This window comes from Necator americanus, chromosome V (assembly GCF_031761385.1).
Source record: "Necator americanus strain Aroian chromosome V, whole genome shotgun sequence".
In the NCBI taxonomy this organism is placed as follows: domain Eukaryota; kingdom Metazoa; phylum Nematoda; class Chromadorea; order Rhabditida; family Ancylostomatidae; genus Necator; species Necator americanus.
The window spans coordinates 2,114,958-2,230,773 of NC_087375.1; the positions used below are offsets into that span (position 1 = coordinate 2,114,958).

Genomic DNA, 115,816 nt, shown 5'->3' on the forward strand with positions numbered 1-115,816 from the left:
AAAAAAAACCCCCAAAAACACCAAAAAAAAAAAAAAAAAAATAAAAAAAAAAAAAAAAAAAAAAAAAAAAAATTTTTTAAAAAACATTTAAAAAAATTAATCTGCAAACCTTGCGACCTTAAAGGCTCTATGCTAAGCGGGTGTAGTGTAGTGGCTAGAGGTTCCGCTTCCTGCACGATCGATCGGAGGTTCGAATCCGCCCTAGTGCTCACCAATCATTTCACCCCTCCGGGGTCGATAAAATGGTACCAGACTTGTCTGGGAGGATAAAAACACTGACTTGACACATCGACTAGCCACCGCAAGTCACTGTGTTGGCCAGTTACACGTTCGTGAACCTCAAACAATTCTGAATTGAAGTGAACGCGGGAGCCATCCCAAGGAAGTTGATGAACGCCGAAAACTTTATTCTTTATTCTTTATCACTAAACTGACGTTGTACGTAAACCCCACGTGAAAAGTAGAGTTCCTGTAGTAAGTTCACTTGAAATCAGTGGTCGAAATCAGTCGCAGCGCGCCACCGCTGTTTACGCGGCCGCGTCTAAGAGCGAGCGCGGTGGAGGATTAATGAGGTCTCCTTACGGGCCTTCTCAAGTAAAACCAATGATTAGGCCACTGAGGGTCCCTAAGCGTGCACAAGAGGGTGCGTTCTGACGTACCACCTAGGAACTAAGGCGCTTCCCATGCCGTTTTTGGGAGCAATTAAAGGAATCACCTCACGAATCTTTGGTGATGTGGCTTTCAGGTGGGATATGCGGGGTCGTAGATTATGGAGACGGTGGTGGTTCCGCTCATCTCTCCCTGCATCACTGCAAACAGCCGCCTTCAAAATGCTGTTTTGTACGAGGCCATCTATTGCAACGCTCCACCCACTGCGCCGCCTCCCCCCTGCGATTCGTCGAAAATCAATTCGGACTGCCCCGATAGGCAGTACGGGGACGCTACGCGTGCAAGGGTGGCGCGCTGCAAATGAAAGCATCGTACAAAACAGCATTCAGGGGCCGGCTGCTTGCAGTGATTCAGGGAGAGATGAGCGAAACCACCTCAGTCTCCATAATTCACGACCCCGTATACGGATACTCCCCCTCTGAAATCCGTACCACCTCAGATTTGCGGGGTGATGCCTTTAAATTGGGAATGAAAAGTGGATTGAATTGGAAATCTATGGCAATCTATTGTGACAGACTAAGTCTACACAGCACACATGGACGGACGCCCCCACCGACATCACGTAGTCCACAGATCCATCACGCCACCTCTAAACCCTGAATTCATTGGGTTTAAAGGGACCAACGGTGCAATTTTTGCGTTTAACAGCACACATTTCGCCCAGACATAAGAATCTGTAACTCAAAACAGCTGTATCTAAGCAGTCGATCTGAACAATGACCTGAAAGCAACCCGCCGCCGCCGCCGCCCACTGCCCAACTCCCAATCGATGCCGCTTTTATAGGGCCGGCTTTGGCGATACCGTACCGCGGCCACCTGCGAATCAACGATTTTCAAAGTATATATACGCGACGAAACGTCGACTGCGCCGAATCCTTCGTCGCTCTGCTCCCACGGATGGATCGTGTGGTCCTCTTTTCTTCCTATGTGCTTTGCTCTTTACACACTACACCGGCTGTCTATTAGAAACCATTGTGGTGTCGTACTTCATCCATTGTCCTGGTCAGATCTTAGCGTAGATCCTATACCTTATGTTCCTCATCCATCCGTGTTCTTTCCGGACGTTTCGCTGTTCGGAAGGCTACTTTTCATTCGTGGTGACGGCATTTTGCCAAATTGTCTCTGAAAAGTGTAGATGCACGCTTTTCTCTCCATCGGTCTTTTGTCCGTAACTGTGGTGATTTAGTGCACGCACGTGGTTATTTTTTGCCCCCCGTTGTCATTATTTTATTCACATATTCTCGTCTCTTCTATTTATTTCTATTTTATTTTGAGCCGTTATAGTTATCGTTTGTGCCGTTTGTGATGTTTTCGTCGTGAATTTTCAGATGCTTTAGCGATATAGCCGATTATTATATTTGTGTTTTTGGCACCTATCAACCCCATTATCATTGTACACTATTCTAAATCGTTCTCGATCTTCAGCAATGACTGATCTCAACCCACTACAACACGACGAGAATCCAGGTATCTTCTTATTTCATCCTTTCATCTGTTATCGGTGCGCATTATGCGAATTGCTTAGTTTTCATTTATGCATTCATACTTATTCGTGTTTTAACTAAAACATAAAACATTCCTTAGTTACATCAATTACAAAGGATTCTGTAGTTTTCGTAGTGGGAGTCAACTTTCAAGTTATCCAAGGATAGTTCCAGTTTTTGGATTCATGACCAGTGGGGTTTAATGACGATTAGTGGCGAAACAAATTATGAGTTATTTACTTATGTCTGAGTAAGCTTATTCAGAAACTTTTGCTTAAAAGCAAATTCCGCAGGTTATGGTCCATGTAAACAAAACGCAGAAAGCTAATACGTATATTTAGTGCCCGATACTTATTTTATATTAACTTACCAATATCTTTTCTTTAATGAACTGCCATACCCATCACTGGCTTTAATCCGACTATGGGTAATTTCGATTGCTTGACCCATTTTGGTCTTGAGACTCAGAATGGACGAGTAAGTGAACATCGTGCTTTTTGTTAACTGGGCACGGAGACTATGGCAAGTAGCATTGTTTTAAACAAAACATTTGGTTTTCTAACCAGTGATAAAGTGATTGAGTTGAGAGTCAAATAATCGTTCATTGTCGCGCGAACATATCTTTGAATATGCCGCGTTTTTTTCACCTTTTAAATTGATGATCCCCTAGATGGTTTTAAAAATCTCTAGCGCATTAACCACAAAATATACGAGGATATTTTTAGCAACATTTCAGTGGTAGTCATCAAGTCCTGCAGAAAGCGGCCAAGACCTCTGTACTACTAAATGTTAAATATTTGAAGAGCTCCGGAAATTATCTAGGAATCTCATCTCCTTATCTGTATTGATTTCTTTAAGAGAAAAATTGAGTGACGAAGCTAAGGGGAACGTAAACGATGTAAATATCTATTATCTATCATCTGTTTACAACATAACCACTTTTGCAGTCATTATAAATAAGGCACTCCGACTGTTCTAAATCGCAGGAAACACTGATTTTGACGCAACTAGTCTTCTCATTGCTTGTCGATAGTCATTTGACTCAAGCCAATCCTCAAATACAGTACAGGGTGCCCTTGTTCATTTCCTTTTATGTTTTTCTTAGACCAAGATTCTTTGAGACGTGGAGTCTGGAAGTTTGGGCCGTCGTCACTCCTGTACGATCTTCGGTCTCAGATTACTTTTATTTCCGAGCAATGTTGAATGCAATACGATCTCGCGGTGAAATGAGAAAATGGGGTTCTAAATACTTCTAGGTTCATTCGTATTCTGCGCAAGCAGTTTTATCGCAGTACGAGTTTATTGCGCACAAATGTTGGCCCGCGTTACCGCAAACCTTTACCTACTTGACTTTTCCACTTAGTGTGACTGCTATGTATATGGCATTCTTTACCAAATTCACAATTTCGGCACTCACACGAGCTAACTTTGCGATTGACTAATGAATAAGTAAGAGGTGCGATAGGAAGGAGCCGGACCGGACTCAGGTGAAGGGGGTTTAGCTCATGTGAGTGCAGCTCAAGTGATGAGGAAACCTCCGCCAGCCGTTCAGAACTGAAGAAGGTCCATCGTCGACCGTTCGGAAGTGATGGGGTCCCTTCGCCAACCGTCCAAAAGGAAGGGGGACCGACTCCGGATATCTCATGTATGGCGTTCGGGTTTTTTTTAAATTGCTTTTAATGCATTATTGCTAGAATGTAGTACTTGCTCGTTAAATGCTACTGCTAATATCAAGTGTATCGGAGAGCTGTAGCACCTTTTAATCAATTTCAAGATCTGTTTATTTTTTCCTCCGTTTGTTATGCGAATATATATGAAACTTCAAAATTTTCAATATAATTCAATATAATTTTTTGAGTTGTCAAGTTTTACACGTATACTGGCAATGTTCGACTTTCCTTGAATCTTGGCATGGTTTAATATGTAGTTTGCCTACATGGAAGAGAGGGTGATTGCATGGTATCAGGAGTGGTGTGTCGCATCACATGCAGGTCGTGTGGTGACCATTATGTGATAGATGCGATAAGGAGGAGTCATTCCCGTCTCAGGTGAAAAGGGTCTAGTTCATGGGGTGCAGCTCAACTCCTTCGTCAACCGTCCAAAAGTGAAGGGGTTTTTTCGTCAACCGTGCGAAAGTGAGGCGGGTCCTTTCTTCAATCGTCCAAAAGTGAAGCGGGTCGGAGCGCCGGCTCCGACTGTCGCAACTATGGATTATATTGGGGAAACGGGGGAAAATCTAAACTCTTTATCCCACTCGGAGCACACCATAGAATATGTCGTCAAAACTCCGGAATCAAGGTAGAAGTTACGACATTATCCTTCTACTCCGAGATCATAGTGCGCAGAACAGTAGAGGCATTTTGGATAACCCCCAAAAGTCCAAAAACAGGAAGGATGTCTGCGATCACAAACGAACTAGCCCCTTATCAATATCTGTGCGGGTTTTTATTTACGGGCCATTTAAAAAGCACTTGTGATTCATGAACCAAAACTACAAGTGATCACTAATAGACATTTCGGGCAATTGCCAAAAGTCTAATAGTGAACAGAAAGTGCATTGCAAACGCAAATGAATTAACCCATAACAAGATCTGTGCGGGCTTTAATCTACGGAGCGGGCCGCCCCTTATTAGAACCCTTGTGTGGTGGTACGTGGTGGTCTGCTACGTTACCAAAGTCAGAAAATGAGGTAAGCACTAGCCGAAGTGTTGTCCGTTGAGTATGCCTATCGTTTGAATGCTTTCTGTAGGATGATGAGGTGCTTGAGAGGATAAATCACTGATGGCTTTGATTTTTCCAGGCTTTGACGAAGGCGATAACGCCGAAACGTTAGATGTTAATAAAGATCAATACCAATCTTGGCTACAGCTCCAACAAATCAATAGAAAACTACGTGTTCAGTGATGATTTTAGAGGACTACTGCAAGTAGCAAACACGTGAAGTAACTCCACATTCACGCTATACATTGATAAATGGTTAGTCGAACATTGCCTTCTTACTCTGCATTCTTGCATTTTATTTTTCTTGGTGGATCAGGTGTACAGGTGAAGGGGTCACCTCGCCAGTTTTCAACAAGTGAAAAGGCTCGGAAGCCCGTCTCTGACTACCGCATCTATGGCATCAGTTCAGGCCAACTTCCGGACTAAAATCACCAGCGACCATTCTAGTAGTTCTCGTCTAACAACAATAACACAGATAAAGATATAAGAGAGTGCCTAGATGGAAAGGTTCCAGCCGGCTAATCCTTCTTCGTGGACATGTTTGAGACTTGCAGCTCGGTTGCTTCGACTCCCCGCGCGCACATGGCCCACTGTGAAGCCTCTTATCTTTCATCACATGACGCGTGGTTGACTGGCAAAACCATGAATACGCGTCTAGTCTCGTGGCATTTTGTGTGCCCCTATGTAATTCAAAAGCGATCTTTTGCTCGCTCTGAGGCCTGGGTTCATCCAGCAGACAAATTCACTTCTGCTGTGCCAGACTTGACTCATAATTTCCACATGGACGTGCTGAAGCATGTTCGTGAATCGATTCGTTTCTTGTATCGATTATATTAGTTTAATGAAGAACATCTGTACTGGAAGGACATGACATCAATTCCTGTATCGGACATGGCATCAATTCCTCTAGTAAAACATGATCTGGTTTTCGAGAATCTTTTGGAGCTTTTGTGCTTTTCCGCTCAGTAAGTATATGGCAAGGTGATTGTTTTGCTGAGAAATATTGGACCTATAAGTAACTCCTTTTTTTGGTTCCTAAACAATAAAAATTGTTGCCAGGGATAGGTTTATTGCTAATTTTGTTGTAGTGCTACTTTTTCTTCTGTTTCCTTCTGTTTGGGGTGAGGTAACGCAGTAAGTAAGAGATTCCGCCGTGGCTGTACGATTGATTGGAGGTTCGATTACGTCATTGTCCCAACCAGGCCTTTCATACCTTTGGGGTCCATAAATTGGTACCAAGTTTGTCTGGTCCCAATAAAAACACTGACTTGACTCATCGGCTAACCCCTGGAAGTCTTTTGTAAGGCTGCTTTGTTTGTAAGGCATGCGCGCTCAATAACTTCAAACAAATTCTAAATTGAAGACCACCGTATGCGCATCTCCATACATATTGATGAACGCCGTGCACTCTGTCCATTTATCCTATACCTTCCTTTCATTGAGACTTTTTCAACAGAGGTAATTGTTTTGTTGGAAACATCGATTTTACTGAACTTTAAAAAATAGTTTTTGGTTGGACTAAAACTTGCATTCATGGTTCTCTGGAGCTCAGACGTGAGTAGCATGTCAGTGTGAAAACATTTATTTTATCTTTGATAATTTTAAAAGGTCCAATCGCAATGGAATATTTTTTTTCTATCTCTGGAGAACGTAAAAGGTAAAGGATAAAGTGTGTAGCGTTAACCAATTGCTTGGAATGCGCCACCACGTTCTTTTCAATTCAGAATCGTTTGAGGTTCACGAACGTGTAACTGGCCTATACAATGAGTTGCGGTGGCCAGCCGATGTGTCAAGTCAGTCTTTTTATCCTCCCAGACAACTCCGGAACCAATTCGTATCCCCTAGAGGGATGAGAGACTTGTTTGGCACTCACCCGGGATCGAATCTCTGAAGAACATTGAAGGAAAAATGGTATTAACAACTCACACGGAAAGCTCTGTCAGCCATTTCTAATAGCTGTATCAAAAGTTGAGAAAACTTTTTTTTTCTTGCGAAATATCAGTTGCCAAAAAGAGCCGAATTCTATTACTAGTATTCATTAAACCTGGAGTTCTCTTCGATAAATTAGCTCTAAAATCCTAAGTAGCAAACGAACTTATCTGCTTAACAGCAACACGTGTGTTCGAAATACATTTAGTTTTATGACACATGAAATTACTTTTTTCCAGCCGGTGAAAAAATCGTAACAGGATTCATTACTTTTAGGGCCATCGAGTTCTATGGGTCCTCCTTTATTTATTCCTTCGTCAACGGCTGGTCCAATCAGACGACGCCGCTTTAGTACAGCTAAGATCCAGCCAGTACGTTTTTTTTTACAATCATTTTTTTAAAATTATAATATCTTAGCTCATATTTTATTCGGTTTGTTAAGTTAGCATTTCTTTATCGCTTTCTTAAAGAGGAAGAAAATGAAATAACACGTTCATGGAGATTTTACACTTTTTATGACAAAGTCTCACAAAGGTTCGTGCAATTAATGCTTTTTTTATGCTCCCATTTAGACCCGAATCAAAAAAGTGATGCAGTCAGATGAAGAGATTGGGCGGATGGTAGCTTCCGTACCGGTGGCTATTGGAAGAGCAATGGAACATTTTGCTGAAAAATTCCTCCAGGTACTTGAAGTTTTCGAACGAACTGCTTCAACTTATTTCTTTGTTGATCACTTCAACTGAGTAGTTTAGGCAGCTGCACAGGCTACTCAGCTGAGCAACTCGCGGACCCTTACTCCTGCGCACATGTAAGCTTTAAATCTGGCCATTTGTTCACTTCTTTTAACTTCAAAATTGTGTTTTCACTGTTGTTTATTATTATAGTGGATTTGCATTCGCAATCTCAAACTGATACATTTATCTCGTGGACAATTTTGACGCGGTTAATTTCCAGACCTGTAGTGTATGAGTAAGTCAACAATCGCCCCATTAAATAAGCTAATAGGATCTCTTTTCCATCCACTTCATTTCATTCATGCATTATCAAGGAATAAAATAACAAGAGCACCAATCAAAACTTTTGTCCGAGAGTTCAAGAACGGAAGGTGTGGCGGGGTTCTAATCTATTGCTTTTAGACCATTTTTACACTTGAATTTTTCATTGAGACCTGGTTTCATCACACTAGTCCAATGTTATTTAGTTAGCCAACCCTAATTTCGCTACACTTCTCTTAGTTGTTTTTTTTTTCAGGAAGCAAGCAATGATGGCAAATCGTCATTTCCATTTCCTCGCCGATATTTTTAAAGAAGTAGCCGTCCCTGGACGCATGGGTACAGAATTTGATCCTTCTGGCACTCGTCAACAGATGCAACTTTTACAGGTTCAGGATTTTTAGTACAGGTTTCCATATGTATTCATGTTTTAATGTTTTTGACTTCTATTTTTTGACTAGAAATTCATTCCAAAACTATTTCCATTGTTGATCTTCTTAGTGTTTAATTAGAGCATTGACGACAGTGTGATCTATAGCGGGTAGCGCTGTAAGGTTTTTTTTTTTGGCAAATAGAGAAATAGAGATGTATGTTACTCTGAGTAGAGTCGCTTATAAGGTTGCTATTATCTTTATTTTCGGGCAGCATTTCCACAAATTCGCTTTCTCCAGATACTGAGAGGGAGAGGTGGAATGTGGATCTTTCATTCATCCAACAGAGGAAATCTTAAGTCCACTTTTGAATGAATTGAATGACTTTTTTGAATCTTGTACTTCGAAGTGAAAGTGCAATTTGTGCCTTAGGATAAGAAAGATTCTTTCCTGCCGTAAAGGAGCTAAAAAAAAGGGACTAAAAGAATATACTGAATCATCGTCAACATGAAATCTTCCTCCATGTTCCACTTCTAACAAAATATGACACTATATAAGATAGGTTCAATTTAAAAAAAAATCAGAAAATAAAAAGACCCAGTAATGTTATATTAGGCACTAGGAAAAAAAAGAAAAGAGGAATTCATAATAACGAAACTTCACATGTGAAATGAATAAGATTAAAGCAGGCAAAACAGTAAAATTTGTGATACCAATGGCGTCTTACGTGGACTTTTCTATGCGAGCCTGGCCTTGAGGCACCCATAACATAGAATTTACGTAGATTTTGTACTTCCAATGACGATTACAGGGCGGGTGTAGTGTAGCGGCCAGAGGTTCCGCTTCCGTTCGATCGGAGGTTCGAATCCGCCCTAGTGCTCACTAAACCTTTCATCCCTCCGCGGTCGATAAATTGGTACCAGACTTGTCTGGGAGGATAAAGGCACTGACTTGACAGATCGGCTAGCCACCGCAAGTCATTGTATGGGCCAGTTTCACGTTCGTGAACCTCAAACGATTCTGAATTGAAGTGAACGTTGGGACGCATCCCAAGCGGGTTGATTAACGCCAGACACTTTATCCTTTTATCCTTTATGACGATTACTCCGTCCTGTTGCTTTTTTTCTTACAAAAGCGGTTCAATAGTGGAAATCTTGAAAAAATCTGGAAGCAAAGCTCATATTGGGCCACATTGTCGGCAGTGCCCTTAAATACTAGATTATATAAGATACAGCACAGAAGCAAACAAAAAAAAGAAAGTAGAAGGGAAAAAGATGTACACCGAGAATCCCTACTATGGGTTATTCTTACGTTTGTCTCCGAGGCAGAAATGCAAATGTACGCATTGTAATCAATGTGTTGATTAAATTAATTAGCATATGTTGCCGAGCCTTCTTTCCATTTACTCATTTTTCCAGGATAGGACACGTAAAAACTCTTATTGAATTCTGGGATTATCCCTTTTTTGCGATTTAATTGGCTGCAACTAAAAAAAAAGGGCGCTATATCTGCGCTGTCTGCGCAGCTGAAAGTCCCAGCCTAAATAAGAGTTGTTTTGGAAAATAGGAATTAAATTTTATCAGCATAACAAATAAAAATTCTGAAAAAAAAACTAACTAAGCATGATCTACTTGGAATGGTCTGATTATACAGTATAATAGATGATATCAACATAAATTTTTATTACCTTTGATTAATCGTGGCATAGTCGGGTCAAAACGGCATGAAGTTCGGTGCAGGTCCGTAAGCGGACCCTACTCACATCATTTACAAAAATGCAATTTTGTTTCACAAAATTTGGTAATGGTTTCATATGACGGCAGATGTGTATATGCCCAGTTTATGTTATGTGAAGTTGCGAGCATATTAATTTCTTAATTTTTTCCTTATAGGCTGGTCTTCCTACGGCGATTGCACAAACCACTGCAGCGAGCCCTTTGAATAGCCCTTGTACTCCCATTTCTCCAATGGACTCAAGTTGCTCTACTTCGTATGGAGTTCTACAGCCACCGAACGGCTCACCATATTCAGTTCCACTACCAGCGTCTGTTCCCTACAATGTACCCTATTCTCCACTGCTGCCGAATATGAATATGGCAGGACAAACACAGAATGTCGCCTCTATGCAGTACGTGAGTGTGTTATTCTAATTCTCACTCCCAGTTTCCTTTTCTTTCTTTTTTTTTTTTTGGAACTCGGGATTTCAATAACTGGCCTGATGGCCTCAATGATAATAAAAATTAATAGTTAATAGAATCTAATCTAATCATTGTTATGTTACAAAGATAGTTAATAATTCTACGAAAATAACACTTTACGAAATATTTTCGTATGAAAACCATAGGCTGAGGTTTTCGAGGAAAGTGGTTAAAGTGCTATTACCTGACTCTGCACCCACCAAACCCCATTCTTGCCCTCGAAGTTAGCACCTTGTGGCATTACGCTTTCCGCACACACACTCTTTTGTGAGCAGCAACACGCATGTATTTGGCTGCTTATTCAATGTTTCATCACATACCTTTTTTTAAGTTTGAGTCACTTATAAAATAAATTCTATCTGAGATTATTGTGAATTTTTTTTAAAATGATAGTCCAGAGCCATATCTGCTGATAATGCAGCCGCAACTAATTCTATTGCTTTTCAATGGATTCGTTATTAATTTATGGAAGCACTCGATTCTTTTAACTATCATGCTTAAGACTATGTCTAACTTCCATATTTGCAATGCAGATTTCACGTTATAACAGTGTTTTTGCAGCAATCGCCTGCTGCAACCATAGCAGCAGCGATACCAACACCACCCGCAGCACCACCCTCTTCGACGCGGAAGGCACTTAATGGAAAGAAGGCTGATTCTTGTGTTGAAGGGGAGAAACCGAGAAGGGGGCGTCCGCGTAAAATTAAGCGTTCTGACAAGTAAGTTCATCTGTTCTGTTGTGCAACCACCTTACAAAAATAGTGCTACCGCTAGTGTTCTTTAGGTGTCTTGACGAAGAGTTATGCGAAGAAGTTACAAATGGAATTGAGAAAGTGAGTTTCTTCCATTTTGCCGCTGCCACCGTTTACATCAGTTCCTCACTGAGCACTAATTTGGCTTGGGTTTAAGAGGACGAGCGTATGACTTAATTGGGATATTTTGAATAAATGGTTTGAGAAAATTTTCAAACGTTTCAAATTGTTCGGTCGTTGAAATACCACCGAACAATTTGAAACGTCAATTAGTTCGGAATCGTTTATACGATACCCTCTGTACAACACCGAACTGTATTATTTGTCCCACAGGTAGATCAGGAGACTGCTTGAGATCCGGTAATTACCTGATTTCTGACGAACTGTGGCGACGAGTATATCGGTGAAACGCACGACCGCTTATGTCCGCATCAAAGAGCACGGAGCGGCAAGAATAGGTTACGAGGATGAACACCTTTAGCCCATAGAACAAAAAACGACGGAGCATTTTGAAATTAGGTCAAATTTAGCGCACGAAACTAAAACGTTGGCCCGAAAATCGCTGAAGGATTTTGGAGCTTGGTCACAAAAACCCTAGATCACCCTTTAGGAATTTAAAAAAAAAAAAAAAAAAAAAAAAAAAAAAGGAATATTTAGTCTATCATCGAATTTGTTTCATTTCATATCAGCCATTATGCTAAACCTCACACTGTCTTTCCAAAGGTTTTCTAGTTCTAGGACCACTTATTTACTGAATAGTTGGCGTGGAAAAGATCAGGTGAATTAAGAGAGAATGCGCAACTGACATGTCCGTAAGAATGTAAAAATTGGCAAATTTAAATGACATTTAAAGCGGCACCTTGTGTCCTTGATAAACAGACAATCCCTATTTCGAACAAATCACTACCATTCAGGTTTGGTTTTGATGAATAGCTGAAGTTCTGTAGAAATTTTTAAATTAAAATAATGAGTACTAACGATTCTATCAGGCTTGAAAAAAAATCACTCAGAAATGTATACCTTTTTCGAATTACTGATGTGATCGTGAGCGTACATTATTCAGGAGGATCAGGACCGTGCATTGATGCCACCGCCCGCACTTCCGCTAGGACGCGCCAAACCCGTTGCATGATACCAGTGGTCATGTGGAACACATCCACACCACCATACATGTGTTTTTTTTTCTTACATTTCCTTCTTTACGAGTTCCTCAACGAACAAAAGCAAGCTGTTGATTGTTTCGTTCGGATCTGGTAGTACAGTGTAGCATCGCGATTCGTTCTTCAACTACAAACTTTAATTGTTCCCCTCTTGTTCGTTCATTGTACCTTTTTGAAAGTTATTTAATGATTGTTTCTGATGAACGCTACTTTTTTCAAAGACTGTTGAACATATTTTTCTTTATTTAGTAGACGTGTTTCCCGACCAGTTTGTGTCGTTTAGTTAGGCGTTTGTGTTTGGTTTTCCCTATAGGCATTGCACAATTATCGAATCTCTTTCTCCTGAGATCGAAAAAAAGTAGTTCCAGAAAGTTGTATTTAATGCTCACAAGAAAACACTGGAAAATATGAAAGATTTGGAATGAGATCATTGAGTAACTACTGTAGACTGGAGATATTACTAGCCAAATCAATATCAACGCAACTGGTGAAGATCTGGTCAGTGGTTGTTGGAGTTTAGACGCGAAGCGTTGTTCAGTCGAAGACTGTATAGATGTATCGTTTTGTACTTGGTGGAACGATGCGATTGCCAGCCTCGTCGTACTCGACACCCTCTTCATCCTCGTCACTCTCGTCCTCCTGGAATAGGGAGTGTTAATGCTTTTTCTCATTCGCTTTTGTATTTATGAATCGATGAAAGAGCTATAAGTGAATTAGTAAATCCACCGAATCGAGAGTAAGATGTGATAAAATGCTTCACAATCGCAATCTAACAGTTCCTGTCTTTTCAAACGAAGCGAAGTTTCCAAGCGAGTGTGACTCACCCAAAATGGACTGGATTCCAAATGATCGACTAAAAAAAAGTTAAAAAGATGGTAGAACATTGGAAAATAATACGCTGAGAGGGAAGTATATAGTAATGATTTATTCTTATTAATGCAACTCTCTACCAGTGATCGATCATCCCGGCAGGGGAACGGCGCGTTACGTTCTCAGTGAAGACGCGTCTACTTCGAGCACCTGATGGTTCTTCTTTTTTTCTGTACAATATCCTAGAGCAGCTCTAATTGGTTGATTGATTGATCAACTTGATTATTTGGCGCATTACTGGGCGCTACTGCGTAACTGCGTTGCAGAACTATCCACTTCAAACGGGTGAACATATATGACCACCGCGTAGGGCCTTTATCACACTGCGTCTATCTAGCATTGCAAATGTTGAGATGTAGGACTCTCTTAACATCTCACTACAAATCTGAGTGGTTTTTGCTTGGAATGAAATAAAATGCAATTTCACTGGGCATTTGTGCTAAGTCAACTCAGAACATGAGGACACTTGTTGTCTTTAGAGTACTAGAAGTGAAGAAGCGCCGTACCTCTTCCCACTCATCTTCGTCGTCGCCTCCACGCTGACCGGGTTGATCGTATACTCTGTTCCCGGTTTGTACGTACTTGTCTGCTCTCGAAGGATACGTTTGCGTTATTCTAAAAAATATTAAGATGTATTTCCATAAACTTTTGCTAGTGAGAAACAAGTAGCAGTTTTTTCTACTTAAAAATACTGTCCTTTATTTTTCTTTACACGAAAACAATGCTGTATTTTATGCGAAATTTTATTGGGATTACATTCATGGATTATGGATTCGTAGGTCAGAACATACTCATTATGTGCTCTATAAAAGGAAAAATGAGAAGAAAATTAGCAATAACTTGCTTTTCTATTAATCTGTTGACCAGTTGATTCTTTCCAAGAACTTTCTAGAAAAAAAAAACGGCTTAAGTGGTACTAAGACAATAAGAGTTTTTTGTTTTATGTTACCTCTACTTATATCTGCTTAAATTTAGTTATTTCCTTGAGCACTGATTTTTGTTTGTTATCACAATTTTCTTGGGGATGATGTGTGTATGGATATCTTTGAGTTTATTAGATAGGCAAATAGATAAATAAACAAATAAATAAATAGACGAACCATTGTTGGAAGAAGTCATCGCCTTTATAAACTTCTAGTAACGATTACAATTGTCATGTTTGAGGGTCTATTTGTTTATCGAAACATATAATCGAATACGCACCTGTTAACCATGCCACTACGCATCTTCCAACGTTCCCTTAGCATGCATTTTTTATGTTCGTCCATGAATATGAACACGATACGATCTTGAAGAGGCTGGGCGCCAATTAACCTGAGGAAACACAAATTCTTTTGATCTACCTTTAACACAGAATAGTGGGAGCGTCCATTTGATCTTTAATAAGTTTGGTCCAATACCAGCAGACTAGCCACAAAAGGTTTGGTATTTGCTGGCCCAAATTTTAAATAGAAAAACACATCAGGGGTCTCAAGAAGAGTAATTGTCAAAAGGTGAAGCCATAGAGCGTAACAAGTTTCACCTAATAACCTCTGAGGCACAGTACATTTCAATTTAGTTAAGGCAGAAATCAAATGCAGCAGTTGAGGAGTATATCTAAAATATGCGTAACGAACTTTAGATACGCTATGTGTATTCATATTCCAGAACATTCTAGAATTGTAAAATCCACCGTCACCTAAGAAATTGCGTTCAAAAGACGCGCAAAAGCATCAAGAATGGTCGGCGGTTGAAATTGAATGTTGTGTTTGACATTTCTAGCATTTCATAAGAACACCCAGAATCCCTAAACTGATGCCTTAAGGATCATTAAATTGTTAGAAAGGTTGGCAAACATTCTCAGGCTCCATCTCAAAATTGCAACGAATCGAGATGGAATCAGCGACGAGAAAACGGCACTAAGAAAGGTTTCGCGCACCGACACATCGAAAGTGCAACTATGCTTCTTATTAGGAAGATTCTAAGGAGAATTAATAAAAGGGCATGATAATTTCTGGAAAATTTTCTTGTAAAGCAAAAAAAAAAACACTTCTTTATTCCTTCTTTTTCGTCGGGGATTAAAGTCATAGTTGCCACATCTGGATCAATTTGTCGTATCCGATACTGAGAATCAATGGAACGAATTAAGCGATCGAAAACCAGTCGAACTTTAGCCTAAAGAATGACACGAATGAAAATAGCACCGTACATTGTTTAGAAGAAGTTTTGATAGTAATTCTCGAAGTTTGTCACCTGAACGATCGCTAAACAGAGACCTACAACGGAGAGGCCGACCAGTGTGAGAGCCAAATTGAAGATGATAAAGTTCGGCGTCTTCGTAACAACGTCACCGAGACCTTAAGTGATGGACGTCAAAGATTACTTCACAAATAAATGCTCTATTCTCAACAATAGCAATAAAATTCAATTAAAAATCATTAAGCTAAGAATTATCTCAATTGGATATGCATAATCCTCGAACAAGTTCATTATAGTCAACAAAATCTTCAAAACTCTACATGTTACTTACCTATAGTGGTGAGTGAAGTGAAGAAGAAATAAAAGGCACTGAAGTATGACCACTCGTATTCCCACAACCTATAAAGTTGCTAAACATTCTATTTCCATTTGAGGTGGTTATCAGGCGGGCACCAACCTCACGATAAATGCAGACAAACTTATCCACATGAAGAAAAAGATCAACGCTGCCTTCATCGGTACCGTTTGTGCCTGCTCGTCCTCAGGCAGCACGACGTCAAGCTCGCCTAACGGTTTATTTGACTCTATCTATAAAAGAAAACGTTACACAGAAATGTTCACAATTTGTTCTAGAAAAAAAGTAGGATTTCTTTTTTTCTCCTAAATGTAGAGTAAATAAGATTGGTGACGATGATTTGTGATGTGAAAATAGAAAATATTCTGCTCAAACTGGTTCAACGCTCTCACCAACAAGAAGAAACAGCATATAGTCGGATCAAAACGAAAAGCTCTATGCAGTTGGGTAAGCGGCTGTGCTCGAAACGGTGCGTTGCAGCGTCGCGGGTACGATCAAGTGGGACCTATGCAAGCCACACTCATCGCTGCAGTTCGCGATGGTCCCACCTCGATCTCAGTGGCTAGCTCTACCCAGCGTTTCGATCACGGCCACTTACGCAACTTCACTGAGATTCATGTAGTTTTGACTCAACTATATCTCTCACGATCACTTAGACTTCCAAGAAATGCGTCTTTTTTTTTGAAATTCCCGTTTAAGATGGTGACTTTTGTTGTGGAAAGTGATCGAACCTGATGGTCTGTGGTATTCACAAGATTGCTAGTAGTTCTATGTACACTTATAAGCGGTACGGCGGACATACTGCGAAGTGAAAGTTCGCTGCCCACTCGACGGAACCTGAAATATTTCTGAGTAGTACAAGAATCTTCAGAAACTCCAGTTCACTTCACCTTTCCCTTAAATGACGTTTCTCTACTTGACGTTGGAGACTCCTGTAAAACCAAAGGGATTAGGCATGCCTGCGAGAAAAAAAAAACTAACAAACTTACTTCTGACAAAACCTCTCGTTGACCCAATTCCAGCCATATTCTATCCATGTGAAGTAGAGGAAACCCCATTCACAGAGTATCGTAAACACCAATGGAATGCCGAAGAAGGCATATAACATCGAAATAATCCTACCGGAATTAGTGCGTGGGAAGAAGTTTCCATATCCTGGAAATAAACTATGAGAACAGAACTGTTTACAGAAAGTCCACATTTTTTTTTCAATTTTCACATTGCGAACAGTAGAAAAAACAGAACAATTGATCTATGAGCGAAGAATATTACAGACCGAGGGGCGCCGATGCTACGCATCGCATAAGTGACAGGACAGTTAGGAGAATTGAGCGTGATGGTGATTTACACCCCCTAAATCCACCTTTTCTAGAAGAGATCCCAACATCGTCAATTTCTTGGTGTGTTGGATTTTATCCATTTTACACACTTTAGATTCGTCAATACTTCAATACTGTGAGTGTAAAGAATTCAACATCGAACATTTCCCGGAACAGTGCTTTTATGACGCCTCATAACACATTGTGACGATAATACGTTCCTCTCCTTGAGTCGTTCGGATTATTGCGCGTGGGAAACAAAGTGAAGAAAAAAGAAAGAAAAAGAAAACATTAACAAAAATGGAAAGTACAAGTGAAAGAAAAACGATACCAGTGAAACCAGTGAAAGCAATGACGATCCACGAGTGAATCGTAGGCGAAAGACCAAAAATAACACATCGGTCACAAACGTGCGAAATTTAAAAACACACAGGGACGTCAATATTATAAGGTTTCATGATCTTGTGTTTAGCGGTTCGATTGCTTAGAAAATAATGGAAAAGCGACTCAGATGAACATATGCTTCTCTATTACAACTTCGATTTGTTTTATTGGATGTCAGGCCGTTCCTGACGTTATTTTTCAGGAGTTGAGCAGATTGCGATTGTACTCGTGATCTACACCCCTTATCTTATCTTATCTTGGAGAGATCACAACAATGCCAATTCCGTCGTACGTTGTTATCTTTAAACAGCTCGCAAAATTTCGTGAAGATTAATCCCTGGTATATTTCGATGTTTGTTCAGAATCAGCACTTGAAGTGTCGCAATTTCACGCATTTTCGGGATAAACAGTTTTCAGAATGTGGATATGTTTACTTTTACGGGGATCAGTAAGTTGTTCCTTTAAAGGCAGCGTATCACGATTTCCTCGTGGTGCAGAACCCATAACGAAAGCGAGGAGATCGGACAGCGAACTGAAGAATCCAGCGCGATCCCGCTCATCCTCCCCTAATTAAGAAAAAAAAACGTGTGGAAACCGCTTCATTCCCTACAAATGCGCCTGTATACACATTCTCTAGTCCCCTTAGCAACATATTCACTTTTCACTTGAATTTATTTGGTTTTACTTGAATGGGCTGGTGAGGGGACCTCTTGGATCTTCGATCACCTGCTCGTGGGCAGGACGTGTTCACAAGGGTGGCGCGTTGCAACCGAAGTCGTCGTAAAAAAAATCGGCGTCTTCCACGCCGTTTTCTTACGAGAACTAGGGAAAGATGAACGGAAGTATAGTGGTAGAGAGTGGTTAGGATCGAGTGAGGACCCATGCCAGCACCTCTCGTCGTTGCAGTTCGCCATGGTCCCACCTAGATTCCTGCTGTTGTTTCCACAGCGTCGCTCGAAGCTCAAGACTCAAGCAAATTATCCAAACTCTACCCTTTCGTTTTGGATTCCGCACCACGTGAAAATCGTGATACGTTGCCTTTTAATAGATGCTGTATGGTCGATGTTTCCATCCTCTGTTCTATCCAGCTCGTTGCTGTTGATGTCCGTCAATAATCACTCAGAATTCATCATAACAGAGCTCTATTGTTGGAACAAATAGGAATCATTACATTTTCTTGAAGGTGAATATACGAGCTTGGGCCGTAATGAAACAAATGACGTTGAAAAAATTTTAATGGAGGAAAATTAAGTGCACTAAATTGGAAGCGAACTTTGTAGTACCTATAGTTGTGTAAAGACTGGCAGCATAATAGACACCTCCCCAAAGTGTCCATTTAGTGTCACGCATGGTCGGTTCTTCCACAACAACACCAAGTTTACGTTCATACCTAAAAAAAATATGTATATATAAATCAATAGATATAGACTGTATATCTATACAATGTACACTGTATGTATCGGCGAACTCACCATGCGAGTGCATGTCTTGCCAACTCCATCTTATACTTGTCAAGGCTGATTCCTCGTCGATTATTGATGATCGATTTGTCATATTCGATATCTCGGAACCTGTAGTCTTTTCTGTAGCATAAGGGGCAAAGGATAAAGTGTTCGACGTTGTTAATTCTCTTTGATAATCCATTTTAGGATCCTATGTGTTGATGAAGGCCTGTAGAGCTATTCAATGATTTGCAAGCGCCACCCTACCTGGACCTTACCCCTGTTCTGTAATAAATTCTATATGACTTATAAATTCTATATGAATTGAATACCCCCATCTATAATAATTAGATGATACTGTTATTTCCCTCCATGCGCTTGTATTCGAAAATATAGGTCTTCTTAAGCATTTCTTAAACAACGAATTTGAAAAAAGGAAGGCCTTCATCCTCGCATACAATTCTGGTACCAACTTATAAACCTCCAAAGGACTAAAGATTGAAGTTTCGACACAAACGTTACCATCGTCAAAAAAATCTCAATTTATGCAACCGTATTAGCTGTGTACTGTTCTTCTCCTCTATACGCTTGTATTAGGAAATACAGATCTTCTTAGGCAATATATCAAACAAATGCAACCGTATTAGCTGTATACTGTTCTTTCCATCCATACGCTTGTATTCGGGAATACAGATCTTCTTAGGCACTGCTTAAGCAACGGATTTAAAAAAAAGGAAGTGTACAAGTATCTGCTGGGTCGCGCTCGGAAGACCAGGTTGCTGCGATTCACACGTAATCTAATCCACCACAAAATGTATGAGAATAGAATTAAAAAAATAGAGAAAAATAAGGAAGTAACTTAATACAGTACTGGGGTAGTGTGCTGTTGGGTAGCACTCAACCGCACTCTTATTTCTGGAAGTCATAACTAAGTTAGTCGGCCTAAAACCTAAAACCTAAAACCTAAGCATTAGTCTAAAAGAATCCAGGACATGTAGACTAAAGCTACCAAAAGAAAAAAGAGGAAGGTAGAGCTTCCAGAAATAAGAGCGTGGTTGAGTGCTCCGTCTCTCCTAACTCCTACATTTTCCCGCAAAACTGCTGCCAATGAAGACCATTCGACCTACTGGTGGATGTATGGGATCGATCAAAAATTACGCTCGAACACCAATGAGAAGCAAAAAGCATGCGATCGTCCATATGTTAGAAATTTACCTTCTAAACAGCTGTTCCTGATAAGAGCGTCGTCTTCTAAACAAATCCATGTTCTTCTCATATTCCATCACCAAATAAGAACGATCATTTCCACCTGTATAAAGAAAAGTTTGACAAAAAAAAAACGCTGTAAGATCATTTCAGCAGGCAACATACCTTCTATAGCACTGAAAATTAATCCTCCCAAGAGAGAGTAAGCAAACAAGACGATTAACCAAATAATATGTCTCCATAGTGTCTTATTTCTTTTATCCTCTTTCGTGATAACAATACGTGGTTTTGGTGGTTCAGGTGGAGTGAACTGCTCCTTAAAATCCAGTAATCAGTAAATAGTACAATGAGTCTTAGCGCTTTAACAAACTTCTTCAGGCTTCTTCCTCCTCCGTCTCTTCTTTTTCTCCGTCACGACAACTTGTCCAGGTTTTCCGGCCGGTCCGTTTGCGTCAACCTGAAAATCACCATCTTTCATCGAATCAAACAGATCACACGACTATACATATAGAAATCTCAAAACGACATCCAGCTCGGTGCAGTTTCGTGAGGCGGCGCGGTGGAGATAGCGGTTGCAATCCAGGTGGGACCTGTACTGTAACGATGAGTGCTGCTAGCAAGGGTTCCCTTTGATCCTATTTGCTACGCTCAGCCGCACCATTTCGAGCGCAACAGCTTACAGAACTGCACTGTGCTTCATATCATTTTATCCTACTTTACGCCCAGCAGGGTCAAAATTGAATGATTTGTGGCGCAACTGTAGTAGAGTTAGAACGAAAAGGAGCACGGTGCAGCTGCGTAAGCGGTTGCGCTCGAATCGGTGCGGTGGAGCGTAGCGGTTACGTTCGAGTGAGGACTAATGCTACCAGCGTTTATTGCTGCAGTTCGCGATGGTCCGATCTCGACTTCGACTGCAGTCTACGTCGCTTCGCTTCGAGCGCAGCTGCTCCGTGCTTCACTTCGTTTTGGCTCTACTGTATGCTCTTTGGCAGGATCTCTTATGCTAAAAAAGCACGACATCTCCAACATTTCCGAGTTCTTCGCATCGGAAGCCTACTTAGGACTGAGCCGGTGTCAAAATTCCCCACCGTCTTGGGGAATTTATCGCAAGGTGGTTCCCTGATCCATATAGATTGGCGACGACCTGTGGTGAAAGCTAAGCCTGACATGACGTGCTTAGCATGGAGAAGAATCTTTATGCCACTCCAGCAGACACACTGCCGCTTGCACATTCAGTGCCGTCTCAGACGTCGCACTTTATGGCAACTGGTGAGAAGTGATCAAATCTCAGATTGCTCAGGAAGTCGTTGATTCTGGACCAAGGCGACGCGTGCTGGACTCGCCATGGAGGCTGTCTCAGAATTCGCTCTTACAACGCGAGAATAGTATCCACAAGGGCCAACTTACATCGCTTTCTCAGAGCCTCGGAGCGCATCAAATCCCAGCATTGCAAAATCTCCTCAACTTAGATTTATATAATAATTCCATTGAAGTCGCGGAAAACAAGTAAAAGAATAGTATTCCTGTTTCCTAGCATCTCCTCTTGTAGGACCATTGTTTGTGTTTCGAACCTATTGTCCTTATATTTAAAAAAAAACACAAAATACGAAAAAAAGTGAAGTATTAGCAAGAGAAGGTTAGTTGAATTGCGATCAGCATTCTCTGGAAGCCATCCGATAAGTAATTCGTCGTTTCTAGGTACTTTGAAAGCTTCTATCCCATTCTATTGCCGCCAGAGTCCAAAATGGCTGTAGTCAACGGAAGCAATATAACGTAGTCGACGCTCACGCAACGCTTAGAAGTCTAGGTGAAATCGACTACGTGTCAGTTCACCTCTCCAGAAAGTTCCGATCTGAAACCAACATGGCGGATGTAACAGTCAACTGAACTATCTATTATCTCAGGTACATCTATAAATCGGGCAATAATCAAAAAGTCAAAATTAAATTTATTTTAAAAGTCGGTTAAGTTTCGGAAGAACGGAATTTGCGAACGTTAGTTACCTTCTTGTTCATGGTAGGAAGACTGCGTGATACAGCATTGGATAAGCCTTTCCCAACTGCATTCCACCGGCTATCAGCTGACTTACTGCGAAGCTGTTCATCACGTGTGGTCTTTTTTCTCACTTCTTCTTTCGGTGGCATCTTTGCTGTGGTATTACATTCAGCTAGCAGTTCGAAAAGCATATATATTTTTAGTATTCAGTAATGTCACAATTTCACGAACAGAATCACGTAGATGAAACACAATAAAACTCTCTTTCTTAACTTCTACTACACAATTGAGATATGCACGGCATCAACAAGAACAAAAGGAAAAAGAATAAAATTTACGGTGCTGATCAATCCCTATAGGGATTCGCCCACGCGTTCGACTTCAACTCAAAATCGTTTGCAATTTATGAACGCCTCACAATGACTTATGAGTGCAAGACGATGTGTCCGTCAAGTCTATGTTTTTATTCCCCTCCGGAGTTGATGAAATGCTTGCTTGGCGCTAGGGCTGTTCAGTACCGCCGATCGTGATCGATCGCGAACCTTTTATTAACTGCGTTACCCCTAACCATCCTTTTTTTTGTTGTGATTAATAATGTTATACCTGTTGACCCACAAAAGTTCTTAGGAATAAAGAGCAAAGTTTGCAATTTGATCATTACCAGGTAATAGCGTTAATAATTTCTGCAGAAATGAAGTGTTTGATAAGTTTTCTGATAGTGTGCCTGTGAGGTTTTTAGATGGAACTCTTTATTTGCCTGAAGTTTCCGCTTTTTCGCCGTCTTCAGAGGCCTAAATAGAGGATGATTGGAGCAATCCTTGATCAATTGCTAATAATCAATCAATTGCTCCAGTCATCCCCTATTTCCAGTCATCCCTAGGCCTCTGAAGACGGCGAAAAAGCCGAAACGTCAGACAAATAAAGAGTTCCATCTAAAAACCTCGCAGGCACACTATCACAAAACATAGACAGGATATGCTGAGGTTTCAAGACAAGGAGACATTCGAACTACTGTTTGATAAGTAATTTATCCGCTCCAACTTATCAACATTATCTCAAACAATTCAACGCTAGGATGGTAGGGAAGTTGTGTCATTAATTATGCACTCACTGCCCCTGATGCACTATTTGAAATGTCAAAATGAAGGAGGTCAACAACAACCAAACCATGGTTGAGTGGAACCTTCAAATCCTTAAATGCGACATGGTATCGTAGAGGAACCTAGAAAAAATACTGATAAATGTGAACTCAGCTTATCCTATTGGCATGAAGAAGGAAATTGTTCAAAATACGCCATATCAATGTGCACAAGAGATAGAGAATGGGAGGAATCGCTAAAACTAGCCATCGGCACAGCTAGTTCAAGCAGTTACACGAGATCGAAATTTAGCTCACATCTCGAGCTGCGAATAAAATGGTGATCCCATGTAAAGGTAGAGTTCCAGTGAACAGGTCTCCTTTATTTAAGACTCCTTATTTAAGAATTTTAGAAGTCTCCTTTATTTATTATTTATTTAAGACTCCTTAACTGCGGCGATACACAGGGCTCTTTTGCGAGCACCGTTGCAAGATGATGTTTTATTAGTGGACTCGAACCTGAAGGACAGTATCAAGCAACAGTTGGTTCCTAAAAGACTCTACGATAGGCAGTGTATGTCGGATGGTTGCGTTGTTCCTACATACGGGTAACTCTGGAGGTTGTGCGATGATCGGAGTATAGTACCAGGTAGAGGGCATAGCGTGCAATTCCGTTTATACCGGAGGAACTGGAAGGATACTGAGCTTGCGTATCAAAGAACATTTGGCTGATGGAAGGCGTGGGAGTTCGATGACACCATTAGGGCGGTACAAGGGTGAGAAGCATGATGGAAATACATTTGAAATAATGTGTACCATAGCCCGCGAAGAAGAAATATTCGCTAGGAAAGCAAAAGCGTTCTGGATTTCCGTCAGGAATCAGTTAACGAACCAAAAAAAAAGAGATGGCTTATTTATTATTGATGAGTTTTACACTCTCTGAGCTGTAAAATTGCTCCGAATGCAGTTCCTTAACATTATCCAGGCATCAATGCTTAAGGATACTGCACGGTATGTGAATCTCATTCGACTTTGGTGACAATCTGTAAGAACGCGATGGTTCACCAGCCCCGCTAGTCGCTGAGACTGATCAGTTTGTTTTCTTGTTTGGAGTCCTTGTGTGGTATCCTTGAAAATATGTCGAGGCTTGGCAGGGAGAGAGGAGTAGTTTAATGGAATTGCACATGATCAAACACCTCCAACCATTCTCAGGCCTTCGATAAAGACGAACTTGTCGAAACGTCCGACAAATAATAAAATTCCACCAAAACCTCGTTGGCATCGCAAGAAAACATAAATACATTAGATATTATTATGTTAAATTACTAATACTATATTATTATTAAATATATTGCATAAATACGTATATATATATGCATATACTATTATAACATTATTATTAAATATATTACAAATTTTAAAAACTTCAAACAAATACATATATAGTGGTTACATTAATGTTTAATTCTTTGCCAGTAAGTTTTAGTGAAACGTACAAAGATAGTTGATATCTTTAAGAAAATACCATTTTAAGAAATGTATGTATTTATATAATATAAAGTAATAAAAAAGTTACTTTAAAACAATAAAAAATAAATAGGCAAAGAATTAAACATAAATCCAACCACTATGTTCACTCATAGTAGGTCACGCCCTCTAGTCCTTCAAATGAGAATCTAATCTTCAAGAGTTGAGAAATGTGAGGAAATTAGCTGAAAAAAAGTCGAACTGTCTTATTTATCCAGTAGTCTTCAGGATTTCCAATTTCGAAGGTTCGAGGATTAGAAGGCAGTTAAAATTCGGTTTCATCCGTCTCAAAATAAGAAAAAAGGGGAAACCTACGACCTTCTTTACTTTCATTTTTAGAGAAATCAGAATCGCTAAGTTGATTGGGTAATTTCAACACTATTCCTTTAATAACTACGTCATTTGCTTATTATTTATCCATTTCTATATTCTCATGAATGGCCTTTAATAATAATTAAAAAATAAAGAAAATAGAGAAAATTTAAAAAAAAGAGTAATAAAGAGTAATTAGAAAACAGAAACGAGGTGATGATTTCATTGGAAAATAGGATCAATTACAAATTTATTTATTTATTTATTACGCTCAAAGGCGCGCCCAGAGTAAGAGACAAGGAATGATAACGAATGCAGATTACAAAGTATCTACAGTACCTCGAGAGCTAATGGGAACACAAATTTTCTCCGGAGGATTCACTGGAGTCATTCGGAGCTCTTTTAAGATCTGATAAGATAAGATAGAGACGCATCCAAGGAGCATATCTAGAAGCTTATGGAAAAAGATAAAAGAGAGAAAGAAAAAAAAGAGGAGAAAACGGAAAAAGAAGGGAGAAAGAAGAAGAAGGGGATGAAGTCAGGATTGTTTAAAACTAATTGGAAGCGCCTTAGTGATTGTCATTAAAAAGGATGTCATAAAAATAAATTGATGTCATAAAAATAAAATGAATGAATGAAATTTGAATGATTTTGTCAATTCTCTTTTTTTCTCCACTCGAGAAAAGAAAAAAAACTCTTTCTAGCACAGTTCTCGTGAAAATTTTGAAACAATTCGTCATAAGCAGTGAAAGAAGTTCCGAGGAGCAGTTCCACTTAAATTAAGATTCCCATTAAAAAAAACATCTCATTAAAAACTAAAAATAGAATTATTGTCCGCTCAATGGAGCGAAATCCACATGTGGCTACAGAACAACTAATGCGAAAAATGTGAAAAAAATATCGAAAAAGTACACTGGGAATAGGGTTTAATGTGAACGGCGAACATGGGGATCAAAGCAGCTGTTCCGGATTCCTGTCCCTCCCTCCCTCCCTTCCTCCCTCATCAACAGAATCGTGTTAAAACGATGCAATTATCTTGATGATAGCCGCATGTTATTTTTATGTGTTCGAAGTTATCAACGGTTCAACGGATCTATATGTACAGTAAGACGAAAATAAGATACGGTAAAATATGTACCGTCCGGTTATAATATAGTAAAAAGGAAAAAAATGAAATATTTCAAAAAATTTTCACAGTAATAAAAAAACTCCAAGCTGTTAAAATCGTCCAATTTCAAATGATAAAAGGGATTTCTAGGAATGAGAGGAACGAAGAAGAAGACTCAGTAGAGAGTTACACCAATGCTGTGCAGTGCTGAACGACCGACCACAAACGCTTGACATCCGTGTCATGTGGTTGAGAATTATTGCGACGACGGCTCGCATTGTGACGTGCCATGAATTCCTTGGAATAGGAGGAACACAGAAGAACAGACAGATGGATTGAGCTGCTGAGGCTTTGACGAAGGCGACAACGTCGAAACGTTACCCGTAATAAAGTTTGTTAACAATGGCTTGGCTGTTGCTTAAATTCGACTATCAACAAGATGGATTGGTTTCAATTTAATGAGCAAACAATTTTTTTCCAATAAATATTTCGTTAAATCTTTTATTTTTCTCGTTTTGCTCGAGAAAAAAACCGATCCTAGCACAGTAATCCTGGAATTTTAAAATAATTCGTTAGCGGTTTAGGAAATTTCGAGCACTTCTGTTTCAATTAAGATTATTTTGATCAAAGCTATCCGTGATGTGTTATCCAAGAACATTTAATGCTGAATTGAACCCCTGTTAGACGCGTCCGATGAATCGAAATTGAATACTTCGAAAAATCGATTATTGAAATAGTATCGAATAGTCAAATTCTTAATATCTCCGTCTTTTAAAATAATACCGTTCATATAATCGAATCGGATCTGATTTTAAACCTTTTGATCTACAAACCCATAGTAAATGTATGGTGTCGCTCCTCGCAACGATCATAATTCATTTTCAAAATTCCCGCTCCAGGAAGAAGGTGTCTTCAGTCGTCTTCCTGTTACTAAAAAGTGTTGCGCAGTTCTCTTTCAAAGTGTATGGGAATTTTTCTTTCCAAGGATTTTTTTTTTCAAATTTGCAAACGCTAACTTAAACACAAACAATTTCCCGTTCTCACAGTTTATTTGAAATATGATTACAAGAAAAATTCCTTGAGTAGGATTTTGTTAACGTTTAATCTAATCCGCCACATTAGTGAGTATAGCCTTTATCATAACCTTCTAGCGCTTCTTACGTGTTTCTAGAAGTTTCGATTTTTTTCGGTTAGCCTGAAAACGACGTTTATTTCAACATGCATTGATCATGTACAGCTTATCAAACTCGATACTACACGCATTGATCCGTTTTTAGGATGTTCTGGAACCAATTTCTATGTACTTCAATTTTGGATGTCGTTACCTCTATTTTGTTCAGTCGCTGATACATATTTCTGCTAATAATCGTTGTATTCTTTTTTCCGTCTTTTCAATACGTATTTACTGTATTTGTTTTGTCTTTTTTTCTTGACAAATTAGCAAATCTTTTGGCTCCTTGACACATCCTTTTAGCACGTCGTTGGGCGTAAATAAATAAATAAATGGACAAATAAATAAACAAATAAATGGACAAATAAATAAATTACGTACATTGCGCACATAAATTTACCATAGCGGTTCTCACTGAGTAACCCTGAGTTCTAACGGTAATCTTCGCTAAGAGCTAACTTCACTGCAGTGCTGCTTTTCAACACATTTCTCAAGATATGTTGTTAGAATCCTTACGTATTTGTTGTAGGGTTTGTAGGTGGATCATTGGACACTAAACTTCATTATTCGAATGGTGGCTAGGTTTAATTGATTAATCGCCAGGTCAAATATTCGATAATTTCTCAGGAAAATGCACTCGTGATGACCACTTTCGCACTTCTATTCCATTTAATAAATTATTTTCTCTCTGATTTGTTAGTGATGCATGGCTTCGAATCTCTTCAATTAAACTTCGATCAGAAACTTCTGGATGCTGGAAAAACATCGTTGGAAAAACATCAAAGATCGTGTGATCTCGAACGACAAAAAAAATGCATTGGATTATTTCTAGTGTTTTGGAAATGTTTTTCTCGGGACCTGTTATGAAAAAAGGTAATGAATTATTTCTAACTTTCTGGAAATGTTCTTATTCGGACCTCGTACGAGAAAAAAATCCAATGGATTACTTCGATCGTTCTGGAAATGTTCTTCTCAAGTGTTCCGATAACGTAACTCTCTGTGTTATTATCAATTTAGTTGTAATTTAATAAAATAATATTAATTTAATATAGGCACTTAATACTGTTGAACAAGTGAATACCCAAAAACTCGGTAAAATTTCTTAAATGTACTGAAGGAATATGATTTTGAAAGCTTAAAAACTTCCCAAAGTTTTCCCAGGATCCAAATTTTCCAAATTTCTTCTGGACATAAGGAAGTATCAGCAAGAGAGAGCGAGAGAGACTCAAAACAGACCGATGAACGAACACGAACAGGAGGAACATGAGGGCAAGCGCTGTGGGGCAGTAGCGACAAACAATGGGTGGCCCGGTTGTGTGGTGAGCAGCAGCATCGATCTCAGAACACACAGGAGGACAAAAAAAAACCAATCACCATTCACAAGCATCCAGTGGTCGTGAGGATCAAGTTCGAGCCTATGAACGGCACACGCAGCCATCGGTCCCCAATCGTTGGGACCATCGATGGGGTCAGAAATGTACGGTGGCACGAGGTTGCAAGCAAAGCAAAGCGATTACGAATGTGTTACAAAGTGGATTCCCGCCGGCCACCGCCGCCGCCGCCGACGACGACGAAGGTGTCATCTTGCGAGGCGATCGGCGGAATATCCGCGCCGAGTCATCACGGATCACCGTTCAGCTCGGACCCGTTTTTCCCCGTTTTCAACCTCACCTGAACTTCAGTTTTATCCCGGTCACTGCATCCAGAAACTCTTCCGTCATCACCTCAGCCAGCTTTAACCTCCAGGTGTTAGATGTCCTCCGATGCCATTCCCAGAAAAAATGAACACATGCTAGCTGAGTGCCTGTTTCTGCAGTAGTTGTGAAGTCCTTTGAATTTCTTTTTTTTTTGATGGAATAACATTTTATCGATTGCTTGCATGGATCATCTGATCGTAATCCGGTGTATTGTAAAGAACTCCGAGTTACTCAGTGAAAACCACAATGGTAAATTTATGCACGCAATTTATTTATTTATCCACATATTTATTTATTTGTTTATTTTGCCTCTTTACATTATGTTTTTTTTCCTGAAATTTTTTCCTTTCTTTTTTTCCTAACCTGAAAATAACGTTTGTTTCAACATGCATTGATCCGTTTTTAGGATTTTCTAATTACATTCGTCAATCACTTTGATCACTTTGACTCCTCCCGTTGTTCTTCGAATTGATCGAACCGGCGCCAGGAGTTCCTCAATTTTTCCCGAGAATCGCCCAGTAGTTTCACCATTCGCGTTGTCGGACACTAAGAGCATCATATTTCTCTTTAAATTACTTTCTTTCTTCTTACTCAATTAATTTTCTTTAATTACATATTAGTATCGCTTACTTATTACTTAATTAATTACCTGATGGAGAACGTATACGCACGAAACAGTTTGTGTTCGTGCGTTTTACACAAATCGAAACGAGTATTAATCTATTCTTTTTCGTGAAAGTCGTGCCGCTGAGTACTTACGTGCACTACGGTATGTGATGATCACCTTAAACCTCAGTTTGACCTCTTAATCCTCTAAATCAATGCTGTGCAAGCCACGGACCCGGTGTCGTCACTCAATACGAACGACACGTACGGATGATAATAGATTCCGCTGTAACTGCATGATCGATCAATAGTTCGAAAAACCCCTAGGGCTAACTATGGCCTTCATCCTTCCGGGGTCGATTAATCATTTGCAAAAACAGTAGGATCTTCTTCTCAATTCGACCTCCTGAAATCCACATCCCTGAAATCCTGAAACCCTTACAATTTGCTGATTTCGATTAATTGGTTCCAGGCTTGTCTGGGAGGATAAAAGCACGGACTTGACGCATCGGCTATCCCCCGTAAGTCATTGTGTAGGCCAGTAATGCGGTTGTGAACCTCAAGCGATTTTGAATTGAAGTAAACGTGAGGGCTGATCCCAAGCGGATTGATTAACGCCGGACACTTTATCCTTTATCGCTTACAAATTTTGCTAAATCTTGATGAAACCGTTGAGAATCCTGCAGCGATTGCTGCTTTGTTTTTTTGAATCCTAAAAGGTACTGAAATTTAGTTTAAAAAAATGTCAACGTTTTAGAATGTCAGTGTTAAAATACGGGCAAGGATATTACATATGGAATCATCATTAGCATCTCGTACAAATTTATTTTCATTTATTTACTTATTATTTTCTTTAAGTAGTTAGAAGCACAAGTTAGTTTTAAGTAGTTAGAGGCACAAGTTTAGTTAGAAGTTTAGCAGAACTCAATGCTGGAACGAATGCTCCACAATGATTTGGCCGAAGTCCTCGATAAAAAGATTTTCAGGAACCAAATCATTTTCTCTCCTAACTTTGTAACTCTGAAGCCAAACACTTCCACTGGGTCCTCTCAAAAATCTCAGTCATAAGTCATTTTCAGCGTTCTCCTCAAATCTAGAGGTGTTTTGAATCGCTGATCCGAAATTTTCCAAGTTCTCGTTTCCTCTTCCACGAATCAAACACTGCTGGCAATTTCTCTTACGGTCCCATTTATTTTTGCGTTTTCTTCATGTGTCAGCAGCACGAGATTGCTTACTTACTCGATCCTCAATTAATCCTGACTCTTGCAAGATTTCTGAAGAAAAATGTGAAGAAATACTTTGCAAGATGTCCCAAAAACTGATTCTGGAACGAACTACACTTGTCTTTTATACCATCTCTTTAATTCATTACAATTCTTTTATTTTTTTTTTCAAATCAAATAATGATTACATTTTTAAGGAGTCTGAAAGACGTGTAAGAAAGAAACAAAGCATAAAAATACCTCCTCATTTGGTTAAATTTTTTTTAAATGTAAAAGCAAAGGAACGTTAAAAATCGTCTAGCAGTAATTCAAAACATGTGATAAAACAATATATACAATATAAAAAATTACGATCACGACAGATCAATAAATCTAGTAGAGACTAGACCAAAAAGGTACAAAACATTGTAAATCATTATCTTATCTCAAAAAGGACGTAAACAAGGGACGTATGTACAAAAAAATAAGAATAATAAATATTGTTCGCATCAATGACAGTACTTCTCATCGCTCCCATCGGCACAGTGCGCTTTTCCGTCGCACCAATTCTGTTTCGGAATCAACTGCTTCTGATTTTCACATGATAAAAATTTCGCTTCCTGGCTTTCTGAACTCCGAAAACTCATCGACGGCCAATAAAATCTACTTGCTATTGAACTTACTGCAGTTCTTCTCGTCCTCGCCCATCATACAATTTTTCACGCCATTGCAATGATCGGACCATTCAATACATTGAGGTCCTTGTTGTGATTGATCGCACATGAATTTCCCGAGACAAGCTGTAGGAAATGGAAATAGTGGTTAGTTTAATAAAATAAATTACATACATAGTAAGTAAAGATAAGATAAAAATAAAAGGTAAATAAAATAAGTAAAAATTATTCACTACTATTTGATTCATTTTATTTTTATTATATTTACATTTATCTATCTGTTTATTTATTTTCTTTCTGTTTAATTTTTATCATCATCCTTTTAATTTCTTCTAAAATAATTAACTAATAAATGGGAATTTTCAAATGAATTTAACACTTTGTTATAGAGTACTGGAAGTTGTTTAAATTAGCCCGAAATATGATTGGACATATTAAAGGATGATATTGAAGTATCGAATTTCCCTTCGCACCACGAATTCCAGCACTTTTATTCCTACGTCTGTACGCGGCCAAAAGATGCCGCCAGCATTACCTCACCAACAGCGTCGGACATCCAATACATAAAAGTAACAAAAAACAAAAAAAAGATAAAAAGGATAAAAACCTGGACATCACAAAAATGCCACAGAAAAGAAGAGAAATTTAAAAAATGGAGCGCAAAATAAGCGTACGAGAAAAAAAAATAAGTCAGAGGTGCGCTGAAATAACACTTTAAAATGTCATTTTGCGTTTTTCTTTTCATTTTTTAAAAATTGCTTGGGAAAATGGGGATAATTCCTTCATTTTGTTAGACGCAAAACGTTTCCCGCTGGGGATTGATGTCAAATGTCCTCCACCTTTCCTCCTGGAAATTTTTTTTACTTTGTTTAGACACGCTAGTACTTACTGAGAATTAAATAATTAATTAAAAACTAATCAAAAACAAAAAAAAAAAAAAAAAACCGAAAAACATAAATATGTAGGAATGAAACAAATAAAATAAAATAATGAAGAATAAAACAAATAAATGTGTACTTTGATGATTCCAGGTGTAGTAAAATATTTTAGAAAGCTGATAATCAAAGGAAGTCTCATGGAAATACACCCAAAACAACAATAATGATAGTTTTTAATATTACAATGGAATAAAAATAATACACAACTTCGATAAAGCTAAAATATTGATCCTTTAAACAAAAAATAGTAGAAAAAAAAACTGTTTTGTTGAACAAGTTATAAGACACGAAAAACGCAAAATAATCCTCGAATGGTGGAAAAAATAAAAAATATACTATGTGCTCCTATAATTGTTCGCGTATATCGCTTAAAAAAAACAGAAAAAATTAATTAATTAAAACGGATTAATGAATAAACAAAATTAGTCCTGTAACGTTTAGAAAAAAACCTTTTACAACACTTTAAGTGATCAAATTAAGCATAAGAGGTTTTTCAAAGTCCCAAATACGATATACGAATACAAATAGTCCCATATACTATGATGCAGAAGTTTCTAAACATTTTCTAAACGAAGAAATCCCTGAATTTTGTTATCAATTCTCCATTGCATTTGATCTACGGTTCGATAACCTAGTCAATCTTATCTGCGGTTCAAAAACTTAATTTAATTTAATTTGATATGAGGTTCAGAAACCTACTACGCGGCGGAAATGCGATCAATGGGATTGGGGGAAATTCATCGAAAAGTTGATTTTAGGAGTATCCGGTTTCACGCAAAGGAAACAGACGATTCGTAATCCTAGCCTACATCAGCAATCCAGGGGCAGCATGTAACTGCATTCGTAAAGCGAATTAAAATCTTTCAAACCCGAGCAATCAGTTTTGATTCTCCAAAAAAAAAGATTAGATTATCGATTTTAAGGACAATCCTTGCACAAAAACCGTTAGCGATTCGGTTGCACGAGATAGAAAACTCTTAAAAAGAAGACCGCCTACTCAAAGGTCCGATTTCTTTACACAAACCCTCTTGAGAAGAAAACCTCTTAAAAACCTCTTTACCTCTTGAGAAAAAAAAAGACCAAAAAAAAAAGAAGAAGAAAAGAAAAAGATCCCAAGAGATTCTCGATCAGAGAGCAGCCGTTGATCAATTCGTGCACATGACAGGGACGAATGGAAAGCAATATGTAACGGGCGATCGATTGAGGAAGTCGGAGATCAATCAGTAGGAAGACAGATGAATGTTTATTTGGATTGTTTGGAAGCATCAATTTAGTAAATAACGATTCGTGACAAAAAAAAACTAAGTGTAGGAGGAAGCATAGGTCCACCGAAGAGACCTTTCAGACTTTCAAGCCTCCTCAACATTGGATTATTAGCGAAAAAACTAGAGGATGGGTAGAGTAGAGCAGTCGGCAAACGATTCGATTGTGGGTACGCGATCGATCGATGGTTTCAAATCGTCCTACGGCCAACTAAGATTTTCATCCCTCTAGAATCGACTGATAATTGGATTTGTTTGGGAGGACAAAAACACTGACTTGTCCCATTTGGGTGACTACTGCAATTCACTGCATAAGCGTTCGTGAACCTCAAACAATTCTGAATTGAAGCGATAATTCGGTGCACCAGAAAAAAAAAGAATTGATAAAAGCACAACATAGCATTTCTATAATAAATGCATATTTATTTGCATTCATTCATTTATTACTTATCACACATGTAATAGTCGGAGCCGGAGCTTCGATCCCCTTCACTTTCGGACGTTCGGCGAAAAAACTCCATTCACTTCTGAACGGTTAGGGAAGGGACCCATTCACTTGCGCTGCACCCCATAATCTAGACCCTCTTCCTCTGAGGAGGGTCTGGCTTCCTTCTTTCGTACCTATGGATAAAATCCAGCACTTTATCCCTCTGACCTTCTACAAACCTCTACATAACAGCCCTCTAGCCTTCAAACTAACCTTAATATTGCTGAGAAGTAATTATTCAGAAAATTTTTGAAAAAGTGCTTGTGTACTGTAGATAAGAAACACCACGAATGTTCCTAAGCAATGAAATCTGAGATGAATCAATCACTTTTTATCAAATTTTGTAGTTTAGTTCCCTTTTATAACCTTCGTTTTGAGTTCCTTTCAGTATTTTTTTCCAAGGTCTCTATAAGTTGATGTGTTTTAATGTTATGTCCTCTCTAGTTGAACCTCACAATTAATAAAAAAATTTTTTTTTAAAAATAACCTGAAATAAGAAAACTACTGGGTGACTCGGCTCCTTGTTCGAAAAATTCTATATATTTTATATATTCTTAGCTTCAAGCTACGACTGGGAGCTGCGAACTGCTTAAATCCTGTAGACAAATATAAATGATGAAGAAGAAATTTAAATGGAAAGATCTGAAAAAAAAGAGAAAAAACCGAAAAAAAAAAGAGATAAATCTTCAGTTAGGGAGGTCTTTGATGGGAACGGGGCAGAAAAATTACTCCTCCATGGAAAAATTTTACTTGTACAGTTAAAGAAACTGCTAATATAATACGTTCTTTTATAAGAAAAAAATTGTGAAAAACTAAGGAGAAAAACTAGAAACTTTTCCACTCACTAGAATTCCTACTGCAGCCAAGTTCATCCAGATTAGTGCCGTCCTGACAGTCATCGCTAATACCATCGCATCTTTTCTCAGCCGGGATACATTTCCCGCTTTTCACGCATGCAAACTCATAACGGGAACAGGAAGCTGGAAAATTTTGGGAAAATTCTGTCCGATTACAGTTCCTCTCGCTTTTTAGACGAGCGAGCGATTGCTTTCGGAACATACGGCAGTTGTTTTCGTCATCGCCATCGCCACAATCGCGATGACCATCGCATCGCATCGAGATTGAAATACATCGTTGAGGCACGGAACAGCAGGCGAATTCCATCTCGGTGCACGATTCTTGTATAGCTGAGAAGAAAATTTTTTCTGAAGAAGCAATCGCGAATACGTTTTTGAAAGGAACGTGCAGAGCACGAACAAAAAACGTACAACAATGCAGCACTCGATCGAATTCCGGACAGACTTCAACGGCATTTCGAAAATTGCAGTTCGTTATTGAACGATCAAACGCTTGATTTTCGGATGGGCAGCGAAAAACAAACGTCTGTCCAATGGAGCACTAAATTTAAGGATTATTTGCGAGAAAAAAAAATCCGGAAAAAGAAGGGAATTTAGATCATAGATGATTTATTTCAATTTCATTTCATTTTAAAAAATAAGTTTCTTTCACCATGGTTTGTGTTATTCAGCAAAGCCATCAGATTCATAAGAATTACTCAACAGAAGATGAAAATACAAAGAAAACATATTTAAAATTTCAAAGAAATAGTAAAAAAAAAATAAAAACATAAGAGTATTTTATTCTTACACCACCTCCTGAACCAGGAACTCAAAATTTTCAACCTAGGAGACCTCTGAGTAGTAGATTCAAGGCTCAAATATCAAAAGGAGTTCGTCAGGTGTTGTTTCGCGTAAATTCTATCCAGCAGGAAAACAGTTCAAAGGTTAATTTAAGCTTTCGACGGTGTGTAGATCAAATTTGATGCTAGTATTCGATTATCCCAGAGATTATTTTTTTCAGTGTAGAAATTGAACTTTTAATTTTTCCATAGATAATATTAATAATGATAAATTAATTTAATTTAATTTAATTTTTTTTTTCATGGATAATTTTTTGCATGGATAATATTTTAATTATTCTAAGAAAACCAAAAATTAAGGAAGTATAGAATTTTACTTTCCATTTTTTAGGAAAGACTCAGCACATCGCATTGCCTCGCCAGTTTCGTTTTTTGTTCCTATCTCTTTTCTTGGTAAATCGTTTTTTTTTTTTCAAAATAAAAAAAAATAAACGGAAAGTTGGAAAAAAATAAAATAAAAAATCTAAATAATAAATAAAGAAATCGGAAGAATAGTAAATAAGAAAGAATCTTCAGTCTATTGTCAGAATTTATAATGGGTACAGGCAGAAAAACTGGTCCTTCACGGAATAATCCGACTTGCAAAAGCCGATGTAATTTTAACAACCTGGAAGAATGTTTGAGAGCAAGAGGTATTCCAGATGAAGTTATCCAATCTTTCCAATCCATAAGTAGCCAGCAACTGATCAGTAAATTCGTGCTGAATTGGTATAAATGAGACTATGAATTTTGCCAGTAGTGACAAATTTATTGCTCCCGACCTTATTGCAGAAATTTATCTCGTACACGTTGTTCGTGCTACTTTTCTCGGATGCAGGAGAGGTGGTTGCCGGGCGTTCCGGCTTTGTAGAAAAAGACTGAAAAGAAGTTACATTTAAAAAAAAGAACTCGTGTACCTACACCATAACATTTTTCCAGAAACCACTGTAATGTGCATACATTGCTAAGTTCCAGGAAAAGATTGAAGATTAGGTCAAACCAGTTAAACTCAACCTCTCTCAGAGCACTGGAATTTACGAGTTCGAAAGTAGCACGGCCCACACCTTCCATATTTCGAGAATGAGAAGAAGGTGCTATTGTCGGGACGACAATGTTTGGAGTGAAGTCCCACGAGTCCTCCTTTAAATAAATTTATTATTCATTATTATTTACTCTATTATTATTTATTTGATTTATTTTTAATTTTATTTCTTTTCATTGTTTTAACTATTCATTATTTTTATTGTTATTTATTTATGATTTCATCATACGAGAAAGGGAATAAGAAAGGGAATAGGAATTTGAAGGTGTAAATCCTGATTTAAAAAGAAAACTTCCGCCGAACCAGCTGTGCCAACAGCTAATCGAAACAAATAATAAACTAATAGGTAAGAAAGTTGGACAAAAACCATGGAGAACCTCTCAAACCTACCTTGTAATCTTCTACTCCATAGAAACGTTCTGATGATCGTCCAGACACCTCCGATGGGACCAAGGGTGATTCTGCTACAGTTTCCTGAAAAAGCTTACCGCATGCTTATTTGTTTTCACTCAACAACAATAAAGTTACTGCGTAAAAAATAATCATCGAAAGAAAAACTTCTTATCTCAAATACAATTTTTTTATTGGATTTTTTAAAGGCAGCGTTCGAAAAAATTCTATTTGGCTCCCTCTATTGGTGGACAGAGTTTGTAACGTAGTTTTCAAGCATTAGAACGAAAACGTGAAGGACTCAATACAAATTCAGAGGCACCGGAGGCATCAGTGTAGATAACTAGGCTATTTTTATACTGGCGACAAAAATTGACAAAATGAAATGTCCCAAGTGCGTCTCATTGTGTGTGTGCAGGTGTAAAGACCCGCTTTTGTGGAAAATGTTTAGCCACCTATTCACTTCACGTATAGCGGTTATAGCGCAGTCGGTAAGAGGCTTCGCTGTGTCTGCTCCCGATCGATCGATGGTTCGAATCCGCCCTAGCGCCACCAAGCCTTTCATCCCTTCGGGGCACTGATAAATTGGTGCCAGATGTGTCTGAGAGGATAAAAGCACTGACTTGATGGCGCATCCCAAGCGGATTGATTAACGCTGGACGCTTAATCCTTTATCCTCATTTACTTGACCCGGTTTTTTCTCGTCGGTTCTTCCGATGTAAAGACTTGCCTCGTTGCGTGGATTGATGCTTTTCATTAAAAGTTTTTTAAAAAGTATTTCGCGTTTTCGTTGTGACAATTAAAAAATACGGTTGGGCCCTTACTCATCTCCGCAGTACAAATAGAGCCAGCACCCCACCTCGAGTACATCCCCGAAATTGATCCAGGCTTCGGGGCCTTTTCATCCGACAGTGCTTCCACAGACGCCACTTTTCAAAAATGACAAAATAACTATGCTGGACAAAGATTAGATTGTATACAAAGGTGATTGGAAAGGTCCAACCTTATTTCTTCAATTTCCTTACATGAAAGCAATACAAGCCAGCAATTTGACTTTTTTCCCCACTATAACTCCCAATTATTACCTCGCGGAGTGTTTTCTTGCTCTTCACATCCCCATTCTAAACTTAAATTCATAACAAATGCGTTTGCACTTCCAGATTTAGGAGGCTACTGTGCCTCCGAAGAAACCGCCGTTCCTGTTGCTCACAACTTTTTTTTTCTCAAAAAACTAGTTTCAGTCTTAGTATCTTTTAAAACTAAAGAGAAGGCTAGTTGTTCTTTTTTTTCCTTCAAAAATTGCACACAACAACAAATTCCAGTTTTTTGTCCTGAACAGCGACTGAAATCAAGAATGAAGATAAATATGTAGTTTCGTTCAAGATTTTCTACGCTACCGTTATGAAACATTATTCAGAAATCTAGTGTAGCTAGGCTAGAAATTACTAGGAAAAATGCAGAAAAAATCATGAAATAAGAAATCAGCACACTTTTTTAAGTTATCGAATTCTAACTGCCCAACGAAAGTAAATGTTTTGCCAGATGTCCAACATAGCGAGAAGAATTAAGTCGTTTTTGAAAGAATGATAATTTGTTGTCACTAATTGTGGATATGTTTCGGAGGTATTTTTTGAGATACTCATTCTTTTCAATCAAGTCAAATAGCAAAAATCTGGATGGAGAGGATCACCTAATAATTTCCGACTTTTCAAACTCCTGGCGTTTATATTTTCAACCTCGAGTTCTCCCCTATTTATATTTATATGTGGTATATATTTTTCTGTAAATATTTTCATCGTTTAAACGAAAAATCTCAAAACTATGTATAATGTACTATTTTTCATGTGCTATAAAGTTCACCAAATGGGAACTAAAACAAACATCTCTTTTGAAAAATTATATAATGGTAAGAATAAAACTAGAAGGGTAAAACAGCTACTTAGCTAGGTACACATATTTGGAGCAAACTAAATACAATCAGATAAATAATCCTTTCGAGAAAAAAAAGAATAAAATCAGATAAATATAATCAGATAAAATCAGAAACGCTCATTTTCCCAACCCTCTCAATAGGGCATGAAGAGAAACGCTGGATAAATGGAAAAGCCACACCGGGCTTCAAGATTTGTAGTATTTGGCAGGTTTTTGGTTACAGTAGGTCTTCTACAGAGGGTTTTGGGAAGATAGCCGAACTTCTTAAATTCAAAAGCATATAAATCCTCAGTGAATTGTTTCCCAGCATGGAAAATAAGCAAGGAATGTGTAGTTTGTATGGATACATGAAAAAAAGTAGGAATTATCTAGTTCCCATGGACATATCTTCATTTTAGAATTTTAAAATCCATCAAATATAAGAGAAAATCACTGAGAACTCACGTAGACAAACGGTTGTGAATGTTCGAAGCGATACGCATTTACGGTATGGATTAGGAACGAGATGAGAAGCATGAAATCCTGCAAAAATGAAAATTCGACACTCCAAAAAATGCTCAAAGAATCCAGTTACAACCAGAACAAATTCAACATGGATAATAAATTTCAAAATGTTAAAAGCGCAGAGATGAACCGCTTACAGTGTGGAACAGGAGCGAGATGAGAAGCATAAAATCCTGCAAATTCGACACGAAAAGTGATGATCAGAGAATAATTGCAACTTCAAAAAATAGAATAAATAAAGTACAACAAATGCAACATAAATAAACAAAGTAATTAATTAAATAAATTCTAAAATGTTAACAGCGCAGAGATGAACCGCCCGTTATCACTGTGAATTGGTTCTGAGGTGTGCGCTCAATGTAGGTCCCACCTAAAGGTGTGTCCAACTAACCGTAACCGTAAAAAGGCTCTTAACGGAAGCAAAACTTCAAAAAGGATAACGCTGCTATTCGCGACGATCATGCAACGAAAAACAAACCACTTAACGGTCGTCGAGGACCACGATGACGAGAATTTTTCGCGCCTCTTCAAAATCTTCAAAACCAGTCTCGAACACGAGACAATGGAGCGGAGAAGTACAACGACCCACGTTCCGGTCAAAAAGGTCAAAACGTCGAGCTCTCTCTCTCTTTCTCTTTGGATTTTATTTAGAGGCTTTTCTTGGATACAGGCGGCGAGACACATTCAGTTTTCTGAGTACCTACGTTACTTACGACGTAAATGATCTACAGCTCCTGACTAGCTGTTTTCACCAGGAATCTTTTCGGCATCCACATTTTTCTTAACAACACGTCATTTTCAATAAATCTCAATTCATTGGTACATCTATGTATCATGGTCCTCGCTAGAATACAGCTCCCAAGTCATAAAACAATGGAATATAAATCTTTTTTCTAATAATTTCTTCACTTGTAATTTATTTCTTTTTTCAAGTTCATTAGGATATTTGTTTATTTATTCACACACAAAAATAGTGCACCAAAAAATATGTAGGCAAAAAAATGAAAAGAAAAAGGAAAACTCTCTGTCTGAGTCAGAACAAGAAAAAAACTATTAAAAAAAGTTTTTTCTTTAATAGTGTCCCAACGAGGGTTTTTTATGGAACTTTTTGAGCACGCTATTAGAAAATATAGACGAAAGTTCGCCGACGTTTCTAGGTACGAAAACATTTAAACTGTAGGGAAGTCCTCTTTAAAATCTTCACTCAATTTGTTGTCGATGGGACCTGGCGCTGTTCTTTTCGTGGTGGATACCACGTAAAACAATTTGTTCTCTTAGTAAAAAAACTGAGAGATTCTCTTATGACATTTTTCTCCACATTCCAAAATTCTACGTGTTAGTTAATTTATCTACTTATCAAGGTTTGAACGACCAACTTCGCCCAAGGCGAAAAGAGCACGTTGGGACCCTTGGCGAATCTGTCGGGGGACCTTAAGCAACAGGATTCACCAACTTTTTTGATCTTTAAACGACAAATTATCCACTATGTAAACAGACAGCAGCCAAGACTGAACCAGCTAGAAGATGCGGAACTCAAAAAGAGGAGGTTATTCAGAAATGGTTGAGGAAGGAGGTGATAGGATGGAACAAATGAAAACAGATATAACCGCAAAGTAGTAGAATTAAGTGCAAATGTTAGTGAATGAGCTTCAGTGAGCGAAATAGGAAGGTTAAAAATAATATATGATGGGTTCAACTCTGAAAAGTTAAAATATTTTAAAGCGATTCTAGGGAAAACAAATGGGAGCCCTCCCAGTCCAAACTTATGGTCCAGTATGGCGTAACGCAGCGTCGAGTAGCGTCGTAGAGCGACGCGGTCCTCGTACCGCTCGTAGATGACAATGATCGCGTATAATTGCAACGTAGCCGATTTTGTTTCTAGGCGGAGTTGACTAACAGAGACTAAAACTGTTGATCCCTCACCAGCACAATGGAATGGAACAATGTGTTTGACTGGTCTGGGCATGGAACAAGGAGAAAGCGAGTTTTTAACTGGTCTGTATTTGTTTGCGATTTGTGTCCGTTCGTTGTGTTCATACTTTTTGCTTACTGGCATACCAGTGGAGCTTATTCTCTTCAAAAACCCCGCTGCTTAGCACTAGTCCAGAGGATTACAAATTTTCATGTTAGCATAGCTGCTGACCAAATCATAAAAACAAAAGAAGAGACCTATGGATGAATCGAATCTTCAATCCACCCCCCTCCCCCGTGTCGGCGAAATCTATGGAGGTGCAATTGGAGGTGTAAAACGTAATTCTTTTCCCTGAGTTTTTCAACAATCAGGCTATGAAAATGTGGCTGTGACATAATTTAAAACCAATTTATTTCTAGGGATTCTAGTCCACTTTTATTACTATAGTCAAGTCAAAACGACATGAACACTGGTACATTTACGCACGTGGCTGCTCTCGAAGGAGCGCTAAGACTTTCAATCGCAACCTGATTCCAACGCAATACTTCGAACGCAGCCACTTACGCGAATGCACCACGTTTAAAGGCATCACTCCACGAATCTGACTACGGATTTCAGGTGGAGTATTCGTATACGGGATGGGAGACTATGGAGAGGGGGGTGATTCCGTCCATTTCTTCCTAATTGCCGTAAAAAAACGGCCCGGAAGATGCGGCGCCGCACAAGGCTGGCGCGCTCCAGCCGAACTCCTTGTAGAAAATAGTGCGCCAGAACGCCTGAAACCGTATCTTCCGGGCCGTTTTTTTACGGCAATTAGGAAGAAATGGACAGAATCACCCCCCTCTCCATAGTCTCCCATCCCGTATACGAATACTCCACCTGTCGTTTGAGTCGTTTTGACTCGTTTGTAACGATATAAAATTGAAATAAACACAACAACGAATACACTATGAATACGAAGGTTAATATCGGTAATAATGCACACCTTCACCATAAAAAAAACTGTACACTTAATCGTGGAACCTCCTCCGAAATACACTCCATCTGCATCCACGCAGCGCTTCCAACTTCGCTTCTACTCCTTAATCCAGAAGCGACATCAAGGGGTGGCTGCGAAAAGACAGCCAAATTTCCGTTGAGTTTTTTGAGCTGTAGTCAAGATTGGTATTGATGCTTATTTACTGTTAACGTTTCGGCATCATCGCCTCCGCTAGAGTCTGGAAAAGTCAAAGTTACAAGTCACTTATCTTCTCAAACGTCTCCTCACTCTAAAAAAAAGCATTCAGACGATTTTCTTAGTCAATGAACAACGTGTAGCGTACCTCGTGTAACGATAATGTTAACGTAATAGACCACCTTACACCTAGTTGATTGATTAACGCCAGACACTTTATCATTTATCCTTTATCCTTTATACGTAAAAACCAATATCTACAACATCAATTTGAAACAAAACCCATCCTGGTGTTATATTCGAGGGTTACTTCATGACTAACTGCAAAGTGAGCGCTAATAACTTAACCCATAACAAGACAAAGTAATATATTCGGGGTTAAAATGACGGTTAAAGATTCTCGCATATGAGAAAAGGACATGGCTCACATAATCGATTTCTGATCGTAACCTTTGGAACAGGATCCTCCGAAAGCATCAAGATGAAACAGAAAAGGCCTCCAGTTACAGGGGCCGGTGTTTGTAGCCAGTTTGCATGCCCTAAAAAAGACAGATGTCCAAGCTCATTTCCATGTTTGTTGTGTAATGGTAGCGCTTAGTTTGCCACTTTAAAGAGATTCGCTTTTGGTAATTAGTTTCAAAATTCGGCTGGTTAGGTGGTCCTTTTACGACTCAGGATCGACGAAAAAATACAAACAATTTAAAACAGTTAAGGAAACGGTAAAAAAAATCCGACCATTTCGTCAAGGGTCCTCATCCATGCTTGCCACTCCAGCTCACCCAATCCCCACTGCATGTCGATGATACCGTCTTTTCGATTCACACCACCGCCTAAAGATGCTCGCTAACAAATACGACCACAATTATAATACTGTACGTTCAACTGAACCTCCACGAGCAGCAGTTTCAAATGCTCTTCGTGCGCTTTCCTCCGAGGGTAAATTTAGTGCCTCCATACTTCCGCATCTCATCGCTTGCACCTGAAATCAAAGCTGTTTGAAAAAATGAATGGTGCAAGATTTTCCTGCAGTTTTCACCTCCACAGGATGAGCATATAGGTCATAGCAATTTTCTACGCATAGAACGGATAGCTTAAACTCTTAAGCATTTCAGAAAAGGGAGAACGATCAACTGTCTGTCCGCTTGAGGACATGTCCGAGTTCAATTCGGAGGTTAACGAATGTGAAATGCCTACAGAATGACTTCTGGAAGTCAGTGGATGAAAGACTGGAATAGTGCGGCTGCGAACCATCGATCGTAAGTCGCAGCCACACCTTTGACCAACTGCACTACACCTTTCCTGTGTTTCATATTGACCTAGGAAACACAGTTTGTGGAAGTGAAGCTTCCAGTGCTTTCCATTCTCACTCTCTCAACCCATGAAAATAACATTGAAGATTAGACTGGTAAACAGGTAAAGACCGTTCAATTTCCGTTTCCGTTAAATAGACGTGCAACACCCATTCATGGACGAAACTAAATAGTATGAACTACTCTGAAGACACTTATCGGTATCGTGCAAGTAGCATTCGGTCTTTTCAAACAACTTGCAATGTTCAAGCTAACTCCGCAGTAATGTTGCAAATAATTTGTATGTGTATCTTCTCAAGGGCGGGTGTAGCGCAATCGGTAGGAGATTCCGCTGTCGGCGATCGATCGGACGTTCGAATCCGCCCTGATGCTCACAAAGCCTTTCATCCCTCGCGATAAATTGGTACCAGACTTGTATGGGAGGATAAAAACATTGACTTGACATATGGGCTAGCCACCATAAGGCATTGTACAGAGTAATTACACGTTCGTAAACCTCAAACGATTCCAAATTGAAGTGAACGTGGTGGCGCATTTCAAACAGATTGATTAACGCCAGATACTTTATCCTTTATCTTTTCGGAAGATTGTGGGCTATTCTACTCTCTAGAATATTTAAAAACGACAAAAAGGCAACGAAACGAACCTGTGTCTGACATGCCAGAATCAGATGGTAGGTCAGGTGAAACGCTTCTTCAATAGTTTCTCCACCAACGACGAAGCCGTGATTCTTCAAGATCATCACATTACGCGAGCCCATATCCTTCACAAGTGAATCCCTCTCTTTAAGGTCGACCAGAATGCCCTGTAGTGGGAAACTTCCAAACTCTTTATGGGTTAATAATAATGGCTGACATTTGAACTATTAAAGCCGGTATACCTGATACTCGTGATAGGCAACTGGTCCCACAATCATGGATTCTTGACACAAAGGCAGTAGACCGCACTTCATCGCGGAGACTGCCGCCACTGCGGGCGTGTGCAGATGAATCACGCAAAGCAGATCCTTTCGAGCTCCATGAATAGCGGAGTGGAGAGTGTAGCCCGCCTGTAAAAACAATGTATTTATTTGGAGAAACCCTTCACGATCCAGCATAAGGTTGAATCTAAAACTCTTTGCCATCGGTTACTCCCACGGTAGATTAAAGCTGACCCCATATCGACGAATAAGTCAGATTATACGGAAATTTTCACATCTTCCTGCGACTCACTAGGATTTATGAAAACTTTGTTACGGCAGAAAAAAGGCAAACCAAGGCTAGCATTCTTTGGCTCCTATCATTGAAGATATGAAGAACCAACAGTCCCGCTAACAGATTTGGGTAACATGGAATGTGTTTCGTGAGTCACAGTGACTGGAGAGTCTCTGCGACGTCATGCTCAGTAACGAGAAAAATTAAACAAAAAATGATTAAGTTAGGAAATACACTCAATGGATCTCAAATATGGAGTATTCCCATGCAAAATTCATAGTTTCTCACCTGATTGATGCCCAAATTTGTGCTTCCAGGATGAAGCACTTTTCCATCGAGATCTACTTTCACAAGTGTGCTGGCAGTTTGTTCATGATAAAGCAAGCCGAATGGATTGATCAAGATCTCGGGATTGTCACCAGGAAGACGCACCTAATAACATTAACCCGGACGATTCTGGGGAATGCTAGTAAGATATTCTAACAGACAACAATAGATTAAATCATCTAAATCCTAAGAAATTTTTTTGTAGGAAATCATTAAAAATATGTTATTTGCGACCACACCGTCATGTGGTTGTAAATCCCTTGACTCCATTGGAACAAATCCACGAGCCGGTACAGAGACGCCAATTGGCAGCGAAGTTCAGCCTCTTCCTGTTTAAACTCCCCATCATCTAGATCGTTGATTGGCTTGATAGGCTTACCTAAGAAAACAGGGTATGCGCCATCCACAGACTTCCATATTGACATTGTATTTGACACATCTAAGGCCATGTGCATTCTTTCCCTATGTCCATTTTAGCTAACTTCCAATTGGGTGGTGGTTGGAAAGAGAGACACCTCAAAGACCTTCATGGGACCTTAAAAAGGGAATCGACACTAAATTTTGGATGGGAAGGATCCTTAGGCACCTACAACCTACACCTGAAAAGGCTGTCGGCAGAACCGAACAGAACGCCGAACATTGACCCACCGTGAGTGATCATTTAGCTCCCCTAATACCACTTACAGTAGGGTCAAAACGACTTGAAGCACGGTCGCGCTGCGTAAGCGGGTGCGCTCGAAGCGGCCCGGTGGAGCGCAGCGGATAGGATCGAGTGGGGACCACTGTTAGCATCGTCCGTTGCGCACATCGTTGCAGTTAGCGACGGTCCCATGTCGACTCCAACTAGCATCTCCACCATGCCGCTTCGAGCGCAACCAGTTAGTTACGTAGCCGCACAGTGCTTCGTTTCGTTTTGACGCGCCTACACCTCGTTTCTGATGCGATGAAAAATGGAATTTACTTTTGAGAAACTTTAAAAAAAAACATAAAGGTAACAACGTAGCAAATGTTGAAAAGTGGAACTCGTGTTAAATGAAAAATATGTATCGGAATATTTATTAGACCATCAAGTAAATCAGAGGCTTATTATTTACTTGGGAGAATAAAGATGTTCACCTCAAGAAAAGTGCTAATCACCATCAAAATAGGGAGCTTCGCTCTTCGCTTTTGCATTTCGTGAAGGATTCGCTCAAAGTTTTCAATCAGTAGAAGTAAGTTTGAGCCACAACTATTACTTACGCAGTTGTACCAGAATTCAGTTCGTTTTCACTTAATAATAACCATGACTTTTCAATTTCATTGTAAATTTACGCTAGAACTCACCAAAATTTGGTAAGGACGAGCCACTCTGGACACCGACAGGCAACATCGGAAGTGGTGCGCGAGATCTGAAGTTGTGAGGGATACAGAGGATAAAGTGCCTAACTTTGAGTAATCGCTTTGAGATGCGCCAATCAGCTGGACTTCATGTTGTCTAATGTTTATGAAAGTAAATGTAACCAATGAAGTGACTTGGATGGGAGGAGCCGATGTATCAATTCAGTGTATTTATCCAAACTTCCAAATAATTCTGGAGTAATGAGGGTAAAACGACCTGAAGTTGAATAATGTTCCGTAGGCAGCTGCGCTCAAAGCGGCGCGGTTGAGATCGAGTCGGGAGCATCGCTAGCTGCACTCGGACGGCAATGCAGCGGTGAGTGGTGCTAGCAAGAACCCCACCTCGATCGGAATCACCACGCTTCATCACGCCGCTTCGAGCACAGCCGCTTACACAGCTGCGAAGAGTTGCAGATCGTTCTGATCCGACTACCCCAGTCTATCAACTTCGCAAGGAAGGGAGGCGTGGGTGGCCCTATAGAGGTTTTGAACTACCAACCAACCACAACCACAACCGAACCTCTTGCAGATTCTGATACGCCCTCGCCCACTAATGTCTTGTATGGTCGGCGTAAAACGAGTTGCACGGGGGTGATGCGACGCGTTGTCGGTGAAGGCATGCACAGAGCTCTCTCTCTACAGTATGCAGAAAACCTGGACCTCTTCTATTTTTGCCTCTTATAGTTACCTTTCGTGGTGGAGTTCATTTCTCCTTACTTTTTTTTACAGTTTTTCATTCTTTTTTTATAACATTGCAGGGATAGAATCACGTTCTCTTCTCCTTTTCCACTAGTTTTATCGTTTATTTTACTTCGTGGATGTCTCTAAGATCTTAGTTTTTGCAAAGTTTGTAGGGACCCAATTTCTCTACTTTTTTGTGCGAGCGTGAACCAAAATATTACGCCAGAAATTGGCATAAACGTGTACGGATATTTGCACTTTGCAAAGAAACTATTAGGTTAGAAATAATCAGACACTTATCCAAGGAAATTCCGTAAAATGCAAGTCTCTACATGGATATACACACCTTACATTAGCATAATTGCGACAAGGTATGTTTGTAACGAAATCTGCTTAACTCTTCTCCTAAGGTACGAGGTAATTAGATTAGACAACACTAAAGAATGCGATCGAAAAAAGGGAGACAGATCCAAAAAGATCAAATTAAGGCAACAGTGCCAGAATGAATGGAACTGGTACAGAACAGAATGCTGAATAAATAATGGGACATCCATAAACAAACACATCGTATCAGGTAGGAAAAAAGGAAGAAAAAAAGAGTTGGAGACGTTGAAAAACCTCTCGTAGTTGTAGCAACTTCAACGATTACGGAATTGCAACCGTATACCCCTAAGTTTACGCCTGTCGCCTGTCTCCTACTACCTCATACCTCTTGTACTTTTCTTTTTTGTTTTCAATAATAGAAATAAAACAATTACATATAAATAGCTGCTCAAACACTGCCCTTCTGTTTCTATGATATGAAATAAGATGTTAATCTTTATCAGTATGGTGACACTGCTCAAATCGTTCAAAGTTCAATGCACAATGCACTAACACGCACCGAATTGTACATTTCACTGTTTCTGAATGATGTGTGTAAAAGCTCTTCAAAACCTCATAATTTCTATACATATTTTAACATTTTTGGCATAAGATCTACCCCTTCCAACTGATTTTTCCCCTTTTTGTTTGTAATTCTTTTTGCTTGCTCCTATAATACTGTTTCGAAGTTTTTATTGTACGTTTCAAAATGCATATCTGGTCCACTAGACCAACAACTAAATCAATTGACAGTAACTACGTAGACAATAGATCAGGGAGTGGTGATTTGAGAGTTATTAATTTTTCCCACACTGGCCAAATAGTGATATAAAGCACATGGAACGCTTTTCTGTGTAACGCAATAAAGTTTCTGGCATTTTCATTCTCCTACAATAGACTAGACTTCGGTACGTATGAGCAAGTTGTATTGTTCTTTTCGAACTGTTTTCCGGACTGGAAATTATTAATTCTTAGAATAAGATTTATTTCTAAAGACTGCAATTTATACAGAAAAGAATAGAGATCTCAGAAACAACGAAAATATACAATTCATCAACAAACAATAACAAATGCGTGATTATGATACCGTTTCCGAAGCATATAACAACGGGAACAAATGTCCAAGATCAGCAATGTTCCTCTGTAGCACCAACCGGTAGATTTCTGTGTTCGAATCCATCGTGATCTGAATCAATTCTTTTCCGTTCATTCATCAGGCGTAGTATTCTAGTAAAAGATGCAAAAAAAAACCATAGTTGTACGATGAAAAAATTATCACAAACAACAATTAAAATAAGAAGCAAGAGTCAAGCCTTTTCTTCTTTCAAAAGGTTTGGTGCTCCTTCATTTGGAGTCTAGCGGATACTACAGCTACACTAACTCCAGAAAACTCATTGTGTATTCGACATGTTTTTGATATTTTACAATATGGTGCAATTAATAACATCCAAGTCGATTGCTTTCACCCTGACCTTTTGCTTTGGAGGACTTCTGAACTAAACATTTATGTATGAGCTTAAAAGCAGTAAAATATATTTGAAAGGAACAGAACAACGGAACAGCAAAATTCAGTTGCGGATCTCCGGAATTCTTGAGATCTATGTTCCGGTTTTCATTTTGTTCCACTAAAATTTATACTGGTCTCATACCACGGCTCCGTTATCTGAGCAAATAAACGAGAAAAATCTTCGAAAATCTGAAACAGGTCTTGGACATGTTCAGCTTTAACCATTAGAAGTGAAACAGGACGTTTCTTCTCTCGAATTTTAATGTAAAGCAAAAAAAAAAATTACAATGAGTTAACAGCTGCGAAAATGCAGTACTCACATGTAGCCTCGCATCCTCTCCTTTTAAGACTGCACTGTGGACTGCTAGCACACTGTTGCAAGATGCGCCTCGTCGCTGAAAAAAAAATTATCCAAATACCTGAATGAGGTGACAATGTTGTTGTTTAATACACAAAGAGAACGGCTATTCTTCCGAACCTGAAAATGCCTCCAAATTTCGAGCAGCAACAAGAAGCCCTCATAACAAGAAACATGGGGAAGAATCTCCAGCGTTAGATCAAACCTACAACGTTATATACGAATGTATTGGTAGATTTGTGAGCGCTTGGGCAGATAAATAGTGGAATCATAATAAAAGAAACCTTTCTGAAAGGATATCACCCTTTCTTACTATATACAACCATCTGTCAAATCGATCGATCATTTCCTCCGTTGGGGGCTTGGATTTATCCACAACGTTTTCGAATTTTGTCTATAAAACATCCAAGAAGATATTTCACCAGTTAACATCTATATACTAGTTACCATAATGGTGGCAAGTTCAGCCTTGACTACGGGAAGCATAAACCATAGGCACGGAGGATTTTCTGCAACTATTTCCATCAACCCTTGGCTAATCCAGCTCGAATATAATCTCTTGGAGATTTCCAAGAATCTGAAATGAAATACACATCTGCAAAAAAAAGTTGACAAAAGTTACAGGAAAATCGAAGCAGTTAAATTTAATTGAGTAGTATAAACGTAACTACCTTGTATGCATCTGTATGTATGTACTCATCCACCCATATTTTTTAAGAAAGTACAGTAAGTATTCTATAAAAACCGAGAATGAGAGTCCTCACTTTGAAACAAAATCCCTTTCGATGTCCCAGTCTTGAAAAAGAAAATCTCCACCGAGCGCGTCATGACATAAAGCTTCCGTCATTACTTCTGCCTAAATTCTGCGAGGACTTTCCTTAGGAGTGGCAATAAATCAGCTAACTAGCTGACCTTAAGATTTTCTTACAGAGGAAATGTATTCAAAAAAAAAAATAAAGAGAACTATTTGCTGACCACAAGTTTGCATGTTTCGAGGTTTGATTCTCTGGTATGCGAAAGACAGGTTGTTCTCATTGCATCCAAAAAGACATGAGCTCGATGAAGTGCGTTCTCCTGAATATGAGACAATCAATAAATCATAAAAACCGCCAGGATTTGATTTGAGGAACACCTGGATACTATAATGATAATGGATAATAGATGAATAAGAATTTTTGTAATAGATTATGTGAAATCTAGTTAGTGGGCTCAGAACAGGTGTCACTTCCTTTCGACAGTCTAAAGAGTTTTGTTCTTGCAAAAATTTTTAAAAAGTAGCCTTAAACAAGTTAAAGTTGAACTGCGAAAATAAGTATCCCTGTGATGTACATGCAAATTTGCACCTGTACCTAAATCTGTACATATAAACGTATACGTATTCGTACACAAATCCCACTGATTGATTAATTTGAAATTTGATTTGGACGAAATTTTGCACACAGATACTTTTGACAGGGCGCAGATTATAAACGTTTCTTGTGCAAATAACGACCCGTTGTTCAATTTGAATGATTTTAAACCACTTTAGTCTTAGATGCTACCACATTATTTTTAAATGTTAACTACTAAACTAGAGAGCTAGAGCTTTAATATGCTTTAATCTAAGAGGATCTGTGATTACTAGAAGAAAGCAACGCATACATCAGGTGGTTTGGGTTTCTGCAGATGTCGTGCGCCTTTTCCAATAATCCCCGAATGGGCCAATTCGTTGGGCCGCCTGCCAAGCGGAATAGATCTAATTGCTTGCAGAAAAGATTCTTCCTGAAAAGCGCGAAGTGCTTGAATGTAAGAAAAAAATCCTAGAACATAGGTTGCAAACGAACCTGAGCTTCCTCGATTTCTGTCAGCTTAGCTGCGCGCTCTTCACTCTCATATTTCCAAGCCACGAGGTCCTCTGAATCGCCAAACAGCATTTTCGCTTCCTTAAAGTAACCAATCAATAGCCATATCAGTATCACTAGTATAGTCACAATAAAAATGTATTTAAAGACATGACGAGTTAACTGATGTGAATTGTGACCAAGGACTAGGGCCCTAGCCGTAGATAGTAACCCATTCGCGAGGAGCGATTAGAGTGAAAGCAAAGTAAGAAGGATTAACGACTTTGAAGAATTGAGCGAATTTCCAAAAAGTTCTGACGAAAACTCATCACATGAGGTGTACGTTTACGGGGTATCGCTCTTTTGAGACTACGGTCTATGGTCTTCCAAACTAGTTCCAAGTTATTATGAACTATGATAAGATACATTAATAAGTTGGACCAAATTTCAAGAACTACTCACTGTTAACTATTTTAAACGGCCATATTCATCTCCACTTTCATCATATTGTCTCATAAATGCCTATTTTCGTTGATTGGTTTTATTTTCAATTTTCTTGGATGATTCTTCGGAGAATTGCTCAAAGGCAACTTGTAAGTGTACATGCAGCGAATAGAAGAGAACAAGCAGGAGAATTTTTTGAACTTTCCTCCTAGATAAAGAATCTTACCTGGATACAACACGTGAGAAATGACAGCAAGAATAGGTGGTTGTAACCTGGTAGGAAAGAACTCAATTGCCGGAATACGAAAAGGAAAATGGTTGTTCGATACTCTTCAAAGACGGAAATCGCAATGTCACATTCTGTAAATGAAAAAGCAAGGTAGAAGAATATGTCATTGATTTCTTGAACATTCAAAATAACAGAAAAAATAAGGTGTTGTACTACTAACCACGACAAACCATCGATAAAGCTACGCGTTGCAAAGATGCTAGCTGTAGCATAAGCTTATAGGCATAGCGGATTTGCATCTTCACAGAGCGATTCTGCAAGAAAAAGAAATCACAATTCACGAATTAAAGCGACCACTGGTACTCAGCAGTCAACACAAAACAGAAATTTTGAGGTAAGGTGACTTTTAAGTTTCAGATGGTGGTGATGTCTTATGCTACAAAAAAAAACTTCAATTCTGCCGAATTTGACTTAAAATAGTAAAAAGTTCCCAGCACTATTCACGTATGAATAGCTGCGTATTCCTGAAGTTATTACTACTTGTTGGAATGTTTAAAATTTATTTTGCAGCACCTATAGAACATAGAATTTACGACATGCGACAGTTTCATTTTTGTAAGTGGAAAATAAGAAACATCTTACAGGAGATCCCTCTTTAAACTGCGCCATGGAAGTAGATGTGACCTCGATCAAACGAGAAACAGCCAGCACCAAATCCATCGCTGTTTGTATATCATCCGTCTGAAGGTTAGCCAACATGAATTTCCACCAGAAACAAGGGACTTTTCATTTAAAAAAAATGAAAGTTAATAAACGTAGAAACGCAGCCTGCATTACTTTTCCAACCAAATTTCTATGAAGTGAACATCAAACATTTGCTAAGAAAGGCAACTTAGTGCTAGAACTCACTTCGATGGATTCTTCAGCAGTATTCAGGACAACGTACAAAAGACTAGTATAAAGTTCTCCAAGCGTCGCATCGGGATAAAGACTGAAAGCGTATCAAATACTTTATTCTTAAAAAAAAACACAACATGAAAGCCGAAAAGCCGCATGCTTTTTTTGTCGTTACAAGTACGGTCGGCATAAAACATTTTGTAACATGACGACGCAATCCATGCTCTGTGAAGACTTGCACTAAACTCCCTCTACAATATATTAAAGATTCGCAGACTCCTGTTTTTCTTGATGATTTTCCATTATTTTTCGTATAATAGTGCATGATTAAGATTATGTGGTCTTAGTGAAGTCCTTCTCCACTAGTTCTGTAGCTTGTTTTGCTTCTAGGACGCCTCTAAGATCTTAGTGTGTAAGAAGTTAATTTGTGCACCATTTTTTTGCACTGTTTTCATCTTTCGTAGTCCTGTTCACGTAATGCCGGGAAAATCCTGTTCCATTAAATCAGAGGTTTCCTTTTTAGGGAATGCCTTGGCCCAGGGCATCCCTTGAAAACTCATTGTATAGGCTAGACACGCGTTCATGAACCTCAAACGATTCTGAATTTAAGTGAACGCGTTGGCACATTCCAACCGGATTGATTACACCTGACACCATCCTTCAATTTAACAAAATCTGTATGTTGTCTGGACATCAATAAAGACTAAAGTAGAACAGTAACTTCTTTTCCAATAGGAGTGCCTAGTGCTGTGGGGACACTACAGGATTTGGCCTAGCGATCCAGAATCGGCTGCGTTGTCCTCAATGCCAACGTTCTCCATAGGGCATACTTTCTTTCCAGCTTTAATATGTGAAAAAGAAGGGCCAAACATACCGGAAATATTTCAACTGCAGTGAGTCTTCAGCTGTTTGTTCCCATTCAAGAAGGACTCGTATGTTGTTGAGAACCCGAAGAATTGAGGACCTTGCTGAACTTACAGAAAATAACAGAGCAGATTTGAGATACTATGGCTGAGGTTCAAAAGATGAAGGTTAAATTAAAAAGTAATCAAGTAGGCCACAAAAGTCGGTTTGGGGGAACCTCCCTTACCTCACTTTTCTGACAAACTTGTTCACTTTTCAATTGTCTGAATGAAATGACTCACATGTATCGTTCTCTCTGTCAACCACGCGCATAACATTAGTCAAAGACTCGTAAGCACAGCGCATTACATTTGGATAGTACGGCACAATCGTGGAAAGGAATGCGCATAGAGCGGAGAGCTGAAAAAAAGAGAATAGAAAATTATTAACAACGTCGATAAACTAACCGATTGCGGTTCATTGCATCCAGTTATGAAACGACAAATGATTTCTGCGGCTTTCATTTCCCCATATATAATCGATACACCGTGAAGATAGCGGATGACAGTCCCAGCCCTGATTGAAAAAAAAATTGTTTTATTCGAAGTTCGAATACAGAAATAAAACGACTAACCAGGGTGGACTTGAAATAGCAGCATCAATGACGAACTGTAACCTTTTTCCGGAAGCAAATTCAGCAGCTGGAGGATATTCGGCAATGGAGAGATTTTGCTTGGAATGAGCGGTTCGTACTATGAGATTCACTATCTCGCCCTGTAAAGGAATGTTTCACATAAATTTACCCTTAACCGAGTCGCCCATAATACAGTACAGCAAGATGACATCGATGTGTCCTGTCTCGACACCTAGTCAGCTGCGTTGGAAGCGGCTCAGTCAGCAATTTGACCTTCTCTTACATTCATAACGTATATAAGTTGCTCTGCTAATGCTGAACCTTTTTCTTTCTTATAAATAAGGAAACATGAGATTTTCGATGTTTGGATCTCTCGTTCTTTTAAAACGTATCGTAACGCTGAGCATTAATTTCAACTGGTCTTTTTTTGCAAAACACTACATTCAAAGCAGCAACTCCAACAATATAAAAAGTGACAGATAATGATAAAACAGCCTCACCACTACTATGACTATCTTCTCCCGAATGGCACGACATACTCCAGGATCTTGATGTTCAAACTCTGAACATGTAAGAAATTTATTTAGGATAAAAAGAGAGTTAAGAAACTAATGCAGCTTACGACTGAAAATCAGTGGGTCAAGAGCCATTTCCATAACGTTAGCGAAAACGACAGACAGTGAATGCACATCTAAGGCACGGACCATTTGTTTTGTAAATTCCATGTAAGGCATTGAAGAAAGCACAAGACGCTGATCAACAGACATCAGTTGACGAATTCCTCGGAAAAAGTTCGACGGCGTAGCTACAATTAAGAACACTACTAGTTAGAACACTAATATTTCACGATTATATTTCAAGATTTCAGAAGTATAACCGTTATGATATACCTGCATCAGAGTTTTGCCGAATGAGACAACGAAGTGTTTCCACAGAACACGTTACCAGTTTGAAGAAAAACACGAAGTCCAGGTTTTCAAACACTCCCTCCTTTGAAGGCTTATCAAGACTATCCTGTAATTATGCTCTCTAACGTATAATACAACATAACAGAAGAAACAAACGAAAACAATACGGTTCTAAACAGACCTTAATCATGCGAGAAACAACTTTTTCTAGTTCCGTGTTACTTCGCCGTGTAAGGAAATTGAAAACATCGGATAAAGAACTGAGTTTCATATTGTAGTCCTCGTGTATACTAGCTAGAACAGCTGCGGACACCTGGATTTCATGGTTACAAAATGAAATTTTGAAGAAAATGTCCATAGCTCGGAAAAGAGTCCGTTACAAGATCTAAACTTCCTAACCTGGTTTCTCTCTTTGACTTTAAAATCTTCAACATAGGCTTTAAACTGAGCGGCACCAACAGTGAACAGATGATCCACAATAGATCCAGGAAAAGTGATTCTAAACGTTTGAACGGGAATGTATGTTGGAAGAGTAGCTCGAATATTGCAATATTACAAATAAATATTACGCAATGTGGAGCCAAATCCAATTGAAATGACTGCCATGGCGTGAAGCTTCGAACAGTACAGTCATGCATTCATCTGGACACTTTGAAAGCCTGAAGATATCCGAGAAAGCGAATGATTGCAGGAAGAACTTAATGAAAAACACTAACAGGACGTTTATAGTAGTGTCGATCAGCTTTATAAGTTGAGCAACAGATCCAACCATTGTAAACATATCAAGGATAGATTCAGCTCCTCGTGGCAGATTCATTAGGGTTGAGCGACCAGCATTATGTTGAGACAACTCCGACGATATAGTGCAGCACCACTAAGACAATTACAAACGATCACATAGTATAGAGTACAATAATAAAGATGGAACATTCCGCAAAGGAAGATTGTTCCGCTCAAAGTACTCGAAAGCCCACAAAGTTTTTGAGGAGAACAAAATTAAGAAAGGCCATCTGGGAGTTTTTGTGGCTAGTTTCGAGGACTACACGCAGCACAACTTTCGCTAATTTAACGGCAGACTAAGACTTACTGAAAGGACATCAATCGCAGACTGTTTAAGAAAGGACGATGCCACAGCATTTTCGACCATCTTCATCAGTGTTATAGCAGCATTCTCTACAGAGCTGTAGTCTACGGCTATAAAACAACAGTTTGGCGAAAACTCATCAATCAAAGATATAAATTGGAGGAAATATACGAACCACATTGAGGGTTTTCCTTGCTCAAAAAACTTTGATGTGTATTCTCATGAATGAGTAGTCCAATAAAACCCAAAACAGCATTCCTGAAACAAACATTCTACAGCATTGTTCGGTTCTGAGAAAATTCTGAGGTCAAGAAGAGAAGAATTCCAGACGTTTCTAAGCATTTAAAAGGTTTGTAATCATGATTTGTTGAAGAAATCCTTGAAGAAGAATTAAGTGTTCGAATTAAGTGGGGTAGATCCCCAAAATTTTGTACGCTAGCTACAAATACCCCACTAAGCGCACTTAGTTTTGACATTCCGCTAAAGAGACTGAAGACGTCATTCTGCGGTAATGCAGTCTAGCAGTTTCAGAATGGCGAAGGGACAGAACCAATTGATCGACTAGGTTGAGCGCAAGAGTGGACAGAAAGATGATTGATAGATCATGATCCTCCATCAACAGAGCCACAATTGTGCCGCTGGATGACAATCTTGAGGTCCGTCGCTCTTCATAACAGGAACGCTCGGAGTCGACAGTAAGAAAATGAGGTAAAAACTGTTAAGGAACAGAGCGAAACAAGACTTCGGCGTCTTAGAGGATCTATCACATGTAGGCTAAGGTTACTGAGAGAAAAAAAGGAAGATAGAGCTTCTAGAAATAATAAAGCAGTTGAGTGCCCCCTACCCCACCAGCTACACTTCACCCGACTCTACCTGAATACCACTACCTGTTTTCGCCGAAAGTTGCAAACGTTGGAATGGAAGAAAACAATGGAAAGAAACGAACAACTGCAAAGAAATATTTTTAAAAAGTAGAACTTGAAAACTAAAACCCACCTTGAAGCCGGTATATAACAGAATGCTTCTGATGCAGGTGAAACTATTTCAGTAGCCGGCAATGAAACCCAAACAGCACGACGGTACACAGAGGTTACATCGCCCATTGCTGTTAGTTTCATGAAAGCCTCATAAATTGTAGTGATCTTTCGATATTTCTGAATGGGACGATCAAAGAAGGTACACTGCGCGGCTACGCAGTTCATTTCCAAGCCGTATCATAAGGATTCAACCTCTTATTACCTCGCACCATTCTGCATTAGAGTAAGTCTTCCGCTGATCCTTGCTGCCGCTTGTGGAGTGCTCTTCAGGCAAGACATCTGCGATCGGTTCCTCTTCTATCTGTTCTGGCTGAGAAAATTACAATGTTAGCTAACGAAAATAAGAACAAAATTAATCGAAATGTTCGATTTTCAATGAACCTCGGCATAGTAAGATGTCTTATTAGTTTTTAATCAGCTCTACACGAAATTGTTAAATAATTAATTTTATTGACTAATGTTTCCTCGAAACGCCTTCTCCAGAGTTTCAAATGGCCGATTCAATTCATAATCTAAAGGAGATTGTGAATTAAATCGAATATTTATTAGAATAGTTAAAATGTTCACTCAAATTAGAAAATAATTAGTTGTCTATCTAATGAAAGAAGAATTAATGATTAATGATTTAGAAGAAGTAGAGAATAAAAACAAAAATAAAAAATCCGAATATTTATCCCTCTATCTTATTTGTAGAAAGATTTGAACGCTTAAATTGTGAACTGAATCCTCAATTTCAGGCTCTGAAGAAAACAATTCGCCGAAACGTTAGCTTGTAAAACACGCACACAACGTTAAAAAATCAATTAGAACAAAATTATAACGAATATATAACAACAGTAAAAACAAAATATCATAAAAATAAAATAAAATGAACAAAATGGATAAAATGTAACAAAAGTGCGTACCGCTTCAGGAATTTCAGCAATGATCGGGATAGGAGCAGAAGTTGGACTTGCCGGCGATTCAATGCCGGGTGAAGCTGGAGATTCCACATCCATACGAACCAATTTGAAGAAATTTACGGACACAAAGTCGCTTTTTTAAAAAGTCTCAACAATCCCTTCGCTTCATTGGAGCGCGAAGTTTGCACGTGCATGTGGACGAGTTCTCGTGTGCGTACTACATCCTGCAACATTTTCACGGTTTCCCTGAATTTCATTACATTCGCTTCAGCTTGGCGGATCACATCTCTTCTGGTAAGAACTGGTATATAAGAATTTGTTGTTTTGTTGCATGTCAGTTTTATATCCAATCGTTTATTAAGTGCAGCGGTCCACGGTCCGTAACCTCAGTTGATAACGCCCAGTTCTCCAGTGTTCTTTTTATTTTCTCTTGTACAATTCTTTCTTTCCTTTGTTTTGTACTTTGTTTCACATAACTTGGTTGCTTCACATCCATATAGAAAATTCTCCTCCTAGTAGAACCAGCTCGACTATGTGGACTCATCAATTCCTCTTGGATGCAGTAATGTGACTTCTTTTTTCACGCTGAAATACCGTTATGAGTCTTTTTTTTTCGGATACTAAAGGATTCTGAACGTTTTCTATCCTCGAAAATAACACATTTTGTTTGATTCTCTTGGTCTTATCAAAAAAAATATTGTTTGACCAGTGTATGTAGAAGAAATTGTGGAAGTAAGATAACAGAGTCGTTTGTACTTAGAATATTGTCGTAATTGCGCTTTAAATAATAATAATAAGCAATTTAAACCTAAGTAAGCTACGCTATTCAAACGACATTATGACACAACATAAACATACGTAGTGAGATTCCGCTATTTTTTTCTGTCTACGATCAAAAATAGTGGATGACTACAGGTAATAGGTAGCATTAACGGATCACTATGTGCTAGTTGGTTACGTTTATATGATAAGTGCATATTTATTTAGATTTATTCACTTATTATTTATTATTATTCATTTGTATAACATTACATAGCATTATTTTCCATTCAGTAAGAAGTATTTTATGATATCATCTTGTTTCATATTTCAGCTCGTAAGAGAGCCATGAGGGTGATATCTGACTATGTTGTAGTTCGTCAAAAAATAAGTGTATTCTGGTAACGATCTTAGTAGTTATTTCTTGATAATGATTTTAGTAATGTTACAACGTCATCACATTGTCGTGGAGTAGGTGTTGAACTTTGATGTCCCTTAAAATGAGATTATATTGGTTATGATATGATATGTGATCCGAGAATTTCGCTGGATAAATGGCTCAAAAACCCTGACGAAAAAGCTGAGCCAAGAAGACGTTTTCGACGCTTTCAAATCCAACCGGGACTCTTTGTTGCACTGAACCATTGGTATTAGAGAGGGACATTTTCTGTCTTAGTTCGACATACTTAATTCAAAAGAAAGCATTTTTTGGAGGCCTAGGATACCAACGTTGCTACAGGACTGTCTTCACTTCTGAACCGCGAGACGACCAACCGTCATCATTTATGTGATCTCGTTTCAAGGAACACCCTGGTCCAACGCATCCAACCTTAGAAAACTGATACTTTTCGTTTTACTCTTGAACATCTTCGGTGTTATCATATACTTGATCGTTATAATGATACTTGATAATCGGTATACTTGATAGATTCTCCGCAAACTCAGGTGTAAAATAAAAAAAAACGAATTTGCGATATGGCATACGATTTATTTAGCAATGCTAGCCCTGCGTACCCTCGGAACAGCTCGTTTTCATTTGATTCGATGTGCTTCATCTTTCACGCAGATCCCAACTAACGCTGGAAAGGTAACTCATTCTTGTTTCTTTTGTGCATTTTTTTTTTCGATAATTGGCTACTATCTCTGTAGGAATTGTTCTGGATCAATATTCATCTAAAATCACCTGATAATGAGTTTGGGAATCTATTCCCTCCTTAAAGGTTATCTCTGCGCCCTCACTTAGCAGCAAGCGGAGATGACTGGTCATCCTCCCACAAGGACTTGCATAAACACTGTTTTTTACATCTAAACATCCAAATACAGCGCATTATTATCGAAATGCAGTGTTTTTACCAATTAAATGATGTGTTGTTCGCCTTTACCTCGAGCGCAAATGCTTGCCTAATTATATGAGCTTTCCCGTACTTTTGTTTCGGTTGTATGCTGCTACTGTTTGCTTCTTTCCACTTTGTTCACATTGAGAATGAGAATGGTATGTGAGAGAGGGACAGAGACAGACAGAAAGCGAGGAAGGAAGAATTCTGAGCTTCTCTTTAAGTAGATGAACTTATCCAGGAATTAGTAGATGAAAATATCCAGGAAAAGGAATCCAAGAAACATGAATTCGTTCATTATAAAAGAGAACAGCGGTACGTGTTCTCTGCCGTTATTGTTAATTTTCTTCGTTTTATTTTTTATAAATGTCTCCCAGAACAAAAGTCTATCTGTTGTGGAAAAACATCTTTTCGTTAGAACGATAAAGCAACAATCACATTGAAAAGAAAATGGTTTTTTTTTCTCGAAGGTGCGATCAGATCCATTCGAAGCATACTGCCTTATATCTTTGATAAAAAAAATGGTTCTTTTATTGCAAATTTATTGTTATTTTGTCTAATAATTGAGATGATTTTTTTGAGGTACCTCCTACTCTCGAGGAGTTTGACCCACTTAATCCTGGAGAATGGCAGCTTGGAGTGAGTTCGTGTTAAACGTCTTTTATCATTTTTGTTGTCGAGGTTCAGATTTCGCGACTTTTTTTCTACACTAACAGTTCGATAATTATTATTTCAATTCTATCAATTATAACATCAATTATTATTTTTTATTATTCATTGTCTGAAATAATCTGTTCGCAGGCAGCTGGTAAGATCCTTCCTCGTCTTCCCGAAGGTACCAAAGTGGGAAAACTAGTGATGGGCAAGTATGGTCTGTATGATCCTCAACTTCGAAAACGAGTTGAAGTTTATTCCGTAAGTTTTCTGGATTTTATTCAGAGTGCAGCACAGTACACTTTGAGAGATATAATTAAGTCTGAGAATTTTAGAAGAGGCTCAAACAAACGCTGAACATTAATTCAAAGAGTATATAGACTGCTACTGGTGTTAATTTGTCATTAATTGAAATTGAGCAAACACATGCGAAAAACTAAGCCAACGATGTTCGTATTTTCTTTTCCCATTTTATTTAACATTCATTACTGAATGTTAAAATATTCTGAAGTATGTTCAAAGAAAGAAAAATCGTAGTATAATGATGATAAAGAAAAAAAGTACAAATTATAATGAGTAGATAACAATAGTCACATCTGTAACCCACTTGCATTACTTCCACTCCATACCATTCATTCCTCTTCGGTGGGGTTCAGCGATAATCAAGGATCTTTCGCCATCTTTCTTTCTCCCCTCATCCTCTGTTTCTTTCTGATTATGCGCCTTTGCTCGAAAATCCTCGTTCCCGTGAATGAGAATCAGCTAGGGATTACATTTCGTTTTTCAGCTTGCCCCTGTTTCTGGAAAAACCTTCAGACTGATAGAAATGTGTTTTTTCATTATTTAAGCATAATCAGCGAAACGGACGATGGCATCCTGCTAACCTAATAACGTATAAGCCTAGATTATTCGCAATTTAAGGCGCAATCTTTTGCCTTGTAGCACATCTTAGGATCTATATAAGTTCAGTAACTCGCGGATTCGGAAATCCACTCATTGCTGCACTTTCTGTGTTTCTCTGTTGTTTTTCATTTATTGGTCATCATTTCAGAAGGCTCTCGCTGAAGGAAAAAAGTCGGAGGAAGCAGGTCCATTTGATCGTGCAGTGACCAGAATTGTGAAGGTGCTTGGTATGTGTTGCTTTTCACTATAATCCTCTTCGAATTTATATTATCAGATTGGATATCATCATCTTTTAGGTACCATGTGTTTCATCATTGGTATCTACAACCTATTTACTCTTGCTTACGGAAAGCTCCTACCTCCTTACTCCTACATGAATGCACCAAGGAAATAAATTGTATGGTAGATATTCATTAGATAAATTGTTTGTCGATCTTGAATTGTGTGCGGTGTTCTAGTTTTGGTAAGTCCTACCACTATTTTGTGCATGAACGCGTCGTCTTTTTTCTTGTCAAGTCTTCTTCAAATTAAAATATTCGCGTATTGCGTCGGATTTAATCTGGTTTTGTTTCTGGTGATGTGAAAATGTAAAAATTGAGAATTTGTCAGGTTCGGTTTTTCTTTCTGCACTCACATTTTTACTATTAGGTCGCCGAATCGAACTGATATTGCTCTATAGACGAGAATATATTAGATGCTTCTGAATTCAGCTTCAGGAATACGCAGTTTCGTTGGGGTTTTTCATTTGTCAGAGCCGACTAATTTATAGATCATTATTACTAAAAATTACTTTATAAAGGAGTTGAAAGTGATCATTCTTCTATGTCCTGCCGTTGGAAGTCTGATCACAAGATCTAAGACATGTAATCCTATCCACACACATTAATATACGGAAAAATAATTTAAAAAAAAACGTACAAAAGCAAAAAGAGATGATAACCGGAGAGTATTTTGCGTACTGTGGAGAAAGCTCAGTGCACGCCTTCACCGAACACGCATCTCAGTGCTACAATACGTTTTACGTGGAATGTACAGTACGATTGCAATCTTTGATTTCTGGAATAATATAGCCGGAGAGGTTACGTACAAAGTCGGACACAGTCGGTGTAGTCGGTTTTTTTTCGTGGTTTCTCTGTGACCGTCTTCTTTTTTTAAGATGGGCTTTGTTTCTCATTTCTCTGACGAGTTTCGAGCCAGAGGGAGCAGTTGAATCGTTTTCGTAGGTTATCTATAGATGATGCGAGAGATCATAAGGAAGGAATTAACATGGCGTTTAATTTTTGGCGCAGTAGAGGCTAGCATTCAATATAACGCCTACACATTACAAGTGCGGGTGAGCTCGCGCACAGCAAGACCACCCTTCTCGTGTCGATCGTCGCTCCGCGTCGCTTGCCCCCTTTCCTTCATCATATGACTCAGAACTGTGGAAACGGCATCAATCCATCGAAACAACAGGATTCGCAGGTGGGTTGTAGATTTGTAGGAGTTTGAGACAATACTTATGTCGTATATACTCTTATTTATGTGCTATTATACGAAAAAAGTAGAAGAAATTAACAAAATCGTTCGAATCGCGAATCGGAATTGGCCTTCCTTGAATCTTGGCATAGAGATTGTCGTAACAAAGCTTGTTAACAATGTTGTCTCTTGCTTCAATTTGACATTCGAAGAGGTCACGTCAATATGCTGCCGTTGGAAATAGTCGACCCGGGCGTTGAGTAAGCAAAAGATGATAAATAATGCTTTCACCACATATTTCACGATAATTAAAATGTGCGATCGTGTTGAAGTTATGGAAATGAAAACAAGAAAATCATTTTGAATGTGAAGGAAGTGTCCTTTTACGTATAGAAAGGGCGCGAAAACGCGACGCAGTCCGGAGATCACAAATTTTTCTCCATACCGTAAATATGCTGTTCTAATTTTTATAAGAAGCGAAGTTCATCGTCGCCCCGTCGTCAAATCCCGCACCTTTGCCGGCAAGTTCAAATCCTCGCCACATCCTGGCCGTGTGTGCCCGTTATGTGTGGCTCGCAGGGTACATACAAATACATTTCCTCCCTTTTTTCTCGAGTTTATTGGTTGTCGTTACGGATTTGAAATATCATCGTTATATATGCGGTTATTTATTGCGTTGTCAGTGGATCGCCCCTCTCATTCATTCGCAGACGCTCGTTTTCTCGGATTGAATTGTTGTCCTTTTCGCTGTATTTTAGGATTTCAGATTTCGATTTTAAGACATTTTAAAGAGATATTATTGAGATTTTAAGATGTTTCATACTTTTTATGAGAGAGAAAAAAACTCAATAGGCTATAACTTCAATGACCGTACACTGCGTGCTCGCTACACACCGTTTCTCTGATTTCTCACCTCTCCAATGGTTCAATACTCTTTAGTTACATTACTTCGACGTTAAATAATCCTTGGTTGTATACTCGAGTGTTATTTTCGTGTGCACTCATTCAGTCGCACTAATCGTTACGGACCCTAAATATGGTTAATAAATTAGTAGGAAGTTCGTATTAAATTGTTTTTGTTGTTGGGTTTGCGGATGGTAGCTCTCTCAAAACACGTTCAAAAGTGCCTAAGGGTGAGTTGGGGTAAAATGTAGTTAGGAAAACTCAGTGGCGCTCTTATTTTTCGAAGTAAATAATCAGATCAATCAGGGCCCTAAGGCTTAAGCATGAGCTTTAGGTAAACTAAAGCTACTAAGAGAAAAAAAGTAAGTGAGAGCGCTGGGAAATAAGAACGCCAGTGGGTCCCCCCTCACCCAACTACATTTTTCCGGTGAATTGTGTGTGCTGATTGATTTTTTGGCTTCCCGGATGAGCTTGTGTTCCACATGTGGGGCATCGTTAATGATTGGCATAGAGATCTTGAAAATAAAAATAAGGAGAAAAAAAAAGAAAGAAATATCTGCTCGACTGAAAAACAGCCACTGCTACCTCTTTCCTCATAGACGTCGATAATCCAATGATACTGATATCATTGTATGTGCTGATTTCATACGTTGAGTTTTCAGGAGCTGTCTCAACCTCATATGAGGCTAGGACAATCGCTGGCTACCAGTGACGATGTTAACAACGCCTATGAGTTTGCAATTGAAGCTAGAGCAGCTGAACCGCTAAGAATCCTTCCATCACAGCAAGCCAGACATGCGCTTTCAAGCGAGTTGTGAGTTCTGTTTCTCTGAGCGGCATAACTCGATTAGAAATTGAGTAAAATTGTTGTGTTATGCATTCCAGTGCACGCGTATGTCGTCAACCTATTGATGGAATGTATATAATTCCGAGCGCATGCGATCAGTTTAGTACGTGTGGTTTTTTTCTTTCTTTTTTTTTTGTAACTTCGGTCATGAAGGTGCAAATTTGTTTTATTACAGCTTGGTTCGGCCTACTTTTTGTCCGACGTGGTATTTATGGTGGCGGCATTTTTCGATTTAATGTGCGCATTCCGAACGACTTCCCCAACACAACCTCACTTCCTGTAATTTTCCATTCGTTATTGAAAATCATTTCAACACATAGCTGTTTTATGACGTATCCCCCCCTTTAAATTATCTTCACCATCGAAATTGGAAAACAGTAATCTAATTTGATGTGATAATTATCTTATGTTTCACATTTCCAGACAGTGAAATTTGATCTATTTGTATTCCACCCTAATATTGACCCTGCCAGCCGGAGACCTGATCTCACTCGCTACTTTCCAGATGGCTGGAAGAAGGACAAGCATCACATTCAGAATGTTCTCCTTGTTGTTCAGGTAACTTCATGTTATGCTTTCGTTAGTATTTTGTCGTTTACCTTTTCGTTTTTTTTCTTTTTTGATAGAAGTTAATCTAGAGGCTATTTTTCTCCTTCGATTTTGACCCTGAGTCTAGCGCGAATCCCGTTGCAGCTACAGTATGGAGGCAGGATAAAGAAAAGTTTAGGTAGGATCTTATTTTGGTGGTGAACTTTGAAAGTACACTTACTCTGTAAGGAAGACACGCCTGTTTTAGAGCGATTGCCAAGAACTGTGTAAACCAAAGTCGTATGGAGGTGTATGATGAGCCAGAGGACGCAAGTGATCCTAACGTTTTGCGGTAATTTTTTTTAACTATAAAGTTCAGTTTTATTACCAAGTAGTTTCACTTACTTGAAATGCTTTCTTTCTATTTGCTTGAGTCTTGAGCATTTTTTTAAAATCTCAAACTTAAGAATGGAGTGAAAGAACCTGGTAAAAGCAGAAAACTTCCTGCTCCACAGGTAGATATTGTCTTAATTTGTTTTGTTTCTATTTATTTCATTATTTATATACATCATATGGTGTAGTCGGAGCCAGCGCTTTGACCTCTTTCACTTTTGGACGGTTGGCGAATGGATCCTCCTCACGTGACCTGCACCCTATGGATAGACCCCTTTCACCTGAGGAGGGTCCGCCTCCTCCCTATCGCACTTATGACTCGAATGCAGCGCTGCTAGAGACGTTGGCATAAATTGAGGTGACGTCGAAAGATTCGATGGCACAATCTTTTTCTGTGTGCGCGCTTTAGAAGACCAAGATATCCTATCGGAGATATTCTTTTAACGTAGGTGCACAACCATCTGCTTTCCGGAGCCGTGGGACCCATCTCAATCTATCTTTGGCGCACTTTATGGATCTTTTCCGGCTTTGGCGGGCCTATCTATCGGTGCTGGACCTCCGACTCATTTTTCGTTTCTTAGAATTTTGTTTCACGTGTACACCTTTGTGATGTGTGCGCATTGCTACTCAGTTTCAAGTTTATATACAGTTTATATACATTAAATAAGTGAAGTCGTCATTTAGCGGACCAATGGCAGTCCTTGGCAGCAGTCTATTTCAGATTGACTCCTTGGGACCCTTCGCTACATGAGCAAGTGCGTGATCGAATGATGCTGATAGGCGGCGCTTCTGCAAATGCTATTCAGTGGGAGCGATCGGTCAAGAACAGCGGCAGTCACAACGTTGGTGCGGGTCTGTCGTGGGTCGATACAGATGCAATGACCTACATGACCGAACCAACTAAGGGGGTCAGCGATTTCTTCATATCTTTTTTTCTTTTCACACGGTTTCTATTAGTTCTTGATCAAAGAAGGTCTTTGTTCAGTTGTAGATTGTGAATTTGTTGAATTCAATTAAAGTCGGGTTGTATACTAATTTTTGAGCAGAAAACCAAAACTCTTGCAATCTTTAGCTTTTGGCTAGTTTATCTTTCTTCTTGAGAGCGCTCCTTTCAAGATAGCAGTGACGATCTTGTCACGCGAACGCGACGTTCTTGCGCACAAAACGTTGGGGTCATTTTCGATTACAGCTAGAAATTTCCCATGAACCGTGAAAGAAAAATTCGTTGATACAACGTTACTGTATCCTACATCTCCGACATTGTTTTGATCTGAGCACATGGCGTCCTTCAAACATTTCTGGTATTAAGATAGATAAGGATCCTGGCGTCTACTCAAAAACTGATACACTACTCAATTCTACAATGCCTAAATTCAAGGAAATTCGAACTTGGGGAATAGTAAATGAAATTAAAATTGTTGTTAAGTGACGGTATGAAAATATTGGAATTATTGCTAGCAGTTTCCAGCGGATTGATTTTCACCAGTGACCAAAGAGGTGAACGTGTTCGTTTTGCCTGGATTGCATCCAACGTAAACGACATCAGTTCTTTAGACTGCCCCTTAGAATTAATCGCCATTGCTGCTTTGTATAAGTAGTTTGTTTGAGGTTGACTGCACACCATTGTGCAACAATATAAATGCTGAATGCGACCGACTACTGCATGGAATCGAGCGACTGGATTTGAGTGGTGTGCAGGCTGACAACGATGGAGGAAGTGGTCGTAGTGAGGTAACAGCTGATTAGCCTCCCGTGCGTATTTGAAGGATGTGAATGTCATGCGTCTTCTTTTTTTCAGACGTCAATGGATCCCATATCGCTTCAGTCAACTGCTTCGTTTTCTTCACCAGAGCATCGTAAGCTCGAAAGGACATGTGGTCAACTCGAAGGGTCTTTAGACGTTCGGACCTATTCCAAAGAAGGCGAAGAAGAAGTTACTGATTGTTAAACGGTGTTTATATCTTTGAGCTCCATATGTCCAAATATTTAATATTCACTTGTAACTACAAATTACATTCTTTTCAAAGTTAGTCTACGTTGGTTTACTGGGCAGTTTGTTAATATTGAAATCAACTCTTTAATAGTTGTAAGTCGGGTGCTTATGGGAATAAAAATAGTGTTTTTGTTTTTAAAATAGCGTCAACAACAATGTTTTCAAGTGTTATCAAAAAAGATATAAGTACCCGAGACCGAGTAGCTCTCGTCATTTCCTAGTTTTTGTATTCTGCAGACTGGTTAGTGATGTATCGATCTGACGTCGTGTCCAAAAGTAAGGCAGCAGACGATGGAGACAGAGAGAGTGTGGGTCCTATCAAAATTATCCTATTAGGCTATATAGTCGGGCGAAAACGACGTAAACTATCTTGCATTGCGGTCAAGGTGGGACCCGGTTAGTAAAATTCGTAGAATTGGACTGCGGAGGTGTCACGACTCCATACTCATACAAGTCCGGAAACTTCCGTGTTCAGCACCTTGTTCTTTCTCGTTATCTCTGTGAAAAACATTAAAAGTGACATTTCTTCAAGAACTTCGAGGTCTAAGTGAGATTATAGTCGGGTCAAAACGACGTGAAGATCAGTGCGGTTGTGTAACCGGGTGCGGTCGGAGCGACGCGGTTGTGCGTAGCGATTGTGACCGAGAGAGAACGATTCACCTCTCCAATGAAAGCGTTTGGGGCTAAATTACGAATTAAAGGGAATTGGGCGTGACTACGCTTAATCCCCTTTAATCGTCGTAAAAAAGTAACCTTATCGAATCATTTTTCCTACAAGGCACTTCAGAACGCGCCATCCTTATTCCTGCTCTGGTTCCTCCAGCAGCCTATTCATTAGTTTTACTTGAATAGGCTGCAGAGGAGACCTTATTGGTTTCCGTCCTCTCACTAGTGGGCGCAGCGCGTTGCAGTGTGCCTCGTAGGGGCAAACGATCGATAGGGCTGTTTCCCACGCCGGTTTTCAGTACAGTAAGAGGGATTTCAGCGTAATATTTCCCATATTCGAAATCTATATCTCTTACTCTGTGTTTTCCTTGAGAAATATCGACAACGCCAGTTTCGTTGCACGGTCATTTAAAAGTACTAACTTGTGACAAGTGCAGAAGAAAAATCGAGTATAAAATTGGAATTGAGGTGTTTTTGGAATTTCGTCTTCAGGTTGCCACTTTCTCGTCAACAAACCGCTTCGAATATCGATGTAGGCACGTCCAAGGCGGTAACAAACCGCCGGCGCGTCAGGATCTAAAGTATAGTCCAAGAGGTGCAAGTCTAACAGGTGCAAGTCAAAAGTGTGCAAATCAAAAAGGTGCAAGATTTGCAAGAAAAGATTTACCTATTTTAAGATCTTTTTTTTTCTAGGATTTTCCACCTGTAATCGCGGAGAATGCAGAGCTCCGAAAAGACCTGAGGACATCTACGCAACTACGTTTGGAACTCGTTGCCGATCGTGCAGTGAGGATAAGGGGATCACAATCGTGAACGTCTATTCGCGTGTTCGTTTCGCCTACATTTTCTTACTGTAGTTGGTTTTACCGATTAGGTGAATGATTCTAGGCCCAATCGGCTGATTCACATCGTGGAAGAGCAGGTTTCGGAGGAGATTTCAAATGTGAGAATGAAGGTTGTCGGAGACAGGTCAGGTGAAAGATTTGAAGAAAATTGTAAATACGCGAGTGAGAACGTGAGGAAAAAAAGATGCGGCGCGTTCACAATGCTGGCGTGCTCCAATCGAACTCGTTGGAAAAGGTAGCGCCCAAGAACGCTCGAAGCCGCATCTTCCGGACTGTTTTTTACGGCAATTAAGAAGAAATAGACGGAATCACCCCCCCCCCCCCCCCTCCATAATCTACGACTCCTTATACGCATAACCCACCTGAAACCCGTACCCCTCCAGATTCGTAGGACTAAGAAAATAAAATGGTTTCCACCAGATTAATTTCAAAGTACTTACATTATTATACATGAAATAGAAAGTTTTGAATTCTAAAATTCCTTTCTTTTATTAAATTATTCTCTTATTTTGTTAAATTTCTGATTTTTTTTAAAATTCTATGTGGATTTTCTGTCTCTATAAAAGAAGCGCAAATTTTTTTTCGAACAAATATTTTCATAAGTTTTCTATAAGATAGTATAGTTTTTTTTCTGGCCTAAGAACTTGCTAAATATATTTTTAAAAAAAACTATAGTATATTGTCTAAATCATGGGTTAAGGATGTTTTTGGTTACATATTAGCGACACTCTCACAAGTAAATAATTATTGTAATTAATAATTGTTGTAATTTTATAATAAATAATAATAATTCTTAGATAAGGGAGACTAAAGTCGAATCCTTTACGTATATCGTCGTGCTTTAGGCTCTTTAGGATAACATTGAAATCCTAGTGCGTTAGCAGCAAGGGAGTGTACTGATAGAGATTTTTCTTAGATCTGGAAATTTGTAAACATCCAGGCATTATGTAAACAGTTGTCAAAACATGCATGAATGAAAGTAAAAACACTTAGAAACACGTATGATTACAAGAAAAAAAAGGAGAAAACTCAGTGGTTTTTTTTTAGTAGTTTCATGGTTCCGTCTAGGATCTTGAGCTAGGATCTAAGAAATATCTAACGTCCATTATCAGATGAACACATTCTGAATCAATTAATATAGCTGTAATTTTAAATATCTGAAGGAATTCGTCTAATAGATTGAATCAAACAATGGTTAGGGTTAATAAGTTTACAGTTAACAGTTTGTCGTCGCTTCGGAACTGCTTTCACGAAAAATTTTTACAAAATTATTGATGAGGTCTGTTTCTCATCCATTTGTTGTTCGCAAAGGTCCTATATTTTTCTCTATAAGCATATAGTGTTCATGGAAGTATACACTGTATTGATCCCTGTTTAATAGACTAGAAATCATTTTGTATTGTTAGTTAATTTTTTAGATTTTAATTGATTGATTCCGAATAGTTTAGGGCTTACTTTCAACATGTGGTAGTACTGACGAAGAGCGACTTCAGAGAGCAGGAGAAGCATCGTCACCACCGTTGCCGTATTGGCATATAGCTGCTGCTGCCGCTAGGAACGTACAGGAAGTTAAGGTACGGTAGTTGCGTTACTGCTATGTATGGTTGAATTGGATTTTATTTTTTTTTCTTCCCAGAATATTCCCTAGATAATAGTAATTTAGCCTACCGGAGGAAATTTAATTTTGGTTGAATTTCACCGTATACGGTAGGATATTGGCAGGATTTTGAATTTGAACTCACTTTTGCTATCGTCTTCAGAGAATATCCCTTAGATAATAGTAGTGTGCCTGTAAAGGAAACTTCGATGACATGGGTCCCACATCTTTAAAATCTGAAATATTTCCTGGCATTGAATAATATTTATATGAACTTATTTCACTCTAAAATCTTTTGTCTTGGAAAAATATAAAAGGTTAAAATGTATCAATACCTCATTAGGTGACAATGGCTCCTTGTACAGGTTATCCTTGCGCCAAAACGACATGAGACTCGGTGCGGATGCGTAAGCGCCTGCGTTCGATGCGGTAGTGGTTGCGATCGACCTTAAATCCTCTCTACCTCCACTCATCTATGTAGTTCGAGCACAGCTAACGATGGTCCCACCACGATTCCAACCGCTCTCTCCATCGCGTCGCTTCAAGCGCAGCCGCTTATGCAACTTTTGAAAAGAGGTCCCAGGTCACCGTGGTCCAACGGGACTGAATACAACTCTTATAACTGTTTACTTTTACTTCTGATTCTTTCAGTACAATAAACAACGTGCAACCGAAGCATGGGACAAATTCTTTCGCTCTGCTGGCCCGTAAGTTGTAGTAGAGAACTTTGTGATTTCAAGAGTTCATTGTTCAGTCAGGCACATGGGACCCCAGCAACTCCAGCGCTCTTTCGTTACAAATACCATCCTAATTCCAAGTCACATATTTTATAAAGCAGAAAATACAGTTATATAGTTACAACACTACTTTTTCTTTCTAAACATGATTACTCTCTTATTTTAGTTTATAAAATAGTATAAACTGAAAAAAATAATAACAAAATAACTAACAAAATAGATAATAACAAAATAAATTGTTTATATTTTGAAATTTCTCAAACTATGATATTTTTGGAAGCAGTCACCTATATGGATTCGAGGCTTTCCAGGACAAATGCGACAAAACTCGCTATTCTCTCGTCGTTTCCCTTTTTTTTGTCTGTTTGAACATGCAACACAGTCGCTTTTTTTCCTTTTCGTGAAAATATTTGAAGCGAAAAAAAAGAAGGAAAAAAGAGAAAATGCAGTGCAGAAAACTGTGCCGAAAAAAACGAACGAATGAGTTTATTTTTTATGTGAAAGTGCTAAATAAGTTAAATAAGCGTGACACTGGAATTGAAGTACACTTCCACATAAAAAAAAATCAAAATTATTAATATTAAATTATTATTAATATTATTTAAAGTACATGTAGGGGGATAGCGGAAGAATATTCTAAAATCTAATCTGAATATAATTATTCTACATTCTATATATAAATAAATAAATTAAATATAAATAAATAATAAATATAATAAATAAATAAATAAACATATTGATTTTCACACTTCGGTGTTTATAGCGGTTGTGGAATTTTTTTCCTAATGGGTTTATGCTCCTTGTTCTCATCTCTGCCCCTTGAGGCAATAATGTTAGCTTTAGAAGGCTTAGGCTAGTAGAAAAAACAAACAAATAATAAAAAAATAAATAAACACTAAATAAATAACACTAAACAATAATAAACAAATAATAAATAAATAACACTGGTAGAAGAGTTTATCTGAAAGTGTTCTCGATGTGTGAATGATTTTTAACCGTACACTTTTCCAGGCAACGAGATGTCCGATCAAGGTACACAAAAGATGTGAAGAAGACAAAGTGTGGAAACAGTGAACGAGATTTAGCAACCGCTCGGGATCCACGAAAAAGTGAAAAAGATTTAGCAACCGCTCGAGATCCACGAATGGATGGAACACCGTGTCGAAGTGATCGAAAAGTGATTGGCGCCCCAGCGGTGCAAACTCCATTACCATCCACTGCTACTAGTGGACCCAGCGCTGCACAGGATCGACGTCAACCACGGCGATACAGTATGGGAGATGAATGTTACGGGAATATTCGAGAAGCGATGTGTTGTCCGTACAAAGGTGGTGGAGCTATGAATAAGGCGGACGGTCAGTCAGGAACGATGTGTGAAATAAAACTTCCACGCAGCGGTGGTGATAGAGCTGTGGATATGCCGTCATATAATAGATCAAGCAGGAAAAGAAATCAGAGGTTAGTGAGGAGGTTATGGAGAAATAACCATACGTAACTTCGGATAAGAGGAGAAAGCTACCGCTACCGTAATTTACTTGTGTTGTCGTCTCAAAAGCAAATTCATGAAGGTTAGGGTTTTGAGAGCGCTACGGTTCGATCAAAATGACATGAAGCACAGTGCAGTTGCGTAAGCGACCGTGACCGAAGCGGTGCGGTGGAGCGCAGCGGTTGAGATCGTGGTGGGATCATCGCGTGCCGCAGCAATAAGCGGTGCTAGCAGGGGTCCTATCTCGATTCCAAACCTGCGTTGCGCTCCACCGCATCGAGCGCAACCGCTTACGCAACTGCACCGTGGTGCATGTGGTTTTGACTCTACTATATGTTATTCTTGATATTATATAGTAGAGTCATAACATATTAATCCTCAAAATTCAGTTATTCTATATGAACTCGTGGGAGCCCTAAAATGACTTGTGGAGGCCAACCGATGTGCTAAATGAGTGTTTTTATCCTTCCAGACAAGTCTGACACCGATTTATGGACCCCGTAGTGATGAACAGCTTGGTAGATACCAGGACGGTTTTGAACCATCCATCGATCGCGTAGTCACAGCAGAACGTCTTACCGACTGCGCCAGCCCCGCACTCATAATCTATATTGGCGTAGGTATATCCACACACGCATTAACATCTATACCCAGACTGAAACCGTGAATCAATCTTCCTGATACCGTAGCAACAGGGAGGGACCCGTTTTCAAATGGATCTGATCCAAAACCAGGAACAGTGACGTTTTTGGTCAGCATTTGGTCCCTCTATTGATCACTTGGGCTCCTGAATGGCCAGTTGAAGGAGATATATTGCTGTAAGGGGTGATATATGGAACTAGGAGTGAGCTCAAGAATTTGCCTATTTAAAAGCTTGACGGGGCGGGTGCGGCGCAGTCGGTAAGCGGTTCCGCTGCAGCCATACGGTCGATGGTTCAAAACTGCCCTAGTGCAGACCAAGCCTTTCATCTCTACGGATAAATAGGTACCTGACCTGTCTGGGAGGATAAAGACACTTACTTGAGACATCGGCTGGCCCTCGCAAGTCATTGTATAAGCCATCACGCGGTTCAAAACCCCAATGATTACGAGTTCCAGTAAAACGCGGTGGCGCGTCCCAAGTGGATTGATTAGCGCCTGTGGCTTTATCCTTCATCCTTTTGAAGGATTGGCGAAATTAAGTTGTAAAGAATCCTTCTAACAGAAATTTCTCTTTATTTGTTCGGAGAAGTTTCCAGAAGAAAGGATCCGTCTTTCTTGAGGATCAGCACTGATGTATTTATACTACGGTGGTGATAGTCAGTCCACCATAAAAATAATATTTCACCATTTAAAAATGCTACAATTTTTTGAAATAGACTATAGGGTGAGAGACGGGCAATCCATCTAGTGTATTTTCACTAAATCCTCAAAATTCAGTTTATATTCTTAAAATCCTTTTATGGAGTCAGCAACAAATTGAACTCTCAGCTTTCAGTGAATCTACGAAACTAGGAAACTCTAGGAATCATTCGGTCATTTCTAAATTATTGATTTTAAGTGCTCCTGCGAAAATTTGTCGTCCATTTTACGGATCGACAGAGCTGGAGAAGTGTTCATTAAACGCTATTAACCATCTACTAAAAGCGGAAAAAGAGCTTCGTAAAGTGCAATTTACGGCTGGAGCTGTGATCCCGAAAGCGCAAGAATATGTGGTAAGTAATCTCCTTTTTTCAATCGCTTTTTTTTCGCGGTTTTGTTATTTATTGTTGTTATTGTTGTTATTATTGTTTATTGCTTGTTGTTGTTGTTATTGTTTTTTTTTGTTCCTTTATTGTTTTTTCTTTTTAAAAGTACAATACATGAACCGGGTCTGCGAATCTATTCTGATCGGCTTGAGTAGATTCTTCTTCAAAATTTTATCATAAATACTGGGCGTAATTACTGGGACGTATCGGTCCCACAACTAAAAATTACGTGTGGCTTAAGTTTACCTCAGAATAATTCTTTGTGCAAGTAATTTTTTTTTGAAAAACACGGAAAGGTTGGAAACATTGATGAGAGAAAGTTTTTTTCTTGAAACTGTTTTCCATCCAGGATTTCTAGCGTTCTAATATCTATTGAGACAAATACATCCCACTTGAAATCTAAAATGTGTAAAATAAAATTTTTCTTCCCATACCGGACCGTTGCTGGCGATTTTTACTTTCTAAATACCTTCAAAAAAATTCAGATGAATAAAAAATTATTTTAAGGAACAAGTTTCTACAATCCATACCGACCTTAAGCAAATCAATACAATATTTCGGGATTTGCAGAAGCAGACAAATGAGGTGCTCGAGCGAAAAGTACGTCATAGGCATTTCGTGGACGATTGTTTTTCTTTTTAAAATTTATCGAGCCATGTTTTAGGGAGCTCGATACTTCCATTTCATGATCCAAGGTTCGCCAACAAAATATAAGGTGAGACTGATTTAATTTTTAGATTTTTCTTCTAAATTTTAACTTTTTTTAACCGTAGTTAATTTTGGTGGCGAGTCAAATCTACTTGTAATAAGGAGTGATGAACTTCACGTATAGTTAGGTCAGAACGACATGAAGCACACGGTGCAATTAGCGTAAGCGGCTGTGGCCGAAGCGGCGCGAAGCGGAGCGTAGCGGTCAGGATCGATAGGGGACCTACTTCATGTGGTTTTGACCCCAACATACTATACATCGCGTTTAGTTTCGTTCGAGTGAACACAAGGGACTCGTAGTTTTACTGATGTTTATTGTTTACTGTATATTTTTATTGATTATCTGAAATTGTAGGCGACCGCTGCACAACCACCGCCGCACTGAGCACGATCCAATTATTCGAAGATCATCAAAAGAATTGATATAGCTTCATGTAATATAGCTTGAATGAAACTTCTTGATAAACCATGGATTTGAGAGCAGAGAAATCCCTTTTATTAAAAAATTTCACTCATAAAGACAAAAACAAAAAAAAAACTTGACAACGTTGTTTAACCTCACACTATCTAAGTAATAGTTAGGGTTTTTGTAGATGTTACTAAGGTGAAGTGACATTTTTTGCATTTTTTTTTCTTGCAAATCTGATTTTTTCTGAGAACGTCATGTAATTTATTATTTAATATTAATTTATTATTTTTTCATATTTCATATATATATAGAGTTGATAATGAAGTCGTGAGCGTTTTTTTTCAAGGTAAAAAATGCACATAAAAAGAGGAAAGTTTTTTTTTCTTAGAAATGCTATGGATTACTCGATAGAAAATTCCTAGAACGTAGTACTGTGCTAATTTTTTAATTGCTGTTTTTTTTTAAATCTTTTTTTGGCAAAAATAGAAAAACCTTTACTGAAGCACAAAAAAGCACTTGCCTTGATCTTCTCAAGCTTTCTTCCTTTTCCGATCGATAAATTGATACTGGATTTGTTTGAGAGGATAAAAACACTGACTTATTTTTGACATCGATTCTGAGTTGAAGTCAAACGTTTCGGCACATCCCAAAAAGGCTGCTCAACACCATTACACTTTGTTCTTTAAAAATGTTAATTTAAAAAAGTAGAAAAATTCTAAAAAATGGAATTAAAATAAAAAATTTAATATTAAAATGTTTGTGTTAAAAATGTTTGTTTGTTTATTGTTTTTTCTTGTTAAAACGTTTTTTTTTTTGGTTGAAATGTCAATGAGTTCACTATTGATGGAGTACCGTGCAATTCTGCAGACTCTTTGCCACAGAATGTGGTCTGTGGAAGAGTCTCCAGAAGAAAAATACTGGAATCCTTCGTGGGGAATATTTCACTGTTAATAACAAAAATATTAAAGGACCGTTAGGATCGCTGTGATCGTTAGGATCTTAGGTGTCGTTAGAGATGTCTTGCGTTAACCAATCGCTTAGAAAACTCGCTCCAACGCGGTTCACTTCAATCCAGAATTATTGGAGGTTTTTTTTTTCCAAACGAGAGTCTAACCTATGGAATGACGTGCGGGGGCTAGCTGACGTCGTCTCAAGTCAGTGTTTTTATCCTCTCAGATGAGTCTGTAGCCAATTTATCGTCCCCGAGAGGAATGAAATCCTTGGTTTGCACTAGGACGGCTTCGAACTATCGATCGATCGTGTAGTCGAGGCAATGGAACCTCTTACGGACTGCGCTATACTCGCTCATTCTTTACGCTTAATGGTGACTAATAAATTTTGAGGGTTATTTGGGGGTTATTTTGAAAACTAATATAATAATACATAATAATAATTTAAAATAACTAATTATAATTTTAAAAATTAATATGATAATACATAATACATATATCGTAGTGGAATAGTTCTTTTTTTCATAAAACTCTTAAATCAATCATTCTAATTCTTTCTTTTAAGAATAAAAAATTCTAAAAAATGCAAAATTGCATCGCAAAGAAAAAAAAGAAGTGAAAATTCATTAGTTGCTCAATATCCAAAAAGAACTTCAATGTTTTTTTTGGTTACGTCTCAAGTGGCGAGCGCTTGTACCATAAGTGCGCTCCATGACGTATATATACGTCAGCGGAGCGTGAGAGAGCATTTTTACCTCTGTAGCGTTCCATGACGTCTATAGACGGGGTTAATTAAAATGTTTTTTTTTGCGGTCAATACTTATAGTTGTTGTCTACGCTTCATCACTAATAAATAATAGCAAAAATGTTTTTTTAAATACCGTTTTTACACAGTAACCAGCAACAATGACTGCAACTGAAAAAAAAAACATTCACAAAACCTCTCGGGGTGTTTTTTTTTTTTTGCTGGAACTACTATTTTGTCCCATCTTCTCCGTTATTATGTTTCCGAAAGATTTAAAAACAAAAACAGAATAAATGAAAAAAAAACAGACAAAAAATCGAAAAAAAGAGAAAACAACTGAAAAAAATGAACTGAAACTATTTGAATAAATTTGCTGGGATGGTTTAAAAAAAGAATAGTTTTTTCTCTTTTAAAAGAAAAATGCTTATCACTAGCCCTATGCTTTGACAAGGGCAATTATCGTCGTCGAGGAATCTAGGATTTCTAGCGAAGCTGGTGTTTTTTTTCTGAACCTATATAATTCCAAGGTAGCGCTACACATTCGATCTGGTAATTCTTTTTTTTTCTTGGAAAAAAAAAGAATTCTTGGGAACGAAATAAACAAGTACAAGCGGAAAATGATGGATATCAAATGAAAATTTAAAAAAAAATCCTTCTATTTCTTTTTCTGAACTCTACTAATGCGCTCGGAGAGTTTGGATTTGAAAAATTGAGCGGAGCATTCTCGAAAAAACGATGTTTAATCCCATCTCTTTGAGCGTATTTTTCGTTTTTAATGGATTTTTTTCCATAAGGTAGAGGTTCTTTAATTTATGGAAACGAATTGTTTTTTTTCTTGAAAAGAAACATTGAAATCGCTATAGATCCATCCATTCCTCATCACTTACCGTAACGATTCTGATTTTCCGTGTTGTTTGGCGTTGTAATATGCGACTGGATTTCGCCTAAAACATCTGGAAATCCCGTCCCGGGACGCTTAACGCTATAATTCAATTCTGTCGAGTTAGACGGCGACCAAAATCACAGCACCACATTAACCACTTACTGGAAGCTTATTCAAGAAAAAAAGAAGAAAATTTCACATTTTTTACATGGATGGTGCCTTTAAATTAATCGTTTTGCTATTATTCTAAGCAAACTAAGCCATGGCCCTATTTTTATTGAGTTAAGGTCCCACTTATTCTCACAAATTCTCAAATATTGCTCTTATTCTCCACAAACTAAGCTATGACCCTATTTTTATTGAGTTTAGGTCCCATTTATTTTCATAAATTCTCAAGTATTGCTCTTATTCTCCGCAAACTATGCTCTGGTCCTATTTTCATTGAGTTAAAGTCCCATTTATTTTCACAAATGGACAAATGCGCTATTAATCTCAACAAACTAAGCTATGGTCCTATTTTTATTGTGTCAAGGTCCCACAAAAATTTTCATAAATTCTCAAATATTGCTCTTATTCCCAACAAACTAAGCTATAATCTTATTTTTGTTTAGTTAAGGTCCCATTTCATTTTTTTTTTATTTTCACAAATTCTCAAATAGTTCATATCTGTCGAGATAACCTTACTGTTTAAAGGTTAGACAAAAGCCTAGCGAGCTAGTGAGCCCTATATTCTCTTGTTTTTGCTATAATCGCAAACCTAAGGGGTGTTTTCGAAAAAATTAAACAAGTAAATAAATAAAAAAGGAGTTTTTTTGGAAGAATTTGTGAATTCTTATCCTTCCATTTGCAGGATTTGTAGGAAAATCGAACAAAGTTGTTGTGGAATTTATGTTTGTATGCGTGTGTGTGTGGAAATCAGCAATGGGCGGTAGTTGACTTCGGCGCTTGTTCTGACATTCGCAACATTCCGGGTTTGTTGTTCCCGGAGGCGGCAGCGGCGGTGCTCGTTCGTTCGTTGTTAACCACGTACGGACGGATGGAGAAACGAACGGACGGACGGACGGAACCGCTCACGGGGGCAACGATGGATCCGAACGGATGTGTTCGCTGGGTGAACTGCTCCGCTTGCTCGGCACCCCCTTCCTCCTCCTCCTCCTCCTCCTTCTCCTTCTTCTTCTTCTTCTTCTTCTTCTCCAGAACGATGTCGTCGATTTCTTCTGTTGACATCTATTTTCGGTTTCTTCTACAATTCGACATCGAGCATACACACACATTTTGAATCGTTTCGTTTCGGTTCCGCCTCCTTCCCTTCCTCTCTTCCTTCCTTTTCTTCCTCCTTTCCCCCCACCAAGCACAGCACATTCTGTGTTATCCCTCCTCCTCCTCAGTCGTTCTGTTTATTGATTGGCCGTCGAGGTAGCATGGCGCCCTCCACTAATTCTCCTTCACTTCTTTCTCCTTTCAATCAATTTCACCACACACAGCACATTCGCGCTCTATCGCATATCTGTTCTGTTCTGCTCAAAATGTCTTTTCCTTTATTCCCACCACTGGATTCCTACGGCTGTAATTTCCTCCTCTTCCTCCCTTCCGAGAAATTTCCTCCCTTCCGAGAAAAAAAGATCTCTCTGTGGTAATTACTTCTCTAATTTATATGTCTGAATACTGAATGGGCCCACCCACTGAACTCGCCAACTGAAAAATCTTTTACTTTATAGAATTTTTTGTAAGCATTAAATATTAAATATTAAATAAATAGAAATATTAAATATTCTAACGTAACATTTATGCCTTTTTTCTAAGATAAGTTCTTCCTTACTTTCTATTCATTATTTTAAAAATACCTCGTCGATATTTCCAATAATCAATCGATTATTCTATCAAATTAAAATAAAACGGATGTGTATGCGTATAAATCGATGGAAGATATGTCCGAACGTTCAAGCAGACAACGAAATTTCCGCTTGCGAACATTAAACCCCTAGAATGAAGCTCAAATCGCTTTAACTTTAAATAATTTTTTTCAAAACAAATGTGACGCTTAGTGGGGATGAAATTGACAAAAAAATTCCGAAAAAAAAAACCATCGTAAATACGTAAAATTCTGTTTAAAAAAAAGCATAACAAAGTCATACTTTGATCATTGTGAGAAACTGCTTCATCTATCTTTATTTTTATTGAGTTTAGGTCCCATTTAAAAAAAAAATTCTCAAATAGTTCACATTTGCTAGATAATCGAGATAATTTTGCTGTACAAAGCTTAGGGAAAATTTTTAGCTCTTCGCTTACGTACATCAACCTCCTATATTGAACTAACTCAAATTGCTTTAACTTCGAATAAATTCTGTGAAAACAAATGTAGCGACTTTGTAGGATAGGAAATGACAAAAAAAAATCCAAAAAAAAACATTGTAAATACGTAAAATTCTGGGAAAACATAAAAAAAAAGTCATAATTCGATCATTGTTTAACTCAGACTGCTTCATCTAGGTAAATATGTCCTGATCTTTTCAAAGGTGTTCAGGAAACTCATTTCGAAGAACTTATCGAGTCGCTTCGTTGCTTATTTTTTTGAGTTTTTTTTAAATCAATTTTAATTTTCAATTTAATGAATTTCAAATTTAAATTTTCACTTCTTTTTTTCAGTTTCAAGGAAAAATCAGCTATGTGGGGATGTGAATTATTTTAGTAAATCGAATAAATCGGATAAATCGAATAAATCTTTCAAATCTTACATGGGGCGGACTTGTTCATCTTCGAAATGTTTCCAGAACATCCTCAATTTCTATACTTTAAGCGAGTTCCTAGCTATTTTCTCTTTCTCTCCGTTTAACTCTTAGGATAAGGGAGGTTGCATGAGGCAATTAGCACTCACAACAAGCGTTCCAACTGTCAGCTCTCGCCTCTCCGCTTTTTTTTTCTTTCCAAGTCCGAAGCGAATCGAGCGCGGCGACGCAAAGCGTCGGTGACGTCGCTATTCACTGAGCTGCTTGAGCGTAAGCTTTTGTTTCGTTCAATCGCGTTCATCCGGGTTTATTGTTGGGACCCATTCCGTATCGTGGAAATAATCACGTAGAGGTGAGCATTGAGGCGATATCCAGATATCTTAGGATGATGTCTTGACCTCTGCTGAACAATTTCTTCGTTGGTCTCGTTAGAAGAGGCCGGGAGGTCGTGACAATTTTCCTCACCGCTACTTCTTGCTCTCTAACCTCTGCTTCTCCTCTCCTGTAGGACGCTATCAGAAAAATTCCATCGAAAACTACCCATTTCTACGTAGCTTTCTATTGATTTCCTTGAGCTGTAGCCAAGATAGGTATCGATCCGTACTTCTCGATTAACAGCTAACGTTTCGCGGTTATCGCCTTCGTCATCTTCGTCATAGCCTGGAAAAATCGAAGCCGTCGGTGGTTTATCCTCTCGAACGCCTCATCACCCTAGAGGAGATTATTTATTTATATTATTTTTATATTATTTATTTTTTATTTATATCAACAGACTTTCTTCGGGCTTTTATTCAAACCATAGGTAAGCTAAAAAAAAACAACACTTTGCCCGGTGTTTACCTCATTTATTGAATCTAGTAACGCAAACGGACCATCACGTACCACAACTAGGAGTCACAAAGATTTTTTTATCCATTTTATCCATGTTTTCTAATCGTGTGCCTGCGTGGTTTTCTAGATGGGACCCTTATTTGGCTGACGTTTTGGGCTTTTTCGCCGTCTTCAGGCGCCTAATTAGAGGGTTGATTGGAACAATCCTATGTTTATTCCGTCACGTGCCACACTATCCTGGTTCGATGCTTCGAGAATCGTTCAAGATGGTGAAAACATAAGCCAGACACATTGATCCTAGCCTTACGGTGTGTCTTATCGATTTTTAAATTTGAAAAATACTCAAAATTTTCAAATATTCAAAAAAAATACAAAAAATGTTACGTCAACAGTGATTTAGTTAGGATAGACGCTCTAAAGACGCTAAAACGTATTCTCCGGAGCTATGAACTCTTCTGAAAGTTCATTTCACCTCAATGAAAAATTGTCCTTTTCCTGGATATTGGAAAATTTTATTCTTAATCTTTTTTGAGGTGTCACATGCTAAGTACGGAACAATTTTAGGTTTTCTAAAGTTCATTTTTATCTTCTCAAATTAAAAATCTTTCAATGACGTGATTTTTCGCCTTCGTGACGTAAAGAGGAGACGGGTAGAATTTGCCCTGAGGCAAGCTGGCCATACGAGGCATAATGACGATTATTTACGTCATCTTCGTGATGGTGTGTAAAATAAATCGTCCACAATTAATTTTGTATCTTCTACGCATTCCAGGGGGAAACCTGACTGACTTGATATTCTGGAATTTTCCACGTTTTTTGCTTAGCATCATTGTTGTTGTCACCTGCACCGCCGTTCCACCACCGCTTGTATATGTAATTCCATAGAATCGATGAATTCAGACTTCATGGGAGTCATGTTTCCTTGGCAACCGACAAATGTTTGAAATGAAAAAAAAAACGTGCTTTATGTTTGTGGACGTGAACGAACGAATGGGCCGGAAAGCAACTAGAAACGTTCCATTTTCAGTGTTGGACGTGTTTTTCGTCTTCGTTCGTCAACTCTTTAAAGATGGGCACATTTTACCAACTAATACCAACTTTATTATATACACATTTTATTTATTATATTACATTATTATTATTATTATTATTATTATTATTATTATTATTATTATTATTATTTTACTTTGTTATATTACATTTTATTATATATATTATATGTATTATATATACGCATTTTACTTATTATTATATCATTATTATTATTCAACTTCATTATATTACATTTTACCAACTAATACCAACTTTATTATATACACATTTTATTTATTATATTACATTATTATTATTATTATTATTATCATTATTATTATTATTATTATTATTATTATTATTATTATTATTGTTATCATTATTATTATTCAACTTTGTTATATTACATTTTATTTTATATATATATATTATATGTATTATATATACGCATTTTATTTATTATTATATCATTATTATTACTCAACTTCATTATATTACATTTTACCAACTAATACCAACTTTATTATATACACATTTCATCTATTATATTATTATTATTCAGCTTTATTTTATTGCATTTTATTTATTATATATACACATTTTATTTATTATATTATTATTATTACTATTCAACTTTATTATATTACATTTTACCAACTAATACCATCTTTATTATATACACACATATTTATGTATGTAATAAAGTTGGTATTTTCTAAACTAAAACAATTCCTTTGTGGATATTTTACTTAAATTTTTGAAATTAAAATTTTCTAAATTGAATGGAAATGAAATAAATAATAAATGGAAACTATGAATGATAACCTAAAGGATTCTATTCCGCTTATCGACATTCTTTCTTCTATTGATTTGGACTACAGTTTAATATTGATTGAGCACATCATACGCACATATATATAATAAAATTGCTATTTTTGAATAAACAATTCTTTTGTTGATATTTTACTTAAATGCTTAAATCTTTTAAATTGAATAGAAATAAAATAAATAATAAATGGAAATTACAATCAAAACTTAATGGATTATCTTCGGCTTGTCGCCATTCTTCCATCTATTGGATTGGATTATTTGGATTTGGAGTACTGCCTAATATTGATTGAACACATAAATCGATAATTGTGATCCCTGAGAGGTTGTTTCCTCTTTAATTTTGTCATTTTCGAGGATTAAATCCAAACTACTGTGGATTTCTGGAGTTTTCTCCTTTAGAGAGGAGATTTTTATATCCTGCGAAGTGAATCTGAGCTCTCTGCCGGCAATTCGGCTGAAAATCGATAAGCGCCGTCAAATAAAAATTGTTGAGTGCCAGTCCAATAGAACACATACTAGTAATGAAACAGTAACGATTTACTGGTAAATATTACCAGTACCCATTCAGGCAATTAATATTAATAGTAAATTTAATTTATTTCGATTTATTAATTTAAATAATTGGTGATTAACTTAAATAAAATAAAATTTAATTAAATTAACTTATTCTTTGGGAAAATATTCGAACCTAAAGATGATGTGTCGGTTTTAATCAACTAATTATTCTTTTGATTATTAATCAGTTTTATTTATTCTGAATGATTTACTCGAATTAGTTCAATTTAAAGGATTTAACTAGTTTTTTTGGAGGAAATTTTGTTCCCGAAGACAGTGTGTCTATTTAGGATTCGAGTTTTTTAACTGATTATTCTCCGGAGATAACTTGCACCTTAGCTTACGCTCTTGGGGTTTTTTTTTTTGCCCTCTTAAAAACTACAAATGCAGAATCTTCTTCCGGAAAAAAGGAGTGTATTTTATTCTATTTTTATTTTTTGTATTTTTTTACTTAGAATCGATAAGTCGGAGGCATAGTTGTTGACAATTGTTGGTGATGTTTACAAATAACAACGTAAGCTATCGAAATCCCTCTACTGCTCATATGACGCGTACTAATCCTGGGTTTTGGCATTCACCAGCATTTGCGTTGCTTCCGATGGTCTCCAGGAGAAAATGCAGAACTAGCGAAAATCCTACTGTTCGAGTCTTGGTATGGACGAATTTCCGTTGCAATACGCTAGTGCGCTGCCAACTTTGCGTTATTTAATGTGGTAATCTCATGATGGGCGATGTAGCGCAGTCGGTAAGAGGTTCCGCTGCGAACGCACAGTCAATGGTTCGGATCCGCCCTAATGTTAACCATGACTTTCATCCCTCTGGGGTCGATAAATTGGTAACAGGCGTGTCTGGGAGGAAACCACAAAAAAAAAACAAAGAAAAACAGTGACTTGACACATCGGCCGACCAAGTCATATACTGTGTTGACTGAATATACGTTCGTAAAACCTCAAAAGATCCTGAATTAACGTCGAACGCGTAAGCGTATCCTCAGAAGGATTGATTAACGTCGTGCACTTTATCCTTTATCGCTTACGCTTATGAAAAAATGAACCCTTCGTCTTTTTTCTTCATCTTTTTTCTTTTTTTTTTCCTTGGGGTTTGGATACAAGTAATTTTTAACACCATAACCTTTTGGAATAGTGGGTTTTGAAGATGACGATACAAGATATTTGAGCAATAGATGAAACAACTTTGATTTTTTATTGCTCACTTGATTTCTGTGATTTTAATCTTGATTTTCTTGAAATGAATTTAATTTCTTATATTTAACACTATAACCATTTGAAATAGGGGGTCATGAGGATGATCATGTGATTAATTTATGAATTAATTCCATTATTTTATTACTAACTTGTTTTTGTTGCTTTTTTTTTCGAATTTCTTAAAAAGAAAGAGAAGAAAAATTATGATTAAAAAAATTAACATAAAGAATTATGATTTCTAATTGTGCTCAACATCCGCAAAGGACCCAATTTCTCTTTTAAAAAAATCATAAGATGAATACATAACAAAAAAAAAACCATTAAATGATGAATCTCGTTCAAAAATATCATAAGATTAACGATTTAATGAAAGAATTGGTGTGCGAGGATCAGCTCAGTTTTTCAGTCACGTACATATGTGAAGATTTAAGACTAGGTAGGTATTTTATTTCATGGTAATATTTATCCTTTAAGGGTAATTTTTTCCCTGAACAAAACCACCACTCGTGTTTGATGTTGCTGATCTCCTGTGCTTGACGAGTAATGATAAATTGCGTTCTAAGAAGTAGCCGCTGTTCGTAGAACACGGCGGAAAAATATGTAGGTCCTATTTTTTTGGTGAACGTGGCAAACATTCGCATTTACTTCTCGAAAACACACGATCGCTGAGCTCATTCAGCGGGCTTTTTTTTTTAAAGAAAATGTTTTTTAAAGGGTTTTTTTCCTTTTCAATGTTCTTTTATTGTCCAAAACAATGCGACGCAATGTAATTTATGTGTTATCGCATGTTAGAATTCTAGTTTACAATAATAATATAAATGATTAAAAATGTATAGTACATTTATTATGATTGTAAATAATTGAATTTCAAAGTAAATTTTGAACTTTTCAAAACCTTTGGATTTCAAAGTAAATCAAAGTAAATCGGTGGTTAGCTATTCTAATATTACTTTAATTTTACTTTTTTTGTATTAGCTTCTTATTTTTTCCCAAATTTATTCTATTTCATTTTTGTTATTGGCATTAGCTTCCCAATTTCTATTTTATTTTATTTTATTTTATTTTTTCTTGTTTTCTATAGGGTGCTCAATTTTTTTTTTACTTTTATTACTTTTTATTTTATTTTTGTCATTTTCAATACACGATTGAAGCGTGACAAAATAGTCGTGAAAAATCTTGGGAAAAAAAAGATAAAACCTATAGTTATTTTTTACGAAGGACGTCACGCAAGAAACACGCCATCGTTTTGTTGTACATTCGCTTCCAGAACTCGGGGAAATTTCCATCAACTCGCCGTTGAGGGTCTCCTGACATCATCTCATGATCTCCTGAAGCATATTTTTCCCTTTAAAACGAATCAATAAAGATAAATGTGTGGAGATAAATTCCCACCAACCTCGTAAACCATATTTTTATTAGTATTTTTATTATTGTTATATTTTTTATTAGCTGTGCCACCTATTTTTTAAATTTTTTTTTGCCAATTTTTCATGTTATCTATTCAAGATTTGTTGACATTCGCTCACAATTTCCAAATTTCCCAGTCGATCATCATCCTTCCAGTTGATTTTCTCGCCGCTGAGCGGTGGAGCGCTTAGAATTTTTGATAATGTTAAAGCTAATGAATTAATCTGAAACAGCTGGGGATCAGATTTCACCGGGACCACTTCATATTCTTTGATTCCAGCTTCTACCAATTATATACACACGTATTTGCGAAGTATCGTATTTCGTCCGAACAAAATTAGCCTGATCTATCCTGATGTTCACGAAATCTTCACAGGATCCTTTCGCTTAATATCCATCCTACGTTACCGTTTGAAAGGATAAAGGATAAAGTGTTTGGCGTCAGTCAATCCGCTTGGGATTCGCCAAGGCACCTCACTTCAAGTACCATCGAAGTACTTAACGACCTCGGAAGAATAGTTCAAAACCGCCCCGGCGCTATTCGATTAAATTTCATTCATTTCATTCATTGTATGGCACTAGAACGGTTTCGAACCGTCGATCGATTATGCACTCACAGCGGAACCTCTTACCAACTGCGCTACAACTCCTCCTAACTTGAAACGTTTAACTCTTTACTCAGAAAAAAATTGAAGAAAAGAGAAGCAGCCAAGAGGTATCATTATGGTTGGGTCAATCCTACTCTCACAGGACCGTGGATTTTTTTATCAATCTAATTTTTTGGACAATCTCCCAATTTTTTGACGTAACGACTCTCGATCCTACTAGACTTTTTTTCTCAATTTTCGAATATTTTTTTGAAATTCTTTTCATCTATGGGATGAATATCCTCTAGAAAGTTTAATGTAACTTTTTGGGAACTCTAAAATTATAAGGTGTTATAAAAATTACGAGCCGATGCAAAATCCTTTCTTCTTCTCCTTTCATTTAATTGTTTCGGAACGATGGTGATTTTATGAGATGATTCGGTCACCCATTAATTTCTCTTCTTTTTAAATAGTTTTGTATCCTGGAATAAAACTATTTCGATTCATTTTCGTTACTATTCATAGATTTTTATTGATCCAATTTTAGTTGAATTTAATTTTGCTTGTCCTACTACTGTTCCAATCTGCAGCGATGATTACCAAACCTCTAAAAGGTTGTGACGAAACGAATAAACTTTCCTACTACTCTAAATATTTCTAAAATAAAGTAAATTATGTAGTGTAATTACCAATGAAAAGAATTTCGAATATCTATTTGTTTATTCTCAATTACTTATTTTGGCCCTAATAATCTAAACAACCATATCGTCACCTATACAATATGTGCTGTCTGTCTTACGGAGTAATTCAGGATTGAGGAAAAATTGTTCTTTTTCGTCTAGGATCCGTTTACGAAGCGGATTTTTTTCTTAAATTTTTTTTCCCGGAAACTTCATAACGTTTTTTGTTTTTTTCATTCAAAAATAATGATAATATGAAATAAAATTAAAATACGAGACATGTGTAGAGGTACACTTCATAAAATACTTCATAAAAATAAAATACTCCTTACTTCATAAAATTTAATTTAATTTTTCAATATTTTGAAAAAGTTTTAATTTTTCTCTTTTATATTTTAGTTTTTTAAAGTCAACTTAGATTCATTAATTATTGATAACATATTTTTTTATTGTATTTCTTAAGTTAAATAAGATTAATACGATTTCTAAGGGATTTGAAAAAATTATAATTCTGGGTTCACTCATAATCACAACAATTAAACAATAAACAATCATCATAACAAAAATAACTAACATAACAGCTAAGTTATTTATAACAAATACGATTTCTAACGGATTTGAAAAAAAAAACATAATTCTGGGCTCAGTCATCATCATAACAATAAAACTCTGCGAGTTTTCTCAGCTCTCTAGTTGGATTAGCCATACCGAAATAGACATTAGGCTCTGAAAAAATGAATTTTGACTTCATCGGAATTTTTTTCAAAATGAGATCAAAGAATAAATTTCATCGCATCACAGATTTCACGTCATTTGACGAGTATGACTTGTTTTTCTGGAGCCGCCCAGATGTCAAATGACGTCTGAAATTCGTCAGAAGTGAGCCATACTTTTGAATACTTCATTATATCAACGCATTCTTAACGTTCCCGTTGACGCGAGGAAGCGGTAAGAGTGGAGGGAGAACAGCTTGCAGCTCTCAATTCACCTGTCGATTAGAGAAAGAAAGATTTCGTTAGAGAAATTTAACCGAATTTGAATAATCATTTGAACTGAAGTAGTTTTACAGAGGAAAATTCCAAGAGTTCTTTAAATTTCTCTTTTTCTTAGAAATCATCCTCTAACTCGGTTTGTGAATTCCGTTTGCGAATCTAAACGGATTAACTTTCCACGGATCTCTCATATAAACTGATAAGTGCAGGCGATTTTGTGTTAAGGTGATATGGAAAGGATTTATGAAAAGTTCTGTCAACATTTCTACAAGAGGTTTCAAATTCTACTACTGTTAGAGAAATTTAACCGAATTTGAATAATAATTTGAACTTAAGTAGTTTTACAGAGAAAAATTCCAAGAGTTCTTTAAGTTTTTCTTCTTTCGTAAGTTTTAAGTATCATTTGTAGATAAAGACTACTAAAAATCTACCGTAACCATTTCTCCAATTAATAAAATAGAAGGACAACGTGTCGGGCGTTAATCAATCCGCTTAGGATGCGCCCCCACGTTCACTTCAGAATTCAGAATCGTTTGAGGTTCACGAAGGTGTAACTGGCCCGTACAATGACTTGTGGGGGCTAGCCGATGGGTCAAGTGTTAGTGTTTTTATCCTCCCAGACAAAACTGGCACCAATTTATCGTCCCCGGAGGGAAGAAAGGGTTGGTGAGCACTAGAACACTAGAACAGAACAAAAGAACAATGATCGAAGGCTTGATTGGTCTTGGGACGGAATCGAACCTTCGATCGATCGATCGTGGAGTTTCAGCGGAATCATTTACCGACTGCGCTATATATTCTTTAAATATTTTGAAATACGGTGTATTTTTTCTGCAGTATATTTTTCAAAAAATGTTTCATAAAACACAATGACTAACCGAAATCCATAACGAAACAGAGGAAAAAAAACTAGTTGAGTCTTTTCAAAATGCGAGGAGTTACTAAAAAAATTCATAAGGCAGATTTTTCGTAGATTTTCTACACCAATTCATTTTTCGCGGAGTTTTGGAAATTTTTCACGTCCAAATCTTTTATTCACCATTTTTTCCTTCTTACTTACTTGAACTGCATGAATCAACGCTTTCTCAACAATAACGTGAATTTTTTCTCGGAGACAAACAAAAGGAAAGGAATTCAGATGAAAGGAAATTTAAGCTTCGCGGCTTTTTCGCTTCTATTTTTAACGTGTGTCATATTTCGTTACACATTGTTCCCGATATTCATTGTTTGTAATGAGTATTGCCAAATTATTTTAGAAACTATGTGCAGCAGGTTCATAGGTTGTCAATGAGTGTTGATGGATAATGTTCTTTTCTTGGTTATTCCACGAAACTAAGCTGCAGGCGGGGCGACTGTAGCGCAGTCGGTAAGAGGTTCCACTGTGATTGCACGATCGATCAGAGGTTCGAACCCGGCCTAGTGCTCACCAAGCCTCTCATCCCTCCGGGTTCGATAAATTGGTACCCGAGACTTGTCTGGGAGGATAAAAACACTGACTCGACACATCGGCTAGCCCCCGGCAAGTCACTGTATGGGCCAGTTACACACGTTCGTGAACCTCAAACGATTCTGAATTGTAGTGATCGTGGTGGCGCGGGTCCCAAGCGGATTGATTAACGCCAGACACGTTGTTCTTCCATTTTATTAATTGTAGAAATGGTTACGGTAGATTTTCAGTAGTCTTTATCTACAAATGAGACTAAAAACTTACGAAAGAAAAAAAAAACTTAAAGAACTCTTGTAATTTTTTCTGTAAAACTACTTTAGTTCAAATGATTGATCAAATTCAGTTCCGCCTTTTTCAATCAATTTTTCAGTCAATTCTTTTTCTTTTTCACTTACCCATCTAAATGATCTATGAGGAGAAAAGTCTGATGAGAATGTGAAGAATGGAGAAGATACGTGGAAATGAAAAGTTGACGGGGAAAAGCCCAGTGATTTCAGGACCCTGGAATTTTACTGGTTATACCTTCGCGATCCTTAAAGACCTGATGTGATCCCTGAGGATTCGAGGTCACCAACTAAAATTTTCTTATTAATCTCTAAGAAATCTAAGAAAAACCAATTAAAAATGGCAGCAAATACGTAAGAATCTATTGACTACATACATATTTACGTCATAGCAACGTACGTGTCAATATTTCACTCAACGTGGGCCAATAATGGAATGAGTGACGACTGTCTCGACTGATGAGGAATTCCATCTGATGAAAAAGTTCTCATTATTTCTCTGAATAACTCATTTTAAAACAAATATTCTTAAATCTACGTTTTATCTGAGGAAGAATTTCTTATTATTTCTTTATAGAACTCTTTTTAAAACAAATATTTGTAAATCTGCATTGCTTTTTATGAAGAATTTCCTATTATTTCTTTACAGAACTTTTTTTAAAAAAAAAATTTTAAAATCGGCAACATTTAACCTCATGGAGTTGTGCCTTTTTAAAATCATTTTATTTCCTTCCTGATTTTGCTTTTGTTTTTGTTTTTTTTTTATTTTCTTTTTCTTAAGAATGTCTTTGTTCCAGAATCCTAGTAAATTCTCTTATTATAGCCCAAAGTTCTCTTTATAAGGTTGGTATTCTTATGTTAGTTATATTTTCTGCGATTTAACGCCCTCTAGAATGATTTTTGTCAGTTTCAGCGGTAAGCCGCCAGCGATTCAAAGGTCCCATCAAGAAAATGTGGTCCCCGCCTGAATTAGAAACTTTGCTAAGCATTTGGAAATCATAAAGTTCACGAGAGAAAAAATGAAGAAAACCCACTTCTGTTATTGAAATTTGGACAAAAAAAGGAATAATTTTAATAATTTCTCACTCCTGCACGCTCCAGGTAAAACAGGCGGAACCGTAGGTTTTTCCTCTTTATTTCATTTCGTCCTAAAGTCCTCATTCCTTGAGTGGAAGAACGATGTGATTTCCCCTTTGTCGTCGTTGAATAAAGCCCGGAAGGGTTTCTCGCGGACCTCTTTTTCTATCGATCTCACCGCTTCATAAAGTGTAATGAAAGCCATCGCGGAACATGGCAGCGAACAGCATACCAGATGTCATTGAATCCTCATTAATTCCTCAGTTTCCTTCTCTCGCTCATTCATCCTATTCTATTTCTATTTCCATTTCTTTCATTTATTTATTTATTTTTATTTAATTTCTCGCTTCTATTTCTTTTATTTCTATGCGCTTCCGGCTATTTTAGAAAGTTTTATATTCTTTTTTAAGGGTTATGTCAGGAAGTAAACACAGGAAATAAACCCTGATTTTTGGGACTTTTTCACTGTTTTCTCCCTATTTTGATTTATTTAATTTGGTTCTATTTTCCGCTTCTATTTCTTTTATTTCTATGCATTTTCTGCTATTTTAGAAAGTTTTACATTCTTTTTTTAAAGGGTCATATCAAGAAGTATTATCCCTGATTCGTGAAATTTATTCTTTCCCTTCTTTGGTTGTAGCTACGACAAATTCTTATGGGTTTTTTTCCTGAAAAACACCTCATCTTTGTATCAACACAAAATATATGCATGTAAAATAAATATAAATGTAAATAATAAATAATAATATAATAAATATATATATAATATAAAGTATAGAAAACATATGATTATACAAAACGCGTCAATCTATGTATAATAAACAAGACAAAGCTGGAAACTTGAAAAAGGCTGGAGGCCAGAAGACTGCTAATTGTTTCGTTATTTATTCTTCTTGTTTCGTTATTTCTTCTTCTTCCCATTTTATTATTATTATTATTATTATTATCATTGTTATTACTATCATTTGCTGCCATTATTATGTTACTGTTTTTGTTTCTTTATTCTATTTTTTAATAGTTTTTTTATAGCTTATATCAAAAAATGAACTGATGATCTCATGAACTCATCTCACGCTGATTCTTTCTATTCTTTTCTTTTAATTATAATTAATGTAATTATTAATTTTGTAATTTTAATTTCTAAACTATAATTATAATTACTAACTTCTTTGATAGATTCATATGATTTTTTCTATAAAAAAATACTTCATTTCTAGACAAAAAAATCATAATCTACAGTAAACAAGACGAGGCGAGAGGTATGAAAATTTTCCTTACATCATTTTATTCTGCAGGATGATTCTTTTTACATTTGCGTGAGTTAAGGGAAATTGTTTATGTGCATCTGTAAGAAGCGCACGTTAGGTTTCCCTATGATAAATATTTCTGATAATTTTTTTTTAATTTCGACTAAAGCTTTGAAGCACTGCTTTGCACCGACTTTAGTGATCCATTTACTATCTGTTATCAATCCATTAATTTTACTTTCCATTTTTCTTCTATTTCCATTTATCTCTCTAGAACACAAATATTCAAGGAAAAAATGATTCTCAGTTCGAGCAGTCCAGTTTGCTCCTGCATATTTACTTATTTATCCCTTTGTTTATTTATTTTACCTCTTTATCTTTTACACATTTGAAAACTGTTTGTTTTACCGAAATTACAAGCTAATCACTTAACTTTCTGCAGTTTCCTCTCGTTTTTCTGATCCGTTGACGCACGTCCGGCTGAACCAACACTGGACGTTACTCTACTTTAGTGGATATTCCGTCACTCACACGGATTCGTCGTCTCTATCCATCTGTAGGTAGCGTGTACTAATTGGATTGCGTCGCAATCGACAAGAACTCGAAAGAATGTTCGAACTCGTCGTCCCGATGTTTCTTTCGAGTTCCCGGCCGATGAGTGCGTGGATTTTGAGTCACACCCACCTAAAGCGAAGCACTCTCGGATCCGGAGCGGTTTTTTTCCCCGGGGGGCCCGTGGCTAGTGCAATTATTTTCTTCATTCATATGTATATGTGTTCTTCCTATGCTTTCTTAGCTATTTGCTGGTGGCAGAAGCCTCGGATCGGACTTCTTCTCGTCTTGTCTTCTCGTCCCTAATTAACGCATGGCAGACGTGGTTTGGCACGGCTAAAAGCTAATAAAAACAGGCTCGAATGTAATGGAACGCGAAGCAGAACAGCAGAAATGAGAATCGAGAAGGATTGGATTGGCCGGACGTCATCGTCAGACCACCACCACCACCACCACCAGCTGCACCCCGGGAGAAAACTCGGCTCTCGTTCACGAAACGATCATCTCATCAATCGCGGAATAATTCGATAGTGATTAATCAATCAATTTTTCATCCATAGAACATTCAGAGCATACTCATAAAATCTGGAAGCTTTTACTTTCGATCAATTTATCCTCTTTCCTCTTTCCTCTTCCTCTTCCTCTTTCTCTCTCTCTTCTCTCTTCATCTGAAGTCATTCCATAGCCGTACTGGCGCTCATAAACCTTAATTCAAATCTCAATTCGAATCCATTGACGCATCCGAGGCGAGGATTTCCAGAGACTACATCCTTTTACACTTTTACCACAACTAAAAATAACTCATCCCTCAGTGTGCTGCTGATTCCATGAGGAAGATGGATTCGAAGCGTTCACGGTGTAGTTCTTCTCTATGTACAATTGAAATCTTTTAATTTTTAGTTAGTAAGAGAAATGTTTGATTTTCTGATTCTCCGGAGAAGCTACTGTAAACATTCCCAATCCTCTAACATTTCAATTCATATAATAGTTTAAAATGTTTGCAAGCAAGTGTTAGAGAAGATTACGGTAGTTCGATATAGTCGAATCAAAACGACCTGAATCTCGGTGTAGTTGCGTAAGCGGCTGGGCTTGAACCTCGATACGGTGGAGTGTGGCGATTAGAATCGAGATGGGACCCTCGCTGTAGTTCGTTGATGGTCACACCTCGATTCCACCCGTTAGCTTCACCCACCGCTTACGCAACCGCACCGTGCTTCATATGGTTTTCACCCGACTATACCATATTCATAAAAAAGAAAAAATAAAAAAAAATTATTAGGTTAGGAATTAGGTCGTTCTCACCCGATCATACCATAGTGCTTAGATGGATGAGAAAATAACTTCATCTCAAGTCAGATTAGCGGGTCCCAAGAAGAAGAAGCAAATCTCCTTGGGTTTTTCTGGTTAGAAGATAACTCAAGGATAGAATTGATTGATGATCGCCATCATATCCACATCTTGCTAACGCGCTCTGGAACCTATCATCACCAGATTCGTGTCAAGACCTAACATTACACGATATCTCGTTTCTTTTCCTCGTTTTCTTCATTTCATATACTCTTATTCCGTTCTTTTTTTTTTCTTTCATCAACAAAAAGAACCGACGATTTTACCTTCGTTGATTCAAAGGCCAAGTTCATTTATAAAAATTATCATCAGGATTCCTGGAATTTTGTTCCGGGGACCGATTTCTGCGTCACAAAAATATTATCACACTTGAACTTTTAAACTCGTTTTGTTCTCTTTTTTTCATTCTTTTTTTTTTGCAAACTTGCCAGTTACTGACGGGAAAATGTGCGCCACTGTTGCTTCACACCTTTCGCCTCAGTGATGAGTGGCAATGGTTTTTTTTTTTTTTGATTCGACTGTGACTGACTGGACACATTCTTGGAATTATCCATGTGTTGGTAAGGTGTTGATCGTTTAACGAATTTTTCATTTCTTCATTTAAGAAGCCAAGTTCATTTGTAAAAATCATTACCTGGTTCTCGGATTGTTTTTTAACTGATTTTAATTTTGGCAATCAAAATGCGAACCAAACTCGAAATTTAAGATATTTCCACCAAAAAAAGTACGTTTTGAAGTGCTAGTCCAACTTCCGTTTTGTGTTTTCCTCTGGTTTTTCGACGTTTTCGTACTTCAGAACCATTTTTATATACCGCGTTTTTATAACCATTATATATGTTCTTTTTTATTTTATATTTTTATTTCTATTTTTTAATACATATTTTATTTTTTATTTTTATATACCGCCTAGTTACGGTAGTTTGTTCCGTCTACGAATACAAAAATTCAACTCATCAATGATTTGAAGTTGATACTGTTCCTACTATTCCCGATCATATCGTAATCAACTAATTAGAAACCTGCCCGCTCCTATGTTCTCTTATCCCAGAACACCGGCACCGGTTCCGATGCAGAAAATATTACATTAAGTATATTAATAAAAAAAATGAAATAAAAATTAATAATAAATAAATGTAATATAATGAATAAAAATATAAATAAATTGAATATAATAAATAAAAATAAAAGCATACTAATTAATATTTAGTATATTAAGTTGCTGGAGGATGGTCAGCGTACTGTAAGCATTCTCGCTGGGAAATGTTCGTAGAACTAGTTCAGCCCTAAACTATATGGCCAACAGAGCCAACGTCCGCGGTGCTTCCTCATCGCAACCTTTTTTCCGGAGTTTTCTCGGTTTTCGTCTTTTTTTTTTTGTTTTCTTCGTTTTCGTCGTAAAATCTGACTCCGGGCGGGGCAAAACCGATGCTACTGGCATACTGTAAGCGATGAAAGCGCGCTGTTTCCGTTAGTATGGTCGTGTCAAGACGATATGAAGCTGTGGGACCCTGTTGCCTAGCACCATTTATCGTTGCAGTTCACGATGGTCCCTTCTATCGATCCCAGCCGCTACGCTCGGGGGAACAGCTTCGAGCACAGCCGCTTACGCAATTGCAACGTGTTTCATGTCGTCCTGACTACACCTGTGTCGCCTACGGTGATCCTAACGATCCTAGTGAACCTTTCTTGGATCATTGAAATTCTTCTCTCACGTAGATTGCTAAGGATGCTTGAAAAAATCTCCGGATAGCACAAATGTTAATTTCGTTGCCGCCGGCGATCCGCGTTAGAATTGTGTCTGAATATTTGCTTCACTTTACGTTTCTGAGTAGCGAGGGAACAGAGAACATGAGAAAAAAATCCAGAGAAGAATATTGTAATGTATTTGTAATGCAGAAAACTTCGCCGCTAGGCGAACTTAGCCGATCTGATTTAAATTTAGTTTTTATGGACGATATTTTCACAAATTATATATAGAATATTAAATGAATTTTTATAAACTATATTCTTTAAAAAAAATTTATAGATAAAAACGCTTATCACCACGGAAGTATCAAACGTTCTATGAAGATTTTTCTTTCTTTCTTTCTTTCTGCATTCATTCCTTTCTTTCTTTCTTTCTTTCTTCATTCTTTTTTTTCTTTCTTTCTTTCTTTCTTCTAATCTAAAAAGAAAATGGAAATATTTCTATGCTTTTATGTACGTCTGAAGCAATTCCTTTGAAAATCCGCATGGCTAAAGAGCACAGTTTTGAAAATTTTTCTGATTCCATACATATTTCCATTTTTTTCTCTAGCATATCCTAAATATCCTGGCTCAAAATTGTTCTTACTATCACATATCGATTAGCGTTCTCTATATCCTCAAGCATCACTTGTTCGGAGGGAAAAAAAACGAATTTTAGCAGCGATGCTCCGTTGAGAAGCGAGGCCAGGCCAGCCGTGATGAATAGTAATTCTCTTTGGAAATTAATAATTCTCTGCATTTTCACTTTTCTTTATTCATTTTTAAAGGATGAAGTGCCTGACGTTAATCAATCCCCTTCGGATGCGCTGACGTATGACCACGTATGAATTCAGAATCGTTTAATGTTTACGAATGTGTGCGTCTTGCTCATACAATAGCTTACGGGAATCAAGTTAGAGCATTTTTTAACCTCCCGGACAAGTCTGACACCAACTTATCGGCTTCGGAAGAATTTGGAGCCTGGTTGGCACCGAGGCGGTTTCCAACCGTTGATCGATCGTGCACTCGCAGCCGAACCTCTTACCGACTGCGCTACACCCAGCGACGTCATTCATGCTCGCAGGTCCTATATATAGTACTGCCGTCGGCCTATCGTGCACGAATGCGTGTGGTTTCACTCCGTTCCACTCTCTAATTTATTATTCAGCGTTCCATTTAATTTTCTCCACATTTCATCGTCAATAAATGTGAAAAAGTTCGGATTACAGTAATAGAAGGGAAGCTTGAAAGGGGTTCTCTCTGGATGATTCTCTTTATCACATAGAATTTAGTTAGGAACTTTAAATGTCCTACAATGATTTGAGAAATGAGGTCCCGCGGAAAATAATCTCTTCTCCTAACTAAATTCTCGTAGAGTTGACTCCGATTACTAACCACAGTTTCCGCTCCTTAACAAGAAAAATATGTATGGGACATTTTTTTCCGACGTTCTTCCAACTTCCAGTCAATTCTCGTAACTTTTGATATCGTTCTATTGCATTTTTAAGCGTTAATTGATGAGCGATGAGCTGCTAACTTACATTATAATTTTTACATAATATTTATATTTATATAAAAAAATATAATGTAAGTTAGCAGGATTTCTAAAGCAATTAGTCTTTCAATGTGAGGCCATCCGTAACTATAGCGTGGAGCAAGTGGTGTCAACAAAGGTCCCAGCTGGATTCTAACCGCTACGCTACGACACACCGCTTCGAGCGCAGCCGCTTACGCAACGTTCATGTCGTTTTATCCCGACTATGCTCTTAAGGTCCTATTTCTAAGAATATACATCCTGGATTGTGATTTCTGTCCGCATAAGGTCCTGTATTAACGAAACTTCTCAGTGGGGAAGGAAGGGGAAGAGGGAAGTGCCGAAGGCGTACTTAAGGAACTTATTTGCCGTGGCTAACCAGGAAACGAAGAAGGAATGATAACCATATATTCTTTTTCTCTCATATTTTTTCCCACTTCGTGACATTCATAAGTGCAGGCAGTTTCTGATGCATTTTTCACGTATCAAAAGGGTTACGGTACATGATGAATGTTACATTCGTGTGCTAATCAGATCGGAAAGCCTTCCAAAGCATGACTACATTCAAACAATATGAAAAAAATGTAGTTGGAGGGTGGGATGGGGTGGAGGAGGGGCGGGGAAGGCACTCAGTGGCCGCCCTTATTTTCTGAACGCTCTCACTTTTTTTCCTTAGTAACCTGAGCTTACTGTCATGGATCCCCTAAGACTAACACCTAGGTCCTGGGGTGCCAATTGATTTAGTTATTAAGTTCCAGAAACAACGGAGCCAGTGAATGCTCTTCTCCCAACAATTTTTGTATTTTATGTCGTTGTAACGGATTCTTAACACTATCTTCACATTTTTCGTGCTGTATTCAAAAAAAAAAGAAGTTTCGTTTCGTGCTCCGTTTATTTCTCGTCGCCTTTGTTTTGAATTTTTCCCGACGTTTTTCGCGATTCAATTCGAACACTTTTCAGAGACGGGGTGCCTCGACCAGCTCACGCGCCCCGCTGTGGCAGATCGTTTATTGATCGTTCGTGTCCCGCCGCCGACGCGTCGACACCTGGGCGGGAGTATCGATCGGCTCTACGCGCATGGCGCGCGATTCGGCCACGCCAAGCCTTAGCCCCGCCCTCATATTGCTTGTGATAATTCCAGGTAATTTTATTTTCCTACCATTTATCCCTACGAAACCATTCATTTTGCTATCAATGTCAATAACGGTATGACGTAACTGACGATGTTAGGGTTTCTGTGGGCAAATATAAGGCTCAAGGCGTAGATTACGAGTATGAACGTGGCTACGCCCAATCCTCCTGTCCGTTCTCAATAACGGCGTGGGAAACAGTGTTTTTTCCTACGAGGTACGTTAGAACGTGCCACCGTTGTTCACGTTAGAGCATACCGCTGCTTAATTTTCTTTAATCGTCCTAAAAAACGGTCTGACGACCGGATTAGTTACTGCGATGTACGTTAGAAGACGCCAAGCTTGATTCTTGTACATGCCAGTCCAGTTCTCTCGGCAGCCTATTCATTGATTACACTTGAATCAGGCGGCTGAGGAGACCTCATTGATTTTTGGCCGCTCGCTCGTGGATGCGGCGCGTGCACTTGGGTGGTGCATTTTCGCCTACTTTTGAAGGAACAAACACTGCTTAAGCAACTGCACCAAGTTTCATGTCGTTTTAACCCTGTATATTAAGGTTTTTTTCTAATGTGGGTAATCAGTTTCCCGAGCAATTATTTTCGGAAGTCTTTCTCTTCAGTAATCAGTAAAATAATGAAGTTACTCTGTTGGAATGTTAGAGTTACCCAGGAAATATCCGTCACCTGACACCGCTCCACCCCCTGTTTAGATTTTTGAAACTATCATTCAGAGACGGGGTATAACCTTGAACACTTTAATAAATGGAAATGCTGGAAAAAAAAGCAAAATACTCGGATATTTGGGGCTCCAAGAAAAAAAGTAAGAAAGTAAGAAAGTAAAAAGTAGGAAAAAAATCCAAAGTTTATGTGCTACCTGAGTTCGAAGATGCGGTACTACTCACTATTCACTTCCAACTTGCGAGATTTCGAAATCGCATTGAACCACCAAAGCCTTTCATCCTTCTGGAGACAAGGAATTTAAAATATTAATAATTACAGACTAAAATTAGAATAAATTAGCAACACTTCTGCGTGCGAAGATAGAAACACTAACTTGACAATACATTGGTTGCCCTCCACAATTGATTGAACCGAGCGTATAGGAGAACCCAAAAAAAAAATTGATCAATGTCAAGCACGCTATGTTTTCTATTCTGTAAATGGAGCGCTACCAAGACATTTGAGGTACGCAATTGGAAATTCTTCTTGGTTATTTCCCAATTTTATGATTTTACTAATTTCTAATTTTAATTTTTACTAATTTAATGTAATTCATTTTGCATTGTTAAAATCCTTTTCTTTTTCACATTAAGAAAGTTCTAAGAAGATAAAATCACGTTCCAACTCCCGTTCCAACACACCTTTAACAATTTAGGGGAATTCATTGAGCAGTACGCATTTGATAACAATAAGAATTGTTGTAAAGAGGCGAATAAGGAATCGGAATATTTTTTTCGGGCTAAGAGGCAGCGGAATTGTGAAAATGGTAATTAACATATGATTAATCAAGTGTTCTTCCGAATTTATTGTGGGTTTTCCCTTAATCTATGGATTTCTATTAATCTCTGATGATTTCAATTCGCACAACTTGAGATAAGATTCCAATGAGGCTCAGAAATCGGACGGAACCGATCGATACTCAACGCTACCAGTGCTAGTTTCTTTCCGTTCAGTTCCAACTACGAATTAAAACAAAAAACTTGGTTTTTAAAGCGACTTATATCGAAAAAGTTGTCACGTTTCTCTAAATTTTTACTATATTTCACTAATCAATTCCCATGAAAAGAATTCTCGAATTGTTCTTCGTCTTGAAATCCTGCTTTTTTTTAAGGCGCAATGGGCATCGGTTGCTTTGTTTGCAGCTCTTTTGATGGAAACAATCGGGCCTGTGAAGATCCGTTTAACAGTACGTTGGATGTTGCCTCAAAGGTAAGAATAATTTGCGAATGTTTTGTTTATTTCCTCTCAGATTTCCCAAATATCTCGAGTTTTTCATCAAATTTCTTCCATAAACTATTCGTTCGATTTATATTCTTATTTTTTCTCCATACCTAACTTTACCCTTTCTTAATTGACTTGTACTTTGTTTGTTCTTAGGTTCAATTGCTGGGTTTTCATGGAGTTTTTTTCTCAAACACTATTATATATACAACTATGGGTCTAGGTACCTGCAGTCCAGAAGTTACTTTTTGTCCCAAAATTCGTAACGACTACGTAGCTTTCTAACACTAATGGGAACGAAAGCGAACGAGATCGTCCCTAGATAGATTTACTAAGAAAAAAAAACACCGGATTCATGAACAATCCTTGTGTTTTCCACAGGTTTTTTTTTTCATTTCGTTCCCTGCCAAGGAAAAAGAAACATTCACCAAGTCCTATTTTGTGGTGTAAATGAGATTGTGTTCGCTTTCCACTTTTCACCACTTCTCCCTCAGGTCTTTTCTTCGACAAGCCATGCATTTGCTCCAATTTTGTGAAGTATTTGTCCGATGTTTATAAAAAGAGACGTAGTTTTAATAGCGTCTATCTTTCAGCGAGAAACTTCATCGATTGCGAACTACCATCATCCTTGTTGGGCGTTCAAGAAAGGCCGGCAAGGCCTTTTTCCAGCCGATCATTGCATCAAAATTATTGGACATAGAGGTAGGTATTCTTTATTGTTATTCATTGTATATTTTATTATTATTGTTTATTGTCTTCGTTTCACTTTATAGTTCGCTTTATTTTCGAGTTACAGCCGAAAATATTTCGAAGACGATGATAATCCGGACGTGTGCGCTCGACTCAGGGACATTAACAGCCGATACAGGTTGGTTTTTCACATTATTTTGTGGTCTACATTGAAATTTGTTTCAATTCATGTGTTACATTTGCTGAAGCCATGAATATATGCCAAAAGTAAAACGAGACATCACAATAAAGACGTCCTGAAAAGAAATTCTTTTGTTATGAAAGCTCTTTCCATCTTGCATATGGCCATATTTCTGTGTTAGAGTAAACAAGCTATGCAATTCAAATTAATATATCATTTTGAAAAACAACACGTATTACATCAAGTGTTTCTTTATTTTGTTATCAGTAGCAGTATTCGTTGCATGAAACACCAGTTATAATATAACCGGTTGTTTAAACCGCTGACGTTGGGTTGAAGAGTAATTCGTAGCCAAAAAGTACAGGCATAATTTTATATACGATTAGATAGTGGAGTTTTTCTTTCTTTCTTTCTTCAGACCATTAGAACGAAGTGTCAAGTGGATGAAGTGCAACATTTTCGACATCCTCATCTTTTTCCAGATACTTATCGTTAGAAACACACGCTTCCCCCAACAATTTATCCTTAGGGGATATGACTGGCAACAAAAATGGGTAATTGCGCTGCGCCGTAGTTAAAGCATCCGCACCAGACCATTGCGGTGTTTCTACCCTTTGTCCGACACAGCTTAGTGGTCCAGCTCGCTTACTTAGTTACAGCAAAAGCTTTAAAAACTTGCAGTAATGATTTATTACATTCACTCTACAGATCAATAAAGATGAAGATCAGTAACGTTGAAAAACAGTTAAGTGGGAAGAGCGGGACTTAATGACCACGGCGGGTCTGAGATACGTCTACCCTAGTTTACTGACAGCTTTCTGTTGGCACATTTTACATATGTCTATATGAGCCGAAAAAAGGAACTGGAATCTACTGTAAACATCACAACAGCTTTTTCGTACAGTGTTCATTTCAAATCGAGAGACAGTAAATTTGAGAATTTGAAACTCATCGTATGTATAGGACCAATAAGAAGCTGCGAGTCAAAAACAGAGCGAGCTTAGAGAAAATCCTGTAGTGTGTCAAATATGATCATTTTGTCTTACATGCTTAATTTTTCAGAGATAGTACGGATAAGCCATTGCGGTCATTTCAAATTCGAGGGTTTCCACTACACTGGATGTGTGCAAGCATGTGATTCGGATGGTTGTAACTCGTCTGAAGATTGTTCACGTGTGATTTATTTCTTCACCCTCTTGCTGCTCACAGTGGTGGATTTGCTACGAGCATAAGTGTGCACACCGCAAACTGCGCGAAGCCGCGAGGATCCGCCCACCACTGGTAATCTGCCCATAATGTGCCCATAATATGAGAATTGAATGGGTACGGCGTAACGGTGGTTTGTCGGCTCCTCGACCGCCCGCAAAACGCTCTCACACATCCGGGTCGTATCCTTCCTCTATCGTGATTAATGTTCAATGTATGTACGAACACAAATTATTGTTGATCGGCTCTCACTTGAAAAAGGCAGTGTTTCCAACGTTATTTTTCATGCAATGCGTGTTCTCCTGATTTCAACCGTATTACTCCTCACAACTACGATCAACTTGTAGAAAGTGAGCACATATTTTTATCGTAGGAATCACTGCCACGTCCACGCTCCTTTCATACACTATGTTTATTTCGTAATTGTCTTTTTTTATTGTCATCTATAGGTTTCTTTACCATGACCTGGAGAATTCTATATCATGAATAGTAGTATTACGCAACACTTGAATCCACTGTATTCAAGTTTTTCCTGAGATTATCTTAGTCAATGTGTGTATAAAGAAAGCAAAGATGAGCAAGTTGCAATGTTCAAAACTATGGTCACTCACTGATATTTTGCTGGTAGGAAAAATACTTCAGAGACGATTTTCTGGATTCTCCATCCAATTTTGCTTTAATTGATCAATGGGACCAAAGACGGATTTACAATTTTACACGTAGCAGTATTGACATTAAGTTGTGTGTGGAGAAAAAAAAATGAAACGCATCACTATACATATCACTATCACTGTACATATATGCTACAACAAATTATAATCATACACTTACAGTATTACTGTCCTATTTTAGTACGTTATCACTGAACCCGTCATCTATATTGGCAAAACTAACCAGTGTAGAATTTTCTGACATCATTCACTTACAATTCATATGAAGTGTGCAGTAAACGATAACCATAAGTGATTACTATCATCTATAACGAGCATTTCTATCTTAAATAAGATGTAGTAGGTTCACAATTGAAATCTTATTGCTGCACATAAAAGGATCAAACGTTCCGAAATATAATATGTTGTGATTACATACCGACGTAAAAATTTAATGAGAGGCGAAGAATGTAAAGGAAAAATTCTCCATGGTCATGAACAGCTCTTGCCACAACGATATCAATATCAAATACCTTCTCGAGCACTAACACTAGACATACCCTTCCTAGTGAAAACCTTGTAGAAATGATGGTTTTATTTTTCCTTTCTTTGTTGAACGACAATCTGTTAATTATGTAACACTGTGAATGCATTGTCTTAACTCCATGATGCCCTCATATTCCATGACTTAATGATGCTGTGAAATAAACTAATGACGATTCTTACTTCGAACCTGATGTCACCCCTAGAAGTGCGGAATACATTAGAACGAATCCGCACGTGCTCAGAAAATCATATATGTCATTTCGTAATTCAGTATCTACCCAGGAGACAAGCAAATACTATTCTTCACTATATAATATGAACGTATTAGTATTCACGAACCCCAACAAACAAAAGTTTATCATTTGCATATAACAATAACAAGTATTCAGTTGTATCCACAGCTCTCAATGATTTTTTGATAAGGAGCAATCTTGGCAGAAGCGTTCTTCTTTGCCTAGAAAATAATTATTTTATTATATTAATCCGTAATTCATAACCAACAACAACTGGATTCTCGTGAACTTCAGATGCCAAGATAACGAGATTGCCTAATCGACTAAACTCGACTTCAAAAGGAATATGAAAGCCTACGTGACAAGTCACTCTGGATAGTTTCAGCCACATTGCTGAATCAGAACAGCCATTGGGACTTGAGCACGTCCAATGTATACATGTAGTTATCTCTCCGACATTTTTACTACGGATCAAAATAGACAGAAAACCTGCTGAACTCGGCGCTAATTTCAAGTTCGGTGTTATCCCGATATTATGTTGAACAACAACAGCAGCTACGTTAAGGATATCCAGCAAAGATGCGCTAAAACCACTTAAGCTTCTAACTCATTACAGTTTGAGGAAATTCTCATGTTCCGTTCTCTCCACCATAGATAGCGCAGATTTGCAACTAAAATAGTGGGGTCGCGGAACTTGCACCACAATTCCAACAACAACACAGCTAAGAAGTACCAGCCTCTCTGGTTTATCCACAAAGACAGTTTCTCTCACGTCACAAATCGGCAAAGCAGACTCGGGGGCAACGTTTACACATCTGACCACCGATTAGGTAAAGCAGGCCTTTTACGTCAAAACCGCGGACGACATTGAAAGCATTCAAATGAGAAAAAAAACACTAGTCATACAAAAGAACTTACTTGTTCATAGAGCTTATCGAGTTTCTTCTTCTGTTCGTGGTAAGCAGCACCCTTGATCTTTCTCTTTGCTTCTAGTTTAGCGACTACGTCCTGATATTTCCATCCGACCTCATGAGAAAGGCGACCAACTAAATAGTTCCATCTTACTACAGATTTCAAGTGGAGGAAAATGACGAAGATAAACGACTGATTGCATCAATTTTAAACGCAAGTGAGTCCTCTTGCTAACATTCCTCATTGCCAACTGTTTTTCTTTGCATTCAGTTTTCATAGGTTGGTCAGTAAGTACAAGAACGGCAAATTTTTCAAGTAACAAGGGCGGTCTTCTTTCTTCACGATAGCGCTCGACCAAATCTGATAAAACCGACGCGCTAGGATAACCAGGATCTCTGTTTCACGCCGCCTTGAACTATTTCCTGAGCGGAGCTCATCCCAATATTGATAATGACCTCAAAATCAGACAAGGTTACAGACATTATTCGAGGAAACCCCTAGATTTCGGAGGAGAGACATTTATGCTCTCTATCAGCTAGTGGTACACTCCGGACAACGATGGTGTTAACAGAAGTTAAAAATAAAACAACTATAAATAAACTCACTTTTTTCTAACTATCTTGACTATTTTAACTTATCAACCAACCAAATAGTACTTCCGACTAATTCCGAAAATGCAAGTACTCTTTTTTCTGCCATTATAAAAGTGGATGAATCCTTGGTGCCAATACTCATTGGTACAATCCAGAGAAATGTATGTATGGTTCCACTGACTTCGGAATAAGTTTCCTCAGTGATGTCAATACTTCGCAACAATAAAAACCTCTTTAAAATATCTGTATGAAGTTAATCATTCGTACAATCTCACTATTATGCAACGAAAAATATGGGTAGTACAGTAGCAGAAGCGCTGCTGTCGAAGAAAACACAGCCTTAAATTATGACAGTTGCTGGTAGAGGTAGCTTTGTTACGAATATAAAATGAGCTGTAACTAAGTTAATAAAAATCCATGATTTTAACAAAGTTTTTCCTATTTTTTGTGTATGATTGTTGCCCAAGTGCAATAATTAATAAAATTCTTTTAAGGGGTGCCGAATATAACATGAGAACCATACCTGTGCAGTGCTTGCGACGGGGCCTTAGGCACAGATGTCTGTTCGCAATAGGAGCATTCATCTTCTTAACACGATCGTAAGCGCTTGGAACACCTTCGTACACCCTGAGATTCTTAAGAGCCAAGTTTCCATGAGATGTCTTATGAGGAAGCATTCCTGAAAATACAGAAGCATGACTACATGATAGCACAACACGAACACATATATGTTAATGTTGGAGTGTATCTCTTTCAAATTCTCATTTTGTATTTAAAATGTGAGTTAAGGTCAAAAGGCAGCTAAATTAGTTAGGAGAAACTTGCAAATTTTAATGAGGACCTATCTTTGAGGAAATACATGGTCTGGTTTGCAAGTAAGTATGGTTTCGTAGGGGTAGGACTAACTATTCAAAAGGAGATGATAAGGTCAGCGTAACCCTTCAGTATGTACATTTCCAAACAATAAAGCCATAAATCATTGGGATTGGATTAGCTTCGAAAATGACAACTCCATAACAACATTCTAGGAAACAAGTAACCAATGTGTTTCTGCTTGTTGCGACAAGAACGTTAAGAATGACACGATCCGAAAGCAGCGGTTGCGAAAAGAGCGCACAGAAAGACGAAAGATTCTTGGAGCAGTGTTATCTGGACACGTATAACTCGCCCGTTAAACAATCAATTACCGTTGAATGTGGGTTGTTTCGGAGAATTTGAATGTTCTCACTCACTTCTGATCTACTTATGACACCCGAAGCTTCATATCAGAAGTGAAAGATTCATTATCATTAGGATGGTTCGCCCTATGAAAAAAAGTGAAACCAGAAAACAGGAGCGCCGAGAAGATGCACCGGTGTCGTATAACAGAATCATAAGTTAAAAAAAAATGGAAGACAACTACATGAGACATGTTATGTGTTGGAAAATATCCCATTGTTGTAGCAACTACTCTGCAGCACTGCAATAGAATAAATCAAGAATTTTTTCGTGCACTGCTGCTTATGTCCAAGTATCTAACGAACAACATCAACATCTCAACAATCATTTACTTGGCCAATGATTTCTCCTTCGAACCGTAAAATTTTTGACTCAATTATAACTCGAAATCCTTCACGTCTCACTAATTTCTGATTATACTGTACCAGAACAGAAAAAGAAGAACATCTGAATAAAACTCCCAGGCAAGCGTCTTCTCATTAACATATGCTTTTGAAATATAGATGTTTTCTTAGTTATGTTTCCAACATTATATAATCAGAGGGACCAAATTCCTTGGAATAGTTTCTATCTGTCCAGAAAAGGAATCATTTAAACTTCAAGTTCACCGAACTTAAAATGAAATATTCATCCGCACTTTTAATTTAGATACATTGAAAGATTACATAAAAATTTGATGTTCTCGAGAAACACTTCTAGAAAAAGCAGGAAAGCTCAGTTTGAGTTCAATGAATGAACAGCAAATGTATGGTTGCTATGTTCTAGGCTCATTTAAATCCAAGATCCCTTCTAAACTATAAAAACTTAAATCCAGTGGATTTCTTTTATGAGCTCTATTTGATTCCTTACTGACCCAGAGTAACACAATGTGATGCACAAAAACAGTTCTAGACTAATTTACATTCACATTAAGTTAACGAAGAATGAAGAAAAATACAACATACCGCGTACAGTCCTCCAGAAGATCTTTCCAGGAGATCGGTAGTGGAATGCACCACGAGCAGGATTGATGTTGCATCTCTTTCTAAGGAAGCTCATGTACTTCAGCTTGGATCGGTGGAAGTTTCCAGAGATGGCGATTTCCTCGCATCTTAGCACAACGACTTTTTCGCCTTGCAGCAGCTGTTTGGCCACGATCGACGCAAGTCGTCCAAGAAGATGGTCTTTACCATCGATTATGATGGGCTTATTATGAAGACCCATTCTACCCTAAACGGTACATTAGAAACATTGCAGAAAATTGTGGGCGGAATGATGCGAAAATAATCAAGGTTCCCCTCCTCTCCAGCGCGAAATTGTAGATATAGAAAATGAATTGAATCAGAGACAACATTCTCGTCTCATAACACTTCTCATTCGTATATAAAGCGAGAGCAACGAATTAACAACCGTGTTATAGAACAAGAGTAAATGAAACAAAAAATTGATTAACATCAAGTAAGGGTAAACCCGATAGTATATGACAAAAACATTTGAAGAAATAAAATGACTGTGAAGTGGAATGATCAATGTCCCAGCAAACGAAGCACCAAAGCAAAACAACTGCATTAAGATTTACTTCGAGATCTGAGCAAAAAGAATATTCTGGAATCAAGAAACGAAAGAAAAAATGTAAATGTAAAAAAAAAGTTAGACATGTAACTGAATGTATGTGAAGTATCAAACGAAAGATAACTAGAAAAACACAATATAAACTCAAAGAGCAACTTCCTTGGAACTGTCCTTTAGAAACACAATAAGAATGTGAGATAGAGCAACTTAAAGAATCACGTAGTCCTAAGATGTGCCAAGATAGGAGAGAACGGAAAAAAGATGAACAGGACAAGAGAACGGCTAGCAACCATAAGCACCACTAAACATGCTCAAATACATTAACCGAAGACTCGCACTAACCTAGTGAAATATAATATAACTACGAGATAGTGCTTCCAAAAGAACCGCATAATCCCAAAAATAATATGATCGTCTGCGTAGCCGAGAGCAAGTATACGGTATACATTTGAGACTGCTGTGCAACGTGTCCTTTATTTTCGATGGAGCACTCCAGCCGAACGGGTTGTTTTGGTGGCTTTGTCGCGGTGCTGTTCTTAGTGCACATCGTTTTCACTCTCAATTTCAGCGCTGTCAATTTTGCAGAGGACAAAATCAGTAACTCAATCTTCGATCCTTCTCAAACGCTCTACATAACAATTTCCAATCACGCGTCTTGAATTATTTCACAGTTTGCGGGTTCTCTTTAGTTTGTTTAAAGGCATCACCCCACGAATCTGAGGTGGTACAGATTCCAGGTGGAGTATTCGTATACAGGATCGTAGATTATGGAGAGAAGGCTGAGTGCGTCCATTTCTTCCTAATTGCCGTAGAAAACGGCCCGGAAGATGCAGCTTCGAGCGTTCTGGCGCACTGTTTTCTACAAGGAGTTCGGTTGGAGCGCGCCAGCCTTGTGCACGCGCCACATCTTCCGTACCGTTTTCTACGGCAATTAGGAAGAAATTGAAGGAATCAGCCTTCTCTCCATAATCTACGATCCCGTATACGAATACTCCACCTGAAATCCGTACATCTCAGATTCGTGGGGTGATGCCTTTAAAGGCACCATATCACGAATCTGACATAGTGTGGGACCTGCTGGAAAAGTTAGAGATGAGGTCGTAGATTGCGCACGAGCCACGAGCATCCCCGTACAAGCAGTCAAAGATTGTTGAGGTCTCCTCGCCAGCCTATTCAACTAAAATCAATTAATAGGCTGCTGAGTTGAGCGGTGTGCGCGTTCTATAACATACCTCGTAGGAACTAAACTAAAGCTGTTCCCACGCCGTTTTCTACGACGATTAGGAAGAGGTGAGAGTTACCAATCAGGGTATCACCATCTACAACCCTTTCTCTAGCTTCTCCCATGGATTCACTCTCATCACGACATATTCGTAATATGCTGACTTTAAGTTATTGAATTGTGCTTTTCTAAATATTCGTCAATTTGATTCGAACAGTTTAGAGTGTTGTATTTATTCGTTAGTTTACGCAACCGAAACCACAATTCAATGCTTTATTTCATTTGTTCATTAGAAAGTAGAGGAGTGTACTCACTTCCACTGCATTTCTTCTGTGTTTCATTAATGTTTGTATGAATTCCCACTAGATTATCTCTGGAAATAGCATTTTCTGTTAATTTCTCTATAGATGTATTTTCCTTCAACATTAGTTTTCACTTTTCTTGCTTCTAGAGTGTTTCTGTTATCGTAGAAGTTGTCGCGAGAGATAAATAAGTCGGTTTTCTTGCACTATAGAAAGTTGTATACATTGTGATTTTCGTCTGTTCTTATTTTTGCTTATTTTTACGTTTTCTCGAAACATGATTGCGCTATACTCGAGAACCTCTTGTAAATTCCATGCTCACGTCCCGCGACGAAATTCAAATATCTATAGTAGCCTCTCTCCCATCCTCCTCTGGCATCCAGTAGTTTTTTTTTTGCATACCAAATGCATGGGAAATGGATGCTCTCAGTCCGTTTTATAGTAGAGAACAATCCTAACCTTACTCCGATCTTTACTCACATTGTTTTATGTTCGATTCGCATCTTATCATTGATTTATAGCTGGGTCAAAACGACATCAAGCACGGGCAGTCGCGTAAGCGGCTGCGCTCGAAGCGGCGCGGTAGGGATCGTGTAAGAATTCTTGCTATCGCCACCCATCTCTGCGGTTCGCAATGGTCCCATCTCGATTCCAACCGCTGTCTTCACCGCACCGCTTCGATCCCACCCGCTTATGCAACTGTGTGTGCTTCATTTTGCGTTTTGATCAGACTATACGTTACTTTTTTCAGTAAAAGAATCTCGCTGAAACGAATCGCGTTGTTACTAGGAGATCATACACAAAAACGAGATCACAGACAAATATGTAACACAGGTCGGCGCCGCGCATGTTCGGCCATAGCCGCTCAATCCAAGGAGAGTACGACGCCGGCACGTCGAATCATTTTCAACATCTCTTCAGCGACTGCTCGATGACCTTCTTCATTCGGATGAAATGCCCCCATCGCGTCACCTTGGATTGCTAGAGATTCCTCCTTTGTCCTGAATAGGTGCGTTGATTACTATAGTCATTGGAGTTTGTCCTTAATTAAGGAACAACAATGTAAACAATGTAGTTAGGTTTGGGGGAAAGGTTCACTCCATCGCGCTCTTATTTCTGTAGCTCTATCTCCCTTTTTCTCTTAGTAGATTTTAGTTTAGTTTTAGCCTACATGCCATCGATCCTCTAAGACTAATGCTTAGGTCTCAAGCCGCCGACTGGCCTAGTTATTTACTTCTAGAAATGAGAGCACAGTCGGATGCCCTCCTTCCCAACTACACTTTTCCTCATAATTATTCAAATGGAAACTATGTCCAAAAGTTCTCTTCATTTTGTGATTTCTTTCCAGTCATACATACCTGATGTAACTCTGAGAGGAACAAATTCCACGACGCTCAAATAATGAGGGAATAGTGGTCGCAACGTGCCAACCGTGCTCCATTCCCTTTTTGAGCAGCAAGTGATTGAGGCGGCGAAGTATTCCACGTTCAGCAAACGTCATATTGGAGGTAGACATCTGAAAAGAGCGTTTCGTAAAAATCCTGTTGAATTAATGAGGAGAAAATACGCTGTTCCCTTACTTTATTTCATAATTATTGATTATATCGTTGTTAATAAATTTTTGTACTAAGTAATAAATGAGTTATCGCCGCGACTGCTTGCTTACACCCCATATGAAGAAGACCTGAGTTATGGTCCAAGGAGACGTAAACGGTCGCATTCAAGGCGATTTTTTCAAAAGGTCAGCATACTGTGAAACATCAAAACATCAAATACTGGGATTATCGATCTGTCTCTTGATTATATCGATTTTGCAAATTGGTTCTTATAGTAGAGCCAAAACGACATGGACCGCGGCGCATTTGCATAAGCCACTGCACACGAAGCGATGAAGATAGCAGTTGAGATCGAGATGGGACCATCGGGAACTGCAACAATCAACGGTTGGTAGAAGGGGTCCTCACTCGATCCTGACCGCTACGCTCCACCGCACCGCTTTGAATGCAACCGCTTACGCAACTGGACTGTGCTTCATGTCGCTTTGACTTGACTTACTTAGAAAGGGTAAAAACATGCGAAATGGGATTTTGGCATGTGTCTTATCGCGAATACCTTAGCAGCTCTACTCATTCAACTATCAAGTTTAACTCTAACAATCAGTTTTTTCGACTTATTAACTTGCTTTTTTTTCTTCCTAGTCTAAATGGAATCTCTAGAGGTTCTCGCAAATTCTAGTAATCGATATCATAACCGTTTTATATGGAATATTTAATATAAGGCGAGTAGTGTTGCCGAACTGTAGTGCAAAAACGGTGCAATAGGTTGTGGGAACCTAACCTTCTCAAGTATAATTTCATAAAAAACTGAGAAAGCTAGTAGTTTCATACGGAGTAATTGTAGGAAAACCGGTGTAGCTGGCTTTTTGATGGTGAACTTGACTTTGTACGCTTGGTAGAAGATGAAAAAGCTGATGTTACACTTAGGATGCAGTCTTTTCCTGTACGTTAACATTTTCGATGTTGATGGAAACCTGCTACTCTTCTAAAAGGGTATTTCAGAAGCTGAATTGCCACGGAGAGGGTTTGGGGAGGCTCACCTTGGAGTTTTTAGCCGAACCTGTCGCAAACACAAGAAGACTCTAGTTGAGCGTTCAATTTCAATTCTTTAATTCTGTATTTAATCGGAATGAATACTTCAGTCGAAGCGATAACAAGTTGAGGTCGAAATCAGTGGAAGTTCCGATTTCATCTCAGATGTTACCTCGTCTAACGGATCGTTGAAGAAGTTGATACAAACATAAGCCGATTTCTGCAACTCGCCTCTCCAGAACCCATACAGCTTGCATCGATTTCGCCGTATTGATTTTTCGTGAAATCGAAATACTGAGGAATGAATACATTTCGTGCTCCAAGAGATTCGAGACGTTCAGCTACGGTGTCCAGCTGGTGCGACACGAAAAAGAACCTAAACATTCGATGAATAAGAGGATTCTAGAGTCACTAAAAGATTTTTTTCTCATAAATGATTGATTGAGTGATCTGTGCAGGATTAAAATGTACCTCATATCCATCAAACTGACGTCTATTCTGTACATGTCGTGTACTAGTGCGTTTATAATGTCCGAGAAGCCGATATCATTGCCGCCGGTGGTTAGAATTACGATATCAGGACCTCGACCTCTTAAAGAAGAATTTTTAAAGCTTAGTTTTTACCGGTTTGTTAGCTTGTTAATAAATTCATGATACATATGAAGGCCTTACGGCTTTCGAACTCCAAATAAAAGATTGCTGGATCTCTTATTTGAGAACTACCGGGCATATCTATTCTTTTTCTTTTTTTTTAAAATAATTTCTTTATTTTATTTCACTTTTTTTTGCTTTTTTTCGCGTCATTTAAGAGAAAATATTTTAGAATAATGACTGGAACATCTTGAGAAGTTCCAGAATGTTCACGTTTCAAATCTAAACATTTTCCAGCAAGTGGATAGACAAGAGTAGACGAGAGCAAGTGTAGATGGATAAATTAAGCTGAGGTTATATCAAACAATATTTTAATGATACTACAAAATACCAAATAAAATGAAAAATAAAATAAAAAAGTCGCAAATAGTAAAATAAATTTGAATTATTACTATTATAATAATTTTTTGGTCGCAATTATTCCTCTTATTATGATTTGAACTTCTCATAACTGCTCGTTTAACGGTGCATGATATAACTTTTCTATTGCTCTTTTTTTAAAAGAATTTTTCTATTGACTGTTGTTTTATAAGTCATCTAGAACATTTTTCGTACTGTTTTCAGTACAAAAGATCCTTCATTTAGCTTCAGAATAAAATCAGTCGAATGAAACTGAAGGGAAGAACACAAAGATCCATGAAATCGATGTAAGTAATCCGTATAGCATAGTGATGATCGCGTCGCGAAACCGACACGAAAACCTCATTGGGGAAATTTTCTGTTAATTTCATGAACTCGAACAGGGACGTTCCTGGAGTACTCATCTTTTTGACGGAACTTGGTTGTGGAGGAGGGCAGAGGCTGTTTGTTGTGATTGATGAGGTACACTGCCCCATAATTTTTCTTCTGCATTTTATAGAACACCTCACTCACTCTGCACTGTATGAAATGAATAACAGGAATGGTAAGGAGGTGATGACAATTTTTAGGGACTTATGAGTATTAGAACCGTTTTTTTTATTATTTTTAGTATTTTGCGCCGTTAG

General features: G+C 38.0%; 12 protein-coding genes across 17 annotated transcripts; 5 read left to right on the top strand and 7 right to left on the bottom strand.

The window, feature by feature from the left end:
• Positions 1 to 2,096: 2,096 nt before the first annotated feature.
• On the top strand, positions 2,097 to 12,248 carry RB195_012698 (uncharacterized protein; the record flags this gene model as incomplete). 2 transcript variants are annotated; one of them, XM_064202196.1, is made up of 10 exons in its annotated part: positions 2,097 to 2,136; positions 7,080 to 7,174; positions 7,376 to 7,486; positions 7,556 to 7,611; positions 8,055 to 8,184; positions 10,059 to 10,143; positions 10,198 to 10,298; positions 10,926 to 11,083; positions 11,149 to 11,197; positions 12,180 to 12,248. In XM_064202196.1, 10 exons carry the CDS (start codon positions 2,097 to 2,099, stop codon positions 12,246 to 12,248), a joined length of 894 nt encoding a protein of 297 aa, XP_064058077.1. The 2 variants fall into 2 exon arrangements, with proteins under 2 accessions (XP_064058077.1, XP_064058076.1); XM_064202195.1 differs by having other exon boundaries at positions 10,059 to 10,298.
• Positions 12,249 to 12,810: 562 nt separating this feature from the next.
• On the bottom strand, positions 12,811 to 22,174 carry RB195_012699 (uncharacterized protein; the record flags this gene model as incomplete). The annotated part of the gene is made up of 16 exons (XM_064202197.1): positions 12,811 to 12,915; positions 13,653 to 13,761; positions 14,350 to 14,460; positions 15,176 to 15,300; positions 15,379 to 15,482; positions 15,656 to 15,723; positions 15,782 to 15,912; positions 16,411 to 16,516; positions 16,570 to 16,611; positions 16,669 to 16,834; positions 18,666 to 18,772; positions 18,855 to 18,953; positions 20,040 to 20,133; positions 20,196 to 20,346; positions 20,401 to 20,487; positions 22,034 to 22,174. The coding sequence occupies 16 exons, from the start codon at positions 22,172 to 22,174 to the stop codon at positions 12,811 to 12,813; spliced, it is 1,746 nt and encodes a 581-aa protein (XP_064058078.1).
• Positions 22,175 to 31,235: 9,061 nt separating this feature from the next.
• On the bottom strand, positions 31,236 to 39,645 carry RB195_012700 (uncharacterized protein; the record flags this gene model as incomplete). Of its 2 annotated transcripts, none has more annotated exons than XM_064202198.1 (10): positions 31,236 to 31,354; positions 31,410 to 31,526; positions 34,933 to 35,067; positions 35,149 to 35,274; positions 35,356 to 35,485; positions 36,394 to 36,486; positions 36,548 to 36,643; positions 36,780 to 36,905; positions 37,198 to 37,281; positions 39,574 to 39,645. In XM_064202198.1, the coding sequence occupies 10 exons, from the start codon at positions 39,643 to 39,645 to the stop codon at positions 31,236 to 31,238; spliced, it is 1,098 nt and encodes a 365-aa protein (XP_064058079.1). The 2 variants fall into 2 exon arrangements, with proteins under 2 accessions (XP_064058079.1, XP_064058080.1); XM_064202199.1 differs by lacking the exon at positions 39,574 to 39,645 and adding an exon at positions 37,661 to 37,762.
• Positions 39,646 to 43,222: 3,577 nt separating this feature from the next.
• Positions 43,223 to 46,918, bottom strand: RB195_012701 (uncharacterized protein; the record flags this gene model as incomplete). Its single annotated transcript, XM_064202200.1, has 8 exons — positions 43,223 to 43,258; positions 43,455 to 43,549; positions 43,608 to 43,698; positions 44,676 to 44,834; positions 44,910 to 45,077; positions 45,511 to 45,654; positions 45,789 to 45,928; positions 46,873 to 46,918. The coding sequence occupies 8 exons, from the start codon at positions 46,916 to 46,918 to the stop codon at positions 43,223 to 43,225; spliced, it is 879 nt and encodes a 292-aa protein (XP_064058081.1).
• Positions 46,919 to 49,048: 2,130 nt separating this feature from the next.
• Positions 49,049 to 58,729, bottom strand: RB195_012702 (uncharacterized protein; the record flags this gene model as incomplete). Its single annotated transcript, XM_064202201.1, has 29 exons — positions 49,049 to 49,156; positions 49,798 to 49,872; positions 49,956 to 50,040; positions 50,120 to 50,229; positions 50,283 to 50,412; positions 50,600 to 50,691; positions 50,811 to 50,909; positions 51,477 to 51,596; positions 51,659 to 51,757; positions 52,326 to 52,459; positions 52,549 to 52,642; positions 52,971 to 53,069; positions 53,238 to 53,319; positions 54,100 to 54,193; positions 54,371 to 54,488; positions 54,536 to 54,644; positions 54,703 to 54,842; positions 55,203 to 55,264; positions 55,325 to 55,507; positions 55,593 to 55,716; positions 55,792 to 55,923; positions 56,010 to 56,109; positions 56,180 to 56,269; positions 56,327 to 56,484; positions 56,698 to 56,804; positions 56,870 to 56,952; positions 57,691 to 57,848; positions 57,934 to 58,041; positions 58,637 to 58,729. The coding sequence occupies 29 exons, from the start codon at positions 58,727 to 58,729 to the stop codon at positions 49,049 to 49,051; spliced, it is 3,186 nt and encodes a 1,061-aa protein (XP_064058082.1).
• A 1,660-nt stretch (positions 58,730 to 60,389) lies between these two features.
• Positions 60,390 to 62,677, top strand: RB195_012703 (uncharacterized protein; the record flags this gene model as incomplete). The annotated part of the gene is made up of 5 exons (XM_013453315.2): positions 60,390 to 60,479; positions 61,309 to 61,365; positions 61,528 to 61,641; positions 62,432 to 62,510; positions 62,580 to 62,677. 5 exons carry the CDS (start codon positions 60,390 to 60,392, stop codon positions 62,675 to 62,677), a joined length of 438 nt encoding a protein of 145 aa, XP_013308769.2.
• A 1,016-nt stretch (positions 62,678 to 63,693) lies between these two features.
• Positions 63,694 to 68,360, top strand: RB195_012704 (uncharacterized protein; the record flags this gene model as incomplete). Of its 2 annotated transcripts, XM_064202203.1 has the most annotated exons (11): positions 63,694 to 63,747; positions 65,307 to 65,458; positions 65,530 to 65,594; positions 65,667 to 65,770; positions 65,915 to 66,049; positions 66,130 to 66,218; positions 66,288 to 66,371; positions 67,134 to 67,167; positions 67,219 to 67,320; positions 68,021 to 68,143; positions 68,211 to 68,360. In XM_064202203.1, 11 exons carry the CDS (start codon positions 63,694 to 63,696, stop codon positions 68,358 to 68,360), a joined length of 1,092 nt encoding a protein of 363 aa, XP_064058084.1. The 2 variants fall into 2 exon arrangements, with proteins under 2 accessions (XP_064058084.1, XP_064058083.1); XM_064202202.1 differs by having other exon boundaries at positions 67,134 to 67,320.
• A 293-nt stretch (positions 68,361 to 68,653) lies between these two features.
• On the top strand, positions 68,654 to 76,556 carry RB195_012705 (uncharacterized protein; the record flags this gene model as incomplete). Of its 2 annotated transcripts, none has more annotated exons than XM_064202204.1 (11): positions 68,654 to 68,713; positions 69,564 to 69,711; positions 69,765 to 69,898; positions 69,960 to 70,040; positions 71,365 to 71,490; positions 72,165 to 72,220; positions 73,262 to 73,708; positions 75,277 to 75,430; positions 75,971 to 76,063; positions 76,128 to 76,178; positions 76,527 to 76,556. In XM_064202204.1, 11 exons carry the CDS (start codon positions 68,654 to 68,656, stop codon positions 76,554 to 76,556), a joined length of 1,380 nt encoding a protein of 459 aa, XP_064058085.1. The 2 variants fall into 2 exon arrangements, with proteins under 2 accessions (XP_064058085.1, XP_064058086.1); XM_064202205.1 differs by having other exon boundaries at positions 69,564 to 69,681.
• A 3,517-nt stretch (positions 76,557 to 80,073) lies between these two features.
• On the bottom strand, positions 80,074 to 80,385 carry RB195_012706 (uncharacterized protein; the record flags this gene model as incomplete). The annotated part of the gene is made up of 1 exon (XM_064202206.1): positions 80,074 to 80,385. One exon carries the CDS (start codon positions 80,383 to 80,385, stop codon positions 80,074 to 80,076), a length of 312 nt encoding a protein of 103 aa, XP_064058087.1.
• A 19,909-nt stretch (positions 80,386 to 100,294) lies between these two features.
• RB195_012707 (uncharacterized protein) lies at positions 100,295 to 104,390 on the top strand (the record flags this gene model as incomplete). 2 transcript variants are annotated; one of them, XM_064202208.1, is made up of 5 exons in its annotated part: positions 100,295 to 100,358; positions 102,178 to 102,275; positions 102,881 to 102,989; positions 103,084 to 103,155; positions 104,221 to 104,390. In XM_064202208.1, 5 exons carry the CDS (start codon positions 100,295 to 100,297, stop codon positions 104,388 to 104,390), a joined length of 513 nt encoding a protein of 170 aa, XP_064058088.1. The 2 variants fall into 2 exon arrangements, with proteins under 2 accessions (XP_064058088.1, XP_064058089.1); XM_064202207.1 differs by lacking the exon at positions 100,295 to 100,358 and having other exon boundaries at positions 102,183 to 102,275.
• A 1,555-nt stretch (positions 104,391 to 105,945) lies between these two features.
• Positions 105,946 to 109,719, bottom strand: RB195_012708 (uncharacterized protein; the record flags this gene model as incomplete). Its single annotated transcript, XM_013438965.2, has 4 exons — positions 105,946 to 106,014; positions 106,712 to 106,839; positions 107,822 to 107,977; positions 109,461 to 109,719. The coding sequence occupies 4 exons, from the start codon at positions 109,717 to 109,719 to the stop codon at positions 105,946 to 105,948; spliced, it is 612 nt and encodes a 203-aa protein (XP_013294419.1).
• A 2,737-nt stretch (positions 109,720 to 112,456) lies between these two features.
• Positions 112,457 to 113,107, bottom strand: RB195_012709 (uncharacterized protein; the record flags this gene model as incomplete). Its single annotated transcript, XM_013438966.2, has 2 exons — positions 112,457 to 112,592; positions 112,950 to 113,107. The coding sequence occupies 2 exons, from the start codon at positions 113,105 to 113,107 to the stop codon at positions 112,457 to 112,459; spliced, it is 294 nt and encodes a 97-aa protein (XP_013294420.2).
• Positions 113,108 to 115,816: the final 2,709 nt, after the last annotated feature.